The following is a 141,775-nucleotide window of genomic DNA, read 5'->3' as shown; positions in this document are numbered from 1 at the left end:
TGTGTAAGGTACCAGAAAACTGACCAGGTGGTGATAGGAGTCAGGACATCTGCACCACAACGAAAGGAAGGACCCTGAGTTTTCACTGCAGTTACCTACATGTTTGAGTCTGTCTTCTCCTTTTCCCAAGCTCACGTCAGCTTCCGCTCCCCTCGGCCGCTTCATTTAGCATCTAAACGGTATTTCTACAACGCTGCCAGAAGGCCATCCCACGTTACAGCCACCGTGTGCATCCATCACCCTCCATCCACCTCTCTACTGCCCTCCTCTCAGTTAAACGTAGCAGAGGTGTTTACACGTCCTTTCTGTGCGCGGCTGCTTTCGTCGTCCCTTCCTTCCACACCACCTGCACTTCCTTCTTTCAGTCTGGAGGCCAGAGGACCGCAGCAAGCACCGACCAACCAAGCCGCAGCCTGGCATCATCTCCTCATCCTCCAGCTCCCTCTCCCGTGCCTGGCTGTAGCTCTGCTCTTGGATCGAGAGCCTTTTCAATCTCAAACTGCAGTTTGCTCCCTCGAGTTTCAATGTTCTTATAATTCCAAAAGCATATTTCTCTCTGATGTATAAATCCTGCAAACCAGAGAGGAAGTCGTCGAAAGAAATACTGGAAAGTCCCTGAAAAATACTGTTAACGCTCTCTTAGAAGAACAGAGAATGTAAACACGGGTTCGCCGGGCTCCACTTCTCTGTCTGTGCCGAGTATGGACTAACACAAACATCCTGGTTCTGCATCAGGTGGCAGATGCATTATCCATGCTTTACTTGGTTTTGTTCAGGAATTGCTTCCCATTCAGGAAATGATTGCATTTCTTATGCTGTTATCACACAACACGGGAAAATCCCAGCAAAATTACACGTGGCACTGGCTTGATATTGCAGACTTGTTCCAAGCTCTGCATTTATTCTTGTTTATAACAGGATATTGTAAGCGACTCCACAGGGAATGGATCCTTTGGAAATTACACAGCCTGCGATGCAAAGTCTGGGTCAAACAGGCATTGTGTTTCTGCGTGCAAAGGCCAAACAACCATTTTGCCACCGATAAAAATAAGCCTGAGATCTCTGTCGTTGAAAACCATTGTGAAAATTTATTTTTAATATTACCTGCAGTTAATTTTTTTTAAATACTAACTATTAGTGCCATTCAGTGCACAGATGACTTCACAAGTTCCGTGGGTTTCTAGAGAGGAAGATGCTACGTGTGGTAGAATCTGGAAGGTAGGCTGAGAATCTAAGAGCAATTTGGAAATTACAAAAGGAATAAGCTGTTCTCCTTGAGTCAGATCCAAGCAAGGCTTCCAGTGCAAACTCTGTGCTACTACAGCTGCGTTCCCACAGGACTCACAATCCGTTTTCTTCAAACCCATCACACTTTTGGCCTGCCCAGCATCTCGTGACAATGACTTGTATCGTGTAATCACACGCTGCAGGAGTATACACACCTGGTTGCAGAAGCATACACACCTGGTTGCTTTCACCACGACACATCGAAAGCAATACTATTTTCTCGTATTTTCTCTTTTTTTCCCCTGTAATTCCTTTCTAAATGCTGCCTAAAACTCCAGACACCTTTTCGACTGCCGTTAAGACATGGTACCCGGTTCTACAAAGACACCAAACTGGTGACACCAGACCTGTTTCCCCAGGGGCAGTAGCTCTTTCACCATTCCTTCTGCACACATGCAGTTAGGTGACAGGTACAACTCGGCTCACTGATGAGAAGTTCCAACTGCCCTTTCACGGCACCGCTGTGACATCTTTCTGCAGGCAGATTGCAACACAGCTATGCTCAATAATTTTGCATCATCAAGAAATATTTATTTTAAACAATTACCAACCTCTGACAGGTGCAACTATCTGATTCCACGAAAGTTAAAATTCAAGAGGAACATGATGAAATTTTGGGGGGGAAAAGGCTGTACGAGGCTGACCAGATCTCACATGCCTGCATCTCCATGGACTCAGCCGATGACTGTGGTGGATAGGTGAAGGAAGACTTTTCCCTCCAAAGGGGCATTGGCAACTCCCAGACCAGTCTGTCAATTTCTGCTATTCCTTACTGCAAGGTAGGTAAACTGGGGAAAAGCTGATGTTTTTCCTTTCGCAGAGTACTCTTTTCATATAAAAACCTGTGGCATTAGAGAAGCAGCTCGTTTGGAGAGCAAACTGGGACCCAGTTACCACCTCACCTCCACATGAGCCTTCTGTAGGTGAGAAGACAGCAGAAAGAGGAGAGCTGAGCAGCTTTTCTGACTCAGCTAATACGAAATGCCAGAATGCCAAAACCAACTTCTAAGCACTGAAGCAACACTCACCCTGAGCTCCTGCGAGTAATGATCTGTAGCTTTTCCTTGCAACTATTTTCCAGAATGATGAAAGCTCCATAGCTCATAACAGGACCAAATGACTAAGTCCCCCCTCTCAGCCTGGCTTTTTTATTAAAGATATATATTACCTGCTTCCACAGAAAAAATGACACTTCAAAAATACTGACAATTCTTTTCCTCTTCTTTTTTTGAGGTCACTTTTTTCAAGATTGCAAGTAGACAAGAGAATCAGAATTTAACCGTCCATGCTAAACCCAAAATATCAATAAAACTTTAAAAGCTTGAAATACCACTTCTACTTACCTTCAAGTAGCTCCTCTGTAAACGCTTCTATTGCATTTGTTGACCTTTTATTACATACGGATATCAGGGAGAAGGGAACCCTTTCTCACATCCAAGGGCATGGATACACACTTCGTCCTTTTCTCTGCCACCAAGTCAGGGCAACGGGGGTATTTATGGCTCTTGGATTCATATCTGTTCTTTCTCGACAGTTTTGTTTTGCTATGAAAGCGGGATCAAGATACGAGTGTGAAAATGCTGAGAGGATGAAGAAAGAAAAACGCCAGGCCCCGGGGCTCCTTCTCACCCCTCTGAACACTCGGGGTCTGTGACAGCCTGTTCAGATGACCTTGATGGGACAAACAAGATTAGAAGGCTGTGTTGGCTCCACAGGGGATGCAAGTGGAGCATTTCAGGGGATTGACTTGAGGATGCTCCCTGCAATAGAGCTGAGGGGTTCAAGCTCAAGGCTCTGTCACCCAAGCCACTCTCTTACTTATTTTATCTGACTTCTACTGTCTGATTATCACAGGACTCTTGGCAAAGTAAATAAATCAGGCGGGGCCAAAGAGAATTTCCCTCCAGGAAATAACAAATGACTTAAGAGAAACTAAAACATAGGTAAATGACAGGAAGACAAACCTTAAATACGAGAAATTTAAACTTTTTTTTAACTAGGTGCAGGGCATTCTTTCCTTCTTCCCTGTTTCATGAGGTGCAGGACACGTACAAGGCAGATGCTTGCTTGTCCCCGAGACTACCATCTCTCTTGGAGTGCTGCTGGTCTATTCAAACCATGGCAATCTTCAGCAGTGGTTACTGCTAACTTTTGACAGCACTTTTACATCCCACTTTGTAGTGACTTTTGAAAATCCACATCAGAAGGAACACATATATCTTGGGAAAAGAAACTTTGTCCTCTTCTATTCACTTGAAGAAAGCTCTGTTGATGGCTATGAAGCATCAAGAACCCCAACACTAACAGAAGACATGCTTGCCCCACTGGCTAAATGCTAAAGCACTCAGTGGCAGATTTCATGAACCCCAAGACTGGAAACGCTCGGGAAAGCCTGGACCATGTGTGTTTCTTTCGACACGCTGCAGAACTTCTGGAAGGAATAAGACTGCAAGAGAAAGAGCCACTGCATGGGGCAAAGCACAAGCACTCAGAAAACAACTAACACCACTGTCAAAAGGAAAGAACTTCTAACTGGCACCCGGTACCTGTTTATCAGGGCTCAGTAAAGCACTGCCACCTGCTATAATGGGAGGCAATTAACGAGTATACAGACAACAGATGAGTGCCTTATATCCTCCCCTTGTTCAGCCTTTCACAGAATTAAAAGAGAAGCAACACATATCAAGGACCAAAGAGCAGAACTTGAAACATCACCTGCCACCACCCAATCCTGGACACGGGACAGAACTGTTGCAGTGCTCCTTCCCACACAGAGACATCAGGGCCAAATCCTCCTCAGTGCCTACACCACCTCAGACTTCAGCCTCCACTGATGTTCATCTTGGGTTTTTCCACTAACTGAAACTACACAAAGTTTATGTGAATTAAAACATAAAAAAAAACCCCAAAACTCATTGAGACGACGAGGTATTTAAATCCTTAGGCAGTTTTCAAAAGAACAGCCAAAATCCGTCTGCAAACAGAGACATCTGAGATACTTATCTTCATTCAAATCTCCTGGCTGACAAGCAATTACTCTTAATCAGGAAGGGCAAGCAATCAAATCAGAGAGAGGAGCCTTTGCTCAGTTTTTTTACGCAGGCCACTCTTCCCTTGCAAAGTGCTTGAAAAAAATGGGCCCACTGTACTTTTTTTTTTCTCATAGGTAGAAAGAAAAAGTAGAAATCAGCTTCACATACAAACTTAAAACACTGGGCTTGAGATAGAGTTCTGGCATTCCCACTAAAACTACGTGTTCCACAAAACATGTTAGCTGTTAACATGCTGAGAATACAAAATGGCAGCGAGGATATGGCAACGCAGCACCCAAGGAAATAAGCTACAGAAATCAGTAAGTGAAACTATACTGCTCAAATAACATACATGGATTTTTTCTATAAATTTCTGCCTATTTTATGTCTGGCTACATTTCTGTCCTTGCTAAGGTTTGTAGTGTGAACAGCAAGCTCCCTACAGCCCAGGGTGACAAGCCACTCACAGGAAAATCTTCTCTTTTGCAACATTTAGGCATTTTTTATGACATAACCAACCACTGAACATGAAACACAAATTCTGAGGCTGGGATATTTCAAGAGGATGAATTCCACTACCCAGATGTAGATGTTGGGCAGATTTAGATTAGATACAAGGAAGAAATTTTTCCCTCTGAGAGTGGTGAGGCACTGGCACAGGTCGCCCAGAGAAGCTGTGGCTGCCCCATCCCTGGCAGTGTTCAAGGCCAGGTTGGATGGGGCTTTGGGCAACCTGGTGTAGCGGAGGGTGTCCCTGCCCATGGCAGGCGGTTGGAACTGGATGATCTTTGAGGTCCTTTCCAACCCAAACAGTTCTATGTTTCTATTCTATGTCCGTAACGCTCTGCACCAAGCGACACCTGCATAAACTGAAATCTCTAATCAGGAAGAGCATTGCTGCAGCCCTGGCTCTTCCCGATACCAGGAGATGTCTGGAAGTGAGCAAACCTCCCTGGTCCTCATGACTGAAACCAGAGGAGCTTTCCAAAAACACCCAGTGACCTACCTGTTACAACCCCAAGGGTGTGTTTGTAGGCAGTGACAAAAAATCTTACATATTATTTCCAGTTTCAACAGCCTACCATTGAGAAAGCCACCCACCCTGCTCAGTGCTTATCTGAACTCCTGGCATATATTTAAAGAAAGAGTCCACTCATATTAGAAAATTATTTGTGCCCTATTTCCTACTTGTTTGACCTCATTCTGGCTCAGATCATGTTTTCCTTGATGCAGTGTTCATTTTTCGTAACTTTGTACGACAGAGACACAGAATTTGGTTTGTATTTCATTTTCCACCGTAACACTTATTCCATCTGAAAAAGGACTGTACAAATGAAGAAGCGTTTATATACATGCTTCAAAGCAGTAACAAATATTTGAAAAGGCATTAATGCATATTTAACATGATATAACTAATCATAAATTGTGGTTGTATCAGGTTCCGGGTGCTTGAAAACAAACCTTTAGGTTTTTTTTAATATTTATGCAGTTTAGAACAAGGATCAGAAGCAATCCATTAGTTAATACGAGAATATTCTTCTAAGATGAGAACCAGGGCTATCATGTAAAGCTAAAGGAAGCAAAGTTCAGACAAGCAATAAGAGATGCCCCTTCATGGAACAAATACTTGACCTGGAGAACTTCTCACCAAAGGATTTTGTGTATTTCAAAAGAGTACAGAGACTGAAGACAAGATTCAACAGGAACATAGAAGAAATCCACATGTAGTTGCACAGAAACATCATCCTGGTCGGGAAATCTCTGTTCTAAAATTCCCTAGAGTGTGAGAATATACTAGACAAGTAGCCCCAAATGCTTGTCTTCTTCTTTTCCTGTTTTCCAAAGCATCCTCAGCTCAGGAATAAAACAGCAACTTCGATGGACCTTTACTCTGATGGTCAATGGCCATTGCTACATTTTCTGGTGTACATTAGAATCCACTGTGACTTACAAAGGAAACCTAAAAGTCCTGTTGGAGCCTCAAGAACTACGTGACCTGCCTGAGTCAGACTTGTACAGGATTATTTTTAGTGCTAGTGTCTAGTAGTACCTGCTTAACGATGATTTCTCAGATAACAAAATGTTTAAAGCTTCAAACAGAACTATTATTAAGTGTCAAGAGATCAGACCAAGTACAACACGTGTAACAGCATTCGGTCAAAATTCCTGCAGACGCTCAAAAATGAGCAAAATTAATTTCTGTGATATTAAACCCCAAGCACTATGGGTGCGTCATAACAGCACCACTAACTCCAGCACCGACCTCAGCTCAGGCTTCTCCAGACCACCCCTTGATCTACCAGAACGCAACGACAACAACAAACCTCTCACACCAGTTCACGGGTCCTCCTGCTAGCAAATGGTTATTGCAGCTCTTAAGAGCTCTGAATTCTACCTGTTGCTGACAAACAACTGGTTCCATCTACAAAGAACTGCAAGAAGTCATTTCAGATCAACATTTCAGCCTGGCTGAGGGGAACCTGAGGCCCAGCAATGTTTTTCTGTGGAAACACAGGGATTGCTTTGAAGCACGTAGGCTTAGTCTCTAAAGCAACGTGACTCACTGACCCGATTTTCTTCCTTTTACCGGAGCAGCAGTCAGATGATACGCAGTGTACTTTGTGACCCTGCAATCACAAATTCCCTCTGAGCTGCAGCGTCGGAAATGGGGCGTTTTCTGCTTTTAAGAGAGGCTGTAAATTAAATGGCCACGTTCCGAATATTTCTGAATGCCAAGTGTTTGATCTGAGTGAGGAAACATGTTTGCCTACCTGAATTCTCTCCTGCTTTACGCTAATCTTCGGGGCCTCTGACAGCTTAAGACAACAGATGTTCTTCAGTTCAGTTAAGTCACCATGGATCAGACATTACCACAATGCCATCAAATTCCAACGCAGTTGCCTCCTGGCACTAAAGATGCAGATACATCTTTAGGTGAACTTTTTCCCAGGGCTTCAAGGGCAGCTGAACTTCATCAAGGCACATGCTTAATGCCAGCTGACTTCAACTGCTGCACTGTAGCAGCTTTCTGATTCCCACCCAACCCAGCCTGCAAACACCACCAGATCCACAAGACAGGCCACAAGATACAACGTTCCCCACTTTGTCCCTGCGACATTAGGAGCTCATTAACTTTTTCTTCACCACTCTCACATTTGCATTCGAGATCCTTCAGGCTTGTTTGGATAAGAATAGTGTCAGCAAACACACTAACCTGTTCTGATGCCCTGTGATGATCTGAACTGGTACCAGTTCAACTTGGCAAAGGTTTTACACAACCCTTCTACCTTTACATTTAGCTTTATTTTATGTTTACTCCTGATAGCTATGTATTAACAGATTGTAGACTCCTTACAAGGCATCCCGTACGTTTCTGTGAGACCAAAGACTTTCAACCCCGTAGCACCCTACAGTAACTGGCTTGGAAAGAAGCAGAAACAGAAATATAAATTGTACCACAGTGCACCTTTATTTCCTGTGGGACAGCAAATAAAAGGCTTAGAAAGAGCAAGTATTTGTACTCTATCCCCTTTCTGGAGAAACCATAGAAACTGAGCCACTTTCACTCAAGAAAACTGAGACATCATCCAGTAAACCGTAACGAGCAGAGCACATAGACTCAGTGCTGCCAACTGCACTGTTCCACTCAATTCCCATCTGTGCTACTGGGCATTTGGTGGATTGCACGTATGCCTATGGCTGATGTTTCAATGGTGAATGTTGCGGGTTTGGTTGTGAAAAGCACCCTCCCTTCCTCCCGCTCTGAATGCTAAAAGTACTCTGGAGACTGTGGAAGTCCTTCTCAAGAGATGTGCCACATGTCCTGCCCTTCACAGGTTCACAAAGCTGAAAATGAGCAAGCCCCTCATTAGCAGTTGGATTTTTCTTTCTTTTTTTGTCCCTCCTTTATACTCCAGCACTATTACTGTGTCTGGTATCTGGAAGAGCTTTTTCAAGCTTTTCTCTGAGTTCACAGGTCTTGTAAGCACAGAGTAACGAGCAGGTCCTAGGCGGTGATGAGATGCTGGTGCATCTGAGTCATTCTCTTATTCCCCCGGGGGCACTCTCCTTTCTCCAAGCAGCTACGTTATTGCAACGATTAAAAAAGACAAAGGGTGCTGCTGCCTCCCTCAGCACCATCGCTTCCTCGAGGTTCCTAATTTATACTCCCCATCGTCCTGCCACATTCACTGTGGAGAAGCTGTGCCAAGTACTACCCCAGTGCATCTACTCCATTACCTCTTGGCAGCACACGGACGAGAGCTTGTGTCCAAGGATACCTGGAGACGTTTGTGTGTTACGTGTGCTATAATTACTGATTTTTTGCTTTCCTGTTGTCTAGGCTAAGATGTGACTGAAAAAGTGAAAACCTGAGTTCTGCGTGTTCACCACTGACCCGTCCAGAAACCGCTGCACCCCAAAACACACTGAAAATGCCTTTCTCCAGGTATGTGCCTATCCCAGGGAGAGGCATTTCTGACTGACCAGCCTGATAACCAGCAGCTTGTTTACCAGGCAGCAATTTCCTTCTCATCTCTCTGGCTTCCCAGCCCAACACAGTAATTTGTTGAGGACAGGCATCAAGGGGCAGCTCTGCCTCTTCTGAGCTCTCTCGCATTGTGTCACACACTCCCACGGGAAACAGGGCAACTCTAGGCCCTTGTTGGGCAAAATGCCCACAATACACTAACCTGACAATAGCCATCCGCTGCTTTTCGTACAAGTGGGTATTTCTGCTGCTCTTGAGGCTCCTGCCATCTGCAGCCATCCACACAGCTACAGATGAGATGTTTGCCTTCTGCATGAGGAACCCCTGACAGCCCATCCTGTTACCATAAACCAGTATCTCATACTAACACGTCAGGCTGAAAACTGCACTGCCTCAGGAGCATCCTGATGAGCGGATCCAGTGTCTGCACTTCGAGGGTGGGATCCTTTTTCACAGTGCAAGGCTAGATTGCTGAACAGACCCAGCAGCTCAGTTTTCATTCACTGTCCAAAGTCTGTCAAGACACTTAGCCCCCTTATGTAGATAAGAAGCAGATACCTAAGTACCTTGGATGACCTGTATCTCTGGAATATTTATTTTCAAACAATGAAACTTGCTTTATGAGCAAGATTTGCTTGATTTAAATCCACAGACACGTCGCTTCCATGCAGAACTAGCCTACAAGTATGTACTTACATACCTGAAACAAGTGTCTTCTGGGATGTTTCCATTCTTAATTCCTGAGACCAGGACTGGATTCCTCTTCATTCCTGCTGCGTCAACGGCTCTTGTAACTGCTGTGCTTAGCCCTGCAAGTGCCACAAAAAACAACACATGAGAATTGACTCCTGAAAACGTAGGTAATCTGCAAAGAGCTCTAGGTAAGCATGAGGATTTCTTCATCACACGTGGCTTTAAATCACTGGTTGCCTCACGCTGCACAGGCTGGTGATATCAACATTAAAGCTGTTCTGAATAGAGAACGAAGGGGGATGCTTTGTCTGTTATAATAAATACATGGGGTTATGGGAAAAATGACTTAATTCCATCAACAAATCTTTTCTTCTGACTGAACAAGCCAGTTTTGATCAATCAGCAATAATGAGAAAGGGTGACACTGGGAGGAGTAGATGCAGTTTGCGAGGAAGCCACGCTGTCAGCTAGCATTCCTGGTGGAACAAGGTGAAGACAGTGAAGGAGCTGGGGGGAGTGGGTGGCTGTGGAGCAGGGCTGGAATAAAACAGGAGAAAGGAATTAGAATCAAAAAAAAGTGAGCCTATGATATCCAAGAGATGGAGAAGATTCAAAATAAGCTATGATGTTCTAAAACGGGCTGGAAGTCTTCCAAATAAAACTGCAAGATGTGTGTGGTTAGAGGTGAAAACATTTTTTGATTTTGGAACAGCAAACATTAAACTTCTACTGTGAGGGGAAGGCGAGCTACAGACCTGCCAGTACAGAATGGAGCAGGAACTGAGGAGGAGATGGGCGAATTGACCCTCCCCTCACAACTGTGGGGGACAGTAAATTTTCATTTAGTCTAGAAATCACCAGATCTAAATTGCTGGTCAGAGACAATACAATCCAAAACGAATGAAAAAAAGTAATTTGTCCCAGAAGAACAATCAGTGAGAAGGGGATTTCCACTACAAGAAGGAATTTGAAGCTATATAGGATTGGCCAAGTCTTCACAGAAGCCCAGAGGTGCAGTTTGATAGTTTTCTATCCTGTTACGCAAGACTTATTTTACAATGGCTTTTATTGCAAAACTATTAAAGCCTGACAAAGGCAAGTGGTCAACCGTACATTTACTCAGCAGTTTTACAGACAAAAGAGCTCCTCACTTGAATTGCTCCTTGTCCTGGTTTTAGCTGGGACCAGGATTAGCTCTTTTTTTCTAGCAGCTAGAAGAGCTCCGTGTTTTGGTTTTACTCAGAGACTCACTCTGAGAAGAACGCTGATAGTGCACTGATGTTTATAGATGGCACTGAGGTCTCAAGGACTTTTCAGTCTGCCGGGTTCTTGCCAGTGTGCAGGAGCACAACAGGATAAGGGGGAGCATAGCTGGGACAAGGGGTCCACGACTCTCCTTACGATTTGTACCTGAACTTAAGATTGAGGGCCAAACTGGCCAATTAGTATTCCATATCATGCAGCGTCATGCCCAGTATAAGAGTCAGGGTCAGCGGAAAGAAGGGCTTTTGCCCTTCCGGGACTCTCACTTTCGGGTGCTCAGAGTGTTTTCTCTCTCTCTCTCGCTCTCTGTCTCGGGGCCTCCCGTTCGTCCGGGATTGCGGTATCGAGTTCTATCTGTTTCGGGATTGCAGTTTCGGGACGAGGCGGGCCTCGGTCAAGGGGTGGTGAGCAATTACACCGTACATCACTCGTTTGCATATGTTTATCCTTGTACATATCTGTATATACATATATTGGTAGCGGTAGTAGTAAATTGTTCTTATCTCAACCCTCGGGTCTCTTTTCTTTTTCCTCTTTGATTCTCTCCCTCATCCCTGAGGTGTGGGAGGGTGAGAGGGGACTGTGTCGGGTATAGTTGCCGGAGCAGCCTAACCCACCACACTCCTGTTTCCAAATTTCTGTCACATCAGATGTAGATGCTAATGCCTGCAGTTAGGAATAGTATTGGTTGAACAACCAAGCTAAGTCTAAGGTTTAGCCCAAGTCTAAGGTTTCCTCCACAAAATAATTTCACCCAGCAGAAGCCTCTAGAAGTATTAACCTTTCTGTGACTTTTTGCATAGAAAAAAACCCAACCCTTTTGGTCAGGATAAATCATACCTCCTTGAATCAAAATCCTGGGACAACCTTCCAAAAAGTTACCAGCTGCAATGCTATGATCCCAGTGTTATTCACAAACCCAAGCACAATCACCATAGCCCCCGTACCGTGCCTAATGAGCACTGCTGTGCTAACTGCTTCACAAAACACTCTGGCACTGACCCTCCAAAAAGTTATGTTGCTGGGACAGCAGCAGATGGCTCTGGAAAGTAATTATTCACCAGACCTGGAGAGCTTGGTGGCTAAACAAGGGTCAGGAGTATTTCAGCAAGTTCATGGACTCCAGTTTCATAAAATACATCCCACATCTGCATGTCAACACTGTAAGTGGCTGCTGGAAAAGCTCAACAGATCCTGGGGAGGGTGAAGGACCTGCCTCTGCAGAATGCAGCAGAGGTGCAGGAACCAGCATGTGCCATCGCTCTTGAGAATTTACTGACCATCACTCAGCAAGGATGTAAACCATGCCTCGGGATGGCTTGTGTTTGGGCTTCACCCAGCACCATAACTTACCAATGCCAGCGTAAAATTGTTGCAAATAAAATCTGAATACACCCTACATACTTTTACTTCCTTCTTCCTGCCGAATCAGAACAAATGTTGGCTCTATTTGCGAGCAGAACACCAGAGCCAAAATTTAATTTGCACCTCACTGTGCCACGTGATACTGTAACTGGAAGCAGAAGGCCACGCTTAAAATCCAGCAGAGTCCACTACATGATCACATAGGCTCTATTCTCATCTAGTAGAAGGATCTGCACTATCACCTGTACTTCCCCCAGAACTTCTGGTCCATTAACCTACACAGTCTTTCTTCAAGTACTAGCTTGTATTGAACACAGCTCAGTTGCTCTTACTGGAAAAGTAAGAGTTGTTCTTGCAGGTGTCAGATCTTCGTGTGAAAGGCATGCACTCACCCAACACAAATAACGAAGAGCAAGTGACTTGTTCAGAAATCTGACCCTCTGGAAGCTTTATGTTTGAACTATCAGTAACCGATACGCAAACGCACAGCAACCCAGGCTGGTTCGTGGCTGACGAAGCCAGACACTGCCAGCAGCAGACCAGTAATCAAGCCAATAAAAACATGTTTGCTGACTCACTCAACTCCTGCTGTCAAAATTCTGTCAACTCCTCGCTTTCTGCTAATTCCTCTTCCAGAAAGTTAAGGCAGGTGGAGTCCCTGCGTGCTCAGGCTCCTATTGTGAGAGGGAGGGTGCGCAAGGCTGCACTAACTCCTGCTTCTCTCTCGCTCTCCTCTGGCCCTTCTCGGTTTGATACTTCACCTCCGGCAGCGAAGACCATCATGCTACAAAAGAGATGCAATTTACGTAAGCACTGCTCACCGTGAACACAAATTTCATAAAAAGAGAGCCAAAGAAAACAGGTATTGTCGTAGCGGGTTCCTATTGAATGCTGTAGCTTTGCTCACTGATAGCTAGGATTAATAAACACACCCCAAAAAAAGTGGTTTTTCACACCCAAATCTTGCACCGAACTCAGCAGGACACTGGATGGAGTAAGAAACATGGGAAGGAGTTGTTAATCCATCTGCACATCCTGACCTGTTAGCATGTCAAATGCTACAGCTTTTCCTAGTTGAAAAATTCTCCTACTACTATTCCTGCTTGGAGGAAAGGATGAAGGAGAGCATGCAGATGTCTTCTGATACTAAAATGACTCCAAAGAAAATGTACTGCTGGATCATCAAATTCTATGAGAGAGAGTTCCCAGTAAGAAGTACTGAGTACAGTGTGTTTCAAACGATGTGTACCATGGATACAAACCAGGGCCATCCAGATGGAAAGTGTGTGGATGGAACAGGGCTCCACTAGAACAGTGAGGATTCAGACAAACTGGACAACTGCACGAGAAAGCAAAGATTTTGTCAAACACAAGCATATATTCAAATGCTAAAGGCAAACTGTTTACCTAAACGAAACTACTCTGATCTCACAGCAAAACAGTATTTGGAGATAAGCAAAATGATTCTTTTCAGTCAGTGTCCTGACCGATTGAATTTTAGGGGAATTTTGACTATTTACAAGAAAACCAAAGGTAAAAATGCTGAATTTCAAGCAAATCAGTAGCCTATTTTCCAAAGAATCCCTCTTTGTACTCCTGACACCAGTACTCAGCGATTTCGAGAAAGAAAGAATGGTGTGTTCATGTTTGTCGGCGTAATTTTTAGCACGGTCTCCTTGCACACTCCTGCAAGCAATCTGAAGACTCAACAAAGAAGAAAAAAAAAAGACAAAGACAAGATAATGAGGAAGACAACCATCGACAGCAACCTCAGTGGTGACCACTTTTATCAAAAACGTTACTGATGCTTTTCCTCCAAACACCTCCTTGTCTATACACCTCCCTTGAGCACGCTGGGATGAACACTTGTCCATTTTGCTGGTCTGTATGCTCATTTGGATCATTCGTTGAGAATTAAGCAAACTTATCCACGTTATTTCTTCCTTCCTTTCAACTAAATGGCAGGCATTTTTTGGTGCCAGGAACAATGTAATCGATTTTCCTACAGAGCCCAAATATGCTGAAGAATGAACCTGCACGTAGCACTCGGTGCTTTAAGAACATATTCCCTGAGATGGCAACTTTATCATCTTCTGGGCCATGAAGTCAAGTATGACTTCTTCATTTTTCCCTCATTGCAACACAAGCAAGGAAAGTAACGCTGGAGATTAAAGTGTGGGTGCTGTAAGACAACACTTCAAAGATTTTGTGATGATTCCAGCAAGTGTTCCCATTTTCACATGGCCACTGGTCTCGTGTCACTGCTTTCTCAACAGATGTCATCACTGCAACCAAAAGACCACAACTATCCAAAGCACATCCTCAAAAATTACTCAGCTCCACTGAACCTGAAAGCTCAGCTGGATTGAAAATGGCTCTAACAGAGGTTTGGGGTTTTTTGTTGTTCCTTTGGGGTTTTGAGTTAGGGTTTTTTACTGGGTGAATAGTTCTTTTTTAAGAGACTCATATTTGCTTTACTTCTAACTATTTTCAGATGTAACACATTTTTATGTACTTATTTTGAAACGGCTCATTTCCCAATTGAGGGAGATCTTTGCTATCAGGCTTAAAGTGGAAGGATGGGAGGGCTTTGTTTTCACAGCTGCTTTGAGGAGTCCTCTTTCAGAAGCAAAAACTTCATCTTAATTAGCAATGCCCTGAAATGAAATACGCGTTTTACTGCTCACAAACTGCTCAGCTGGAACTCAAAATCCTGTTACGCATTTCTGAAGCTGTCAAAACCCCACTTCTTTTAATCCATCTTTTGATCATGCTCCCTGGGGACCCTCACATACTTCTGCCCACCACTGAAAAATATTATTTCCTAAGAAGTATCAGCACAACGGCAGCATATTGCTGGCTCTGCATCCCTTCTCCCGTGCTTAGATACCACCACTGGAACCACCGTCAGCTGTTCCAGGATGTGCTGTATCCCGCCTGTACGAGGCACTGGCAATGCCTGAGTCCTGCTGACAGGTGGTAGAGCCAGATACATGAGCGGCAGCAGCACGTGCAGCATGATTATACCTGAGCTAACGTGCAAACCATAGAACCAACATCTGCCCCAGTGAGCAGAAAACCAGCAGACAAACTGGACCTAACAGCCCACAGCAAGAGATGCACTCCACCTTCTGAGCAAAGAGCTGCTTCCGATGTTTTTACACATCCAAGGGCAAAAACCTGCAGGAAGTTCATAAGATGCAGAGCGTTTTCAGCTGCTGGTAAGGCCAAGGGGAGCTCTTTATGCCTTTCAGGAGATGTGATGGCCTCAAAGGGTATGTAGGGATGGAAGGAGTCACTTCCAGAATCACGCCTGCCACTGAAAAGCTGGGGGGTTCTTCCCCTCAGTGGGGATAAGAACAAATTGCTTGAACGATTTGCTCCCATCCTCAAAATGAAGCCCCTCTTGCCCTTATATGTTAGGTATAAAATACCAGAACCAGTCAGTCCACCACCAGCCAGTCAATTTATGTGCTTCTTGAAATTGCTTTATGTCCAGGAGTCACACAGAGGAAAGTGCCAGCGCGGCAGTAACTACCATCCCACCAGCTATCTCAGAAGAGGTAAGTTTTGCAAGTGAAAAACGGAGAAACGATTGCCAAACGATTGCCAAACGAACTGATGTCAAAGCCAACCCTTCATGTTTCTAAGGTAATGCCTGAGTAAAACACATTGCTTTGCAGCTATCAGCAGTTCATGCTCTTTTTGTCACCAACGAGCACAGCTAAAGGAGAACCTCTAACTCTGTTGGGGTGAAAAAGACAGACCTACGGACTCCAGAATGTTAAAACTAGGTGAAGATAGCAGACAGGTGAGAAAATACTGACCATCATTTGCTATAAACCATCATTTTAAGTGCAAATGGTAGCATCTCAAAAGATATTAAAGAAACAAGAACCTGTGCCAGGTGTGTAACTTGAAGGGTAACTTCTACACGGGAAATACTCACCCTTTGGTGAGTTCTGTTGTACCTACACCGACACCACCACTCAGGATACTAATTTAAACTTAACTCAAGTACATCTGTACCGTCTGCAGCCGATGCATGACAGACTTATCTATGAAAGAGACACGGCAGCAGGCGGGGAGGAACTCAGCTTTCTCAATTCCGGCTGATGTGATGCTATCTGTTCCCTTTCTGAGCCCTCCCACACTCACACGGAAGGTAGCTGGAGGCGATCTGGAAGTCTGCAGGTACAAAGCCTTGCTCAGGCAGAGGCTCTTGTCTTCTGAAATACTCCCAGAGACGCCCATTTCCCTTGTGCCAGGCCTGTTTGCGAGTCCTGACTCACAGGATGGAGCTCTGTAACACCCACAGCATCTCGGCACGTTCATGACCTCTCTGGCTACTGCCCATCTCAGCACATGCCTGTGCTGGAGAGCTGACTGCCGAGTTCCACACACCGCTGCTCCGTGTCCAACACAGACTCATGCTTCGGACCCCAGGAGACTTCTGCTGGAATTTCCTCACCAGTAACCACTGTGGAATGTGACAGTTCAGATACCGTGAACAGTCATCCAAGCATAAAACGGAGCACTGTCACGTAAACTGTCCTTACTCACGTGTGCTGTCCAAGAAAAACTCGTAATCTGACTGTGCGTGAGTGACAATTTCTTACTCAACAGACCTGCTCTCCACATTTATTCAGAGCTGGAGCTGCTTATGATAGGTAGTGTTTCGGTGATCTGCACTGGATGATCTGTGCATCATCCTAACTGTTGTTGCCTGAGTTTGCTACAGCTGGGTAAATCCGTCCTCCTGGTGACACAGCGGAAAGCCTCCGTTTTCCTGTTCGGCTTGTGAGGGCTGTGTTTAGGAGGAAACTAGTTATGGACAAACAGAGGTCTATGAGGGTGGAATACGGCACCTGATTCCCATGGATTCAGTTCACTCAAGCGCGTGTGTTCCTATCAACGTAGTAATGCACATATGCAAACAAAATTAGCGTTTGTTAGTATTGTCCTGCAAAGAACATGGCACTTCCTTGGGGCAGCCACACCAGGAACTCCGAGTGCGATGCTCCTGGTGCTATAGCCTGGAGGGAATGGTGGTTGCATCCCAAGGATCTCAAGGGATCTCAAGGGATCCCAGGGAAGAGTTCTAACTTTTGTGCTTAGTGGTTGCCCTCAAGCATCTGTGGGCAATTGGCTATTCTGAACAGCTGTGGTTCTCAGGGTTTTCTTAAGCAACCTCTAGTTTTCTGGGAAAGCATGCCCCTGCCTCTCCCTGGCTCAAGCCTCTTCAGTTGCCGCTCTACTGGCTTCAAAAAGACCATACAACACTACTTATGGGGGTCTACTCCTATTATTACTGCTTAGCAGGGTGAGTCAGGCTGCCAAACTAGAGCCAGGATACAAAGTTTTGCCTTGAAGACGGAAGCCCAAGTTACGTGATGCATCAGCTTTATGCATAATTTCATACACACATCAGTGGAGAATTCATTTTCACTAAAAATCATTTACTTGCTTTCAACAACAAAAACAGACAAGAGACAGTGGGCTGGCCAGCTGGCAAGGTGGAAATAGCTCATCTTATGCCGTAGATTTTCCCTCAACGGCTGTGCCGCTCGGTCACGCGCTCTCCCTCCATCCAACATTGACTCCCCGCACACTTGTACTAATTTGGTTGATGTTCCTTGATGGCCCTTTGACAGATCTTTCTGAAGCTGGCCAGATGACACAAACGTTACCGGAGGGGTGAAACTGGGGAGATGGGGGAGTGGCAGAGCAGGACGGAGAGATGTCTTGATCGTCTAATTTCCTTTTAAGCCTGAGCTAAAACCCAACAGCTTCCAAGGGTGCCACAATGAAACTGCAGTTGCAAAGGGGTGCAAATTGGTCATCAGATGTTTCCTGATCACATGGAGCAACTGCCATTTGCTTATGACATATAATCTTCCTGCCCGGCTGGTCTCCCGACAGACCAAACCAGGAGCCACATGAACTACCTGATCCGAAGAGGCCAAAGCTCAGGAATGAGAGTCTCCGTGTACCTCTCGGTCACCACCTAATTCAGCTCTCGCTAGGATTGATTCGTGTGCTGCCCCTTACCTGCTTGAGTCTGACTTGGTTTTGTTTTCAGGCAGTAAATCTTCTAACGGGATTACTGTACTGTGATCCTTGCCATTTCAAAAATCACCTTATTTCGCTTTCCAACGTGGCATCCCTGCCAGCATAGTGTTACCTTCAGTTAATTCCTGTTCTGCCCTGTTAATGTCATTCTATACAATGATTACTTGGCTTGTATCTCAAAAAAAAAGTAAATATAATCTACATACTTTGGTTGCAAGATGCTGCCTCTGTGCTGATAGTCTTCTTATAAGGAAACAATGTCAATTTTACCAGAAAATCAAGTCAAGCCAGTTCAAAACAGTCACTATAATATGCCTGATTTCAAGTCACTGTAATAATGATTCATGAGCGGAGCTCTTCTTCACAATCCAGGAATGTTTCACCGAAATCTGACTGGTTTTCTCTGATTTCGCATTAGTGCTTAAAGTTTCAGACGTGTATTCGACAGCAAAGAAATATTTCTTACGTAAATAAAGATGAGAAAGTTGCAGAGGGAGGGAGATCTAAGAACACACAATCTTAAAACTCCTGCACAGCCATAAACATGTTATAAATCAAAGCAACACAGGGCATGTGATACAAAAACATGACCTAGAAGCTTTTGGGATACACGTGGCATCGGAGATGTTGGGGCAAGACACAGCAGCCTGATCCAGGAACAATTTCCTTTGCTGAACTCCCCTCATGTTCCCAAACGCATGTGGAAGAGAGAAGAAGGATCAGCTGCAAAACCAGGATGTGCCAAACCATATTTCATACTGAAACTAATTACAAAATAAAGTGCTTTGACCACAATTGAACTAAGCCTATGTGTAAATAAAGCTCAGGAAAAAAAAAAAAAGCGTCTCATTTTCTTTAAAAGGTCCCAGAAAACTGCTTTTTTGCTGCTTTATAACACAAGTTAGCAAAACGCCTTGACAGTCACGCACCGAGACCCACGGAGAGCTGAGAACCGCCACCAAAGTGCCTCAGCTCCCTCCGGAGAAGGGGTGAGTCTCCTCGAGGTGCCACGCAGAACCGGAGCGATGCCGTGGCTGCGCAGAGCCACGCTTCCCCTCTGCCTTGGCTGAAAGAGCCGCTGTGCCGGGAACCCCTCGGGGCAGCCCCCTTCTCTCCCTGCCCCGCTATTCAGCACCCAACCCCGGTGGTGGGAAGGGGCCAACGGGGCTTCCAGTCCCACCCCACGTGCCCAAGGCAGAGGAGGTGGGGAGCCCAGCCAGATACACTTCCTCGGGGCCATTCCGTGCCCAGGAAATTCCCCAACAGCTCCCGGCAAGGGATAAAAGCACCAGCGGACAACAGGACCACACAGCTCCCACAGCACCTCCGAGCCAGCATCAGCCATGAGCCCACACCTCCGCCTCCTCCTCCTCCTCCTCCTCCTCCTGGCCGCTGCTCTCTCCCAGGGTAAGCGGCTGCGGACTGAGCAGGGGGCACCCAGCCATCTGCCAATGGGTCCTGGCTCAGATGCGTGGGGTGGGATGGGGTGGGGTGGGATGGGATGGGGTGGGATGGGATGGAATGGGGTGGGGTGGTCTGGGGTGGGATGGGATGGGATGAGATGGGATGGGATGGGATGGGATGGGATCGGATCGGATGGGGTGGGATGGGGTGGAATGGGATGGGATGGGGTGGGATGGGATGGGATGGGATGGGATAGGGTAGGATGGGATGGGGTGGGATGGGATGGGGTGGGGGCACCACGGGGCCCCGCAGCCGGGGCTCAGGTGGCGCCTCCCGCCGTACAGGTGCGCCGCTGGCCGGGGAGCTGCGCTGCCGCTGCGTGCGGAGCGTGGCCGAGGTGATCCCGCCGCGGCGCTTGGCCCGCGTCGAGTTCGTCGCCGAGGGGCCGCACTGCGCCGTGCCCGAGGTCATGTAAGTGCCCGGCCCCGCTCCGCACCCCAACCTCAGCCATGGGCTCACCCTGGCCCCATGCTCACCCCCCCTCGCCCCACAGAGCCACGACGAAGCAGGGACAGACGCTCTGCCTGAGCCCCTCCGTGCCCTGGGTGAAGCTCTTGGTCACCAGGATCCTCAAGAGGTACGTGCTGTTTTGGTTTCTAACAAGATGATGTTGGGGTTGGATGGGTGGGGCTTTTTTTGGTTTTAAATGAGTTTACATGTAATTATTTGGTATTTATACGCAAGAGGTAAAGGAACAGTAAATGTTCTGAAGAGGCTTAGATATTTTATGTCTACTCGTATGGCATACTGTCAATTCGTCTAGAATAAGAAATTTTCCTTGTTCTGCTTTGGAAAAATGTATTTATGTAAAAAGGTGGATTTCCCATGAAATGATAAGGTAACGAAAGATAATGTTTGGCTTTTTGCTTTCAGCTCAACACCGAAAAACTGACGGGAGAACGAAACTCACAGGAGGGGAGACCGAGGCTTTCTTCTCCTGAAACGCACCGCGTTGGCGCTCAGCCTAGTCACTGACGACTCTATTGAGTGTCACGACATGCGACGGTGTTTGTTGAAATATTCCAAGTACCATCTAAGGTGTAGCTTCTATTTGGACGCCGTCTGAAAAGCGCAGTTCTAAGTGCTGTACAGATTTACTGCCTTTAAAGCGTCGCTTTGGGGTGTTGTGCAGGAGAACAAATACAGGGAATATTCTGAAATCTTTCACAGGGAAAAAAAAATGCCTGGACTGCAGCATCAGCAAAGCACTGATGAGGCTTCAGCATCCGCAGGAAGTATATTCCCGTGCTCCACGCATGGACGAGTAAGGACTCGAGTAACTCGTACTGACATTCTGCACAGCAGCTGGGAGTAGAGAAGGGAAGTGCTGCCTCCCAAAACACGTCTTCGCTTCGTTTTGCACATCTTATAGCTGTATGCCTGGGAAAAACCACTCCCACCCACTTTGGGAAAGCTGTGCAGGCCAACTCCGCAGTGCAAGCTCACCAGCAACTCCCAGTTCCCTTCTCCTGCCGGAGTCCTGGGATACACAGCGCTGCTCGCCTCGTGTGTTTGCGTTTTGAGGGGGCTGGTGGGTTGTGCTCCTCGCAACCTTAGACATGCGGTGTCTTTTTTTGTATGGCATAATGTCATAATTTCTGTAAAGTTACACTTCAGTAATTCTAGTCCAGATTCCTTTTGGAATTGTGTACAGGCAGTTTCCTCTGCTTTCCGTATTTCTGTCCAGCAGAAAATGTATTAAAAGGAAGGGGGACCCAAACCATTTTTAAATACTAGTGTTTAAATGTCAATGTGGTGAGATCATATGATTTCTATTCATCTACTCATTTTCCAAAATGTTGAAACCCTCACAGTTATATAATTACTGCGTAGAGGTATCATCATATATCCAGCAGCACTGGAATAGCTTCCTGTAAATCAAATGGAAGATTTTTGGTAACGTTTTATGACTATATGCGATTCCTAATTAAAAAATTTTCCCTTGTTACTTGCCGAGCTTTGATTTTTGAGAAGTAAATATTAAGATACACTTGCCTGTGTCTGTTTCTGTGTGTAACATCTTACAGCATGACATCTTGTCAGTTTGGCTTATGGCTTGTGTAAGCTGTGTCCATCCATACACTTTCACCCTTCCAAAACTACAATCCTCAGCTTTCCTTTGCCTTAATGGGAGTTCTGGCCTGAGAGCAGTAGGACTGAGCCTCTTTTATTTGGTCCCATTTTCAGGGAAATTCAATTATTTGGGAAGCTGATGTGGAAAGTACCAAGGCTCTGTTTTCCTCCCTTCTGTTTCCCTGCAGCCACCAAGAAGTTGAAAGCTGTGCTAGAGACAATAGCATGTGGAGCAAAGAAACAACTTTCTCACACATCCCCCTAAATATTTGTGCCAGTTCCTGGTTCCTTTTGAAATGAGGAAAAGGACAGGTTTCCTATGGCCAAATGGCTTAGACCTTTTCTTAGCAAGGCTACAAAAAAACATTTTATCCTTCCATCCTCTTGCTGTCCTTGAAATGACAGTGCTGCCACTTGGAGAGGCCGAGAAGAAACCCCGGAGGCCGCGGGCAGGGAATGAGCTTGAGCTGGTTTGGGTGGGATGCAGGCAGCACACTGCGGTCGGGATGGCACGGAGGTCAGACCAGGTAACTTCATCACTGGTACCAGACTGGCGCCAGTTTAAATACGAAGCTGTGTGGTTGTCTCCCGTTTCTCAAGCCTAAGAGGCTGCTGTCTTCCACCTGCTGCAAAGGAGCAGCACCATTTTCATGATGTATTTTCCTAACACGTTCTCCATGAAAAGGCAGCAGGAGGTGGTCGGCTGTGGGTAAAGCAAGGGTGATACTTTTTCAGGCCTGAATAGCCTGCTGCTAATTTGTTCCTCAGACAAACTCTCCTAAGGAAACATGGGTCATGCTGACATTTGTGATGGCTTTGTAGAGTTAATTCCCAGCCTCTGTAAACAACATGATCAGGCTGGACGTTCTCCTGAAAAAAAAGGAAATTGTTGAGAACGTGGAATTTAACGCGTGTGCAGAACTTGCTTTGCAAATTCCCTAGCTGTTCCAGTAACAAATCCACCCTGCGGATGTGCAATCGGAGTTGTGCAGATGTACTACAGTATCTGTTGTTTGCAACACCTGTGGAAGCCTTTTTTGGGGAGGAACGAGCCCTTTGGTCCACGCTTGTCCAATGCCTCAGTCTGAGGCTCCTGTCCCTGGTTGGGACACGCACACACTGCCTTAACACAAATCTGGCTGCAAGGCCATTGCTCCAAGTAAATTCTGCTGCTGCAAGAGGGAAGGAAGGCACGCTCCTTCCTTCCTCCTACTTAAATTGGTCCAAAAAGGCTGGACATGGGAAAATTCACAACAGAGAAGCAAAGTGAGAAGATTTCCAAAGCTGTTTGGTGGAGAGAAGAGGAGACGTGGCTGCCCTCTGTGAACTTTGGAATCCTCTGGCTACTGGGGCACTTCCAGGTGGCCTAAAGAGACTGTGAAGGACAAACTGAGGGACAGAACAAGCTTGACAGCGATTCTCAACTCACTTTGAGAGTGGCAGCAGGATTTCAGCATTTGATCCTCATCTTAGTATCTTTCTTTCCACCTCCAGCTCGCTGTCTCCTCAGCAGACAAATATTTAGATAGGTCCAGAACGGCCGGATGTCCTTTCCACAGTGCCCCTGCTCCATGGCTGTAGCTGCCACAGAGAAAATGGAGATTTTCTGTCTGTACAGCTATTTTGCAAACATGATCACTTTATTTGGATGACCGCCTGGGAGTGGAACAGTACTGAACTCCAGTTCCACATCTGTTTTGCAGCATCTAGCCTGGTTTTCTTAGTAAACAATGAGGAAGCTGCCTTGATTGTTTTGTGTTCCTCTGTTCCACCAACAACTTTTGACTGTTGGCCACTTTCAAAGCGTTGAGATCAAAGCTACTCACTTTCTAGATGTTTTCTGAAGGTCTACACCTGTCTGTAGAAATTGCCATTGTGCTCATGCTGAGGGAAAGACCGCAGCGTAAGCACGTAACACCATTTCATAACACACTAGAGAACCTAATGCAGAGGGAGAAAGAGAAGCTACAAGCATCTTAACTGAGGGAAGTTCCTTCATTGGATTGTGTACCTAATTAGACATCAGAGAATCCAATCACAAAACTCAAGTTCATTGAAAACCAGTTTCATGGGTTTTGCTACTTGTTTGCTCGAAGCACTTTTTCATCCACTACAATAATCTTCATCTAATGGAAGCAAAGCTCAGGTCTACCATGTCAGGGTCAAGGAGAGGTTAATGTGACGGGGCCTTCCTCCCATTTCCTAAAAATACCGTCCGTGCAGAGCGGTGGGATGAGCTGTGCAGATTGCACATTTTCCTTACGTTATGACACGCATTCTTGTTCTCTCTGTGTCATCAGATAGACCTCTTGACACACTAACCTCATCACAGATAAATGCTTTTAAAGTTACTCCTTCTCCTTGGGCTTCCCTGAGTCATACTCACTGGCATAAGAAAATGACCTGATCTGTCTCCCTTTCTTATCCCTACTTCCAGGAGGCACCAGTGCAGGAGGAGAGCATACCCATGGCCTTTCATCATGCTAACTGGCAGTGCACCAGTCAGCCTCTCTTCTCTCTCACCAGTAACTAATGACCAAGCGTGACCAACCGGTTGTGTCAAGTAGAAAAGGGAGGGGAATGTCCCCACAGCTGGAAAAGTCTGGCCAGGAGGTTGGGCTGATCCATTTCCAAAATTCAGCTAACCCTTGAAAAAGTTCATTCCTTTGGGATGATCCTGAGTTATTTTCCTCTTGACTTTGTTGAGAGTCTATCTAAAAGTGATGGCGTGGATCACATATTCATAATTTCGGCTGGCTCCCAGTCACAGCCTCCATTAAAGCGTATTGCATTGGCTCCAATGCAAAGGAGAAGCTGCAGGATATTCCGAGTACCGGCACAACCAGTACAAGGTGTTCTTGTTTCACAGCGACAGAGCCAGATCCAACGATGCTCATCTGAATTTTATTCCCTTTTTTTTCTAAAACGTGGTCCCGATTATACTGCTTGATGCACACCCTGGCGGAGCCAGATGTCTAGGGCCAGCCCAGTAGAGCTTAAAGGGAAGCGACTGAGCAATGCTCCTGGGCACGTGAGACATTTCTTTGAGTCTTTGTACAATTCCAGTTTCCTCTTGCTTTGTTGAGACGGCGGATTTTTGCACAAAACTTTCCCAAAACTCCAGTCTAGGCTAAAGGTCAGGCCAGCTTTTGAGGAGTTTGCTATGTCAGAGAATGAAGACATTCTAGCCCATCTATCAACGTTCTCGTGAACGTCAAACAAAATGGTTAATTACATCACAGGAAAATGACTGAGCAAATAAGCGTCTTCATAAGCACTGCAGATGTTACACATTTGTCAACAAGCCACATTTGCTGATTGAAGAGTATTTCCTTTTTGGCATGGTGAAGCAACCGCAGAGCTTCTTCACCTCTTTCTGCAGCGAGTTTCTGCTTCCCGGCACATCGTTATTTCATGGTTATGAGCCACTCGATGCTCAGATCTCGCTTGCAAAGCAATAAACCTTAGCAGCTTATCTGCTGAATTAATGCTGAATCATGTCAGAATCCACAGCAAGACCAGGCAGTGGCAGATGAATGTACGGGGATGGATTTTTCCTACTCGAAGAATAATAAACCAGATTGCTCTGAAAAGGTCTGTGGGCACACGGAGGCGGTGCGAGGCCCGGGAGAACACGGGCACGTTGGCTTATTGATTTTATGAGCCCTGAATAGATTAATTCCCAAATCCCACAAACACCTGTCCTCCAGATTTTGAACATGACTGTTCTACTAAAAAGATGGAGAGTTTTCCCGTCCAGAAGAAGCATAGATTTACTTGAAGGTAGCTTGATTTTTTAAGGCCCTCTTGATTATTTGTTATGAAATCTCCCCCTGGAGACAAGGAAGAGTAGGAAGCGGCTTTCCAGATGTTTTAGAAACATGTTTGATGTAGGTTACATTCCTGTTGCTGGAGTTGACAGTTTGAAACCCATGGGACAGAAGGCTCATTGAGGAGTTTGTCACTGCACGGGGAGTTTGTCACTGCTGTTTCACCACTTGCATGTTTAACTGCCAAACTAACGTCATCATCGATATTGCTCTATATTTCATTCAGCTCAGCCTATTCCTGGACATAAATTCCTGCCGAGACATTTGGGTAAGCCTGAAATAGTTACTCCAATGAAATATGCTGGGTTAATGCAGATTTCTACGTGACATGAGGCAGAGACATCCTTTTCCTCCAGGAGATGGGCCCTTAACGTACCACCCGTAGCAATGTTCTAAGAGCTCAGACGCTGCTGCCCGGGATGAATTGCTAAAAAAAAAGGGGAAAACGCAGGTCGGCCCCAACTGCTCTCCTATACCTGGTCTACTTAAAGTGACAACTGACGTCAGTGATGAAAAGCCACTTCATCTAAGTTGCCACTGACGTCAGCGCGACGAGGACTTCATGCAGCGACGTCTTCGCCCTGAAATCCAAGATCAAGGCTGCTATCGCGCCGGCGCCTTCCCAAGCACAAAGCCTGTTTGCACAGAACACCGCCTCAGAAAGAAAAACAAACTGACAGCACAGGAGAGATTTTCCCAAATAAACAAAAGCCAGCACATAATGCCATGTCTTATAAACTGCCACAAGCCAGAAAATGTTAGTTCGTACAGGGGGCGGAGAGGTGGGGGGAACCTGAAATATGGGGAGAAAAAAGTCAGAAAACAGTTGACAGAGACTACATTCCTTACGTTTTAAAGCTAGTCCATGTCTTTACGATCCCTTTGCATCTGGCACACCTCGCATATCATAGAATCATAGAATCATAGAATCATGGAATGGTTTGGGATGGAAGGGACCTCAAAGATCATTTAGTTCCAACCCCCCTGCCATGGGCAGGGACACCCTCCACATATCACTGCAGGTTCTACTCTGAATATTTTTGCATCAGAGAAACGGGATTCTCAGCATGAAAATGTCATTTTTCTCTTGGCACCTTCTAAGGAAATTCCACAATAATGGGCAGAGCTGTAGCTGAGTTTTGGTATTGTGGAGCAAGGACGAGCATCCCAGCTCCCGCTGGATATTTGGTGCTTACCTATTGAGCTACAACCTGTAGTTCTTTCAGAAAACTCAGGAGCAAGGCAGGAGTAGTTACACACAGGTAGGAATCAGATGCGGGGTGGCAAAAGGGAGAAAGTGTCAAGTGCCCCGAGGCTTACAGATCTGCTGGACCTGGAGCCACAGGGGCTGCGTTGGCAATGCCCACATCCGTGAGGTCACAGCCAGCTCCAGGAGCAGAAAGGCCTTTCATGAACGGCAGGACAGCCAAGCCGGTCAGCATGCAGGGAAATACCTGACAGACTGTGAACAAAAAGTGATTTCTGTTCTCAGCTTCCCTCTTCCTGGGAATATTTTGCAATTAAGCAGAGAGCTGATTTACAGGCTTGCAGACACTGCACTAATAAATCAGGCTGTGTTGGCATCTCCCCCTGCCTGAGTTAAAAGAATTGAGGTGTCCATTGCCTAATGTCAAATCCGTTCTTTTGCTGCCCAGACCAAGGAAAAAAAAATTAACACAATCTCTTCACTGCCCCAGAAAGCACAACAGCAGCCCCAAGAAAAGCTGGAGGACTAAAATAAAGCCATGCATGATCTCCAAAGACTGGGAAGAAAGAGTGGGATGGCTGTGGCACCTCTGCACTGCACCTGCTGCTCAGAGGCATCCCTGGATCCTCTGGCAGATCTGAAGCCTTGCGATCTTTCCAGTGGGCTGGAGAGGGCCCCTGTCACCACTGCTTTCCGTAACATGCAGGGCTCTCTGCTTTTCAGCTAACAGCTACACCCACAACGTAATTCCTGCGTGCTTGGCAGAGAAACCCAGGTGCTAAATTAAAGGGGAACTTATCTCTAGACGCAGAAGACAAAGGAATTTATGGAATTTATGTTTCCACTGGTGTTTTAAGGCTCACAAACTCCAAGAAAACTTGGGCTGGGCTAAATTTAACCTCCAAATTCTAATGTCTAACTGACAGTGCGTTCCTGTATGCGTTCCCACCGCCGGCTCCCTGGCACTGCTGGGCTGCCCGGTTGGACTGGACCGAACAGACCCCTCCGGCCAGAAGCAGTGGGGCAGAGAGACTGGCAGGGCACAGAACCCGACCCCGCAGCCGTTCACACACCTTGCAGTGAACATGCCATGCCGTGCCGTGCCGTGCCAATCGGGCGGGTCACCGACAGGGAAGAGGGCGAGCAGCGGCCGCCCGAGGATGTGCAGGGAGGAGGGAAAGCTGCGTGACGGCGTGTGAATCACGTTTCGCCGGCCCAACAGCTCCCGGCGGGGGATAAAAGCACCGGCGGACAACGGGGCTGCACAGCTCCCGCAGCACCTCCAAGCCGGCACCAGCCATGAGCCCGCACCTCCGCCTCCTCCTCCTCTTCCTCCTCCTCCTGGCTGCCGCTCTCTGCCGGGGTAAGTAGCTGCGGGCTGAGTGGGGGGCACCCAGCCGGCCGCCAATGGGTCCTGGCAGGGATGCATGGGGTGGGATGGGATGGGATGGGATGGGATGGGATGGGATGGGATGGGATGGGATGGGATGGGATGGGGTGGGGTAGGATGGGATGGAATGGGGTGGGGTGGGGTGGGGTGGGATGGGATGGGATGGGATGGGATGGGGTGGGGGCACCACGGGGCCCCGCAGCCGGGGCTCAGGCAGCGCCTCCCACCATACAGGTGCACCACTGGCCGGGGAGCTGCGCTGCCGCTGCGTGCGGAGCGTGGCCGAGGTGATCCCGCCGCGGCGCTTGGCCCGCGTCGAGTTCGTCGCCGAGGGGCCGCACTGCGCCGTGCCCGAGGTCATGTAAGTGCCCGGCCCCGCTCCGCACCCTGACCCCAGCCACGGGCTCACTCCGGCCCCGCTCCACACCCTGGCCCCATGCTCACCCCCCCTCGCCCCGCAGAGCCACGACGAAGCAGGGACAGACGCTCTGCCTGAGCCCCTCCGCGCCCTGGGTGAAGCTCTTGGTCACCAGGATCCTCAAGAGGTACGTGCCGCGGGCCCGCAGAGGTGCTGCTTTCCATACAGGGATGGGCACGTGCTGACCTGAGCCCTTCGGGGGCCCACGCTCGACTTTGGGCTGGGTTTGGGACCAGCATGGGCATGGTGGGAGTAACAAGCCACCTTCTGCCGTTGAGTTCTATGGGGAAATCTGTTTAGTTAAGCCACAAATTTGTCCAAGAAGTGGCTTTCTTTGTTGGGAAGAGAAAACCCTGCGGGTCAGATAGAGCATCCGCAGCAGACGCCTGGTTAAATGCAAATCGAGCCGCAGTAGCGGGCCAGGGTGGAACACCATCACCATCAGGCATCTTTTCCAGAAGACACATCTCCGATGGGCCTTACTATCTGAGGCATGAGGAAAGGTTTCCTGACTGACTTGATAATTTGAATTCTGCCTCTTGCAGTTCACATAACCAGCTCTGAGGGGAGAACATCTCCAGGTGGAGCTCCCTCTGTGTGCCAGAAGACACTGGGAAATGGATGTGGAAGAAGATAACAGCCTGACTCTCCTCTCCCCTCGTATTTATTACTGCTTATTCCTACGTATGTATTTATTGACTGAGTTGAGGTGACAGAATCCGGCTGACGCGCCTCTCGGTGACCTTGCTGCAGTTCTCAAATCCGAGCAGCCCCACCTCCGTGCAAGCTCCGTCTCTCCAGATACCACCTGCCACCAAGTTCTCACGAGTAGCACTGATGCTCAATAAGATGAGCCCGCTGTGCAGAGCGCTGGGCCAACGTCTGCAGATAGTCTGATACTCGGAGGTTTGAACGGGTAGTGCTGCTGCTGACAGTGGGTAATCCGGTAATCCTTCCCTTGGAATAAACTAAGCCTGGTGCTGCCTGGCACTCTGAGTGCCCGTTCAGGATTACCTGGGAATAACGAGTGGTCAAAGCAAGCGCAGCTCTGTGCTGCCGTGCTCGATCTGCTGCCTCGGGTGCCTCAGTGAGCTCAGACCATTTTTCCAAATCTTTTTTTTTCCCGCTATAACTTACTAGAATTTACCGCAGAACGCCGCGGATCTTTTGGCACCAGGCACCGCACAACGAAATTACAGAGAGCTTGCTCCTGAAGTCCCTACTCAATACTTAGGACAGTTTAAGAATTTCAATGCGCGGTTTCAGGCCAAGGATGTTTTGGTTTCTAACAAGATGATGTTGGGGTTGGATGGGTGGGGTTTTTTTTGGTTTTAAATGAGTTTACATGTAATTATTTGGTATTTATACGCAAGAGGTAAAGGAACAGTAAACGTTCTGAAGAGGCTTAGATATTTTATGTCTACTCGTATGGCATACTGTCAATTCGTCTAGAATAAGAAATTTTCCTTGTTCTGCTTTAGAAAAAACATCTTTATGTAAAAGGTGGATTTATCAGGAAATGATAAGGTAATGAAATACAATGCAATAAAAATATTTTCTTGTTGAAAAAGACACTGGATTTTTCAGTCAGTTCCATGTTCTGATGGCCCTGGGTACCTGCGTGGGTTGGCCCAGCTCTCTCTGAAGTGTCGGGGACACTTTGCACTCAGCCAACGTGCGTTTGGATTCAGAGGTGTGACATTTACACCCAGAGCTGCCCATGGGAAGAGAAACTAACCCCAGGATGGATACACTGAATCCCAGTAAGCCCCTGCAGCCAGGAGGAACTGGTGTTCTGGTTTAACTTCCAGTGGGGCCGCGCTCCAAGGTAACAGGTTTTGCTGGGTAGGAAGGAGCAACAGTGACGGCTGCGGTAAGAAACCGTGACAGTTTACACGTGGAAACAGTAAACTGGTTTCCCGAAAAAGAAATCATTGGGGTCCTAGCTGTAGCAAGGAGCCCTGGCACCTTGTAAAGCAAAGAATCTCCATCTCTAGATTCTTTTTCTGGGCATGTTTCCAGTGCAAACAATGCCTTCAGTCACTGGGTGCAGAGTGCAGGTGCACTTCTATAGTGACAGAGAAGTCAATTGCTGTTTGCTCATCGAATTCGACGGAACCTTATCGGAGGGTATAAGCCTCTCCTGGCCTTGTTGGCACGACTGAGAGTCATACAGTGTTCTCCTGTGGCACCCGGAGAAAGCCGGCTCATCCTCACACCCCAGTCCAGCTTCTCTTGGAGAGAAATCACTGGAAAGCAAATTCACTCGAACGAGGATTGTCCTTGCTCCTTATTTCTTCCTCGATGCCAAGCAAGTAACTGGATGTTACGTTTTCGAGTTGTGGTCATAGAGAAAATTCTTAGTGAATTGTGAAAACTTCTTAATGTATGAAATAACTTTTCTCTCCAGGATCCTCAACAGGTACCTGCCGGGGGCAGCGCGCCGGGCGCTGCCGCAGGGACGTCCCTGGAAAGGAGCGGGGCAGCTGTGGCTGCAGCCCCTGGGTAAAGCAACCACACTTTTGGTGAAGAAATTTTTCCTAATACCCAATCTAAACCTCCCAAATGGATGCCTCTTTCCAAGACAGGACTACACAGTTCCCATTTCCAGTGGATCCTGTTATTACGCTGAAACCATCCACCCTCCTGACCGTCCCATTGATTCTGTTTGTCAATATATGCCCAGAGCCCAACCTCGTTGGTTTTGCAGGGGCTTTTCGTGTTCATTGAGGAATTCCACGGGATACTCCTCTGCTGGTTTCAGAGCACGAAGCCCTTGCTGGTCCCAGAATTTATGCATTGCCTTGCACCCTAGTTGTTTTCCTCTTAGGATAAGTTTGAGATGATTTCAGGTGGTGGTAACAAGCGCATTGGGGCTGAAGATACCCGACCAGGAGATGCAGGTTCCTGCACTGATTACAAAAGCACAAGCATTACAATGTCACAGAAGTGTTCAGACACAGCAGGGCAGCCCTGCGGTTGCTGCCTGCTGAGAATGCAAACACATGTGCCTCCACATAAAGGAATGAAGTCAAGCTCTGTGCAAATAAACACATGGACCAAAGCTGAAAGGCTATTTTGCAGGAAATGTTCGTAACTTTTAAGAAAAAAATAGTTACAGATATGCATAGATCTTTATCCCTGTTTTTGGATTAACCAAAGATACTTTTCTACTGTGAACCATTTGCTCCACAAAAACCCCTAAAGTTTTCCATCATTTTATGAAATAACCTCAGTCGTGAAAATAATCTTGATGTTGAAATCCTATGGGTTAGAAATTAACTCCACCAGACTTAGGTAAACTGTGGAATGAGGATCTTACAACGTGCCATTGTGTATATCTGTCTAAAGCAGTTGAAAGTGATGAATTACTAGTTTAATCAGCAACGCACAAAGAACAGCCTGAAACTGCCAAAAGAAGGCAGTGAGAAGGGGAAAGGTAATTCCAGCAGGGGGTGATCACTCATTCTTTCCTAGTATTTTACTGTTTTCTTGGAATTAAGAAGGAATCACAGCAAGCACAGTGGCTCCAACCTACTGCTCAGTTTCAGGTGTGTTAGCACAAGCTGCTTCCCCTCAGATTTTCCCACTGCTTGTTCTGGTTGTGGCAAAAGGCAGGAGTGAGAGTAATTCTATCTGTACGTACGTAAAGAAGTAAATCCTGGCGTGTACCAGTGTCAGACTGAAGACACGGAGGAGTTTGTTCTCCGTTCACCATAAGAAGGCACAGAGAACAGTCATGGATAGCAAGACTGTAACATCCCTCCTGATTCCGTCTTTTATGGGCAATTTTCCTGGCAAGAAAATTAAATTTATGTTCCTTTGTATTACAACTTTTCTGCAACATGGTTTAGCTAAACAGAACGTTTTCAAGGAATAGAGGATTTCCATACTGGCACTGTCTTGAGGCAGCAGGTCAAGAAAAATATATTCACGGACCATCAGAGTGGGCCTATTTCTTGTCTTCCATTATTGTTCTGCTAGAGGAGGTTCACCAATTTTGGTGAACTTGTCCCTTAAACATTCTGAGAAAAATGATATTACAACCAGGGCCTGAGTAGTGGTAGCCTGCAATAACTGTGTGGCATGTTGCATCACTATCACTTTTCAGACTGCTTTTATGATAACAGGCCCCAAGATGAAATCACGGAATATTCAGCTTAGTTTGAATCAATCTATTTCTAATCAACAGCCATCTGTTACAGCTATTTCCTGAGATGCGTGAGGGTAAAAAAGAAACCAAACTCTTCTGGGAAAGTCCAAAAAGTATTTTGTGGGCAGAAAGCATGCCAAGTTTAGGGGTCTGGAAGCAAGCCTCAGCACCATATGGATGCTTGCTCCTACTGCGCCCTGCTCCTATGACATAGGGATGACACACATCTGCAGTCTCTCCTGAGCCAGAACAGAGCTGGATGTGGCCAACCTCCAGGCTGGACAACTGGCTAACAGGACACTGGTATCATTACACACACCTGCAGTGAAGCCCTGGCACAGTCTTTGGGAATCTCCTTGTCTTCTCTTGAGCAGATGTGATGATGCTGCTCTGCTGTGATGCTCTGTGCTTCCCAGGGTCTGACTGCCAGGAGCATTTCTTTCTGCTTTCCATCAGCCAAACGGAGCACCGGCAGATTCAGCTGCGCAGAAGGTCAGTGAAGAAGGGAAACTGGGAGATCATCACATCAAGGTACAAGGACCAGCACAGGGTGAGGTGAACGGGTTTGCTGTTTGCTCTGAAGGGATGTCAAGACTATCCACAGTAAGGGAGGACTGACGAACTGACGGGGATTTGAGCTTCTGCAGCCCTGCTCATCCCAGTAAGACTGTGCTTCCTGAGGGTGTGGAATCTTCCCGCTCCTGTCTGCACTGGCCTGACTCATTACAGCATTAGTTTTAGCACTCGAAATTATTACCCATGTCATCATAGGTCAGAAGGAAATGTACCCTTCTGATGCCAGACGTAGGAAATTATGTGGGATATACTGATTCACTGCAAGGAAAATTGTATATTGATAAAAAGCCACCTGTGAGGCTTGTGGCACCCTCCTTTCAATAGTAAACCAAAACGGTGAACATGCATGTAATTCTTCAGTCATATGCAGAGTCAAAACCAGAAAAGAAATGTAAAGTTTTTTTAGTCATTTTGATATTTTGAATACCAGCACTTAGAGGTGGAAAAGCCACTTCTGTCCAGCGCTTCATTCCAAGCCACAAGGGAGCAAACATCCCTTGGGCGGCAAGACAAGATTTCTCGGTAATGACAATATCTTTGTTAGACCAACTACTTCATGAGGGAGAAATAAGTGTATAGAGCACAAATCCTTCATCGTGCCATTTTTATATGTCCTTATATAGTGACAATACCCAGGTTATTTAGCTGTCTGGCAGAGTTTTGTATTTTTTTGACAGAAAGCTCAGGACGCACTTCAAGAACAACAGTCTCAGATCACTGTGTACCGCAGGCCACGTTTCACTCTGTCACATTAGTACAACAATGAGTTCCACATGGATGGATGACAGCAAAAAAATACTTTTCTTAACTTTAGAGCCTTCTTCAGTGAGGAACGGAGTCTCCGCTCTAGAGGAGGTGATGAATTATTATCCCCCCCAGCTTAACGATGGGGAAACTGAAGTCATAAATACCCCAGAACTACGACCAAGGTCTCCTCCTACTGAAGGGTTGTCCTCCCAGCAAATTACCACATTCAGGAACCTTTCCTACCATCACGAAAATCTTCTCTTGCCAACAAAATAGAACATTGTGGTAATATGATTAGAAAATTTTCCAGGCAAACGTGCTCTTTGCCAATTCTTCAGCCTAAATGGAAGACAAATCCCTTCCATTGCACTTCTACATACTGTCCAGCATGGAGGAACGGTAAAACCAGTTCTTACTGAGAATTACAATAAAGCACAGGACAGGATGCACGTTTCTATCAAAGAGTTGTCACAGATTTTTATTCTTCCTCTCTTTGACACACAAGGTTTCCAGCAGAAGGATTGCTTTTGGGCTGCACTGTAGCAAAGTCTTGCCCTTTTTGTTTCGTGCAGAGCTGCAGCTTAGCACTTCAACAATCTTTTCTGTATTATCAGCCGTTTTTCCTGGGAAGGAAAGCTGGGTAGTTAAAGGGTGGGTGCCTGGTGCTAACGAGAAAGACTTCCCTAGAGCTCTTCCTCAGCAGGTGTGCTCTGGCAAAGACTGTAATTTCAGATTCCTTAAATCTCCTGGGAATTTTCCCATCATCTGAATTATTGGTCTACTTTACCAATGACCTTCTGTCCCACCTCAACCGATGTCACATATCTCTGTCACAAGGTGTGAAAAGCTACACCGACATCACTAGAAAATAGTCTCAAACTTCATATTTGTACTCAGTTCAACCTGGAAGTTGCTCTGCTGAAGTCAACAGAATCATACTACAGGTGACTGCAACCTGTGGATGCCTTTGCCTCATCACTGCAAATGTCCAAGTACTTGCCCCGTGGATGAACTCATTAGTTAATATTTACTACCAGTAGCTTACTGAACTATGGAAAATACCAGTTCTCTCTACTTCTGTGCAACAGCAATTTTTTCATTTCAGGGTTTTTCCAAAGGCACACCCTATTTACTAGTCATCATCTCTTAACTATTAGCAACATTTTCCTTCCGTGGCACATGAATAATAGTACATGCAATGGTAGGATGGCATTATGTACCTTTAAACTGACTACTGGGCAGGAACTGGGTAGCACATTATGATCAAGCTTGACTGTCATCTCTCCCTAAATTCTACTTTTCTGCAAGAATGCTATTAGACAAACTATTTTTGAGATTAAATCCTCCCCATGCTCATTCTGGAAGATTTTTATGTATGGAAAGCTTCAGTCACATCTTTTCAAAGACAGACGAGTTGTTTTAGCCAAAAGTACAAGTATCCTCCACACACATACCCTGCTGGTAATGATGTGGTTTGATGAAAAATGAGAATGATTGAAATGAACAATGTCAGAGCTGACACATCTTAAAAACCTATTTAGAAAAAAAAAACAGCCTAACAAGGAGATGGATCAGGGAATGAAGACGAAGGATAATTGTGATTTGAAACACACATTTCCTAGACTAAATGTTGTTTTCAGAAGTGATGTAAACATGTCAATGTCTAAGTCAGCCTTAAAGCCAGTAGTATCTATGTAAATGAGCTCATAGCTTATGAATTTAAGATATGAGTAGTATTTGGTAGTAAAACTTGCTGAGGGCACTTACTCTGAAATCCAAATGACTTTTCCCAGTTCATTCTTACCACTTTGCAAGTAAGAAAAGGCCAGTGTTCACACTTGTAGTAATACCAATGCAATTATTAATATTGGTTATACTATTCTAGTTTGGCTTCACAATTCCCTGTTGAGACAAGCAAAGTGTCACTTGCAAAAAGTAATATTTTACAGCGCTATTAGATGTGGACATTCAAGTTTAGCATTTTTTGGAACTTGCGGAGATTTACTAATCATTGTCAGGTTGCAGGCTGCCAGTGATAAGGAAATCATTATTTAAACTAAACCCATGACAGCACATATTCAGAACCACAGCTTTATTACCCTTTCTGCTCCTCCTGCACCTACAACACTGAGGTGAGGATGGAGGGACGATCCTAGAGGCCAAACCTGAGTCCTATGAATAACACCAATGTTTTCCAAAGGGCTCAGCACCTGCCAGTTCTTTCTGAAGTTGGAAGAAGGACGTGAGAGCTAATATTCAGGCATGTCACTTCAAATCTTGGCTGAATTCTAAGACTTAACAGGCCCTCTGCATTTTGAACCTACTTCAGAGATGAAAGCATATTAAGATTTGAGTATTATTGCATAGAAACATATCCAGAGGACTTTTTTACAAAGTTAACAGGGTCAGTTCCCTATTCTGCCCCATTTCTCTGCTACAAAGTGGATTAATCCGTGCACAGAACATTCAGTAGAGGTGGCTGTCATGCCAACCACACGCCCCCTACCTTCTGCAGACACAATAAACCAGAACAGGCCCCATTACTCTGCCTGATCAGTGCCAGCTGCATCGTTACAACATCCACCGAATCCTGATGTGTTCAGGTATGTGACATTGTTCTCTGATCGTGACAAATACAGCCATACAGAAACAATCACGACATAAAACATATGTCCTAGTCTTTGTGCATCCTGCCATTTACTTTTTGGTTTGCCCTTCAGTGGTTTGCTTGAAAGTATTGGGGGTGTAATACAGATCATTTTTTCCACATGAATTTACTGTGACAGGGGCATGCCAGAGGGACGAATGTCCTCTTGATTTATAGCAAGACGGGCAGATGCCCAAAATCTGGTATTTTAAGGTTAGAGTGACAAATAGGGCTCTCCTGGGAGCATATTGTTACACTCCCAAGAGCCTGGAGAAGGAAGTGCATCCTATTTAGAGCAGTGCTAGATGAAAATGTTTTTGCTGAAAAGCCACTAGACCAAATGACCCACATGAATCTTGTGTGTGTTAATGCCTCAGGATTGCACAGACACAGCTGCCTGGCTGCAGCCACCAGGCTGCAAGGAGAAGGAAGGTGGCTAAGCCCGTAACTTGTAGCCAAGTCATCGCAAAGGATGTTGGAAATGTCAGAAGCTTACGAGAGTCTCCTATGGATAACGGGCAGACATATGGAAAAAAATCCACGCTGTTCACTAGCTCAGGCAGTCCACGCAACACAAATCATTGGCAGTACAGGAGCAATTCTGGGAAACTACGGCCACACACCCAGTCTGTTCCTGTCTTCTTTCCTAGAACTAAGTTTTTGACTACTGTCCAGCACACGAAGCTGGGCTAGATGGATCTTCAGTCTCTTCCAGAGTTGCTGTCCTTATGAAAGTCACTTGTGTTTCACTCTGCAGACCACTGCTACTAGTTGAAGTTGGATTTATCCTTTATCCTCCTCATCTCTCTTGTGGAAAACTGGCACACGGATAGGTGGTCTCTGACTGCATCCCAGCAACAGAGCACTCTGCGTTTCGATGAACCGGGGCAGAGCAAGCTAAGGCATCTGAAAAACTTTCTTCTTCACCAGCACTAGAGAACTGCTGTAGGTAAGCAACGTCTGCCCCTGGCCTTGGCAGTGCCAGAACACACCCATGGATGGACAGCATGAAACATGTTCTTCCCTTTCCCCCACCATTCCCTTCCTTCCATTAACAGATGATGTGAAATTACCGCTCCCTCTGCACAACCTTGAGAAAGTCCTGCCTACACTGGCCACCACTCAACAGACTTGAAGGCATCTGCACGCATAATGGTTTTCCTCCAGAGGATGGTGTCCATCAGAAATCACTGTCAGCACACTGTCCTGTTGCAACATGTCCATCTCAGGAATAGTATGGATTCCAGAGAGCTACACCCAGCTTCACCTGACCAGAGCAGCAGATATTTGCAAAATCCCAAGTCTCCAGGGCAGAATTTTCACTTTCACTTCCTGGTGCACACCAAAGACTGGGTCTAAAACACTGACAACAACCAGTTTCCCTCAGGAGTCGAAAGACAACATACCTCCTGGAAAAGATGCCTATTTTACACGTTATTTTTGAAAACTGTGGATCAGTGAGGACTGCTACAATTCTCCCCTCCTACTCTATACCATATGTTTTTCTTTGGATGCAAGCTTATCTACTACAAAAGCAATGGAAATATCTTCTTGTGCAACTCTGGATTTTTGCCTCCCACCTAATTTTCAGGGTGGAAGAATATTGCCCAACAAGAAATGATAGTATAACAAGACACATAAAAAGCCTCAGCTTTTTTTTAAAGTCCTCATGGGACTTAGGACTTCTTGACATCAGTTCTCTGAAATTCTCAAAACACTAAGTGTGAGTAAAGTTAAGCTTGACAATATCCTAGGAGCTCCAGATAAATGCCTATATATAGTCAGATGCACACAGTCATAGCAGCCTCCTGTTGCAACTTAAAACTGGATGTAACCCTTGCAAGCGTTTTTCTTGGTGTAAAAAGCGGAATTGGAAAGAAGGTTTCCATGTAAAGTTCCAGCTGTTAGTGATTACCCTAATAGCCATTGTGCTTTATCGTAATAAACTTAAATGAACTGCAAACATTTGTAAGATATTTAGAGGTGGCTGGGAAATTGCTTTGCTCTCCATAGCTGCAGACTGTGGAAGCAGAATGCTTTCATGGAGATTTCTCCATGAAATTAGAAATCTCCAGAATTAGAAATCGCTTACTTTACAAGAGTACTCAAGGACAATGACCATTGCCATCTGAGGAACGTGTTGTGGTTTGCAGTGGCCTCTGTGGGTGGCCAGGACCATTTCTTGAGAAGTACACTCCACTTAGCACTAAAAATAGACAAACACCTACTCCAGCACAGACACGGCCAAGGATGTGAGTTCACTGTTCTCTTCCACACGGGAAGAGTGCACTCGGAAACTCACTCGCCAAGGTGGCAACAATTGTTACAGAGTTTGGGGTTTTTTTGTCAGTACTATTTGAATAAGGCAACAGAACACACCGTCAGAGCAGGCACTGCATCCCCAGGGGTTTACACAGTCAGGCTAAAAAAGCAGGGTCTGATGCCCTATGCAGAAATGGCTTTGCACAAAAAGCAATAGCATACAGGTTTTCTGTGTGAAACATCTGGTATCATAAATAAAGCTCACCTACTGACTTCAGAGATTTATCCTAAGCACAGAATCACAGAATGGTTTGGGTTGGAAGGGACCTCAAAGATCATCCAGTTCCAACCCCCCTGCCATGGGCAGGGAAACCCTCCACTACACCAGGTTGCCCAAAGCCCCATCCAACCTGGCCTTGAACACTTCCAGGGATGGGGCAGCCACAGCTTCTCTGGGCAACCTGTGCCAGTGCCTCACCACCCTCAGAGTGAAAAATTTCTTCCTTATATTCAATCTAAATCTCTCCTCTTTCAGTTTAAAGCCATTACCCCTTGTCCTGTCACTACACACCCTTGTAAAAAGTCCCTCTCCATCATAAATTTGTCCTTATCGTTCCTGGCCTGTGTGTCAGCATAAATGTGACTTTTCACCTCAGCCCAGAATCTCCTTTGTGCTCCCACCCGCCAGCAGCACACCTTCTGACACCCACGCTAAATGTGTCACCTCAGCTAAATGCTGTACTCAGTACCTACGTTTGATGCTTCCCTTCGATGGATCGTTGATATTTCCCACATCTATTTTTAGGATATCTTGCATAGACACTTCTATGACTTTTATTATATTAGAGACCCCACCTGGAATACTGCGTTCAGCTCTGGAGTCTCCAACATCAGAAGGACATGGAGCTGCTGGAGCGGGGCCAGAGGAGGGTCATGAAGATGATGTGAGGGCTGGAGCACCTCTGCTATGGAGACAGGCTGAGAGAGTTGGGGCTGTTCAGCCTGGAGAAGAGAAGGCTCCGGGGTGATCTTATAGCAGCCTTCCAGTACCTAAAGGGGGCCTACAGGAAAGCTGGAGTGGGGCTTTTTCCAAGGGTGTGTAGTGACAGCACAAGGGGCAATGGCTTTAAACTGAAAGAGGGCAGATTTAGATTGGATATAAGGAAGAAATTTTTCACTCAGAGGGTGGTGAGGCACTGGCACAGGTTGCCCAGAGAAATTGTACATGCCCCATCCCTGGGCAATAAGGAGATGTTGACATCCCTGACATCCCTGGTCAATAACATGTTCATTTCCTGTCTGTTTCCACAATAACAATGTTCCTGTAATATCCAGATAATAAATATAATACACCTCACAGCAATTATTTTTATTTCAACGAGCTTGCTAGTCCTCTCTTCCTCATTCAATATTACCTTTAAATTCCACCTACAATTAAATTCTAATTAAGATCTCAAAATGTCCAGTTTGCACCGCAAGGAAAACATAATTATGGTAACGGAGTTTTTAAAAACTACAGGGAAAGCAAACAAAGTCAGATCCAGAGAAATGCATGGAACACAGGTTTGCTTTTACAAGGCCTGTTTGTTCTTTGTCAAACAGTGTTTATGTAACTTACCAGATTTTTCTAACTGTCACTTGCACTTTCATTTTGATCAGTATCTTCTGCTTTCCAGGAGCATGCACTCCTCACCATAAGGGTATTAAACTAGATTTTAACTACTACACCATCATGCAAAATGGACCCTTTTTCTTTCTACACCAACTAGAACATATTGATACATTTCTTTGTGAGTTTTCTCCCGTGCCCTTCTCCCTAAGAGACAACACCCAAGATCAACTACATGTTTTCAGGGATTCATTGAAGTGTTTTTCTGTAACTCTCCTGCTGACCCTAGACAGCTGCCAGCACACAGGCTCTCCCACAGTGACAAATCCTTTAGACCCTGGATACCAATTTACCAACCCTCATAAGAACATGAAGTCCCTTCCAAAAAGAAGCGTGCTCAGAGCACCCCGCCGTAAATTTGCCTCTGTCTTTCCCCAAGACCAGCCCACCACGGTGTTTGTAGCTTGTCTCAGGTGGTTTTCAGTCCTTTACAGCCCTGCTCATGATGTTCAGTCCGCTGCTCACCTCAGCCATAAATGCCATCTGCTCAGAACGAAACACCTCTGCTGCCTCCAGAAGCAACGCTTGGGCTGGAACCACCTCTGCTTGCCTGAAAGGAAAAACACAGAACAAAAAGTCAGCCACGGAAAGGTGGAGAATTTCAACCCTCTGTCGGACACAAACTTTGTGCCATAAAAAATATGAAACCAGATATGAGGAGATGGGAATTTGGCACCAGTGGCACATGACTGGTGCCATGTCTCTAATTGCCCACAAAGAAGGATGGTGACAATGTGAAGATTTGTAAGGGAACAGCAACTGTAATACATCCATGACAGCTACTTTGGAGTCTATGTAATTTTTCAGGAATATTTGGGACAGTACACGTTTTCCACAAAGAAAACACCACAAGCTTAGAGAGTCTCTTAAAGACAACATGAGCAATGCAACATCTTTTCTGAATTCTTAACGTGAAAACCATATTGCAAATTGTGACCAGACTCTGCATCATTTCCAGGTGGTTTTAGTGTTTTAAACTCACAAAGTCATCATCTGCAAACCAAAGCAAAAGCAACACAGAATGCTGGTTTTATGTTTCGCTGAGGTATGTTATCAGAAAAATGATTTTCATTTGTGGTTTTCTATTTTTTAATAGAATAAGCTTTCACGTAATATCCACGGGAAGATCTTTTTATCAGCCATAATTTGTAATGCGTGGTTAAACTACATGTTAAAAGTCTTGGCAACGTTTATAATTCTTCATGATTCTTTCAGAATAACCTAAACGAGGACATAAATGCAATTAAGATAAGTCAATCAAGCTTCAGAGAAGCTTCCCACAGCTGAAAATCATCTTCCCTGCTGTTGCACCCACAGCCAAGAGCTCAAGCACGTTGCAATTCAAATAGGCTGCTTGGTTTGTTTGACTAATAACCGAAAACAATTAAAAAGTCAAAATATTGCACACTTGTGCAACTACAGTACAAAATTTGGAGCTCGAATAGCTGTTATTATTAATAATAGTAATAGTCATTACTGTCTACCAGTGATTTTGTGATAACAGAAAACATTGTTTCATTTAAAATGGAATAATTTCCTTGTTTCTCTATGAAAACATGCATTTAAAGAATGCAATAATATTTGTGAAAAGCATTATAAATGTTCATCGCTGTGGTTAATGATTCTTATTTAACTAATTTTTAAAAAAATACCAGAACCTTTGCTCCAAATTTGATCCCACACCAAATGCTAGAATTTTCCTTTTTCAGAGGAAAAAGTACTTTCTATTGTTTCCCCTGTAAGGCTCTTCAGAGTGCAATAGTAAGACACGGTGCAGAGAAAAGGGAAATCTTAATTTATTTTAATCGTGCTAGAGAAAGCCAAGAAAAAAACACATCCAATATTTAGGATCTCTTTAGAAATACAACACACTGTTCCTAAATGACATAATTTACCTAACTCACAACAGGGCTTGCAATGCTGTGCTCTCTTAAGGAGACGTTTCACAGTCAGATCATGCCAATAAATGCCAGTTATTGATCAAAAATGCATCTATCCATAAACTTTAGCACTCTGAGAGCATTCATTTACTGCCATCCGCAGAAAGGGATGCTAAAATAACTAAGATTAAAAACTCGCGTTCAAACAGACTTGGCTGGGAATTTATTCTTTTAGCTTGTGCCTTAAAACTGCATATTTGAGCCAAAATTTTTCTTAACATACAGTGCTGACTGGTAGACCGCGGACTCCTAATAGCTGCACAAAAAGCACAGGAAAACAGTTTTTCAAAGATTGCCTGTGCTTTGCTGTCTGTATTTCTCTTCAAGATCCTAAATATGAATTTCCAACTTGAATCCAGTCCTCTTCCATTTCCTACAGAACAATTTGTGTCTCCCATTTCAGCTGGCAGCTCCGATGACCAGAACTCGTGCTCCTGCTTGCTTCCCTGCCACCAGGAGCAGGTCCTGAGGGAAGATCAGACATGGAAACACGTGGAGTGACTGAGGGCTCCGATTTTACGTTTCCAAAAAATGACTACATAGCGATAGAGGCAGTTAAGGCCATCACTAACGACTGTCACGACATTCAAAGCGAGCTTTGGCTTCCCCAGGAGCGCATTTAGGAAGCCGGCAGCAGGAGGGCTCGGTGTCCTGGCGCTGGGTGCCTCCTGGTGGCCAGCTTCCCTACGGCAGCACAAGCCAGGGAAGGCCAGCGCTCGCCTTTGCGATGATGCTGGCAAAGTCACAGACTCTCTACAGCAACACAAGGTGGAGACACAGTCCGCGTTATTGATGCGCAAAGCCGTATCTGTTACAGAAATCGATAACACAGCTTCTTCCTTGAGCATCTTTTCCAGTTCCAGCAACAGCCATGGCTCTAACTTCTGCTCAGATCCAAAAAATTCCCAGTATTCTGTTGCCGGTGTCCAGGTTTTTCTGGTTGTTGCAGCAAAGTGCTGAAAGCACCAGATGATGGGATCTTGGGCAGAGTTTCTGAAAATACAGCAACACGTTCATCCCAAATACTGCCTTCATCCCGAATACTGGTGTCCTTCAAAAACAGAGGCTGCAGGTGGGGACAGAACTACCACAAAGTTAAAAAAGGCCAGCAATAAATTTTCTTAAAAGACAGAACTTCCCAAGGGTAACAAGTTTTTTTCTCAAACTAAATTTTTCTCAAACTGCTTTTTTTTTTTTAATAAAATTAATTTTTTCCTTAAAACAAGACCGTGAAACACAAGGTGATGCACCTCTCTTCCCAACCTCTTCACCTCGTGCAAACATACACCTTCCAGCAGCTGAGAGGCAAAACAGAGCAGAAAAAAGGGGAGCAGTGGACTGAAAGACATAATATTCCTATAGGATGTAAAAAGGAATTACTCCCAAGTTGTTTTGTAAAGCAGCATTTCCTGAGACAGGTTTTCCCAAGATGAGAGAATGGTTTTCACCAACCAACCACGTTTGTTTATGCTTTGAACCAATTTCATTAGTGCATTTTTGTCGATCACATGCATACTGTTCTTTATTATTGTATTATTAGTTGTATATTCTAAAATTTTATTTTCATAAGATTTTCTATGTAATATTTTCTATGTATGTAATATATAAAATTTCTATGTAATGTGTTCAACAGGTCTTGAGTAACTTGCTCACTTTTTGTGGGCTACACTCTGCAAACTGTCACTTATAAATATTGTTATTATAGTGGTGAGCTTCCATTTTTTTTTTTTTTCAGGAGTGATATGAAAAAGCAGTATGTTATTTTGGTGTGAATGACTGATATTGGCAGCATTTTTTACTATGTGCATTACTACATGTAGCTTCAAGGTGAAACCTGAGGTCGCCAGTGTGGTGCAATTCGATTGCTGTGAAAGTTAATTTAAAATGTTGTGGTGTTTTGATTTGTTTTTGAAGCTGTGATATTTAAGTTCCAAGCTCGAATGCAGTTAGGTCAAGAAAAAAGGTTTCATCCTCGTATTACAGAAATCTATTTTTATTTATCTGTAGGAGTCAGTCTGAATAGCAGGAATCCAGTTGGTTTGCATAAAAGGTAACAGGTAACTTTTTTTTCGTTGCTGTGTTCAGCATCACTGACTGTAAGAATATGCTCACCTACGTTTGCCAAACATTTTGTAACTCATGGACTTCTGAAGTAAAGCAATTCTTCAGTCAAAATTCGCATAGTAAAACTTTATCCAAAGCATTTATAACACAACAGCTTTTTTCTAGTGTAGCAATTTGGTAGAAAAATATGTGGTGGACATTCTGTTTGTGGAAAATTTTAACAACAGCAGTTCGAGGTTTTGTATTCAAGTATACCAAAATAAGTGTGCAAGCTTTTTCATCCCAGACAAAAGGAAACTTTTGACTGAATTCTCTTCTCTGTAAGACCAATTTTTATGATTACTGGTATCTTTTTCATTTCTCTATTGTGTTTTGTTATCCTTATCAGCTTTTCTTTCTTTTAATATCATGCCTACTCTTTGTGATATATATATACACACCTCCTTTGAGTAATCTAGTGCCTTTTTTGCAATTACTTCCAATTCCTTTTCTCATCACTATGTACATTGACAATCCATCTGTATTTGAACATCTCTGTTTTTATGGAACCATCGAGACGATAGTCCTAAAAACCCCAGCATTTCAAAAATGGCTAGATTTTATATTAATGGGCTTAAATTTACTATTTACATGAATAATAATCAGTTCTTTAGAAGCTGGATAGGAAAGATTAGCCTTTGAACATCTTTGTTCTATCTTAAAGATCTACGATTTCTTCAGGACCATAAATTTTCACAGGATTTCCTGCATCCTCGCATGTTCTTTTTTGTCCAAAGGGGATAACAACAAGAAATAATGATGGGAGTAAGGGACAGTGTACGTAACAGTGTCAAAGAATCTGGCACAAACGCCCTTTTTTAAAAAAGCTTTATAACTAATACAGTACAGACACGCTATACGGTGTGTGAAGTTTGGTGTCGCTGCCGTTTAAAGGATGGCAACCTCAAAGGGAAGATTTACAAAATATCTACAATACTGGAAGAGAATAAGAACCTGGGAGGACAAGTCATTAAAAACCAGTACACACGCTGTCTGTGGAAGCACCTGAGCCACGTTCCTTACACAGATCAAAAAATTTGCCAGTACCACAGCAGAAGCTGCAGCCTACTGGTGATCCGTTGTGTCTTTTCAAAGCTTCTGCCAGCTTCACGCAGGAAATGTGCCACCTGCCATGGGCTCAGTGTTGCAGGTGAGGTTGCCCTTGTCACTCTGGTGTGGTTTCTATATGCTCTTGCAGATCTGTTTGGGTTTTAATTCCCTTCTGTGCAGAGGAATTTTTCCGCGCTTCTTAGCGAAAAATCTGCCACAAAGATGACAGAAAGCGCTAACATGGGAGTTGCAGGAAAGTCCAGGAGACTTCCCCTCAGAAGACACCAGAGTGCTGCAGAGAATGGCGAAGGGCATCGGTGCTTCTCGGTGTAGCTTGGAGTTGGTGTCCGCTGTGCCCGTACCGCGCTTTGGCAAGAACGGCCGTTCAAACGGATGCGAACGACGGCACCTTTTGCACCGTCTTCTGCACAGGTTCCCACCACAGTGCCCCGCAGAGGTGGGCAGGGGCTGCACCGCTCGCCCTCTGGGCACACAAGCCTGCAGAGTTTGACAGCCCGGGGCCTGGTGTGCCAGCTCCTGGCCCAATGTGCTAGCCCCGGGCCCGGTGTGCCAGCCTCGGGCTCTGTGTGCCAGCTCCTGGCCCAATTTGCCAGCCCTGGGCACGATTTGCCAGCCCCGGGCCTGATGTGCTAGCCCTGGGCCCAGTGTGCCAGCTCCTGGCCAATTTGCCAGCCCTGGGCCTGGTTTGCCAGCCCTGGGCCTGATATGCCAGCCCCAGGCCCGATGTGCCAGCCCCAGTTTGCCAGCCCCAGGCCCAGTTTGTCAGCCCAGGCCCGATGTGCCAGCCCCGGTTTGCCAGCCCCAGGCCCAGTTTGTCAGCCCAGGCCCGATCTGCCAGCCCCGGGCACAATTTGCCAGCCCAGGGCCCGATATGCCAGCCCCAGTTTGCCAGCCCCAGGCCCAGTTTGCCAGCCCAGGCCCGATATGCCAGCCCCGGGCCCCGTTTGCCAGCCCTTGGCTCGATTTGCCAGCCCCGGTTTGTCAGCCCCAGGCCCAGTTTGTCAGCCCAGGCCCGATTTGCCAGCCCCGGGCCCGGTTTGCCAGCCCCTGCCTCGATTTGCCAGCCCTGGGCCCGCTTTGCCAGTCCAGGGCCCGACGTGCCAGCTCCTTGCCCGGTTTGCCAGCTCCAGTCCGATTTGCCAGCCCCGGGCCCGCTTTGCCAGCTCCTGGCCGGATATGCCAACCCTGCGCGCGGTGTGCCAGCCCCCTCACGGGGGTGACGGCCTGCCCACAGCCGTGCCCCCGCTGCCAGCGCCGCCCCCTCCGTTCCGCCGGGCGCCGTACCCGTGCCGCCCCTCCGCGCCCCGCCCCGCCGCGGCCCCCGGGCCCCGCTACTTGCCCGCGGCTCGTCCTCTCACCTCTCGGTCCGCCGGCGGCGACATGGCGGTGGCCGCCTTGTCCTCCTCTTCTTCCTCAGTGCTGCGCCCGGGCTTGGCGCCGCTCAGGAGATGGCGGACCTTCCCGCGCCCGGCGCCGCGCGCCTCCTGCAGCACCAGCAGCGACCCTCGCAGCGCCGCCAGGTACGCCCGGGGTGTGTGTGGCGGGGGGGCGACATCTTCCTCGCTCCCTCCTCCTCCTCGTCGGGCAGCCGCCGCGCGCGGCGCGGCCGTTTAACGATCGCGCTGGACGCCCGCGGCCGCGGGCGTCCAGCGCGACCGTTAAACGGCCGCGTCGCGCGCGGCGGTCGCCACAGTCCTGAGGGGAGGAAAGGGCAGCGCGGCCCGGCCAGCCTCGTCCGCCGCTCCGGGCTGGCCGCCCCGGCTGAGGTGCGGTTCTCCCCGGGGAGAAAGGGGCTCGGAAGGGCGGGAGGAGGGTGCTGGGCTTCCCGCCGCCGCCCCGAGGGCGATCGCGCTGTTTGCTGCCGGTAGTGAGCGTCTCGGTTGATTTACGCAGAATTAATATCTATATTTTGCCTTTTTTTTTTTAATTTTTATCTGTGGTTTTTCTCGGCGTCGGCGGGTGATTTGTTTGAAAATATTTGCAGGAGAATGTTGGTGTCTCGCTGTGCTCGGCGGGGCGGGGGCTGCGGTGCCCCTGTGTTCCTGAAAAAAAAAAAAAAAAAAAAAAAGGGGGGGGGCAAATTTTTAAATAAAAGTGATAGTAATTTAAATAAATCCGAGGGCTGGAGCACCTCTGCTATGGAGACAGGCTGGGAGAGCTGAGGCTGTTCAGCCTGGAGAAGAGAAGGCTCCGGGGGGACCTTCTAGCACCTTCCAGTGCCTAATGGGACTACTGGAAAGCTGGAGAGGGGCTTTTTCCAAGGACATGTAGTGACAGGACATGGGGAAATGGCTTTAAACTGGAAGAGGGGAGATTTAGATTGGATATAAGGAAGAAATTTTTCCCTCTGAGGGTGGTGAGGCACTGGCACAGGTTGCCCAGAGCAGTTGTGGCTGCCCCATCCCTGGAAGTGTTCAAGGCCAGGCTGGATGAGGCTTTGGGCAACCTGGTGTAGTGGAGGGTGTCCCTGCCCTTGGCAGGGGGGTTGGAACTGGATGATCTTTGAGGTCCCTTCCAACCCAGACCATTCCATGATTCTGATTCCAAATAAATAAACAAGCCCCGCACAGTCGTGCTGTGTCTCAGCTCAGCAGGTCACAAGTGCACGGAAAGCGTTGCCTTTGCTCTGCGTTCTCAGACATGCAAAGATGAGTGAGCTCTACTGCGACAGCTGAAATAAGCGTCCGATCTCCCAAATATTCTGTATATCCTGGACAAAAGAGGATTCGATTCCGCTGGCTTTGGCGCAAGTAGCTGTGTTTCTAGAACGGCACGTGCCGCCTTCTCTTCCTTGCTGCTCGTAACTGCGTTTTCCAGTTCTGCAAGAGGTAGAAGCTCCTGTAATACCGATTTTACAGAGATTTTCGTGTGGGGTGTGTGGGACTGAGAAAATCCTGTTGTGATTGTGAAAATCCTATTGTGCCCCATATGATTCTGGGCTTTTAGTGTATAAATTGATCTAAAATAGCCGCTGGCATCTTTATCTCTGTAATGCCCTGCAAGTCGCTGGATGCAGTGACAAGGAAGATTCTGTACGTGAATGGTTCTGCTGTAAACCCACACTGGGTTCGGAGCAAGAGCATCCCTGAGGGGGCAGGGTGATAGTGGGACGGGATGGCATAGCAGGTGTGTGTATGAAATATGTCATTACACCTAGTCAAGTTGTTCATGTGGATAAAATTTAAAATGATACTTCACTTGTTAATTTTGGTGTCTTGAGTGGTTCGATGCAGTGTAACCTTCCTGTGCAGCTGATGCTTTACTTTTTTTGTGTAGTTCTTGTGTAATACTTCCATCGAAGGACTTAAGCTATCTAGATGCTAAACCTAAGCAGCATCAACACATTATAATATTTGCTATTTTTGTATTTGACAGTGTGAATAATTTTCTTTACATGAGAAACTTTTTACACAGGCTTTTTAGCTAGTAAATAAAAGATTTTGAAGAGCATGACAGTGCAACTAAGGAAAATGGCAAGGTATTGGAAGTTTGTCCTTAGCTATGTATTTAAAGATTGGGCTTTTTTGTTGGTTGTTGTTTTTTTTTTCTCCTGTGAGAGTTAAGTTTATAACTGGATGGCTTCGCTGAGACAGAGTTCTGAAGGTCCAAATAACAAATGTGATAGTATTTACTGAGTTGTAGTATTCTTCTTAATATTTATTTAATGTATGAAAATGCTAGTCGATGCATAGAAGATAAATAACAGTCATATTTAGGAAGTCACAGTTGTTTCCAACGTGACCATTCTTTTACTTAAACTGGTTGCCCAAGAGGTTGGTAGAACTGGAAGGTGAGCTGAAGTGTATTTTGTGCAGCGGGTGTGTATGAGCATGCTGCTGCTTCATATTTACTTGGTGAATTCTCAGCACCTTATGTATCACATTTGGAGAAACATTCAGAGCTTTAATGGGTGTTGAGGAGGTTCAGAGACTCTAAAAATGTGGATGATGAATCGATGGTGACTATGTGGCAGACAGTGGGTTCCTGATGAAATATACTTCATAAAAATAAATCAGCTATGCTACATACACAGTGATGTTAGTGCAATGTTTTGTTACTTTTGAGAAGGTAATTGCTGGAGTCTTGAAGGACAGAGAATAATCTTGGAAGGAGGAGAACTAGAAACTTAGGCATTTGGGATGGTAAATGACAGTGTGTTGCCACCTCATTAGTTTCTTTTTTTTTAATATTTGCATCTAACCCCAGAAATGCTTTCTGCTCTTTAGCCCCTGGCATTTAAGCAAGTTTCTTTCAGAAGATAGCACCAAGAATGCTGTGGTGGTGGTTTAGGTGCAGTTAAAATGTGTAGACAGTTTGTTGTTTGTTTGGGTTTTGTTTCCCCCAGATGTGCTGGCAGCAGCTGTCTGTTTCCAGGTATGGTCTCATTTCAGCAAAGTGTTCTTTTCAAGAAATGGATCAGCTATGCTATGGGTGGGATAATGCTCCCGACAGTTTGTTCATGCTTCTAGGATTAGCTGGTTTGGGGTTTGTTTTTTTTTTCCCAGCTTAAAGACTAGCAGAGGAATTAAGTTGTTTCAGAAGTTACTGCTGTGCATTTCTCTCATGTGCTCTTAGGGTACTATTCTAAAATTCTGAATGTTCTACCATCCCTGTGTCTATAAAATCCAAACAAGTGTCTCCGAATAAAGATGGCATCTGCTGGCTTTTAGATATTTTCCCCATGTGTTGAAATGTTAAACGTTTCTCATGTTTGAATGTGCTGATAAACAGACAAATACGCATCTTATTAATATAAAAAACATTAATCGTGTTATTTTACTCTGGTTGTGTAGTTTCTTATAGTAGAGACAGAGAGCAAAACTGGGTTTAGACTGTCTGAGAAAGTGTGGTGGGTTGGTTTTTTTCCTGAACGTGTGGACTTGTTCCACAACCCGAACAGATCAGACTGGCAGCACTTTGAAAACCAGTCCAATTTTAGCATAAAACCAGAATGCTTTATTGTTTTTGCAAATGACTTCGAACTGCTTTCGTCATGGCAAACAAATTCAATGTATATTGACATCAATGTTCAGCGCATTTGTGTAGAGATATAGTTCTGGATGCTCGGGATAGTCAGGCAAAGAAAAAGATTACTGCTGAAGGATGTCAAGATTTCATTCTCTTAATACTGAATCAAACATTGTTTAATCTACTAAGGCTTCCCCCCACCCTCTTCCCTCGCTCTTCTCCCCAGAGAGATTTTTCTCTCTGCATGTAAAACCACACTTCTGTTGCCCACTAGTTAAAGCATGTTTCCATGATGTACTATATTTCTACTCTTATCTTAAAATTCTAGATGAAATTGTAAACCCACTAGACCTAGTAATAGTCAAGAGAAATAATAAATACTGGTTTCTTTCTACAAAATAGAGGTAAAATACCATCACATACTTGGGTTATTTTGTGTGTCAACCAAAGTTTGAGCAACAGAAGTTGAAGCAGCCAAGCACTAGTTGTAAGAATAAAGTAATTAAGGGGATTAAATTTAATCTATTGAAACCTTTTGTAGAAAGAACAGTATGCCGTCTTGCTGTAATGGTGACTGGTGAGACAAATCATCATGAAGACTGAAATAAGGCATTTTAGGACATTTCTAGACAGTCTTCATGCCTACCACCTGTTGAAGTTTGGAGGTTTCAGTTTGTGTAACTGACGTGTCTAAGGTTAAGTGTAAACACTAAGTACTCCTGTTAATTTCTTTTTTATTATTTAGTAAAGTAGACCAGCAGAATATCAAGGCATGAATAGATGCTAGTTGTGGAGTACCTAGCTATTTAAAAGAAGAGCATAATAATCTTTGTATTCTAAGTAATGTGGTGGTTGTTTTACCTTTGATTTTGGCCTTGGACATCTAAAAATTGGGGTGCTGACTGATTCAGAGCGAAACTATTTGCTGTATATGATGGTGACACACATTCTCAGATCTATTTGAACACTTCTACTAGGAAACATTCAAGAAACACTGACCGTTTCGACCAGAGCAGTGATTGTAGCAGTCGAGGTATTTACTGCGTGGTTACGGGGTGGCTTTTTCAATGGATTTCTGGGGAGCTTTTCGTAGGTTGGGACTCATGGCAGCTGGGACACTTCGTTTCTGAACCATTACCAAAATTGTTAGCTGTGTTCCGAAAAAGATTTGCTTTACTGACGTAGCGATATTGGTAAACGGGGGGTGGTTGAGCTTATGTGGCTCAGGATAGATGTAAGATCATCAGCTATGAGCAGGTGGTGGGGGAAGCTTTCTAGTCTTAAACAAATTGTAAAATGTAGAGGAAACATAAATCAGGGGAGTTGATGGTTTTGCCTTCCTTAAAACAGAGAACAGCGCATCTGTAACTTGACAGGCTTTTTGTGACTGTGTAGGATACGAAGCTGACCTTTCACACTTCATTTTCTGATTATTTGGTAATTTGAGTTCTCTGTGGTTCACGATCAGCCTCCAAACAAAAGACAGAGTTTTATTTAAAGATTTCTTTTCCCTTTGCTTTGTCTTCTTTGAGATTCTCCTTGAGACCTGGAGTCATTTTCATAAACATTTACCATACGTACTATTTGCCAGCTCCCTTCCCAGCACTTTCCTCCAAGTGGTGGGAGTGCCAGGAGAGGGTAGCTTTTCTAAAGTAGGGCCATCCCGTAACTTCTTGCTAAGGTGTAATCGTACTTGTTTCTTCTACATATGTGAACTAATCTGAAATCATTTTGATCTTCTATACCTGAGCTGGCTGCCCCAGAGTAGTAATTTTTAAGCGTAGTTTTAACTTGAAACATTTCTGTCTTCAGGCAGGTTTGTGTCTTTTATAGTTGGCTTCAGCTGAGACTGGTAGAACGTGCTGTTTAGTGTCTGCAGAAGGATCCAGGTGTTGAAGACCTTATTGCAGCACCTCCTGGCTGGGCTGTACTACGCGTGTTTTGTCCTAGCTAATAATGTGTGTGTGTGAGAGGGGGTTTTCTTCTGTATTTGTGTGTGCGTGTATGGTTTTGCGTTTTTAGCGCTGTGTTTCATAGAATCACAGAATCACAGAATGGTTTGGGTTGGAAGGGACCTCAAAGATCATCTAGTTCCAACCCCCCTGCCATGGGCAGGGACACCCTCCACTTCACCAGGTTGCCCAAAGCCCCATCCAACCTGGCCTTGAACACTTCCAGGGATGGGGCAGCCACAGCTTCTCTGGGCAACCTGTTCCAGTGCCTCGCCACCCTCAGAGTGAAAAATTTCTTTCTTATATCCAATCTAAATCTCCCCTCTTTCAATTTAAATCCATTTCCCCTTGTCCTGTCACTACACGTCCTTGGAAAAAGCCCCTCTCCAGTTTTCCTGTAGGCCCCTCTTTCTGTTTGTTTGCTTTGGTTTTGATCCTTGGATGTCTGAGGAGATTGAACGTTAGAGAGTTGACAATGGTCAAGCTTAAGCGAGGACAGATCTTGAAAACTTATTGAGTCTGTGGCTAGGATTTAAGGAAGAGACACGCACTCGAAGTTCTTTGCTTGAAGATTAGGGAAACCTGCCCTTTGGCTATGCATTTAGTGTGAGAGTAGCGTAGAAATGCGATACACGTTCATATGGACTGAAAATCTTTTTTGGCATCAAAATGTTGTCAAATCCTTGTATTCTTAAATGTATCTGGCATTGCTGCACAGGTGAGCATTCATGATTTATTTGGTGTAATAAGTCCATGGAAAGAAGTGTCTTGTGCCAAAGGCATGTGTAGCTAAAACGTAAATAATGACCATGAGAGAGAGACGTCTGTGAAAATGAATACAGGAAAAGAATAAAACCAATCTGCTGGCTTAATTATTTTTTTATATATATATTGAAGTTAGTACAGGAACTTGTGTTGGGAAGTAGCTAAGGCTGGTGTAAAGTTGAAGAAAGCAAGGTATTCGGGTTTTTTGTGTGCTAAGTATGTTTCTAATACTTTGCTTTCCTGACAAAGAGTCAGATACTCAGCAGAGTGTGTTTTTCTTTTTTTTTTAATACCAGGCACTGTGATTTTTTTTCTTCTTTATTTTAATTTTTTTAAGTTATAATGATACCAAGAAGGTGTCATGATTACTCATTTGGACTCCTTGCTAAACTCTGCCAGTTACAAACAGTAGTTGTGTTGAATTAATTTATTCAGTTCAAAGCAGAGGTTACAAGCTGTATGTGTGTATACAGCCGCACGGTCATTAGGAGAGGACTGAACTTGTCCACTAGTAACTTTAACTTTGGGTCTGTCTTGGTAGTTCTGCTTCTTGGGACTTGGTGTTATTTTACTGCATTTTTACACATAGAATGATATTTACTTTCTTGTTACAATGGCAGATGATCACGCCGAGAAACGCGGTTAACTCTGTGCATGTATCGTGTTAGGATTCTTGGAGTTTCTCGGAGAAGATGAGAGGTTCAAGTGTAGATAAAAGCTTGAACTGTGGTGGGATATGTCCCATGGACAGGTACAAGGTGAGGAGCTTACCTTATAGTGAGCAGGCAGGCGGGAAGATGGAGAAGGCTCCAGAGACCAGGAGAGCAACCAAGGTACGATAAAGCTGATGCTTGGAAGATGTGAATGAAATAGTAGTTAAGTCCTGCTGTTCAGTGGAGATGCACTCCATCTGTGAGCAGCTAGCTGGAGAGGTGAGCGTGGGAAACTGGTAAAAGACATAAAGAGCTTTGCCAAAGGGTAAGTCTTAATATTATTTTCACCAAAGTGTCGTTCGAGAGTGAGGATAGGGCTTGGAATTCGACCTCCGTTCCATTCTGCAGTGCCTCTGGATCGCTGTTAAGGTTTACCTTGCATGCCGTTTGAAAGAAACTTGATTTTTAAATCCATTTTGGGGGTCATCATGTTACTGCTTACAGTTTGTTCCTTGATTTGAAGAGGTCGAGCAGTAGTAGAAATTAGAGAGTTGGGTACTCTTATTTCCAAGGCAGAAAAACGCGGTTTCAGCTATCTTGCACTTTTGTATGTAGCAGAGCCCTCACAGAACCGTTCTTCAGTAACCTAAAATGTGGGCTGCATTTCTTCATTGACCAGTCAGATGTAGACGTTAAGTTATATAAGAACACAGATAGTCTGTAATTTTAGATGGTCTTATGATTGTCCTGTGCTGTGTGGTGTCATTGTCGCTGCTGCTGTTTCACCCCCCTACTTTTGTCCTCCCACACCCTGTGTGTTTAGCTTCTTCGGCCATGAATACTTAATAAGAATGGTTGAAACTGCACAAATTGCTGAAATAAGTAAAATGTAACTCACTCTTTTTGGCTCCTTAAACCTATGCTTTTGAATCTTGCAGAACACCACGTTATAAACCAGATCAGTGATGATGCTTTCTTGCTCTGTAGCTTTCTGTAGCTTTCTGTCTCTTCCTGCTTTCTCCCCTCTGAGCATCTCCACCACCAAGCAATAAAGTTACTAATTAAAGGCTGCATATCTAATTAGCATGTGAAAGTTATACATGGTGGTGGTCTCTTGTTTGTGTGTTGGTGGATTGTGTGAGGGGGTTCCAGGTCCTTGGCTGGGGAGATGATCTCAGCAATGATAGAGGGGAAAGAGAGGGGCTGAGGAGTTCTGGGACAAGTTCAAGGCACAAGACTCTCTTTTTTCTTATGCTTTTCTACATGGGTAGGGCAATGATTGTGGGCCCTCCACCCAAGAAGGATGTTTTTCTGCTGTAGTGATGGTTGAGGGGCAGAGTGAGGTTACTGGAAGAATAGGAAATTAAAAGGACAACAGAAAGAGGGCAGATTTAGATGAGATATAAGGAAGAAATTTTTCACTCTGAGGGTGGTGAGGCACTGGAGCCAGGCTGGATGAGGCTTTGGACAGCCTGATGTAGTAGAGGGTGTCCCTGGCCATGGCAGAGGGGTTGGAACTGGATGATCTTTGAGGTCCCTTCCAACCCAAACCATTATGTGATTCTGTGGTTCTATGACTTAAGTCCTAAGAAATCTGAGAAATAGTATCGTGTAGGATTGGACAAAAGAACAGTGTGAATAATCCCTTGTCAAATGGATTTTGGAAGGGTATTTGGGAAGGGAGGTGGATAAAAATTCCTTAAAACAGAAAAACTTAGGGGCATGAATGTTCCCAAATGCAGGAGGTCATAGACACGTTCAGCCTGGCCAGCTCTGTGTGTTGGGAGGGTGGGATGTGGCAGGGGAGCTCCTCTTTGGGATGCACTGATGGCACATTCCTGCCCTTCAAATCAGAGAGTGGGGAAACACTTACAGTGTTTTTGGAGGAACATTTGAAACACTGGCAAATTAACTAACCAAAGTGTTTGCAAGTATTAAACACGGTGGATCACGCACTTAAAAGTGTCTTGTTTATGAAATTTTAGACCTAAATGTTGTGTATTTTTTGTCTTTGTAGCGATGAAGCGACTGTTATCTCAGGGACAAAGCTTGCTGAACAAGTTTTGAAAGAAGTTCAGAGGGATGTAGACTCGTGGATATCCTTTGGAAACAAGAGACCTCATCTCACTGTTGTATTAGTGGGAGACAATCCAGCTAGTCATATCTATGTCAGAAACAAGATAAAAGCAGCTGCAGCTGTAGGTATGTGTTCTGTAACATAAATGATCCTTTGGTAAGCACAAGACACTGTCATTTAAAACTAAAAATTAAAAAAAACGTGGGGGAACCCCCTTTGTATGTTAAATTAATCTGCAGTGTTTTCTTCCTCGTCTTCTCTGATGAACCTGAAGAAAAGAAGTTGAACTGACATGTGAAGAAAGTAGTTTTAAGGGCACATGAATGGTAGTCGTCAAGTTCAGTTCCACATCTTAAGGTGTTGTTTGGAAACAGTTTGTACCCTTACCGTTAGAGACTGGAAACTGGAAGTTTTTTGACAGTTTAATATCTTAACTGGCTTTGAGAAGCTTGGTGAATAACGATAATAAGAGAGAAATTATGTCAGTTTTTAGTTGTTTCTGCAAGGCACTTGGATTATTTTTTAATACGAAGTGCTTGCTTAAGAGCTGGCCTCCTCAGTACCTGTTAGATTCCTTCTTTTATATGTGGATTTTCAGCCCACCTCCAACTGTGGTAGCAAACACTACTACCCCAGAATTGATGAGAACAGTGATTAAGTAACCAATTTCACAGGAAGATACTGAGAAGATCCTTTTTCTTCTTAGTATCAATAATTTCTTCATGATGTCAATCTTCATGTGCATCTGCTGTGTCTCCTGGAATATCCATCCTATCGCTTTAGGTCCGCAGTAGAGCCTGGCAAACCGATCCAAACCCAGGGCTTCGCAGCTCGGAATATGAAGGGCAAAATATAAAATCAAACAGTAAAGCAAAGTGACTGTTTACCCGGGGTAAAGCCCTGGCACTTCAACATCTGGTCTCCAAAGCAAAGAGTATTGTAGCCTAAACAGGGAACTTCAGTGTGTTGCTATCCCTGAAACTCCAATCTTGTGAAGTAACTCGAAAAGTTTTCTATTCTAATAAGTTTTGTCCCACAGAAGTAGAAAAGCTGTCACATAAAGTGCCAGTAATGCTCATTTAGCTTTATCTGCTCAGTTTTAGTTGTAATTCTCAAGGGCACGTTTGTAAAAAAGTTGCATGCTTTATTTTCCAGTTCTTTCTAAACTTTTGTTTAATTTTGGAGCTGCTGTGTCCAACTATAGATTTTAATTTTTTCCCCCATATGTTTGTCATAAGATTGTACTTGACATCTAGAAATACAGCCTTAAAGACAGTGAAAGCAGAATTTTTAGCAAGTCCTCCATAGTTATTTACAACATATTTTTAGACTGTCCGTAGATTAATTTCCTGATACTAATATATGTCTTCTGTTTTTGGTTTTTATCAGGCATTTCTAGTGAGATCATATTGAGGCCTAAAGACATTTCTCAGGAAGAGCTCTTAGATATGACGGTAAAACTCAACAAGGATTCAGCAGTTAGTGGTATATTAGTTCAGCTCCCTCTCCCAGGTAGGTGGCATCTTTTGTCCAGCTCCTTACATCCATACATCCAGTCAGCATCAGAGGAAAGAGTTTGGCAGTTTTGGATTGCAAGTGTATCTTGGTGACGTAAGAAGCTCTTGAAAGAGGACATGGGTAATGAGGGAACAGTCGAGATGTTAAACTTCTCCTTGCATGCTAGCCTGCCGTTCATTTTGAACAAAAAAATCAAATTAAATTGTGAGAATCATTTCATATTGTCAACCTTGCCTTTTTTAGAAGTTGTCAGAAAGCTTTTCTCAGAATTTCCCTACGCACACTAACTTTATCCAGTATTGTTGGTTTGGGTTTTTTATTTTTTGTTTTGTTTTTAACATGTTGCACTGTTTTGCCTGGACCTCCAAGACCTTTGTCATATTTTACTCCTCTGTATGATGCCAAGTTACGCTATCTAGCAGCTGGTGCTGCAGCATCCCTTACAGTGATTCCAGGTTTTGCCTTAAACATTTGTTCATGTTCTCTATGGTGTCCCTCATGTTCCAGGTGAGCTTTGGGCTAAAGTCCTAAAAGCCTTTATTATATTCTAGTTTTTTAATTCCCTTCTCCTAATTTATAATAAAATCTCTCTGAAATATCACTTGGCAGTAGTTGGCAAAATGATATTTTGGCAGTGCTAAAACTTGCAATTTTTATCTAAATCTACATAAGTCATCTTAGTTCAACCACTGTGCGCTTCTTAATGGAGAGGTGCCTTAATTACTAGAGTCATGATAACAAATCATAGAATCATAGAATGTTTTGAGTTGGACAGGACCTCAAAGATCATCCAGTTCCAACCCCCCTGCCATGGGCAGGGACACCCTCCACTACACCAGGTTGCCCAAAGCCTCATCCAACCTGGCCTTGAACATTTCCAGGGATGGGGCAGCCACAGCTCCTCTGGGCAACCTGTTCCAGTGCCTCACCACCCTCTGAGTGAAAAATTTCTTCCTTATATCTAATCTAAATCTCCCCTTTTTCAATTTAAAGCCATTTCCCCATGTCCTGTCACTACACGCCCTTGTAAAAAGTCCCTCTCCAGCTTTCCTGTAGGCCCCTTTAGGTACTGGAATGCTGCAATAAGATCAGCCCAGAGCCTTCTCTTCTCCAGGCTGAACAGCCCCAACTCTCTCAGCCTGTCTCCATAGCAGAGGTGCTCCAGGCCTCAGATCATCTTGGTGGCCCTCCTCTGGACCTGCTCCAGCAGCTTCATGTCCTTGTGTTGGGGACTCCAGAGCTGAACGCAGTATTCCAGGTGGGGTCTCACGAGAGCAGAGCAGAGGGGCAGAATCACCTCCCTCGACCTGCTGGCCACGCTACATTGGATATAAGGAAGAAATTCTTCACTCTGAGGGTGGTGAGGCACTGGAACAGGTTGCCCAGAGAAGCTGTGGCTGCCCCATCCCTGGCAGTGTTCAAGGCCAGGTTGGATGAGGCTTTGGGCAACCTGGTGTAGTGGAGGGTGTCCCTGCCCATGGCAGGGGGGTTGGAACTGGATGATCTTTGAGATCCCTTCCAACCCAAACCATTCTATGATTCTATGGTTGTATTGTTATATGAAAGAGGCAAAAAATAATCCTTCTGAGATGGAAGTAAAGCTGGAATTATAATCCTGGAAGCAGTTTTGGACGTTATTAAACAATGAGGCAGTAGACTAGAACGTTCCTGCTTATTGCAAGGGCAGTTGGACTAGATGAGTTTTAAAGGTCCCTTCTAACCCAAACTATTCTATGATTCTAAAATTGTGACTGAGGTACCAGTGGGTAACGACATTTATTAAACCCAGTTTGCTTCTGGGTCAGTATGGGGATGTTTTGCAGAGCTGTTCCCCTGCAGCGTCTGTACGTACACAAGCTTTGTACTTGGGTTTGTAACTGTGCAGAGGGAGGACTGGCTAACGCATAGATTTTCCATTTAGTTCCAGTGTTTATGCAGTGTAAGCTTCAAGCTGTTGCAGACCTGTCCCATATCAATAGTGCATAAGAAAAATGTGCATTAAGAAAAGAGATGAATGATAAATTACGTGCAGGTCTTGTCATTTAAACCATGCTTAGTTTTCTAGCTTATCAATATCGAACAATAGTGTGCGTCTCACAGTTTTCCAGTGAAGTAAGATATGTTTTGGTCCTACTGTTAGCAAATTACTAAAACCAGCTGTATTGTAAAATGGAAAACAAAAGCTAGGCCTGCAAAGTTATTTCACCTTACGTTTTCTGTACATGTGTTTAAAACTGAGCTCGTGTATCCTTGGTGATCATAGAAACAGGCAACATGCACAATAACTTTTTTTCTATGATTTTTTTTTTTGATATCTAACTCTTCCCGAATGCAGAGGTGACTCTGAAGTGTCTTGCTCAAACAGTTATTTTTGTAGTTACTAAGTCATCCTTCTTAGCTGACTATCAGCCTCTCACATTTTGACTGGATCTGTTGTATTAGCAGTGTCACAAACGGAAGGAATTTTCAGTAGAGGAGTTTAAAAAGTGAAGTTGTAACTGCTGCCTGGAGAGGGGGAGTGTAGCTTATTCATCACGAATAACAGTAATTACCCTGACTAGCCCAAACCTGCGTGATTCTCTGTAGTGATTCAGGCAGTATTGCTGAAGAACCGTAATGCCAAAGCCATGTGTTTTCCAGATCACATAGATGAACGAGCGGTTTGTAACGCTATCGCGCCTGAAAAGGATGTGGATGGATTCCATATCGTGAATATTGGACGTCTGTGTCTTGATCAGCCTTCCATAATTCCTGCCACTGCTGCTGCTGTGTGGGAAATCATAAAACGGACAGGTGAGAAACGGAACTGTGCTGAGACTCTTCTTCTCTTGGAAGATGAGTGAAGGATCATGTCAGGTGTGAGGTAGAAGGTGTAGCTTGTCTAAATGGGTCGGGCTGACTGAAGAACAAACATACAGGATTCATCTAAATAATATGGAGGTGCCAGGTAGATGAGGTCTTTGGCCAGCAGCAGACCTACTGAGTAAGTGTGGACAGTAGTCAGCGTAGAATACTTGTTGAAACATTTTGGTAACTTATTTTCTGCATTTTATAACGTTGCAGTGAACTTTCTATGATATTACTGACCTCCTGATTATTTTTCGAATAAAAGATTTGAATGCATAAATTCTCGTAGGGGCAGGGGAAGAAGGAAGAACAAAAAAGGGAACATTTATTTCCATAGTAGAAGGGGAAAAGAATGCATATGTATTCAGCAGATATCGTCAGTATAATACACGTGCTCTTATTGGTAGGTGTAAGAGCTTCCGTGTGCCTTTGTGGTCGGAGAAGAGAAATTAAGTCCCTCCAGAGGGTGCTTCAGATAACCTGAATGAGTTGCCACTTCTGTTTCTCTAAGGTGAAAGCTGAAAATTGTTTTGTGGATTCATCCCTCCTCAAGTTCAGCATCGTGGGTTTTCAAGTCACGGTGACATCAGCAGTCCACAGCAGCAAACAACTATGTCTTGGGGTCGAGAAGAAGGGTTTAGGTATATCAGTTTTTTCATAGTTTTTTTTTCTCTTTTTTTTTCCCTATAAGGAATACAAACATTTGGAAAAAATGTTGTTGTAGCTGGAAGATCTAAGCATGTTGGAATGCCTATTTCAATGCTTTTGCATACTGATGGAGAGCATGAAAGGCCTGGAGGTAAGTCCATGAATGTTGTTCTAATGTTTCCAATCGTAAAATGATTAAAATAAAACTGACCGAAGGATTCGGTTAAAAAGAGAAAGCTTTTGTCTCTTGTACAATATGAGCAACCAGAGCAAGGAAATAAATTTGGTCATGTATTTCCTGCTGTGTTCTCAGGAGAGCAGTTTCTGGACTTGACTTTTTCTGGCATAGTTTTGTCCTCAGGTTGAACAGCAAGTACGTAGACAAGGTTAGCACTGAACGTTGAGGACGATACCTGATGGCGTGGCCTTCAAGAGCTACAGAGGTTCACTTGATGTTGTCCAAAGTAATACAGCTGTGTGCCTTATCCTTGTGGTTATGGGATATTAATTTCCAGTTTTTCATGCACACGCATGCACACACATGTATATAACGTTCACACATGCACATACAGATATATAAATATATGGTATGATTCCTGTGGTGTGCTGTGTTAGTTAGGTGGTGATTATGAAAATGTCTAAATGACCAACAAAATAAATTTTCAGTGTAAGCTCTGTGGTGTTACACATTGGCCTGGGGGATTTTTCTGCAGTGCAGTTTATATCCACCTGCAAGTTGAGGGGAAATATTTTTAAAGTAATTTTAATTACAGAAGCATGCATGTGCTGCTATAATTGTGCTGTAGAAAGAAAAACAAATATAATTTAAATAGAATACTGTCCTTTTGCAACTTCATTTTGATGTTAGAAACTGCCAGGGTGGTGAGTGTGAATGAGGTAAGGATGAACGTTTAATCCCAGGCATATTTAATAGGAGTGGGGTGAAATCTGTTATTAATATAATAAAACACTAAAAGCTTCTCACTAATCACAGAGTTGATTTTTCCACTCAGCCTCTGTGGGAAAGTTGCTGTTTGAAACTTCTCTTAGTGTTTGAATTGTAATTACCATCCGTGCATAGTTCTGGTCACATCCCCATTCCTGTGAAAATTAGTGACCATTAGTGACCTGTGATGATTTCAGCAATCCGGTACCAAACCCATTAGTCGTTGCACGGATGTTTTTTAGCTGTAACTAAATACTGTCCTGTAGCTTTCAACTTCCCAGTTAGTTGGATCCGTGCCTCGGTTTTGTTCACTTGTGTCCTGAGTTCGTAGTTGTTACTTGAGTGTTACACAATGCTCTGCCTCCGTTCTCATTCCTGACAAACTGCACCTTGCTTCGCTGGCAGCCCTGTTTACTGGTGTTGTCACGGATGCTCTGGATGTCAAGCATTCTGTGTAGGAACGGAAAGGTGTTTGGATATTCCCTTCGCCGACTGTGACACTGGAATCTAGAGGTAGAAGGAGTAAAATCATTCCAGTTTTCTTCCTCATTCTGCATAAATGGTTTTCTTTTTAAAGTAGTTTTTGTTTTCCAACCTGCCAAGGGATAATGCACAGTATAAAGCAGCTGGCAACGAGAAAACAAAGGAACATTTGTGCTTCTTCCACGATAAATTAGCATTGAGTAGGCGTTTGTCATGTACTCGGTGATAAATGCTTTCGTAGTCGGGGTGGCCTAGTACAGTTTTCATTCCTGACTCACAGACCAGGCTGTCCTTGGAGATCTGGCTGGGTTCTGCAGTTGGCTTCGTGCTGTGACGGAGAAGGACCTGCAGGCAGTTGAGATAAAGCTGTAACCTGTTGATACAAATGAAGTGGAAGCTTTTTTTATTCTTCCTTTGTTTTTATTCAGGGGGGTTGAGATCAGGTCAGACCTACAGTTAAGTGCTGAAAAAAACTTTCTTGGGTTATCAGTCAGGATAGGGTTTTATCAGCAATTGGGCTGTTTTGATGAAATAATTTTTACAGAGAGGTGATGCAAAGGGTGTATGTGATACTACTTTTTTCTTTGTTTTTGTTGGAGGTTTTAGTTGGGTTTTTTTTATAGATTATGAACAGAAGTGGAAAGCTGGGGTTTGTCTTATGTGATGTTTTCTTGTAGAAACCGTCATGTCCTGCGGGTGGCAGTGTCTGATCGGATCAGCAAAGTCCGAGCCCGTACAAAACAAATCCAATCTTCCGTAGGCAGGTCGAGAGACTAGTGAGTTGTCTCGGCAGCATCGTGCGGAATCTTATTTGCTAAACATATTCCTCTTCTTTCAGCAGAAGTAGCTGTGTAAAAATAGTTGTTTGTTTTCTAGTTTGGCTTGATCCCAAATAAATGGAAAACCTACCCTCTCTGAGGTGTCTGTAAGCTTCTGGACTGCTATTCTGAAGGTAGGGGCTTTTTTTTATTTTTTTAATTCCTTTTCTTTTTGTTAGTAAGAGCAATTACTTCACTTCAGGAGCTGACTGCAGACACATTACTCATTCAAATCTTGATGGGAAAATAGCACTGATTTTATTTCTCAGGAGGTGTGAATAATAGTAACTTTGGATTTTATCCATTGGTTTTTCTCAGCCTCTCTGCTGAGTACAGGATAAGAGGTCAAACCAATCTCATTATGTATATATTTTTTAAAGTAATGGTTGTCATTTTGAGAAGGACATCCTCCTCCTTTAGCTTAAAAGAGTTATCAGAAGACTCCTCTATTTTGTTCAAACCCTTCGTTTCAGAATCCAGCGCTAAGCCTATTTGCCTTTCGTGTGTGAAGGATGGCCCTTCAGAGAATCCCAGAGCTTTAGCGTGGCTGATGGAGCGTTAGCCAAGCAAAGTGTGTCACATCAAAGAATAGGCATGGTTCTTCTGCAGGAGGCCGAGTGATTTGTGCTTGATGTGTTTGGAGAATGAGGCCTCTGAAGAAGGAAAACTCTGACCATTTATGCAGCCTGTACGCCGCTCAGTCAAAAGAGCATGAGCGTGGCCTACACACCAACGAACCAGCAGTTGGAGACATGCTGCTTTAGATTGGCAAAACGAGGAGTATTTGGGTCCTGTTCCAGCTGGTTTGTCTGTATGAGTTACAACTTCCTGATCTCGAGAGTATTCAAGGAAGAAAGCTGAAGGAATCTTGGCATGCAGGCTTCACGAACTGGCTGGGATATTGCTGTCACAAGAAGGGTTACTGCAGAGATGTTTTAAGACAATTAGTTGCCTAAACTCTCAATGCACTTAAATTCATGGGAAGTTATAGAAAGTTGGTGAGAGACTTCTAACTTCTGGCAATTACTCTTATTTCGTGGAATTGCTTGTGCTCATCTGAACTCCGTTCTCATTATCTGAAAATGTCTTGGTCTGCTTCTCTTTGAGGAGATGATATGCACTACAGAGGCTGAAGGAGAAGAGTGATCAAAGGTGAGGGGAAAGAGCTGAGAAGTCAGAGCTCAGACAGGTTGAAGATGAGATGGTTGAGGAAGAGAGTTAATGAGATGAGAGGCACAGATTAGATCAGTCAGACACATTCCAGAGGAAGCAGATGCGGTGGTAACGTCTGAGATGGCAAAAACTTTTAGTTTAATGGTTAATAACGTGGCTTAGGAGTCTGTGCTGAGTGGAAGGTGAAGATGGAGGGATGTAACACCTGGACACTGTGCAGTACAGATAGTTGACAGTCAGAGTGTTGGGAGGAATCTCCTTTGATAGCTATTATCTTTACGATTTTCTTGGGCAGTCCTTGAGGAATCACCACGCTTGCCATTGGATGCAGAATGAGATTTCAGTCTCTATCCCCATGACGTTATGTTTTTTGTGTAGTGGTCTCTCTTCGGGATCTCCATCAAACAGCACAAGGCTTTTCATGTCCTATTTGGAGGGTTTATTTGTAGCTTCTTGCCAAGAAGCGTGGATATATGCAGGAGCAGGACCCAAATCTTTGGAATTTGCCCAGAAGGATGTGTGCTTCTATTTGTGATAGCTTCACACACTTCCTACTCTGGTGTGAAATAAGGGTTCAGCTGTTTTTTTCTATCAGGAGATACAAGACATGGTAGGACACCTGCCAAAATTTGAGCACCTTTTTGTCCAGTCTTTTCCATTCCTGTTATTTTTCTTGAGCTACATAAAATGATGACTTGGAAAGCTTTAAGTGTGCAGAAAAATACATGCATTGGATATATTGAGTCCTTAAGTGGTTATAGTGATAAACCTTCTCAGATTGATCCAATTGGAATTTTTTAAATAGTGATGCTGCTGTTGATTGTGTTCTGCATGTATGTTCAAGAATGTTTCTCCCTGATGAAATCTGGTAGCGTTCCGGTCAAGAGAGGGATTTTGCTGTCTGACCCTTGCATGCGATTATCGGTCAGCAGGGTTTCTAAGCAAAGACACTTGGCCCAGGAGCGTCCTTGTTGTCACAGCTACTAGACTTATTCCCTGTGCAATTAGGCCCTACAAAGAGAAGAGCCTCCTTCTCATCTCCTGTTGTTGGCCAGATGATCAGCCGTGTTAAGAAATAGTGCCGCTTCACTGAACTTGAATTACCAATTATTCCTTGAGCACTCAAAATCTGCCAAAAACACAGGCCCAAGACTAAACTTGGACTGAAAGGAAAGGCTGTTATGAAGTTAGGTCGCAGGTACAGTGAAGACTGTCCGTACAACAGAATGCCAAGGTGAGTATCTGGGGAGCTTCAGGACAGATGAATGACAGAAGTGGGTGAGGACAGAGATCTGAGCATGGTGATCTCGTACTTGAAGCTGTAGTTTGTGACAAACGACGGGATCAGCGCAGTACACACGTTGTGCTTCACAAGGTAGACACTGCATTCCGTGCTGGGTTTGCTTTGTGTTGTTCCACTGCATGTAACGAAGCTGATGAAGGAGTAAGTTAGTCTGCAGTGTGTAAATTAATTCATCCTGTAGGAACTTTCAGGAACAAACGGTTTTCCATGTGTAAGCAGCAGGTATTTTAAGTGTTCTGCCTACACTGAAAAAAAGGATGCATCCCAAGACAAACGTAATGATCACCTGTACTGTTGTTAATGTACCCAGGTCAGTCATTTGCACCTAAAAATAAATGCTCTCTAGGTGTTTTGTGTGTGACGATTAATCGATAATCTCTTACCTTTCAGGTGATGCTACAGTGACCATTTCTCACAGATACACACCGAAAGAGCAGCTCAAGATCCACACGCAGCTTGCCGACATCGTAATAGTAGCTGCAGGTAATACTCGGTGTTGTTAATACTCCAGTCACAACGTTTAAAACGTAAAAAGTAGCCGTTGGTGGCCGTGGTGGTGGCACTACTCGCTGTTTCACGTCTCACCGAGCGATGGCTGCTCGTGCTCGCACTCAGGAGGATTTCTTGTAAGAAGGGCAGGTGATTTGGCTCTTTGTTCTTGCCCTTCACATTTGCAGACTCATAAACTCTTTCTCGTCACATGTGACACCTTTCCCTTAGGGAGACTTCAGAGTGAACTCCAGATTGGGAACCAGTCAGTGCATAGTTTATACAGGTATAATTATGTAAATTAAAACATTCTCTGCAGTGCAAAAATCATGAGTCATTTAAATTTTGACAGGAGGGTTTCTTTACATCAGCTGGAGGCTGCATTCATAAAACAATGGTATCATTCCCTTGCTGTTACGACAAAGGGCAACCTTGCCAAATTAACTGGTAGTTTTGGTAACGTACATTATTAATGGCTAAATTTTTACTTTATTTTTTTCTTTCACTCTTCTCATGTAAAGAGGAAGAGAAGGGTAATTGCCTAGAGAAAGGGGTCTGGCAGACCAGTGACTATGTTTGTAAAGCAACGCAGAGTGAAATCCTTGCGGTTTGACTACTCTAGAACAAAGAAACAAGCAGAGCTCTGCTTCAGAGCCACCTCTGGTTTTTGTTTACAGGTGTTACAAATAGAAGTATAAGTTAATTTAATAAAACAAACCCAACCATTCCAACTTATTAAATCTGGGTAAAATTCTGTGTCCCCTTGCAGCTCAGGAAATCCCCCTTCTCTCGTACCGTTTTGGAGGACTACAAGAGGATTGCGTCTTTCCTCTTTTCTCCTCCCTTCCTCCCTCTTCATCATCCTCAAGACCAAAGTCTTGCTTTCTTATTTTCTAGATGAAGACAGACAGATGCCTGTCTAAAGCTCATCCCTTCCTGTTGAAGGGAGCTGTCCTTTGCTTCAGGGCTTAACTGCACTCTCTCTTTCTTAAGCCAGGTCAGGAGCAAGAAGCATCCCAATTGTCCCACGTGCGATTGCTCAACTGTGGGCTTGACCAGAATTCACGCACTGTGGGTGAGAGATAACAACGTGTGCGCTAACTGGAAATAAACTGATAACTTCCCATCCAAATTCACTGCTTCCAGTTTAATCATCACTTCTGACTTTTATGCTGAACATAGTTTGTCATCGGTTACGCTTGTAGTTAGACGGCGCAGTAGCGATTCAGCTGTGTTTGTTATTCACATTATTTCCCTCGTGTCGTTTGTGACAGGAGTGTGATACGACACTTGTTACACAACGCGAGATACACTTGGAATGACGAAAAAACCCAGGGCTAGATTGTGCAAACAGTATGCAGCCCTGCCCCGGTGGATGCTCTGGGCAAGATTACAATTGATAAAGGTGGAATCCCTCCAAAGTTCCTCTTCTTACTTGAGAACAGTGCACGTTGTACCTTTGTGATCACGCGTTGCCCGGAAACGCGTGACCTGCTCAGTGAGCGTTGCAAAGAAGGTAACTTCTAGTCTGCCAGGTAGAAACAGCTGCTGTCATAGGCCACCGTGCGAGATGTGCAAATGAAAAACAGCTTTTTGTGTGTGTCTGCCTATAAGATGAAGATTCCTATTGTCATTCTTCCCTTCCCACATCACACTTTTAGGAGAGCCATCTGCATTCAGGCTCCCGGTTTGGTGGCTCGCTGCAGCGAGTCTGTTTGTTCTGATGTGGTACCCTATCTCTGAGGAGTTTTCTGTTCAATTGCACTCGTGGCTTTTTGAAATCAGGTGCTTCTGTTTCGACTATTGAGTTTCAGATTACCCATCTTCATATGTTCTCTCTCATTCTCCCCCAGCCTTGGGACCTCAGTTTCCCTGCTTACTTTGGTTGTAACTCTCCGTGCATTTTATCCCTTCCCTCTCGTTCCCTCCCAGCTCCTTGCATCATAAGCTCCAACAATAGTGTTCTTGTCCAGCCTACCCCTCCCTAAAATCTATGTCTCTGCTTCCAGGTGGAGCTTCCTAAACTCTTTCAGTACCGTGCAGCTCTTGCATTTCTAGCCAAAGCATAATGTTTCCTCCTAAGCACATCTGGCACTTTGCATCTCACTGTAGGCATTCCTTGTCTTTGCCCGCTCTCCCTGCTTCTGCAGACATCCCAAAGAGTCTGTTCTTTTGCTGTCGGCCAGAGCTGTAGTAGAAGAGTAGGTGCAGCTTTACCTGTGGTGCTCGTATGGCTGCCACAGTACATCCAGGGGGGTGATGGAGGCAGTAGGCACCTGCTGCTTCTCCTGTCTTGGCTTTCCACCCTGCCTTGAGAGTATGGAGAAGGGGTAGAGAGGAGAAGGAACAGAGGTGACAAACACCAGATAAAATTCTTCTGGGACTGCTTGTGCTGTCCCCTGGCACCTGATTTGTGGTTCTCTTGAGTAGGAATTGGTGATCTGTCAGACTCTTATTCAGGTAGTGGCTGGTTAGCTTTCTCAGGTGATCGCTGTTTTACAGTCCTCATACCTCAGCTGGTGTTAGGTAGGGCTTTGTTTCTCTCTTGCTGAAAATGTGATTCATCACTTCCTACAAAAATTACTGGAGAAAGCTTTTCCCACATTCTTCAGTCAGTGCATTTTAGGAATAGCTGCTCTAACGCTTATCTCTTCCTACTTGGTATGTAAAGTAGGCTTAGGTAAATAGATGTGCTCATTTGGTTTGGTTTAGTTTATTTGTTGCTATTAAGTATTTGGCCTGTTATCAAACCATTTTACAAAGGGTGTAACTGTGCAGCTTCCGTTAATATGCTTCCATCCCTATCGCACACGCATCACTTCCCCCCCCCAAGACTGAGGCATTATCCAATTACCAGCTGCCTTACGGTTGATTGCATCAGAGTGTGATGAAGTAGACGCAGCCAGATGTTATCAAATGGCACAGGAAAGAATTTGAGGTCTCGGCTTGCTCAACGTTAGAAGCAGAGTTTCAAGCTTGTGTCCTATGGGGGAGTGAGAAATGAAGAGCCAAGAAGGTTCTTGTATTGCCTGTATGTAAATGGCCAACTGGCTGTGGTCCAGCACTTTAAATGGAGCCAAAGCTCTTCTGTACCAGTAAAACTCCAGTCTTAGAATCATGGAATGGTTTGGGTTGAACAGGACCTCAAAGATCATCTCGTTCCAACTCCCCTGCCATAAGCAGGGACACCCTCCACTACACCAGGTTGCCCAAAGCCTCATCCAACCCGGCCTTGAACACTTCCAGAGATGGGGCAGCCACAGCTTCTCTGGGCAACCTGTGCCAGTGCCTCACCACCCTCTGAGTGAAAAATTTCTTCCTTAGATCTAATGTAAATCTGCCCTCTTTCAGTTTAAATCCATTGCCCCTTGTCCTATCACTACACACCCTTGTAAAACGTCCCTCTCCAGCTTTCCTGTAGGCCCCCTTTAGGTACTGGAAGGCTGCTATAAGATCAGCCCAGAGCCTTCTCTTCTCCAGGCTGAACAGCCCCAACTCTCTCAGTCTTAAACCACATGGATTTGCTTTCTTTTCTTTTTTCTCTTTCTCATCTCTCCACCTGAGAGGAAGCTGCTTTGGTGGGGAGGATGGGAGCTTAGACTCTCCCTTTGGATGTAGTCTCTTACTGGAATGAGCAGTCCTCAAAGAACTGATGAAATCATTCAAGAAGCAAGGGAAATTGTAGTTTCAAAGTTGGAATTTCCCGTAGGCAAGAAATGTACGAGGTCATTTAAAGGGAATGCAGAGAAAATATTGCCGCTCTTGCAGTTAAGGTCTGGTAGGCCAGTGCACGTGGTGTGTAAGGACTTGGTACTCTGGGCTCTTCGGTAGCACACAGTGACTTAGGTCTCAGACACTGCGTTACCTTAACAGTCCAGTGGACCCTTCGTTTGTCGTAACTGTCTGGGCATAAGCATTGAGATGCCTGGTCACACTCCATGGTGCTGTTTGGAACACAGTGCTAGTCCGTTTGTTCCAAGATAGACCCTCTCTCTGCAGAGAAGCGTCCTGCTGAGCTCCCGTTCTTGAAAGGGAGGTCTTCTGTGCATCAGGCGGAGCTGTGGCACGCCATAGAAGTGTTATCTCTAGCTTCAGCACATCAGGGGAGCGAGATGAGATTGATCTCCTCAAAGTCAACGTGTGGTGCTGCTTGCATTGAAATACCATGCAGCAGTGATGTTTACAAAGTGGAAGGCATTTACCGGCCAGGACTACTGCCTTAGAAAGTAGTGGTTTGCCACCCTCTTCAGCAGGACTCAGGTCAGCTTTTGTGTGTAATTCTGCAGTTGTTTCTGTGCTTAAGACGTTGCAAGACCTAAACTGTTTTGGTGTCTCTTGCTGTGTATCTGTATAGATAGCTGACCTGAGCTGTTGAGAAGCGTATAGCCATTGACTCGGGTCTTTATCTGAAACTTGAAGTGACCTTTTAGGTTTTCTGGGTCCTGACTGTTAAACATCTTCGTGATGAATACCAGGATGCTTTACCTTTAAACGTGCTGAAGAAACATGGTGCATATGAAAAAGCTGAGGTGGCTTGTTGCAGCAGTCTGTTTTAGCTGGAGTTTCCTCGTAGCAAAAAAATCGTACCCCGGGGCACCACACAGATGTAGCCTACTGAGAGGTGATGAAGGGGTGCAGTGCTGAGGCCAGACCCTCTTTGGTCAAGGTGTGAAGGTCTCCCAATTTGCTATAAAGAGCAGGACATGGTGTTTTGTAGAAGCTCCCCTGTGAGAGGTCAGTGTCACACACTGGTGTTACTGGTAACATGGTTAAAACTGCTTGTTAGTCAAGTGTGTTTCTTGAACCTAAACCGATCCCAAACCCATTGCACAGCTTTTGATTTGAGTGGTTTTTTTTTTTTCTTTTTTCTCTGCGCTAGTAGTAGGAAGTAACATAGAAAAGCCTCAGCTGTCCCAGATCCAGTGTCAGGCTGGCATCCATGAACAAATTCTGGTAAATGTGTTTGATAAGTGTCAATGGCTTCATTATCTAAGGAGTACAAGAGACACGGCGGTGTCTTCTGTGCATCAGTAACGTTTGTATGTAGGAGGTCTTTCTGGTTGCTCTTTACTATGTCTGTGTGAAATGGTAGAAAAGCAGAGTGAGAATGATCTTCTGAAAGCCCATCCAGTCCATACTAGTGCATCAAAAATGATAATTTGTATGTACTAGTTCAGTCGTTTTTTTCGCATTTCCAATGGGAGAGACTTGTGTTCTCTCCTCAGACTGCTTACTTCAGTATTCCTCTGTTCTTGTGATGAAAAAGTTCTGGACACTGCAGCGAGGGAAACAAAACTTTAGTTTGTTATTCTGTGTCACATTGACCATGGTCATGGGAAAAAAGGCATCGTTCCTCTTCTTCTGTCAAGAGTTTTTCATATCCTTGAAGGCTTTCAGGAGATGTAAACGGTTAATTCTTTGCAAAGTTTCCTCATAATCCTCACGGTTCTTGGTTTTTTTAGAGATGTGAACAGACAGATTAGAGAAGTCTAATACCCACAGCAAGAATATCCCAGCTGATGTCGTACGTTGAAGAGATGAGGGCTTCTGTGTGTGTCTGAGAGTCGCATGATTGGGTCCGTGTTCAGTTTGGGACCTAATCCCAAATTCCTTTCCTGAATATTACTGTCGAACCAGTTGTTTGCTGTCTGACGTTTGTGAGGGGTCATTATTTGTGTGTAAACGTGGTGTCTTTCCTTCCTCCTGGTTGCATGTCAAATGACTTTTGATGCTCTACTCCTTTTTTCCAGTGGCTCTGGAAATCTAAGCTTATCGGTTTGAAGTTGTCTCCAGCTTTGAGTCATCTGCACCTTGTGCCACTACTAAATAATAAATGTTCTCTACCATCGCCCCAGTGATGTTGTAGACCAACACCTGGCTCTCCCAGTGCTCCCTCTGCACGCGCTTTTGTTTTGAGAGACTACCATGGAAGCCTCTTGCCTGGGTACAGTTACCCAACGGGTTTTCTACCAACTACGTTTTTCTTGCTCACTTAGGAGAAGATCACGTGGAGAAAGTTTTACTTGCAAGGCAGTTGCTTCTCTCCTACAGGTTGAGCTGATGCTGTTAATCTGAGCTGGCCATTATATTTTTTTCTTGTCTTTCTCTTGCTTATAAATGGCAGGAATCGAAAAATAAGATGGCAGGATAGATCAGTCTCTCTCACCATGCCAGTTTGTGGGTTTTTCTGTAGCAGTGGTATTTAGTGTACTTCATGTTCATTATTCAAGTACCTGCTCGAAATGTCACGCAGCTAACGAGTAAAGTGTACGAGAAATCAGAGAAGTCAAGAGGAACACAAATCCAGTACAGGTATGAAAAAAGCAAAGGCTGAAGAAAACGCTGCAGTGGTAACGTACACGGCTTGCTCCAGCAGTCGACAGCACTTCTGGATGAGCCCACCTCTGACATTACTAACGGTTTCTCGTGGCTCGCTGAGCATCGTTATTGCCCCGCTTTTCTTTGGAAACGCCACAAAAGGGACTCGTTGCCACAAACCAGCGAGTTCTTCCTTCATCGAGGTCACGTTGGCTGTGTTTGTGACTGCAGGCTTAGCTGGAAATATTTAGTGAAAATTAACAAATATCACTTTTTCTTCTTTTGCTTCACGCATGTAATAATTGCCAAGTGTGTGAAACTGAGGAATAATTGTTTTCTGTGTGTGGTGTATCAAGAGAAATTCAAGTGAAATAATTATCTTCTTTTTTTGTGCGTACATACACGTGCATACACACTCCTTGATACAATTTGATGACTTAAGACTGCCTGGCCATGCTAATCAAATATGTCTTGATGATTCCAGGTATCCCAAAGTTGATTACGACTGATATGGTCAAAGAAGGTGCAGCTGTGATTGACGTAGGCATCAACCATGTCCGTGATCCTCTTACAGGGAAGACCAAATTAGTTGGGGACGTGGACTTCGAAGGTCAGTGAAACACTGTTTACACGACCCTGTTGGATGAATGTATTGAAGTGTGTGGAATTCATTCCTGAGAAATACTCGGAATAGCCAGTGTCCCAAATGAGACAACTCTTGCAGGAACTTTCTCCAATGTGCTTGCTTGAATTAAAACAGGCTGTATGTTCCTGTATCTGCTCTTCGGAAATAGTGTGTTACTTAAGAGAGGAAGTGTTACTTTAAATTACACATACCAGCAATCTTTAAGAGATGCAGACCAGATGTTGCGGCAGTGTGGTGGCAGAAGATGCTGGTCTCCAGGTTTCTTTACTCCTTTGTGAGTCTGAAGTATTTCAAGAGCAAGCAATAAAAACAGTTTCTGCTCTTTCACAAGAATAGAGTCTCCCACTATTCATAGTGCACCACAGCTTCTTTTACGCTCTCACTCTAAACTCATGCGTGAAAATGTTAACTTCTGCTTTGGAAGTAGCCTTTATGCAAAGGGTTAATGTGGATTCATCCTAAGCTGTTGAAAATCTTGATCCAGGGAAGCCTAACAGATAAAAATTGGTGTTACATATTGATCTTTTTATGTTTAATGTGTTGCAGAGCAAGTTTACGATATAACTTGATTAAATATCTCTGCTCCGGAGGAGCTCTGGACTGGAATAGCAGGATTGTTGCAGCTGAAAATTAAAGCTTCTTGGCAGAGTTGAGTGTGGGAAGCTTAGACAGCATTTACCCGCATTATTAATGGTTCTCAACAGTTCCTTATTTTGATAAGTATGAAAATCACCCACAAGGGTTTTTTTTTCACGGTTATTAACATCTTGGCTGGCATAATGTCTCAAAGCTTAATTATATTCAGAATGTTTCTAGCCAGCTGTATTTGTAATTACATCACTCCCCTAGTTCCTGCTTCTAGTACCTGTCTGTTACAGGCAGTGGAATTACTCCCATTTGGAAACGTGTAACTGGAAGTGTGCAGTAGAGCTCCAGCAGAAAATTCCTTCTGGAGTTTTGGTTTGGTTTGGTTTCGTTTGGTTTCTTCCTTGTGCTGTCAGAAGTAAGAGGTTGTATTTTCTCTTTTCAGAACTGAACTGAAGTTCAGTGGATTTTCAGAATTTTTTGTTTGCTTTAGCAGGTACGGGAGGAAAAAAGCTGTAACTTTTTGAAACATGGAATTGTATCCTTTTTGTTTGTTTTCCTTCAAATGCGACACTTGCCGAACGCAATAGATTGAAGGGCAATGCCATGATTCAGAGTTTCAGCAATGCTCTCTATCTGTCTCGTCATGTCTGCTGTGGGTTGTTCTCAGGATTTCACCTGGGGGGAGGGAAGATCCAAAAAAGAGGGAGGAACTTCAACTTGGATTATGCCACTACAGCTGCAGGGAGCATTTCACTGTGCATTGCCAAAGGAAAATTTTTGTTGGTTCGTTGGTATCGGTGAAAGTTTCACCAAGAGTCTAACAACAGAAGGAGACGTCCTGGTGTACACAGTGCTAAATAGTCAGCAGTCAGTCACCCTGCCAGGCGTTTGATTTAGCAGTTATGAACTGGAAGAAGCCAGTGTGTTCATGTAGCAAATCACTTTGTCCTTTTCCTCTCTTTGAGCACTTGGCTGGCTTTATATTTAAGCCTAAGAAAAAATGATTTTTGTGGGTTAAGGCTGGGTACATAAATGACTGGCATGACATACAGCACCTGCTTACCCACCGATATCTATCGTTTCATCATTCTCTGCTGTGAGTAGAAAAATGTGGGTGTGGGGAGAGCAGAGGTTTAACTGGGCAATCAGAGGTTAAATTTGATTTATAAGAATAGCTGGAAATGGCTTACTTGACGAGGTCATCTGATTGGAAGTCTCCCATAGTGGAAATTAAGTTTATTAGATGGGTGGAAACGGTTTTGATTCAGTTGTCATATCCTAGCAATGCTTAGATGCCATCGTCTGATCTCTAGGGGGTAGGTTAGACACTAAAGTGCATTTTTATCTCTTTAACAACAAAAGTGTGCCACTTCCGTTGTTGCCATGTTGTTCATGATTAAATTAAGAAGTGCCTGCAGGGAAAAATTCCTGCCACAGGCCAAGAGAATTGGATAGCTGCTCAAAAAATAGGTTTTCACGTTTTGGAATCTGTTCTAAAATCTACATTTGAGTCACGTCTGCCTCTGCTCTAGGCAACAGGGTTGCGTGGAGTCACCCGCAGCCAAAGACCTTGCCCTCCCTCGACAGTGCTTCCCACGGAGGGCTGAGGACTGACCGCTGGCATATGTACGTGGGTACACGCTCTCAAGGCAAGGAACACGCTTTGGCTGTCCTTTGAATTCTGGTAGATGCGGAGGAGCAAGGAGATTGTTCAGTTCACGTACAAAAATGCAGCGGTATCAGACTTGGTGTGTGTCAGTGGTACAGCTGCTGTAATCGTTGGCTTGGTAGTGGTGGCATCGGGGTGCCTCTGTGCTTGGCATGCTCAACCGACAAGTTATTTGAGCCAGAAATTCCAGGCTGTGTTATGGAATGTCTTTAAACAATACTTGTGATTTCCACCATCCCCGCATGTCCTCTTCAGTTTGACACTCCAGACTGCGCCCGCATCAAAAAAAGGGACTTTGTTGTGGGTTTTTTGTCCGGAATAGTTTCCTGTGCAGTTCCAAGGTATCTGAAAGAACAAGACAGGGAAACACTGCGCGTGTGGAGGTCTCCTGCGAAGCGCTGTGATACCTAGCCTGGTAGTGCTGGGATAGCTTGAACTGGATGTGTCTCTCCGTATGTAACCAGCACAGTGCATTCAGTTTGCTCCTAGTCATGTTAAGAATTTGCCAAAATATACGGTCCATGGAGGGGACGTTCTGTAGCTTCTGGGAGCCACGAAAGAGAGGGTGAAGTACAGGGAGGAGGAGAAGCGGTGGCATCCTTAGGTCATTGCTAGCACCGTTTTAGATACTTTTGGGCAGACAGTTTCAGTCACAGAAAGGGAGACGTGTTTCTGTGAACAAAGTAATGCACGTGTGGGTGGACTTGGCGTGTTTTATAGGGCCTTCGTTGCCACAGCAATAGTGCTAAGAGGGGAGGAGGGCTGCGAGGACCAGGAACATGAAATACAGCAACCACTTACACAGAGCGTTTAACTGGAACAGCTTTTTTTGGGTGGAGCACCGTTTCCAGGAGTGACTGGTAGAGCAGGGTAGTAACACACCAATGTAGTAGCTACCAGAAGCTGCCACCAGGAGCAGAGAGGGGTTCCTGGTACTGAATAGTAGAAAAGAGAACCTTAACAAATGATGGATATGGTGAAGGGTGGTGGGCATATATTACGAATTTCCTTCGAATGAGGGACAACTGTAGATAGTGGATGTAGGGAAACCAGCGAAATAGTATGCTGGATACCACTAAATGATGGGCTGCATCAAAAGAAGCGTGGCCAGCAGGTCGAGGGAGGAGATTATACCCCTCTGCTCTGCTCTCCTGAGACCCTCTCTGCAGTGCTGCGTTCAGCTCTGGAGTCCCCAACATCAGAAGGACATGGAGCTGCTGGAGCGGGTCCAGAGGAGGCCACGAAGATGATCCGAGGGCTGGAGCACCTCTGCTATGGAGACAGGCTGAGAGAGTTGGGGCTGTTCAGCCTGGAGAAGAGAAGGCTCCGGGGTGATCTTATTGCAGCCTTCCAGTACCTAAAGGGGCCTACAGGAAAGCTGGAGAGGGACTTTGTACAAGGGCATGTAGTGATAGGACACAGGGCAGGTACCCCATCCAGGTCCTCCTCTGCAGAAGAGTGTGTCGTGCAGGGGCCTAAGTAAGGAACCTTTGATATCTTGCATTTCTGCTGCCACTGCTTATTATCCCAAGGCTACAGCGATATCCTGTCCACCTGTCTGTGCTAATTAGCTGAATGCAAAGAAGCTGTTGTGCATCATTTCATGCTGCATTTTTCTGCCCAAGATGCCTTTGTTGCTTGGCTTAGAGGTGCTACTGGAGGAGAAATGTATGTGCTGTCATCCTCTGCTATGGAGACAGGCTGAGAGAGTTGGGGCTGTTCAGCCTGGAGAAGAGAAGGCTCCGGGCTGATCTTATTGCAGCCTTCCAGTACTTAAAGGGGGCCACAGGAAAGCTGGAGAGGGACTTTGGACAAGGGCGTGTAGTGACAGGACAAGGGGCAATGGATTTACACTGAAAGAGGGCAGATTTAGATTGAATATAAGGAAGAAATTTTTCCCTCTGAGGGTGGTGAGGCACTGGCACAGGTTTCCCAGAGAAGTTGTGGCTGCCCCATCCCTGGAAATGTTCCAGGCCAGGCTGGATGAGGCTTTGGGCAACCTGGTGTAGTGGAGGGTGTCCCTGCCTGTGGCAGGGGAGTTGGAACGAGATGATCTTTGAGGTCCCTTCCAACCCAAACCATTCCATGATTCTATGAATCTATGATTCTATTAGAATTACAGCACTGGTTGCATACTGGGCCATAATTCCCTGATTTGCCTTTATATGGCTGTTAAACCAGCTGCAGTAAGAGAAACAGGGATAATACCAAAAAGAAGGAACTATGAGAAATGAGGCAGGTGTTTGCTGGTTGGTATCCCACGGGGCGTAGTGAGAAGAATCCCAGAATGAGTAGGGCAGAGCAGGGGATATCTCCGGTGATTGCTGAGCACGTGATTGGCACCGAGGCACTGCTGCAGGGATGCAGTGATCCGGAGTCGCTTTACAGGGCCTAGTAAAGCTGTGTGGAAACAGTGCTTGGGCAGGAATTGCTCCGCATCACGCAGTGCAGATGCACAAGACCCAGAACTGCCGTCAGGTTGAGACTTGCCCTCGGTTTGTGTGATTAACCCTGTTGGTGTCTGATGTCCTTAGCTTTAAAGGAACCCAGGAATGAAGGGCTGTTTCCAAAGCAGTGGATCCTGTTTTTCAAGGAAACAATCTACATTTCATTTCTTCTGAAGAATCAAAGCTTAAGATTTTAAGGTTCTACAGAAGCTGCAGAATAGCAGCTCCTCCTCCATAGGCATCTAATTTGCATACCAGCGTTTTCCAGATTGGCAGAGAAATGCCTGGGAGAACCGCATGCATCTCGAGAAAGTAGAGTTGAAGCTAGGGACAAAGTTATCCTATGGCTGAGCAGCAGGAACAAGACCTTGCGAAGGAACCGACGGTGCGGCACCTTGCTTGCTGACACGAGATCAGTCACACTGAAGTGCTGTCCTGGCACTGTGCTTCGACCTACTGCACTTGACATGGAAAACAAAATCTCTTTATGTTTTTGAGGGCCAAGTTCTTTTTCCCCCTTGATTGCTTGCGTTTGTCTTGGAAAATTGCGCTCACCATATCTGTATTTAGTCTTACAGGTGGAAATCTTATCGCAGCCTTCCAGAACTTAAAGGGGGCCTACAGGAAAGCTGGAGAGGGACATTTTACAAGGATGTGTAGTGACAGCACAAAGGGCAATGGATTTAAACCGAAAGAGGGGAGATTTCAATGAGATATAAGGAAGAAATTTTTCCCTCTGAGGGTGGTGAGGCACTGGAGCAGGTTGCCCAGAGAAGCTGTGGCTGCCCCATCCCTGGCAGTGTTCCAGGCCAGGTTGGATGAGGCTTTGGGCAACCTGGTGCAGTGGAGGGTGTCCCTGCCCATGGCAGGGGAGTTGGAACTAGATGATCTTTGAGGTCCCTTCCCACCCAAACCATTCCATGATTCTATGATTCTATGAAATTTTTCAGATGGTAGTTTCACCGATGTGGACGCCTGTTGTACGTTTAAGAAACTGCATCTGCTGTTGTGAATAAGCTGTCTGGGTGGCTTTATGCTAACTGACACAAAATACATCTTCTGCCCCGCTGACCTGCAGGGATTTCCATAATGATGGAGTATGGGCAGAGAAATTCCCCAAATTGTGAAAACAGTGTAGTGCGTGTTTGCTGCTGGGTACGGCTGCTGGCACTGGAGGCGATGAATGTTGTACATGATATTCATTAGAAGGCTTTTTTTGGGTAAGGCATGGTCTGGTTGTGGATTGCATCTCTTTGTAAGTAAGATAGGAGTAGTTTGAATAATACCACAAAAACAGGCATGTAACATCACCATGGGAACAACCTTGTTTCAATTTAAAATACCTAAAATACTTTCTGTGTTAACTACTGCGTTGACTTCAGATGTGGGCACATTTCAATAATTACAATGTGAATCTGGGAATTCATAGTGACTGTATTAACTGTAAACACCAGTCTCAAGTGGGAGGGGCTTCAAAATAGCATAACTATAAGAAAAATTATTTGTGTTTGAGAGTATTAAGAATAACTGTGATGTGAGGTCTTAATTCAGTTGTTACAATTTACATGTAGAAAGGACCACATTACAATTTATTTATCTTTCCAAATATTTTCACAGTGTATCTGGTTATACCGGTCAAAGGAGCAATTAAAAACCCTCCCAGTTGTTATTACCATCTGTCCAGTGAGGCTTAATCTTCTCTTCTTCAGCGCAGTGAGATATCGGCCACCAACTTCTACGAATGCTCTTGTTAGGTCCCTGCCTTGGGCAGTTCAGACAGTGGGTTTTTTTAAATCATTTAACCCCCCTGCTTGAAATACAATGAATATTCTGTCCCAAAGAAACCAATATCCATCTCTTAAAATCCCCTTGTAGTATGTTTTTGTTGCTCTCAGCGGTGAAGCACCACATACCTTCAAGATGAATACACTTAAAGCAGAAGGAAGTTATCTTGTTTGTTCCAAAACCAAGGTGCCTAGTTTTCCATCCCTTGATCTCTTCTCATAGCCAGGTATAGATTTTGTTCTCTAGTGACTTTAGTGGAAATGGATGTGCTTGTGTCAGAGTTACGCTTGCTCAGTTTTCTGTGTATATCTGTGTGCTTTTTTAAAAATAATGCTTTCAGAAGTGGAGTGTGAGTTTCCAAGAATTTTTTTCCAAACAAGCAAAAAAAAACCCAAACTAACAAACCAAAACCTCTCACGGTGGCACTTGAGTAATCAGGTTAGTAATATGCCGTTTGGACTAACCATTATTAGCAAATAACTGCTCATTACAGTTTGTCATGCGATGAATTCCCAGCCAGTTGCAGATAATTCCTTTGCTAGTAACCTGCAATTCCAGTTGATTGCATTTTGCACAGTAGATAAGCATATCGAGTTAGGATTAATTGCTACGTTATACTAATTCCTTACACAGAGGTTGACTTGACAGGTGTTAAGTTAAATGCTTAAAAATAAAATAATCTTTACGTATTTACCTCTTCACACAAGCTTTAAGCTGTGTGTTGACTGTGGATGGTCTGACGTGGTTCGTGGCTGCAGCTAACTCAGCTGTCAGAGCCTGCTTTCTGTTCGGTACTTCAGCAAGATCTGCACCTTCAGATCTTAGTCCAGTACAGGCATGCCAGTAGCACTGGTTTAAAATGAAACACAAAAAAAACCCACACAAAACACCCGCCACACCAAAAAACAACTTTTTCTGGAGGAGCTGAGTGTTTATGGCTGAAGTTGCAATGGGAATTTTGCCACTGGAATCTATTTTTCCTTGAAGACAACTTTAGTTTTTGTTTTTGTCCGTGTTGTGAAGCAGCAAAACAAATCAACCAGGGAGCTGTATTTTCTCTTTTTCGGATTCAAGTTCCCTTTGGAGATGGTAGAGTGCCTTTGTTAGAAGGTGCAAGCCAGAGCCAGGACAAGAGGCTGACCAGGTGACTCAGCTGCTGCTGGGCTCTGCTGTCGATTTTGGTGGTTAGAGCAGACTCCTGCGGCTCCTCAGGAGCACACACGGTTTGGGGGCTCATCTCGCAGCCTACGGAGCGAGCTCCGCAGCTGCCAGCGCTCTCCTGGGTATGGAAGCTGCGGGATCACAGTTGGCAGATCACATCCGTGCTGCCCTCCTGGGATCGTCCTGCCCTCGTCTCGCTTGAACATTCCTGGGCCGGCCGGTCAGCCAGGTCAAACAGTCCAAAACTGCCCCTGGCTGACAAAATTTGGCAGGATTAAGTTACCATCTGTCCAGCCACAGACTCTGTGTTTTGCTCCCATGAGGAAAGGGCAGCCTGCTGCAGGTAGATCAGCTCGAACAGGTTGTGAAACTATGCCCCAGAGCTGTGCCCGAGCTGATAATAATATTCAGATGAAGAAAACTACCTTGCAGCCCCAGTCCTGACTGTGGTCTGTCACTGCCATGGCTGGAATAAGACTTCTGCCCTACCTTTTCCCATATTCTCCAGTACTTGCCAAGTCGCAGTCCTTTATGCTCGTTACCAGTTAGGCGCATGTGGGCAAATGGGGGGGAAAAAAATGGTTTTGGAAACATTCTTAGCAATACCTTTTTCTCTTTTCTCTTAGAAGTGAAGAAGAAGGCTGGCTTTATCACTCCAGTGCCAGGAGGGGTGGGACCTATGACTGTTGCAATGCTTCTGAAGAACACGCTCATAGTTGCTAAAAAGCTCATTTACTAGAGCAAGCGGGCTACCTTGGAAGAAGAATCGAAGTTGTTCTATTTATTGATACACAAAACATTTATTTTTTACTACAAAGATATTTATTTCTACATTGCATTTATTTATTTCATGTGGAGTACACTGAACCCGATGGTTTACAAAATGTTAAAACACTTTGCGTTACCTCCTACTGACTTACTGTGAGCAAAAACGAATCGGAAGATGCAGCCTGTGCAGATACCTTGGTGGTGGTCAATGATGTGTGTCAACGTGAAGAACGAAGCGTGAAATTATGAATTTACTGTGTGTCTGGGGATGGGGTGCAATCACTGAAATGTTTTAAGCGCTTGAGATCCTCAGTTTTGATCAGACAGTATAACGATTAGGTTTCAACATGCCAGATAACTTCTAAAAATATGATTGGGGTTCTGAGGTCACGAAGCTCTCTGGATGTAGTTTGAAGTCTTGAAAAATACTTTTTTTTAAACACGTAGAGATTGCAGCAGGAATCTTGAATATGAAAAGAGTACAAGACGGAAATTTTTTGTTGCAGCTGCCAGGGAGTAATGCTGACATGAATGCAGATGTTCAGTACCTGTTTTAAAATAGTCAAGTAAACTTGAATGCTGGTGAGATTCTGACCTTAAATGCATGCATGAGGTGTGAATGAAAACGTAGCTGGAATTGAGGCCAGAAGTATTTTTTTTTTCCATGTCTGGATTTGTTTGACAAAATGTTTTGGTGCATAATACCCTCATCCCACAAAACCTCTGAATAGATGACTTGGCTAGATCAGGCTTGAACTAGGTAGAATGTAGTTAAAACTATACGTATGTACATTATGTGTAAGGGAGGGGGAGAAGAGGAAGAGAAAAGCAGAAGTTCATTCCTGGTTAAATCTTTGTGTTAGAATTTTAAGCCATTTAATTACTCTTTTTTTTTTTCTGAAACTGCCCAAAAGGTGTTTTTTTCAGTCCATGATGTCAGGCGCAGCCCCGTGAATCCTTGGCTGCAATGTTTTGTTGCTTAGAGAGGGCTATATGGGATAAGAAGATCTGTATGTTTCTGTTCCCAACAATTTTAGTTCCAAGATAGGTCTAGAATAGTCTGGTGCGATGTAGTAGTTGGAGCAGAGTTTCTGCTGAGATGCCAGTTGAACTGTTGACGTGAAGAGCCAACCCCAGTTCCCACTGAAGGCAGTGGGAGCCAGTCTGGACTTTCTCTTCGTGTTTTTATCTCAATTGGGATAACTTTGATTTTTTTTTTCATCAAGAGCCTTAGGTGTTTGCCAGTAGACTATAAACAACTCGAAAAGCGAAGAAGAAAAAACAACGTGGCCAAAGAGTACTGCCGTTAAACAAAAAAATGCGCTTGCTGTAATAAAAAAACCAAGATGGATCATCACTCCTGTGCCAGTTGTTCTTACGGTCGACTTTGAGAGTTGTGTTTAATGCAGTGTTGACAAAAGAGGTGGAGAGAATTATTACTAAATATATAGTACCAAGCTGTAGCATAAATGTTAGGAGAATCAGGGAGATAATACGTAGACTGATCAACCCATCATCGGCTAAGATGGAATAAAACTCCTTCAGTTCTGTTAGTCTTGATGAAAGATTTTAATAGGGTTTTGGAGCTGGCTGTGTTGGATTTTTAATCAATGTGTTAAAAGTGGAGGCAATTGAGGTCTTCTGCATGTAGTCATTACTTTTGTCCGTCTGTTGACATTGCTGTTTTAGTATGTTTGTTTTCTTCGGCTCAACTATAATCATCTCTGCGTTTTTTTGCAGAATAGTAATTTATGGCGGTTTACTTATGTCACTTGAGTGAGTCTGCCCCTTCCAAGTCCTGCAAACAGTTTATTGTGCATCTTAAGCTTTTTCTCTTCTCACCCACCACATGGTGGATGGGTCAGCGTTACACAAAAGCCGGTGAGACTGAGGTTTCACTCAACGACGTGCTATTTTCAGAGCTGCCAGGTGTATCTGTGCGAGTATTCTTCGCTGGGAGAACATCCAGAAGGAGCGTCCGGAGGGAAGGGCCTACTAACCAACCCAAAAAGCATGCTTGTGTGCCAGACCTGGTCAAGTCCGGGCCAAGCACGAACGCCCTGTGGCAGACAGAGGCACGGCCTGATCCACGAAAGCCTTCTCCCAGGCCTACCGCACCCAGCTCTGTTGCCTAATGACAAAGTCACCTCTGGGATTCAAGCCGGATTAAGCTCCCATTGTGTAGACGTGTTGAAAGCAAGGCTCATGAGACTCAGCCCTGCTCAGGACTGATAGCAGAGGTTATCCGGGTAGCCATAAACACTCCTTTTGGTCTGCGGAGTGCGTAAGCCGCACTCGATCAGTGTGCAGGCATGCAGCAATTCAGGATGGCAAAGGAAAGGAAAAGCCTGGAATGCGGTCCGTGAGCAGGAGAAGGCATAATTAAAATGTGCATAACGAGCTTGTGTTTTTCCCTGAACATGTGAAGTGGTTAGATTTGATCCTACAGATGACTGAGGAGAGCGCAGTGTAGAGGGAGAACTTGAGCTGACCAGTTATTGGAGCATTTATCAGCAGATTTTTGGTTTTAAAACATAAAACTTGTGCAATGTCTTTGTTGTTTGGAGCTCACAGTTGAGAAAGAGGAAGTTGTTGCTGAGGTGAAGTGTGCAGCTCTCCTTTGATGAGAGCCGGGTTGTTGATGTGTACATCCATGATTGAACTGGGCCTTTCTGGTGATCTGCCCCAGTGCGTTTGGCTACGTACGTACCCTCCAGAGAGACGGGTCCTACTGGTTCCGAGCGGCCTGCGACCAGGGAAGTTGGACAGCGTTTGAGGCTGTGGAGAGTGGTTTAGTGTAAGAAATGTGCATGACAGGTACGTCTTAGAGACCTACGAATGCTGTCTGTAAAAAGTAGGATTGTTCTTACTATGCCTACTCGCATCCTTGGAAAGGTAGAGCTGGGCTTTCGTGGCAGTGCCGTGGCAGGAGTAAGGAAGGGATCACCTAAAATAGGAGGCAGCGGCTTGCACGCCTTTTTGCTCCGTGTTTTCTAGGCACCAGTACTTTGCCAGCTTTTGTCTTCGGCCCCGCACGACCGCGTGTAGCTCCAGCCAGTCATCCCAACCCTGCACTGTGCTGGGGGCCTGCCTTGCTCCCCAGTGGGGTGCGCGCGGAAAGGCTGGAGAAAAAGTGATTAGCATGCCCCTCGGGCTCGGCAGAGCTCACGATCAAAGGCCTCTTGCTGGCAATCACTGATGGAGAACTTCACCCGTTATCTTTGTGTCTGATCGCTTCCCAGTCTTGGCACCGGCTGTTCTCGCAGTTCCTCTTCTGCGTGGCAGGGAAGCGAGGTGGAGGGAGGGCAGAGGAAGGAACAGCAGCGAAGCAGGGGCTGGTCCCTGGACCCTGAACTCCACAGTGGCACCCTGGATGCTGAAAGTCCTCCTGGAAGTCCCACCAGACCTACGTTGCTAAGGGAAGGAAAGATCACGTTTTTCACAACACGTCATTTTTCATGTTGCTCGCCTCTGCTCTGCTGCATTTCGTCGATCTGCTCTGGCAGATACCGGGTCTCTCCTCAAAACTGTATCTTTGCATGCACGATTATGCCCACAGGTAATAGGAAACCCAAGTTTCAAAAGAAAACCTGATCCCATTGCTAGATAATAGTAGTTTCCTAAATAAATGTGCGGTTGCCCCGGGGGCTGAGGTTGTTGCCAGATGCACCTTTTTTTGATTGGCGAGAACAGCGGATGACGCTCCGTGGCGTATAAGTGCGAGAGAAAACACGGGAGGACAGATAAGCAGAGCGAGCCAGCCGGGAAGAAGAGCAGAGAAGGTGTTAAAGCAGCTGCTTGCCATGGCATTTGGAATGCTAATCTATATTTTGCTGAAAGGTAGGTTTGGAGGAGGCTCTCGGTGGCCTAAGATCCACGGCTTTGTTGGACAACAGTCGGTTCCTTCGGAAATAAGCGGTAGGGGTGGGATGCACGCAGAGATGCTGCGGAGCAGAGTTACTTTAGTGATTTTAAACCTGGATGAGATTTTAATGGGTAGACTAGAATTAAGTCTCTTTGAAAAGAAGCCTCTTAGACTGGTAAATAGGGGTGACATTGTAGTGTTACAGGGATCTGTGTTGTAAATTATGTAAGATAATAGAATGGAGAAGAGAATGGATGTTTATTTTGGAAATTTGCAAACAATAGTTTGTTTCACCGCCATCACAATTGTGCTGTGGCAAAAGGAAGTTTGAGGCAAGAATGTTTTAAATTAGCTGCATCCTATCAGAATTGTGTAAAGTGAGTACTTGTTTTCTGGGTGAAATGAACCTTGAATGGGTATTCTGAGTTTTTCTGTTACAGTAAGCATCTATTTGCATTACACAGCAATGGGGGCACTGAGCGAAGAATCAGCCGTTACTGTTTCATCCCTCAGCACAGACTTATGGAATAATTGGACAAAAAACAACGCTGAAGGTACCTTTTTTTCTGTTTGTCTCTGTTATTCTGTCACTTAAAAAAAAAAAAAACCACAACAAACAAACACAACACAACAAAATGACCCCAAAACAAACTAACCCCACAAAATCTATGATGATGATAGGTGCTCTAACGCCCCTGTCATTTGGGCACTGTGGGATTTTGCGTGCCTTTTACTTGTGAGATGAGCTGCTTTCTTCCTGGAGCCTTCAAAACCTCCCTGAAGTGATAGCTGCCACGAGGCTGGGCTCAGGGCTGAGCAGCTAAAGGATCGTCTGTCCAAAGGCAGTTAGAATTTGAAGGAGATGTTTTGAGGCTCGTGGGGATAGATGGTCCATGTTTCTGATGGCTGTTTCTGTGACTTTGAACTAGCACTCGGTTTCCAGCTGTCCTCGGTGTGCACACAAGTGAGAAAGCAGCAAGGCTATTACTGTTGCTCAGGAGGTTCTTTCTTTGTTGCAGCTTTGCTTTGGGCTCTCGCAGCTTCCACAGCCCTGTGCAGCGCGCTGGCTCTCTCTTCTCCTGCTTTTTCTTGTCTGCCTGACATGTGAACTCGAGCTCTTTGCCTGCCAGCATCTGAGAGCGGAGCGCTGTGTTTATCCTGCCAGCTGCGTTCTCGGTGTTCCTTCGGGTGCTAGTGATGTCATTGCGTTGGGAGAGCTGTGCGATCTGCAGCTGAGGTTTTGGCAGGTCAGTAAAGGAGAAAAGGGTTTGAACTGTGATACTTAGTAATGTCTTTGTACTTGAAAAAGAGCATAAACATGCACACAAATGCTCTTTGTTCATTGTAAGTCATCGCAAGATGCCTTACAAGCTTTTTTTTAGTAAATCCAGAAGCTCTCTGTTTTTCTCCTAACAAGTCAAACTGTTTTGATTTTTTTATGTCTGATTTGTCATAGTGGTACAGTGTTATATATACCATCATCTGTACATATATCTTATGTACATATATCATTCGTGGCTTTCATATATATGTATATAAAATATGTAATTTATATATATATGTTTCTCCACACAAGCATATATATATATATACAGACACACGTATGTATGTGAATTCAAGATGATTTTTGACTGCAGTAGTTTGATTTATCAGCCCAGCACTGTGGTCTGGTTTAGTGGATTTGTCTGTGACAATTCTTCCAGAGCCACAGACAGCAAACAGGAGTATAATGAAGTAGAAATATGTTATGACTCGTTAAGTACCCTGTTGGAATCATTTCTAGAAAGCAGGAGTTACGGATCATGTTTTAACAACTAAGAGGTGTATTTACATGGACACAGCCATGTCTGTAGTTGTCCCATGTACCTTTGTGCTAACTGACCAGCGCTTTTGGTTGAGAGTGTGTTCCCTTCAAAGGCAGAAGCAGATTCACAAACATACAAGGACACGTTTACGTGGGTGGTTAAGAGTATATTTTGGTGGACTTTTACGAAGCCACTGGTAAGAAAGAAAACAGCATTTCCAGAAAGCAAATTGGAAAGGAATGCCTAAAGAGTCACCAAAGCAAGTGGCTGTAGCTCTCTGAGGTTTTCTTGTAGCTCCTGTTCTTGGGCAAGTTAAGTTTGTAGTGAAGTTGATAACTAAGGTTCAGTAATACTGGATCCTAAGAAAATGAATTCCTGGTTAAGTATCACTGGAGGAACTGGGTTTTTCTTATGGGATTGCACGTCCTCTGGGGACTGAGGTGCAGTTTGTGGAAAACTATTAATTTCTGCTCAGTCCCTTTGCCTCCCAATTACAAGAGCAAGTTGTATTTCCTTAGTTTACGTTACATAGGCCTTACTTGTCACAAGTTCTGGGGCTAGGAAACAGGCTCGGTGATCCACCGTGGGGGAAGAAGGTGACGGAGAGGATGCCGGGCTGGGAGCTGGCGCAGCAGGGGTAAAGAACTTCTGGCGCCATTGGGGCTGAAGAGAAGCCTTCATTGCAAAATAGACAGCTGGGAGTAGATGAGGGCTTGGGTTTACTGGGCGAGAAATGAGATCCCTTCATTGCCACCAGCTGCTGCTTCCATGCAGCTGGGAAGGGAGGCCCTGAACCTGGGGCTGACCCTTCCCTCCCTCCCCGTTCCGACTCTCCCGTTCCTCCCCGGCGCACCAGGCTGAGCTGTCGTGGGCTCAGTGGCTGACTCGCTGTTGCCGGTCTGTCCGTTTTGGCATGCCCAGGCTTCCAAGTACCTGCAGTTCTGATTTCGTGTCAGATCTTGCCAAGTGTAGCTGTTCGAGTGACTCAGTTGCAGGCAACTGTCAGGTGCTTACGCAGCATGCTTGTCTTTGCTCACGTGACATGAAAGGGCACATGGATGTGTTTATTCAACAGCTTATGTAGTATCCAGGTGGATAATACGATATGAATTAGCATAACGCTCTGGGATGGGTAGGAAAATCGTTCTTTTTGTTTTCCAGGCTCATCGTTCTTTCAGAGGTAATTTGTACTTTTGCAATGCTCAAATAATCAGAGTTTTTGTGTGCGTGTTTAAGATCTGATCTTGCAGCCCACAACGGACAAAGCCCTTGCTCCTGACAACAAGGGAGGAACGCGTTGTTGGTTGCCTGCGCAGCACGATGTTTGTCTCAAACGCTTTCCAGGCAGGCTTCTGCTCTCGGCTGACCTTTCTTTCTAATGACAGTACTAATTTTCACAGCACTCAGGGGAAAAGCTTTCTCCTACCTGCACCAAGCGAGGTTTCGTCCACGTGTTGGTGGGTGGAAGGCTGCTGCCTCTCAGCAACGGTGACGTGAACGAGGAGGGATGTTCTGGCTGCGTGGATCCATCTGCTGGAAGTCGGAGTAGAGGTGGCTGGGGAGCTCGTGCCTCTGGCTTGTAAATCTCTCCCTTCCTCACTCATTTTTTTCCCCTTGTATGGCAGAGATATAAGTGAAATATTAAACCTGCCCAGTAGCCATCGCCTCGGGGCCCAGTAGAAGAGTAGTTCTTTGGGCAGCAGGAAACATGAGGTGAAGGGTCCTGTTGAGTGGTTACGTTTAGTTTTGTGGTTCAGCTGAAATGATGGTTCTAACCAGTTGGTGCCAAAGAGTTTGAGAAGAGGCACGGAGGAAGCGTGAACGTGTCGTCACCTATTTTCTGACTCTTCCCTGCGGAGCTTCAGTAGCTGGTCCGCGGGTACGTTAGGCCGAAGTAGAAATGGGCTTTTGCAGGTCTGCTTCATCCTGGGTCTCCTTGGCATGCTGAGCCCTGCAGCTGTGTACCACGTGCTTTGTTTTCCCTTGTGCTTTCCCTGACAGCCTTGTACAGGCCTCCTGAACAGAAAACAGTATCATCCCTCTCTTGTCATAAAATCTGTCTTTTCTTCCTGAAATCTGTCCTTTTTAAGTTCTTCTTTTCTTCCTTTGAGGAAGTTCTTCTTTTCTTCTTTTCTCCCTTTAGGGACCCTGACAGTGCAGGGTGAATGGTTGGACTCGATGATCTTGAAGGTCTCTTCCAACCAGACGATTCTGTGATTCCTTAAATGTGTCCCTCCGAGGCCTGGTCCTGTGCTGACTGTGCTCTCAGCCAACGAGCCCGTCCCCAGAGCTCACCAGCAGCGCTCCTGGAGCCAGCCCGAAAAAAGCCAGAGCTTGGTACTCGAGCCCACGGGCCACCAGCGCCAGCTCGCTCCCTCGCAGAGTGTTTGGTCCAGGCTGGACAGGGCCTTCTACAGCAGAGATACCCTTCTGGTCTCGGTGCGTGAGGACAGCCTGGCCGTGGTGGCGTGGAGCTCACTGCCCGGTGATGCCACGCACAGATCCGCTCCGGGAGCAGCTGCCAGCGCTCCCCTGCTGCATCGTAGTGCCCGACGGAGATGGAGCCTCGGGCTCAGCACATCCTTCGCTCTGTGTGTGTTGTCCCTTCATTGCTAGGCCAAAACTGCAGATTTGGTTTGTAGTTTCTAGTGTTGCGTTTCTAGCTTTAGGTCTGCTGTCTCTACAGCTTGAAGAAAAACTTGTCGTTTTTCCGAACAAGAAGAGAAAAGATGCCCTTTTCTCAGCCCAGAGGAGTTCATTCTAAAGCAAGACATGTTTTTTCCACCTTTGTGGATTTTCCTGAGAAAATGTAGTAAAGCAACGTGTACTTTTTCAAGCAGACTTGAATTATTAGTTGTTCTCTTTAGGTCTCTTGATAAACTGGAAGCCTGATTACTCTCTCAGGTTTTAGAGGGCACTGTTTTCAAAGTAGGGTTGTTTGATCTGTGTAACGCTGCTGGCATTGTGCCTCGTAGGTGTCTGTACCACGTGATTCACAACTCAAGTGGTGAATTGCTCTAACGTGCAGGTGTAGAGTAGAGCAGTTGTTTAGTCACTCTGAGCAGACCTTGTCACCTTCCTGCGGGATGTCATTTTTCTTGTGGTCGTAGCTGAAAGGTGGTGTTGACATACACTCAGGTAGGAAATCACCTTCACCCATCACTCACACAGTCCCCTGAAATAGTAAGACATTGCTTGGACACCCCACCAGTGATTCCTGTAAGTGAGTAGAGAGTCCAGTTCAAACAGATACTTGCTTTGGTGGTGAAGCTTTTGAGCTTTCTCTTCACTTGGCAGTCTTGGGTGATTACAAGCATAGTTGAACACTCTTCTAGCTTTAGACCATGGAGAATGGCTGGAGGGAGCAGTCCCACCAGTCATCCCTCACTCGGAGCTGCAGAGCTGGCAGGTGGGAGTGTTAGGAAGGCAGTGGTTTGTCTTGTGATGGAGAAAAGGAAAAAGGAATTAACTAATAGTTTGAATTCAGAGTGGTAAGCATTCTGAGAATAATTCAGTGCTCTTTTTGTGTCCCAAACCTCTGATAATCCTGGGCTGGTTTTTCTGATTGGATCGCAGGTTGGATAGTGCTGATGTTACCCTGGATGAATCTCCCATAATCATTTTTATCCATGCTTCTCGAGAGCAATTAATTTATTTACAGGGTTTTTTTTTCTGTTAAACTATGCTGGAATGCATTAGAAGCTTCTTCTGCTTCGCAGTGTTTGAATCTGCTCATGAAACATATCACCATAAATCTAAGTACTGCCTTCTGCAGGCAATGTCTGTTCAACTTGAGGTGTGAGAATCCATTCAAATGTGGTTTTTTTTCCTAAATATAACGAGACATTTTCCCCTTTTACAGTAGACTACACAGAGAAGCCAAAACTCTTGAAGCTTATGCAGACCTGTCTTGAAGAGCACCACAGTTACTGTATCAACGGGCTCTGTGCTTTCCACAGCGAACTGAGGAAACCCATATGCAAGTAAAAAATTCTGCTTATAAGTCTCCTTCTTAGAAAATAACAACAGTAGCATTGTTTGTCAGCTAAATGTTAACTAACGTCATTTGACTCGTTTTCAGCAGAGTACAGCTCTGAAGTGCCAGTCAGGTATTTGCAGGCTTGAAGTTTGGCACAGGCTGGAGAGCTGTGGTGGCTCAGGACGGTTACTGAGGCAGTAGTGCTGTGCTAGTGTACTGCTAAAGAAGGGAGAGGGAGGGTTCACAGCTTTGTAGGCCACTGCCGTGATGGCGTCTCGCATCACAACTGGTGCTAGAGTGAGTGGCAGAGAAATAAGTGCTTTTTCATAATGGGCACAATGAAGGGGGCAGGATCATCCAACATGTCAGCTGCCATTCCCTTACTCCACAGCTGCTTACACACCGATCAGGACTGTGGTGTCCTTAACATTTTCTGGGTCTGTGCTGGACAGCTTTGTCCTTTGGAGATGTTATAGCAGCAGAGCAGCACACAGTCCACACCCTCTGTGATGAGGATATGTTTAGACTGCGTTTGCTACTACAACTGCAGTGCTTGAGTTAGCTTTAAACTAGATAGACTGGGGCAACTGGTAGTCTTGATGGAGTGAAGAGGTTCTGACTGAGCACCAGGTTCGGCCCATCCTCGTTTAGACTTGTTCTAAATTGTTTCAAACTGATGAAAACTAACATGTGTCTCTGAAATAAAAAGCATTACGAGCTCGGAATAATTTTTGCATGGTGTATGTTTTGTAGGTGCCTCGCAGGTTATAATGGAGAGAGGTGTGAACATTTAACACTGAACTCGTATGCACATAACTCTTACGAACGCTACATTGCGGTGGGAATCGGTGTAGGAATACTGACCAGCGGGATACTTGCCATCATCTACTGCTACGTAAGAAAGAGGTACGGGCAATATGTGACCTTCTGATTACACACATCTGAATTAAAGTGGGCAGGAAGAAACAGTGTGCAGAGTTTCGAGGGCACTGGGAGTGTGTCCTTGCCTGGTACTGCTGTGCAGTGTGATCTTAAAGGAGCTGACACTCTGTACTTGTGCTTCGCCATCTGCCAGTGGGGTCAAATGCTGCCATGGTCTGAATCGTGGGTTTCATCGGGGCTGCCTGAACAAGTTAGGCCGTGAGGTTCACCTTCTGGGCTGCTGTGGTTTGAGATTTTTCTAATTAACATCACGTGATGTTGTCCATTTTAGATGCAGGAAGTTGAAATCACCCTACAAAGTCTGCATGGGCGAGACGGCGTTGTGAAGACGTGGCGTTGGGACACTTACCAATGTGCCTGTGAACGGGAGGAAGTTGTGCTGGGAAGGCCACCCCGTGCCATTTGGCAGGTACCCCAGCCTGGCTGATGAGACGAAATAAAGGGAACGACCGAGCGAGAGCATAAAAGGAACTCCTGCACAACTGACGGGCTCCGCTCACTTTGGAAGAAAGACTCCCTCCTTTCAGGAAAGGTTGCTGGATGAGCAGGTCCGAACAGCTAAGGACACTTGCAGCCCTCTCAGCGCTCTCCTGTGGTTGGTACTTGCTGAGGGGAGGACTGGTCAGTTTTAGCTGTTCTCAGTCATTTCAAGCCCTAGTACAGTGTTCTACTCTGGTCTTTTCTGTCTGTTGCGGTTCTCTTTTTTCCTTCTTTTGTTTTCTCCGGAGGAAAAGCGCAACCGGTCTCACCGTGGAGTTGTACTCGGAGCATCATGTGCTGACAAGAAACCCATTGGGTTCTGATTTCAGCGTCTGCTGCCTATGTGTGTGGATAAACAGCCCTCTTCCAGCACAGCAGTTATCTTCAGCGCGCCAAGCAAAGTGTAGGCTTCTGTTGCCATAAAGGACAAAATCATAAAATGCTTTGGACTGAGGAAAAAGGATGGTTCCTGCTGAAACTTAGGAATAGAGAGTAAGCAATTCCTGGGAAACTAGATCATGACATCTCTGGGCATGGCAAGTTTTTACTATTTTCGTAAGCAAAGGAATCAAGTATCTTTCTCAAAATGGATTATTGAATGTGCTCATGACCGAGAACTCTGCTCTTCCCTGACATCATACAGCAGCTCATCAGACTCACGGAACTTCAGGCAGAACATGGCCTTGCTGCACCGTGCTTTCAGCACAAGACTTTGGTTGCTAGAGAAGCTGAAATCTTATTGTGAAACTGAAGTGTGTCTTTGCCCAGGAAACAGACTCTTTATTCCCTTTTCACGTGACGTGCGCAATGTGACCGCTCAAATAAGAAAGAAATGACCCTAGGGGTTTTGTTCCACCCTGACCAAACAGATTACATGTCGGATGCTTGTTTTTCTTCGTCTTGTCTACCAAAAAATCACAAGGGTAATAAGATTTTGTTCAAGGAAAAGAGAAGAAAGTCGGTTCTGAAGACGTGGCACTAACTGTGACTTCTCAGTGACAGTCGGAGTGTTTGCTAGCGCTGGTGGGACTGGAGATGGCTCTCCGAGATGTTCATTTCAGCTGTTGCACGTTGTAGATGCATCCGCTGTGCTTAGTCATCTACGAGAAAAAGGCAGTGAGGTACTTTGTGATTTTATGAGATGATATAGGTGCCTACATTTAGGTGTCCTGCTGGAAAGCTCCATTTCTTTGTTTTGTGAGGCAATTTTCACCACAGGATGCGTGTCATTTGTTGAAAAAACCCCAAACAAACCCCTGTGTATGTATGAGACTACAATGATAATGCTGAAATGTGTATGGACGACTGGGTTTTGAGAGGATAAATGTACATTTAGCACTTGAGTGGTCTGAAGTTCAGTGAGCTTCTCGCACGGGGGGATCCTGGTCAGTAGCTGAGTCACCTGGCTCTCCATTTGATACTAATAAATAAAACAACACATCACACACTGTTTGCTTGGAGTCCCCGTGCAACAGGCTGGAGCAAGTGCCACGTGCATGCACAGAAAGGGTTCTTGGTGAGGAGCTGGGTGGAGACAGACCCCAGTCCTTTCCTCTGCCTATTGACACGAGTGTTTTGTAAGAGGCACCGAGCTGATTTTCTGACTCAGCCTTTTTACTTCCTTCATCTCAAGTCAAATCTTCGGATCTCTGTATTGTTTGCTGCTTTCCATTCTTCCTCCCTTTTCTTAGTATCCACTGAGAGGCAACTTCTGCTCTTCATGATTTTCGAGTCAACTTTTAGTAGCTGACCTAACGTTTTCTGCCTCGCATTTATGTAGTGAGAGTGCAATTAGATGTGAATACAATCTGTGCGTCCGCACATAGACACAAAAAAACCACCCTTCAGTCCTCTCACTCACCGGACAGACTGATAGAAACATAGATGTCATCAGGCAAACGCAGCTGGAGATCTTTCTTCCTGATCTTGGAGAAAATTTTAGGTCTTGGTAGGCCAAAGGATGAAAAGCTTCAAAGCTTTCATCCCACGAGTGAGTCTCCTTCTCCGCAGTGAGTTGTTTCTTCCTGCACGAGTGTTGCAGCCTCTTCTAGAGGACCTGCCTTGGAGCAGGCGCGCGCAGTAACACGGCTTGCTCACAGTGTGCGTGTGCTTTTAAAGGAGATCTAAGGGCAGGAGTTGGAACAACCGGGCTATCTCTTGACCAAAGAAAGCTGTTGGGGAGGGATGGATTTTGTTTGGTTTTAACCATTTGCATGTCCTCTTAGTGATTTTTTTGAGACCCTTGAAGCGCCAGTGGCCAAGCAAGGTAGGCAAGGGCTTTTTCACAAGTATTTACTCCTTGCAGTGAGATGTTCTGTACCTGTAGAAACACACAGTTGCTTCCTTCTTTTTAACATTTGGTTAAACATAATTGTAAAGGGAGGTTTATTTCAAGGCCACAATTTAGCAGGAGACTAAATAGTGAAATATTTTTTCTAGTTTGCTTTCTGCTCCAAGGCAGCTTTAGAAAGGCTGCCAGTGAAAGTTTGCTGAGATTTTTCTGCTAGTGGAAGAAAAGGTCCAAAGTGAAGCAGCGGATGAGTCTGCGCCGTCAGGTGTGAGGGCAGGATGCGAATGAAATGGAAAGACAAAAGATGGGAAGAAGGAAGGAAAGGAGGTCTTTGATTTATTTTAGTTGTCTTTTTCCAAGCGGTACCGAGGCTTCCAGAAGTGGGTTTCTCACCTCCCGGGTGCCGTACGCCCTTTGTGCTGATGCACAACCTCAGAGCAGGCTACCAGCTGCTTAGGCATCCAGGGCTGATGGCACAAACACAGATGACAGCTTTCTCCATCCATCTGCAGTGTTTACAGGCTGTAGCCCGTGTGGGAGAAGAGTGTTGTCTTTGCAGTTTTAAGGGATTTCATCAGGCCCAAGCTGTGTTTGAGGCATCGCGGCGTGAATGAATCACTCTGCTGTTTGGTGCAGTGACCCGACCGAGGAAGCCTGCCTTGCCTCAGATTGCTTCGTGGAGTCAGCCGTGCTGAGCCCTGCCTTGATAAGTGACAGATGCTACCGGGCTAGCACGGTGTGTTGCTGCTTACAGTGTTGAATTTCCTGCAGAACTGGCCTGGCAGAGCATCAGGATCATCTTTCCTGGCTCATTTATCAGGCTCAGACTCCTTCTGTAATGGCATAATTAACAGTCGTAAGCTTCTGCTTCCTATTCGCTGCACGTGCCAAAAACTGCCAAGAGGAGACCCTGTGTCTGCACGGCTTTTCGGCAGTCCTGCATCAGCTGCTGTGTGGCACCAGCTCAGCAAGGCCAAGAAGGAGAAGTTAAAGACTCGGAGCTGCCTTTCTGAAGGACAGAGCACTTGCCCTCTGTCTGATCCTGGTTGTGGAACCACACTGGCTTTTCCTGCCGTGCATCTCTCCAGCCTAGTTGCCCTTAAGCCACCCAGCCCTCACATGCTTCGCTGGCATCTGCAGTCACCGTGCAGGTGTATGTTGTTGCTGATGCTTGGCTGGGACTTGAATACCTCCCCTGAATCCGACACCCATTTTCTGTCGAAGCGTGTGGGTGGCCTGCAGTTGATCTGATCCCAGCAAGGTCTATTTAAAATGGCGAGATGCAAACCTATGGAAAAGATGGCTGTCCTTTCAAAATACTGCATTTAGTCTTGGAAGGAAGTGTAAGGAGGTATATCGATGGCGAACGTTGGCAGTACGTGGTGCTCCTCTCTGCCTGCCTGACAGGGTGCACTGCTGAGGAACAGGGACGCAGCTGATCCGGCCATCCAGGCTGGAAGGGCACAGGAGCATCCCGGCCACCGGCCCATCTAGTCTCATAGCCAGCCAGCGACCGCAGCCAGTGCCAGAGGCTCCTGAAAAAGATCTTGGAGACCTGGTGGCAGGCAGGTAGGTAGGACAGATTTCCCTCAGAGAGTATGTTTTTCGTGATACCCCAGCAGGGTTTCGGGTCCTTCCCACTGACTATGGCAACCCGGCTTCTTCTAGTGCACATTGGAAGTAAAGAAGTGATTTGTGCTTGTGTTGTTACGATGTGCACATAGTCTGAGTCTAAGTACTGGGTTGTCTCCCAAGAACTAGCTGTGAAACTGGTTACTTGACAGTGACTCTAGACTTTATGCAAAAGAAATGCAGAAAACCAAACCAAACAACAACAAAAACAAACAGAAAAAATAATATAGTGCTCAGCAAAATTTTATAGCTTTGTCATTCTTGACACCCATTACATGTTTTAGTAAATTTGTGGTCCATGAAGTACACTGTAGTTGGAAAAGTATCCCACAAAGAGAGGGCTAACTTGGCAAAATAACTGATAGAATAATAAAGTTCAGAAAAGCTCCCAGGAACCCTGAAGCTTGCAGTCCTCCATGGGTTTGTCTTTAGAGCATCTCTCTGAAGCAAGGCCGTGCTTTGGGGAGGATGTCCTGTGGAGAACTAAGGCAGGGAGGGATTAAAGTCGCGTGAAGGAGAGGAATCAGACTTTCCAAACGTGCTTGTAGTGCTGTAGCTGGTAGATCTTTCTGCTTCTTTGGATTCTTTTAGGCAGTGGTTCTCTAGTAGATCGATAGCAGTACTGAGAGAGGGGAAAGAGGGGTCAGTCTTGGCAAAACAAAAAGTGTGGTGGCAAACAGCAAGAGCTTCTTTTTGAATATTCAACTCTGTATCTTGTGTCACATCATTGCAATTTTTTTGTTTGTCTTTTAACTTTTGGAGCTATTCAGAAAACTGTCAAGACAAAATGTGTTTGAAATGAGACAATTTGCATGCTGCAGATAAATAATCTGAAGGCTGTATTCAGTCAACCCCAGCCCATTTAGGTAGAGTCTTCCATAGCCCTGCGCCTTTCAGTGGCTCCTGGCGTGGAACATACCAGCTTCGTGGCAGTGGAGTAGCTGGATCCAGTCGCTAGAAAACGAGCAGTGGGGAAGAATGTACTGGCCAGTGCTTGCATTTCACAGTGTCACTTGGGTGGCCCAAAGGCACCAGCGAGCAACTGCCCTTGCCAGCTGAGACTGGAAGTGCTGGCTGCACGGCTCGGCGCTCCGCAGCACTCTGATGACATCTGCTGCTCCGTGTCGTATCGTTGGCCTTGCTCTGGAAAGGGAAACGCCAGCAGAGGTCTCTGGTGTACCATAAATCCAGGGAATCCTTTGGGACTCCTTTAGGACCCAGTTAACAAACAGAAGTGCAGGTACTCATTAAAAGCTCAGTGTAAGTAGTCATTAATTATCACGGCAGCAATAAAATCTTGTGCTGTGACTAGACTCCGGGCTGCTCCGACTCTCGCTGAGCGGCAGCCAGAGCAGGCTCTGTGGGAAGCGGCCCTTGGCAAGCCGAAGGAGGTGTCACGGCGCAGCCAGCGCCGCCGATTTGTGCGGGAGAGGAAAAGGTTTGGTGGGCTGTGGCTGGGAGCTGTTCCTCCAGGCCCTTTGCGCTAGTCGCCGCGCGGGTGGGAAGAGCACGCTCCCACGTGGGTGCTGGGGTTAGCAGCGGGATCGAGTTGAGAGCAGAGTTTGGCTTGGTGTGTGGGCCCATCAGAGGTTAGATAACTGCAGGGAGAGGAGGTGAGTGCCCCTTTTCCACGAGGAAATAGAGGCACAGCAAAGGGCAAATTGCTTTCTCCAAATTGCGTGAAGCCAGACATGGGCATAGTCCCAGGATCCAGGTGACCACGTTCCTCCGGTTTGCAGACCCACCTTCTACCTTCATATTTAAGGGAAGCAGCCTGAGGCCTGGAAAGAGAGCCAAGTTGCCGCTTGCTGGATTTGGTGGACATCTTGTTAGAGGAAGGATAGAAATTGGTAGCACCAAAGTCTGAATCTTTTTGTCTGTCTTGCTGGGGCTTCAAATTGATACGTGTTCACCTAGAAAAGGAAGTCAAAATGTAAGCACTAAGCGACACACAAAACCAGCTATAATGCTGAGAAGAATTCTGTCATGGAGTTTTTCACAAAGCTGATCTCCAAAGATCAGGTACAGTCCACGTCCTGCTGTTAAGTCCACACAGAAGCTGCAGTTCACATCACAATATAGAGATTGTTGCGTGGCTGGTCCAATACAATTGTTAGGATGTTCGAGTCAAATTAAAATTCTGATTTTATTTTTCAAAAATATAAATGTAAACAGTCTGAGAGACAAAATTTCCCGGACAAATGAGGGTAAAAAATGTTTTGAACGCTCGTAGTCTGCAGCAGCTCAAGATGAGCTGAACTTGGGAGTCGAGGCATGTCTTGCATAGCTGTTTTGGGGGAGTTTTCCTTCTGATGGTTTGGGGTTTTTTATTCCCTATTGTGGAAATAAGGCCACCTGTGAAAGAGAGCTGTAGCTCTAGGTTCAGATTCCCAACTCATCCAAAGGTCAGAGATATCCAAATGCGAGAGTTTGACTCCTGAGTCACTTAAACACTAATTTTTGATGGAAATGTCATGTTGAATTCATCTGATGAATGTTGTTAAAGAAATTTCCTTTAAAAGATTCCCTAGTAACGTTATTTTTGAACAGTTTTTTGTCCTTTAATAAGCCAAAAAATATAGTTCACTGTAGTTTGAATGCCTGGTATTCACACACCAAGCCGTGATTCCCGGTCATGACTGGCCGAAATGCAGCACGGTGGCATTGCCGTGGGCTGGTTAGAGGCAGGCTGATGGGAGCAGCCTGAGGTGGGCACCGTGGGAAAGCTGTGAGCCCAGGGCTGAGTGCCCGTACCTGCTGCCTCAGACCTGGGTTGCTCCTGGAAGCCCAACCTTTGGAGTAGCCGTTGCTGTTTGCACATTGATCTGCCATCACCTTCAGCTTCCCAAGGCGAGGAGCCACGTTACGATCCAGGGACGGGAGCGTTGGAGCTTTGTCACTGTCGCTCCATGAAATACCTTGTGCTCTTTGCCTTTGTTGGTTTGTTGTTTGGGTTTTTTTGTTTGGGGGTGAGGCAGGAGGCCAGGGAATGCAAGAACCTTTTCTGTCTTGTGTCTTCCAGACCGGTGTGCAGAGATGCCTTTCCATAGCTCCGTCTGACAGAGAGCACAGTCGGGGCTGAAACACGAGAGGACAGGGCCGTGCTTTGCATGAGCATCTGACTAACTCGGGCAACGCTAATTTGTTTGACATCATTTCTAGACGTCAGGCTCAGTCTGTTTGTGTCCCATTGTTATGGCCAACCCCATGATGAGCTGCATTTTATTGACATCTGCCTGCCATTGGACAGAGCCCGGCAGCGGATTTGAATGTGAGCGCTCTTCCAGGAAGCTGGCTTCATAGATACTGATTCGGAATTTCGAGGTTGCGGGGCAACAGATGAGCCTCGCAGCCAGCTGTGCCAGCTTTACGTAACAGGGAGTACCCGGGCACGGTGGTGCATCCCTGCTGTGCCAGCCAGGCAGCTCAGCAGCCACCCTTTGGGTGGGTGAAGCAGGTTGAGGTGAGGCAGTGGCAGGCAGGGACACAAGGGGGGACCCGGAGTTACGTGTTTGGCTCATAGTTTTGTGCTTTTTCCCCTCTTTTCAAGGCTGCAGCATGACGTGCTTGTGTGTGTTTATTGGAGGTACGTTGTTCAGGAAGAGGAGTGCCAGGAGAGGCCCCCCAAGTGGCCTCATCCCTGTTTGGGGTTTTTGGAAGCTGTCAGCATCTGAAGCGTTGGTTTGTTGGGTCCGAGTCTGCGTGGCTCTGGCACAACGCGTGGTGGACTTCGGCAGCTGGATCTGCCTTCTGTCTCTAGCGGTGCAGGCAGTGAAGCTCGGCAAACTGGGATTTGGCATCGTTGCAGGCGTGGGCAGGGGAGGGAAAGGAGCTGCTGGCAAGGGTGGGAAGGCAGATGGTGCAGCTGGACTTCTGAACAGGACATTGGGTCTGCCTTGTCCAGGTGCACAGGACTTGGGTACGTGTTGGTCTCAGTCTTGGCTGTTTCCATGAGTGCGGCCTTGCTGGCGTTAGCAGTGCCGGTGTTGTTCTGTGAGTGCCGAGGATTTCCCTTGCAATGGGTAGTGCAGGTCTAGAAGAACAGCCAGCCTGTCTTCATACTATTGTTTTTCTTACCCAGCTTTCTCATTTTCCAGCTAGAAGGAGTTTTTTAGCTCTAGCTGCCCATGGATAATTGTCGTGGTGTCTGCTGCCACTCTGAGCAGTGCCTTTCCAGGCTGTCCCAGTTCACCGGAGCGAACCGGCATACTGAAACGCAGGCAGGACTCCCGAGGAGCTGAAAGACAGGAAAGTCTCTTGCCCTTTCCCCTTGCCTTGTTAATACTTCTCTTGACATTTTTGGTGGCACGTTCACGACTTCTCATGTGCAAATACATTTGAACGTTCTCCTCCCTCGGGCACTTCTCAGCCATCTCCTGAATTCCTTCCTCCATCACTAACTTTTTTCCATCAAGATTACAGCAGCAAAAAAATGTTCTCTATGGGCTAGGTGCTCCCCTATGCATGAAAAATGAGTGCAGGTGCCAAGAAGCACCAAGAGTTTCTTCCTGATTGTTCCCAAGAAGAATGGGGAGTGACGCAGGCAGAGGCCACGACCTTACATCGACACGCACGCGCTCCGAGGCCGGCACAGAAACGGCCGTGACCTTGGCGGAACAGTAAGGAGTTTGGGAGCCGTCGGACCGAGTTGTGAGGCCCCTCTCGTTGCTCCCTGGCCCTTTCCTTCTGGTCCAGCACAGTTCCTTTCAGGTTCGTCCTTCCTGGCCTACTCAAAGCAGGTGTCCCCTCTTGCCACCGAGAGCAAGTGCATGGGTGCAGAAGGAAAAAGTCCAGGTTTACTCTGCGTGGAGAGCTTTTTAACTCCTGTTCTGAGCTGTGCCAAGGGCTGAGCTGCACCTCACTGAGAGTAAACTGTGAGAGGTCTCAAGGGGTTGGGAGGAAAGATGGAACCTGCTCTCCTTGGTTTCTGCTCCTGTTACTCAGGGCATGGGTGCACTGGTTTGACCTCCTCAGTTCGTTCAGGCAGAGGGAAGACACTGCTGTAAACTTGTCCGGTGCCCTCTTGTAATTCTGGTGCCACATTCATACTGCAGCCTGGGAGGTCTCTGAAGGGATGTTTAAGATGATCCCAAGTAGGATTAGTTTGATTGCTTTTTAAACCATTGAGTGTTTGTGAAATGTAGTGGTGAAATGCCTCAACAGAAGGCCTTTCAAGAGAATTAACCATCAAGTAGGGATCTGTGATTTTCCCAGTAAGCTCTGGCCCAGCTCCCGGCTCTGCTGCAGGCTGTAGTAAAGTGTCTGTTGACTTCAGTGGCTGCAGACTCGGGCTACTTGCACCGTCTGAGTCCTTGGGTATTTAGGTGTTTGTCCTTTGAGTGCCATGGGATCCCTAAAAGTTCCCGTTTGTTTGTTCTGTTTTCTTTAGTAGGAAGGACCATGATGTATGAGACGAAGGTAGAAGATAAAAACCAACGTGCTGTTCAGCTACAGCAGCTTAGAAATGTAAGTGTGCTTCGAATGTTACTCTGAGGTTAAAAAACCCTGGGTGGAAGAGAAAACTCAGGGGCACTTGACTATATATAAGCACAGTTTGGGAAGAGCCTGTTGAAATCCTGGGCGGTTTTCCGTCAGCTTCATGAGGCTTCGGAGCAGACCACAAGTGGTTCCAGTGACACAGGAGAGTCTGTCACGTTGAGGCCCTTGTCCTGTTCACGCAGATGGAGTTGTAGCAGAGTCAACATTGTTGATTTTGAGCAGTGGCTTGCGAAGTACCATCTGACAGCGGTGGGAATTAGACTCCGTGTGTTTTCATGGGATTTTTTTGATCAGCCCTGCATCGGTTCTTTGGGCGTGCCACAGGGCTTCTGGAGGCTGCGTGCATTATCCATAATTTGAGTTGAAGTGAGAGTGCTTCTCTCCTTCAGTACAAATAGTTGTATCCATTTGTCCTGACGGAAAACATGACACGGGCATGAGCCAAATGGCCTTTGTCTTCAAAACATTTGAGTACATTTGTTTAATTGTGTGAATTGCTTTATTAGCTCGTTCTTCCGTCAGCACTGCAGCTGTGTGCTGCCACACACGGGGTTTCTGTTACACCAAACGACACTTCATGTGCTCCGTGTCTAGTTGACATGTCTAGATATTTAGGTGCCCCGTGTGCATGGTAGAAAATCTGTGGTTTGAACGTGTACCACACCTTGTGCTGATGCAGAGCTGAGGCTCTGACTTAGATTTCAGGTGTTTTGGTAACGTCAAACAGCAAGTTTGTCTTTGATTTCTCATAAAAATAATCTTTGTTAACCCACAACTCAGGTTGGTCAGATCAGTACCTGTGCAGAAAGCCCTGCAGAAAACATCCTGTTATTCTTGAAATAACTCAGTTAGGGAGAAATAAAAAAAAAAATTAAAAGAAAAAGCAAACCCAGACCCCAGAAAACGTGGGGGAGAATTGGATCCCATGTGCCCACTGCCGTGTCCGTCCCGAGCCCCGTGTGAGTGTTCCGAGGGGGGACTCTCCTGTGGCGTATCTGTACGCGAAACGATGCTGATCAGAGCCTGCACAATCTTCATATTCTGCACAAAGTCCTCAATCTAGTCCTTCCCACACGTTAAATTCCCCCAAAGTTTATGGTCCTGTGCAAATGCAAAAGTGATCATTAATAGGAATAATATGAAATTGCAATTTCATATAGTTTAACGCAAGTCACTGCCAAAGAAATCCAAGGAAACATTTCCACATATCACGAGGAATTAGACGGTAGAAAAGAAGCCTTCATCTGCTTCAGGAGGCCTGTTATTTCACAAGGTCGAGCTCAAACATGGGCCCATCTCAAGCTGTAGGCCTTCTAAATCTCCTGTCTTCTGTAAAGCAACAAACTCCGTGGGTGCAAGACAGGAACTAAAGGTTTGTTTGGCCTGTGCGAAGGGTGAGGAAGCAGTGGAAGGAAGAAAAGGTTGGTTGGCTGAGACCACCGTGCACAGGGTCTGACGTGCCCCGGCTTGCAGAGTAAAGTGGCCCAGAGGACAAGGTGGTTGCCACATTTGATTATCATGACCTGACAGTTTTGTTGCTCCTAAATCTCTCTCCTTGGTCAGCTTTAAACTTTCATTTCCTGCAGCATGAAGCATCAGGACCAGGAGTCTGGGAGGCAGCCAGCGCTACTCCAGCTCACCGTCCGCGGAGGAGGCCGTCCATGAGAACAGCGGGACTCTGGATCGCAGGACACGCAGGTACACGTCTGTCTCCACACGTGCTTTCGGTTAAGTCGCTGATGCTGTGTGTGCCTCGGTGCTCCTGTCGGAGAGCTACTGCCGTGGCTACAGGGATGCTATGGGGTGAATGTGTTGCAGACTGTGAAGGTAGTTCCTAGGTGCTGGGGGATGGTAAACCTGCATGTCCAACACAAGTAGGACATGGAGCTGCTGGAGCAGGTCCAGAGGAGGCCACGAGGATGATCTGAGGGCTGGAGCACCTCTGCTATGGAGACAGGCTGAGAGAGTTGGGGCTGTTCAGCCTGGAGAAGAGAAGGCTCCGGGGAGATCTTATTGCAGCATTCCAGTACCTAAAGGGGGCCTACAGGAAAGCTGGAGAGGGACTTTTTCCAAGGGTGTGTAGTGATAGGAGAAGGGGCAATGGATTTAAACTGAAAGAGGGCAGATTTAGATGAGATATAAGGAAGAAATTTTTCACTCAGAGGGTGGTGAGGCACTGGCACAGGTTGCCCACAGAAGCTGTGGCTGCCCCATTGCTGGAAGTGTTCAAGGCCAGGTTGGATGAGGCTTTGGGCAACCTGGTGTAGTGGAGGGTGTCCCTGCCCTTGGCAGGGGGGTTGGAACTGGATGATCTCTGAGGTCCCTTCCAAACCATTCTGTGGTTCTATGATTCTATGATTCTGTGACTACATCTGTAGATCAAACACCAGTCTGGCCCTCAGCGCACCGTGCCGGGAGCAGGCAACTTTTCCGCAGCCAGCGGAGATGATACAGAGGCTCCCCTGGCCCACAGGCTGCAGGGAAGCTGAAGGCTTCTCTGTCTCTTCTCGTGCTTTTGCTGCTCGCCTCCTTCAGCCCTGCTGTCCATAAACAACTGGGGGGAGTTTCGAGTGTTGCTAATTTTAATAAAGTGGTTTTAGGAATGCTTTGCCTCTCTGGAGCTTTCATAACATGTACTATTAGAGGCTTTTGGCAAGAGCTGTAAAGCAAATTGCTCCCACCCTCTCTAGCACGCGGTGAGCAGTGTCTGTCCCAGCAGCCACGTGACTGGGAGGCTGAACGCGGCGCAGCGCCCGGTGAGCTGGGAATGGCCTTGTGAAACACCCGGGCCTCCGTGTCCGGCACAGAAGCGCCAGCCTCTGCCCTCCCACTCTCGCTTCGCCCGTCAGCTCTGCCAGCTCGTGCAGTTTTCCGGAGCTGCTGATTTTTGAGCTGCTGGGGAGTGTTGTGCCGTCGGGGTTGCACACCCTTGCACCACGGTCGCCTCTAAGCCTGTATTTCCTTTGCTTTTGAGGGCTTGCATCAGACTTGCAGGCACTCCTGAGCAGAGACATTTGTGTTTATCTGTGTACCTGGTAAGGGAAAGGTAAGCAATTTTTATGCTTTAAATGCCTCTCGTATCTCCCCAAGGGCATCTAGTGATCACATTCCTTAGCTGTAGATACACCTGTAGTGGGTGTAAGTTACAGTTTCCTCCTGCTTTATCTGCAAAGCAATCTGAAGCCCAGCCGAGTTCATAGTGCAATACACCTTAGAGCAAGTGGCGTCAGGACTTCGCTCCGCTGCCTTTTCCTCCTTGTTTTAAGCTAAGGAAAAAGCTGATGATCACCTCTCTTACAGCCAACACCTTTTTCAGATGCGGTTGTCCGTGCTCAGGTGGTGCTACTGATGGGTCAGAGGTGTGGAACACAGGCCTAACGTTTCCCACTTGTGGTGGCAGCAGGAATGACAGCAGAGCATTCCGTGCCCACTCGTGGGTATGGCCAAGACAGCTCGTAGAGCCAGAGCACAGGCCTCTCTCAGGGGGTCTCTCCTGCCCTCCTGTTCCTTTCACCCAAGTGACTCGCATAGGAGGAGAGGAGAAGAGCACGGTGACACCGGCCCTGCTGAGGTTTTTCTAGGAATCAGACTAAAATGAGACATGCCATGGTTTTTTCTTTCTTGTGACACAGCAGATGACTCATGTCCTTTTTACCGAAGTCTGGAGGAAGTGTGCGTGCAAGGGGAAGGAGCTGCAGAACGGGAAGGTCGTGAAACGTAGGGAAGTTTATCTCCTTCTCCTTGGACTTTTGTGCAGGGTGAACAAGGCTTGCAAGTCCTTTGCCTTTTTCTGATAGATGCTAAGGGCTGTTGGGAAGAAAAGTCATTGCCGGACCGCCAGGTGCCGGTGTGTATTTTGTGCTCGGCAATCTCGGCTTCGTGGGCTGCCGTTCGGCCGGGTCGCCGGTCAGGATCGTGATCAGATAAAGCAGCAAAGGAGGGTGATGGCTGCAGGGCATTGGAGCCAGGAGATGGGAGAGGATGGAGGCGTGCTGGTGACAGAGCAGCTCTGGCTGCGAGACGCGCTAAGCGGCATCCAGCTGGAAGCAAGGGGAAGAGAAAGGCTGGGGTTTAGAGTGGGCCCAGCTAGTAGCCAACGAGGATTGTTACATGCCACTGGAGGAACGGGACTGCTTCACGGAAGAAGAGCCTGCAAGGCTGGGGAATGCACCACAGTCACCGTTCTGGGACGGAGACGTAGCTGAGGGGCTGTCATGGCCCTTCTGAAGAGGCCAGGGTGGTAAGCCGTGCACTCTTTGCTTTCAGAGCTGTCTTCAGAGAGGGTGGTGAGCTGGACTGGCTTGGACAGACAGCTTTTACTGCAGTGCACAGCTTGACTGGGTATCTCCGTGTGGGAGATGGCATCTTGGATGAGAGGCTGTATATATATTCTGGTCAAGGGTACGACAGAGAGGGAGACATGGGAGCTGAGGGAAACCAGCTTGACTTGGAGAAGCGTAACGGTCCATGGGGACAGTGTTAGGACCTGTGCAATTTGCAGACCCCAGGGGGTTGGTAAGAAGTAGCTCTGAACTTCAAAGGACACCAGGTAGCTGCGACAAGATCTCTTTTAGATGCAACATGTCTGGAAACAATATGTTTTCTCAGGAGGACTCTCATCTGCCCAAACAGTATTGAAGATTGGGTCAACTATTATTTCTTGAATGCTTTACTGGCCTCTGACCTTACGCTAGCACAGTTGTAGCCTGGAGTTACAGTTGTTTAAGGCACTTCTTTTCAAGCTGAGGCTGTAGTGTCAGACTGGTTGGCACCAGTGCGCTCCCAGTAGTGAGTTTCTCACACGTGGATTAGGAGTGGCACAACTCAGTGCTTCTAGTTCTCCTACACCAAGGGTTCTTACTCTTGCTGTTTTGTTAGCTTCCAAGCTGGAGCTTCCCTCTGCGTGAAGGTAGCTCCTCCATCCCCCAGAGCTGGCTACCTAGTCAGTTAGATATGTGCCAACTGGAGTAGCTGTGCATTGGTTTTAATACAGTATTTAGTTTAGAAGGAACTTTCGGCCTCTCTCTAACTCCGCTGAGAGGGCATTTCCCAAGGTGGACTGCTAAAACATGAGCAATTAGTGTTAGGGCTTCTTTTTGAAAGGTGTTTTGAGATTTACTGCAGGAAATTTGCAGGATTATCAACAAGTGTTTAATTATTGACCATCGAAACACCCTGTTTTGCAGCACCACAGGAATTGCCAAGAAGATTTTAGGTTTTTCTGCGCGCATGTGTCTGTGTGTACACGTGTGTGTCACCGTCTTTATTCAGCTGGAGCGGAAGTTAATATGAAGGAGGAAAAAAAAAAACCTGCCTCTGTGTAAAATGTAGCAACAAAAATTCAGAGCACTACAGGTTGCCCAGAGAAGTTGTGGCTGCCCCATCCCTGGAAGTGTTCAAGGCCAGGTTGGATGAGGCTTGGAGCAACCTGGTGTAGTGGAGGGTGTCCCTGCCCATGGCAGGGGGGTTGGAACTGGATGATCTTTGAGGTCCCTTCCAACCCAAACCATTCCATGATTCTATGATTCTATAATTCCCGTGCTTTCTCTACCTAAATGAGAACTACACCGCATAAGCCCATGGAAAATGCTGACAGCAATAATTTGTCATTGCTTTGATTTATAGTTCCCCAGCAAATGTTCTAAAGAGGTACCAACTCCACAAACAACTTGTAGAAGCCATGAAGTAGAAGCCTTGGTACGTACAATTAGAGGCAATTGTTGTGGTCAGTAACAGTTGCGCAACGTTACCAGTGAAGTTTTGGTGCGGAGAGGCTTACTGGAGATGGTTTTATGTATCAAACTGGTCGTCTGTGAGCTTGCAAGTACAGCTGAGGGATTTCCAGCAGGATATTTACAAGTTGTTAATATCCTGTTTACAAAAACCATGTAAACAACCCAAGGTCGTTGCCCAAAGTCTCTGGTGTTATTTAGACCCACGTAAGACAATTCCAACATTTGCAATGCCGTTGGCAACCCTGGTGATATGTGACATGGGAATCGGAGTCGCCCCGGTGTAATCCAACGCGCGCAGCGGCGCGTTGCGTAAGAATGCTCCAGGAACGAGGGGAAGGAGACTTGCATGGAGACCTCTGTTTGAGTTTAGTTAACCCGTGCACCCTTTCAAGTGCTTGATTTGGAAAGATGGGTAATTAGCTTTGCGTACAGCAGCCCTTCCTGGAAATCTTTCTCCTGGTTCACAAAGGGGAATGTTACGAGAGCAGGACGGGGGGAAGGGCTGAGAAGCCAGGATGGAGACAAAAGAGCGAGGCCCTGTTCTGCACTGGCTCTCCGGTGTGGCGTGTTTCACCCACGATGGGTCATCTCTGCTAGCTTCGTGCTCTTTGTTTTGGTTGGTGTCAGGCTGCTTGTGTGCTCGGTTTGGGCAGGGTGGATTAATCTGGGTGTGGAGCTGGAACGTGAGGGTGTTATGTATGAAGGGGTGACCTCTGCTGTAGGCACGCTGCAAGTCAGAGGCCAGAAGTGTCTCACTCTGAGCATCTGATGTGCAGCTTCGGTTCGGACTCTCAAAAAAAGTCTGTTCTCTTACAGAGTCCCGTAGAGGAACTGTTGCTGTGGAGGAGTTTAACTGGATTCAAAGACCTGACTTGCGTTTGGCAGTGTTGGCCAATTGACTCATATCCATAGCCCTTTTTTTCCATGCGTGGAGGACAGAGGCCCCGGCTGCAGGAGCTTTGGATTCAGGACTGCCAGCCTGAGCTTAGTGCTGTTCTTGATTTAATAACTGACACCAGTCTGATGAGAGCCAGCCCCGGCCTTTGTCCTGTCCCACTTGATTTACACGGATGCGCTCCGAGTGTCGTAAAGGAAATCTCCTGCCTCTCTTAAATAACATCAAGCTGCAGGAACGAGGACGAGGGGGTGGATGCATAGATACCGTGGAGAGGTGTTATCCGTGGAAGTGTCACAGTCAGGCGACTGGCTGCTGGCACCTCTCCCCCAGGACATCCAGTTGCAGATGACTCTCCTCATCCCATCTCCTGTTCCCGCAGCAGGTGACCAGCACCCTCCCTCCCCATGGGTGGAGAGGTAGGGACGAGTTCCCAGGGGGTGGGCCAAGGCCTTTGCTTCTGTTTGGTCCTTGGGGAAACCCACAACTCCTTGCTGAGAGAGCAGAGAAACATGCAAGATCTGAACACGTTTTCTTTTGCTTTTCAGTCAGGGAGGAATCTAGGCAGCTCCCCTGAGACGGGCTGGGGAACAAGCACCTCTCACCAGAAAACTGGGCTCTGTCTCCTTTCCCAGTGGCTGATAGCAGCCAGACCTGCATGTGTGGGAGGAAAAACGGATGTTGCAGGCAGATGATTTCCACCTGTGCTAGGGCTGTCTCTGCCCTTCTGAGTCCCACGGAGGCCTGCAGGAGCCTGGGGCTCCCTGTTGGCATCCAGTCCGTGCCTAAGCTGGCTAATCCATTTCTGAAGTCTGCGACCTAGGAACAGTGTCTAGAGAAGCTTGGGTACCTGAGGTGATGTTTGGACCTCGGATGGGAGGAGAAGGTGACTAGAAGATGATTTCACATCGCCTTGGTCATTCCCAAACCAAACCCCAGAGTTTTCCACATACCATGTGACTCACGGTTGGCTCTCAGGAGTTGGTGGTAGTAAATTCACTGGAGATCAGAGAATATGGAATTTTGTAGCAGGTTGGGCCCAGAAGAACACAGAATGAGATCATCTCGTTCAGTGTTGCAACCCCAAAGTAAACCTGATCAGGTTCTTTGCCTTCTCGCTGCATCTCAGCAGACACGGAGCGTGTGAGCTCCAAGGTGACGCCAGCTGGAGAGAGCGCCGTGGCTTCTTTTTGCCCGAGTTGTAGGGGAGCTTTGTTGGGGACCACGGTGCCCTAGTTTGAAACATGACTGTGGTGCTGAATTGGGCCCCTGTGTTTATGGGTTCCCTGGGGCAGGTTGTCTCATCACCTCGGCGTGACAACAGCCAGCACGATAAAGGCCTGATCCTGACAGCCTTTTTTTTGGTCACTTCAGTAATAGTAATGATTAACAGCAATTATCAGAACAGTAATGGGAGTGTCCCATAATGCTAGTGGATGGGGGAATTCCACTAAGCGCATCTGCTTCCATGCCTAGCGCTGGTTACCAGGCCAAACAAATACACCGCGGACCCGTGCCTCTTTCCTAGATTTGGTTTCTGGAACATGTGCTGGCTAAGCTGGTTTCAGGTGAATTGCTGTTTACTCCATCATCCCTAATGACACATTCCTCGTGTCGAGAGTGCCCCAGCTCCCCGTGCGCATGGCTGGCGTGCAGGTGACAGTCACTCTGCAGGTGACAGTCACCACGGAGTCTGCGGATGGCTGAAGTCCTGGTGGCAGGCCTGGAGCACTCCTCCAGTGCGTGATCACTACCACCCAGGCTGCCTCCAATCTTGACATCACCTATTGGCTCGCTTGTGTTGGTGAACATCAGGTCCAGTATCGCATCCCCTCTGGTAGGGCTGTCTATTGCCGAGCTTAAGAACTTATCCTCCTGCACTCCTGGAGTCTCCTGGATTGCCTACCACTCATGGTGCCACTTTTCCAGCGGATATTAGGGTGATCCAAGTTCTGCAACGGAACGAGAGCCTGCAAGCATGGTGCCTCCTGTAGCTAGATTAAGAAGACTTTGCTAGAAGGCTCCCCTTGACCAGGCAGCCTGCAGTAGACACCAACCACAAGGTTCCCTTTGTTGCCTCAATCTCCAGTTGCTACCCGTAAGCTTTCAACCTGCTCGTGGCTGTTCTTCAGAGACAGCTCTTCCCACTCTATCCTTTTCTTGATGTAGAGGTCAATGCCCCCACCGCTCCTTTCTCACCAGTCCCCTCTGAACAGCCTGTAGCCATCGATAGCCGCACTCCAGACATGGGATTTGCCCCCCCCAGTTTCAGTAATGGCAACTAGGTCGTAGCTTTCCAGCAGCACGGTGGCTTCCAGCTCCTCCTGTTTGTTGCCCAGGCTGCGTGCATTGGTGCAGAGGCACTTCAGCTGGGCTGTCGGCCGTGTCACCTCCTTAGAGGAATATCCCTGAATTCCTTCGTGGTGTTTCACTGGTGCGTACCTGTTGACTCCTATTAGCCCAGGAGCCCCTGGCTTATCTCCGGCAGACTTCAGCCGTGCTCCAGTGTAGCCAGCACCTCTCAGAGCAACAGGCTGAGGGCCCTTGCTAGCACCCTGTCCCTGTAACCATGGCGTGTCATCCCACAGCTTGTCACAGGCAAGTCCGAGACTGTTCCTCTCTCCATTCAAGTCTAGTTGAGAGCTCTGTCAATGAGCTCCACTAGCTGGTGAGCAAAGACCCTCTTCCTACTTGAGGATTCACCTTTCTCAAAGGAAGAAGAGGATCTTTGCTCATGAGCTAGAGGGACTTCCTGCCGCAGCTTTAAACAAGATCCAAATCACCTGAAACGAGGAGAAATAGTTTCTAGATATACGGGCAGCGATACGGGAGGGTCTTGGTTTGATAAGGACACAAATAGAATGCTCGCCTGGGTTTGTTCAGCAGCAAGTAGAGACAGCAGCAGTGAAAACATCAGTAACTGAAAAAGCTACAAACCCCTCGGATGGTAAGAATTCACTTGGCACGGAGCACTGAGCTGTAATTAGGAAAGGGAAAACACCAGCTGAGCGTTACGAAGCTCTTCCTGCCAGTGAGTTGTGTTGAGCCATTCAGGAGTTGCCCAGGAGAGAGTATGGAAGTGTCGTACAAGGCAGAAGAATGAAGCTTGAAGAACTGCCCTGTAGGGAGCAATCCAGCACGAACTGGCAGATCTGCCCAGCTTTTCATCTCTTTCTCCTGAGACATGTCGAGGTGGATGGGAATTAGCTGGTTGGGGTTTTTTTTCTTTCTTAAATTGTGATTTAATGCTGACCCAAGAAGTTGGCTAAGAAATCAGTGAGTTAGGGGGGATTGTTGTTGTGGGTGTTTTTTTTTAAAACAATAAAACATCTGTGTTGGCCAGTAGCTTTGACCTCACTCTGCATTTACAGGAAGAGGCATCATCCTCTGTCAGCCTTGGGGGCAGAGTTTTGAGCTCATAGTTTATAGGAAAGCCTGGTTGTTTAAGAACATTTAACCTAATTCGTCCTTCATGTACATGGGAGATTCAAAACTGACCTTTATGTGGAGTAAGTTTGGCTCGAGGAGTTTCCTCCAGACTGTCTCAAGGTTTTTCCTTACTCTGTCTCCTCCAGACTCTCTCATCTATGTATCCCAGTTAAATATATTCCCTTTGGAAGGCCTTTTTTGCTTGTGTGTGAGCCCCGTGCTTTTTAACACTGAAGATTTTCGTATTTATTATTAATCTCCCGTAGTTCAAATGAAAATGCTGTGAAGTGAGCTGTGCTTCACTTAGCCGTCTGATCTTTTGAGGGTCTTTCTTGAGGATCTCTCATGCTGCGCAAGGAAAACTTGCTGTATTTAGAAATTTGTCTTGTACTCCTACTGACGTGTGCAGTCATGCTGTTTTCAAAAATGCTGACTCATTTTCCCAAGAATTTATGGAAATGCTGCTTTTTGTTACTTTGTGTGTGTGTGTGTGTCACAGTGCCAAGTGCTTCAGTGCAAGACGAGGAATGATTTTCTTCCCCTTCCAAAAATGCTTTCTAACAAGATGATGTTGATTTTGCAAACAGGTCTTATTCTCCAGAGACAAAGCCAACACAGATCCATCCACACAAGGGCAGTGCATCAAACTGGACGTGAGTCCTACTGAGAGCAGCTAAAGTAAGTAGTAGAGTCACTTGTCATGCGTGGGTTTAGTTACATAAAAACACACACATAAAGTGGCAGTTCGTTGCCAGGAACACACGTGTGTTCTTCCACAGCGAATGGCCATGAGGAAAAGTATTTCAAGCACAGAAAAATGTGTATTTAACTTGTATTTTTTTCCTCTCTAAATCGAAAAGGGTTTGTTGTGCATAGAAAATCCTCTGTGTCTTCAGTGATAGATTAATAGACAATGGTCGATCCGTATCCCTGAAATAATCCCTGCTATGAATCTGCTGCTCTGTCCCAAAAACCAAAATGAATACTTGTGACGTTTAAAGAGTGTTGAGCACAACAAGGACGTGAGCTGAGCCTATGTGCTTAGTGTGTGGAGGTGTCCAGGCACCGGTAACGCTGACACAATTGGAGCAATTCGTTGGAATTTGAATACCTGTGACGTAAGATGAATACTTGGGACGTTTCAAGAGTGTTGAGCACCACATGGGCTTGAGCTGAGCCTATGTGCTTAGTGTGTGGAGGTTTTCCTGAAAGATGGTTGTTAAGCCATGGTGAGGTAATAGAAGCGAGCGAGTCTTCTGCAGAAGTCCTTGAGGTGTTTCCTCGCATACTTGTTGCACTTCGCAAAGAAGAAAATCCTGAAATGTCAAGGCATTCTGGGGCTCCTCGCTGGTCTGAGGCCAAGTGGCATAAATCTGTCATCGACTCGGGCGTGCCAGTGCACCCCAGCCCAAATCGAGGCCACCGGCTGAAACGCACCCGTGATGCTCCGTTGCCCAATCCGCGCTACGTCTCCGCGTCATACAGACATGCCACTCCGTACTGGGATCTGCCTGGCGGTGAACCTGTCGGTGCAGGAAGGCACCGCTCAGTGCGAACAGCCTCTCGGGAAATTGGCTCTCAAGGTGTGTGTCTGCCTGGTCCAAAGAGGCAGCCTCCACGTGGAGAGGGTGAGGAAAGCCGCAAGCGGAGATGCCAGTGCGGAGTCGCATTCCATGAGACAAAGAGCGTTACGGAAAGGTGAAGCAAAGCTGCGTGTGTGATCCTTGTTTTCCATATATTCAAATCTGAAAGAGGAAATTCCAATGAATTGCTCCAATTGTGTCAGCGTTACTTGGTATCTGGATACCGGTACAAGACTATAATTAAATGCTCTCTTTCAGAGGATAAATCACGCAGGAATTTAAGGGTGAAATTAATTATAAAGTGGAAGTTCTGCAGTGATGCTGCTTTTTCAGGCAGCTGTATGCCCACACACAGAAATGCTTTACTAATCGTTGCAATTCCTTCCTTTACTCATTATGATCCCTGAAAGAGCAGACAATAAAATCCTTAATAAGGGGGGTCAGCCCAAATTAAAGCAGCAATGAAAACAGTCATGTGGCATCAGAAAAAGCTGCCGTCTGCCGATGGTGAAGTGATGTACCCATCAGATAGGGGCTAGCGGTGACCCTAATGCTTGGGGGGGCACAGGGAAGGGGACTTGGAAAAACATTCCCACTATATCATCCCCCACTTACTTCTGAACAGTGAACTTCTGAACGTGACTTTCACACTGATCTTTATTACATTTCTCTTGACAACTCTCATACCATTCGGGTAATTAATAAGTGGTGCTGGCACACAATTCTCTAGTGACACATTGCCTTTTTTCATTTCAGCATCTCCTCGCTTCCGTACACCTAAGGAAATGCTCCCAAAATACAGAGGAGTGCGATTTGTAAGTACGAGATATATTGCAGCTCCCTGAATTAACGTGTTTATTACTTACAATTGCAGTCTGAACACGGAGATATAACATATCGTGTTCTGCAGTATCTTCTGCAAGTGACTCTCCTGTATCAATAACTGCTTATAAAATGGAGAAACTATGGACACTTGAGTCATCAGCTATTAAATTGCCCTTCACTATCAATACTTAACTTCCTTACACTGAGATAGGCTTATCAGTTCTGCCATAAATGGGGTATCACCTTGCCTTTTTTGACGAGGGAAAGAGGTAAGGCAGAGGAAGAAGTTCTTTGCTTTAAAAGGAAAAGAAATAACCACCATTGCTGAGCAGCTTGCTGAGATAAAACACACTTTCCATGCGTACAGGAGAGATTTGGGGGTGAGGTATCCCTCAGCTATCTGATGATGGGATGTAGGCGCCGAACGAGGCCTGGCCTAACGTGGCAACAGAGAGCGTGGGCTTCAGCAAGATGCTGGCAAGGAATTTTACAAAAAAGTAGCCATAACTAGTCATCTGCTGTCTAAGTAACTGAAAGATCTGTTGCTACCGAGAACTGCCGGTGCTGCTGGGCTGTGACGAGGCCGAGGGCTGGAGGGGCAATGCTGCGTGAGTACCCACTGACCTTGAGACTGTGGTGGCCGGTCCCGGTGCTGGCAGAGGTGCTGGCACTCCTGCAGCCTGTGCTGTGACTTAATAGACCATTTCTGCCCCTGGCGCCGAGGCTCCCTGCCAGCAGCACGTGTGCGCCAGGGGTCACCGCAGAAATGCCAGGAGATGGAGACGAGGGCAGGCAGCGAGTTTCTGGCTGCCCACCTGGAGGTGTTTTCCAAACCTTGTTTTATGGGCAGGCAGCGTTGGTGGCAGCGTGGTCCTTTGTGTGTGGGCAGAGCCCACCCGCCACAGCGGTTGCCTCCAGGTCGGTGCTGCACCGGCACAGCCTCACGCCGTGGCACGGGTGAGCAGAGGGCAAGCAGAAGGCAGTGGTGCCGCGGCTGTGCCATGAGCCACGGGCATCCAAGGCACCGGCAAGTCCTGGGCATTGGTGCATTGGCCAGATGGCTCAGAGGGGACAGGTGATTTCACCACCCCACCTACTATTTGTAGCAGCACTTGATAAAATAAAGAAAATCAAATGTGCCCAGACAGCAGCCGACGCTAAAGTAAGGAAAATGAAGTGTGCCCAGACAGCAGCCAATGGCCATGGGGGTTGGACACGAGTGTGTCCAACCGCGCCTGCTCTCCCCTCCCACCGAAGCGCTGGGGCAACCGGGCCGGGGTGCACCCTCCTGCCTGCCATCGGGGCATCGCCCCCGGGCACCAGCCCCTGCCCCTGCCCGCCGGGGGCGGCGGGGCAGGAAGCCAGGAGGCCAGGGCCGGGCACCTGCCCCGAGCCCTGCCGGGGTTTCATCACCGGCGAGCGGGCCCCGCCTCTCCCGGCAGCCCATAAAGGTGCGGGGCGGCGCGGCCGGCACCCACACCGCTCCCGCAGCGCCGCCGCTCCGCCGCCTGCCGCTTCCGTACATTCTTCTTTCTCCTCTCCCCGGGACGCGAGGGCGATGGACGCCGGCTGCCTGTGGTTCCGCAGCGCGCTGCTCTTCCTCGGTGAGTGCCGCCGCCGGGCTCTGCGGAAGCCGCTCGCCTCGCTCCGACGGGCGGGCAGCTCCTCTGGCCCCGGGCAGCGGCCGGTGGGGCCAGGAGGGCATCAGGCACCGAGTCGTAGGGCTGGGGCGTTCTCCAGCTGCCGAGGAAAGCTCGGCACAGCGTAAAGCTCAGCTCACCGTCGGGTGAGTCCGGCGTGGTTTATCTCAGAGGTGCAGTCCTGGGCAGGGATGGGTGTACCTGGGTGGCGGCGAGTTGGGCAGGGAGCACACGGGTCCTCCTCTGTGGTGTGCTCCAAGGGGACATTTTGTTGGTGGTGTGGTGCCCAGATGTGCCCTGTGGCTGAGTGAAGGTGGGTGTTCGTTGCCCTTCTCCCCAGCTGTGTTCGCGGTGCTGTCTGCTCAAGGCAATGCCATCTGCTCTCCCTTCCCGCGCCCTGTCCTGTTTGTAGTCTGGTCCCACTGCGGTCACCCAGGCCGTGCTGTGGGTGAGCTCAGCAGGTGAATCCCCACGGCAGCAGAGACTTCCTTGTGGTAACAAAACAGGTTATGGCCTTCCTCTGCTTGACACTTCTCCACCTCCTCACCGGGAGCGTGTTACCCTACTGCATGACATAAGCTACCTGAAAGTCCAAAGTGGACACGTGTGTCTGTAGAGCCTTGAGAGCCCTGGAGCCTGGGTGTGCTGTGAAGCAACAATTCATCCTTGCCACACACCTCTGCTGGGTGCTGGCAGTGCCAGGCAGTGACTGCTGGGAGCTGACCACGTGGGCCGACTCCGACTATGTGGGCAGCAAAGGTTCGAGGTAGGAGCGAGCCCTGGCACACTTGAATGACAGAGCATGTTCTCACGCTCATGCCGTTGGGCTCAGAGTCACGGTGGATGGGGAGGCTCAGCTCCCCAGGCTTCTCTTCTGGGGCACATCTTCCCTCATCCGTTGGGCCCACTGCAGTGGGAGTTCCTGTCCTTCATCTTGACGAGGTGTTTCCATAACAGTGTATGCATCAGGTGCTGCACAGCGTTTACTTGCCAGGACAGCGGGCTAAACATCTTGTAGTCGGTGACTCAGCTGTACTTTGCACAAAACTGGCACTGGAAGGAACTGGTGTGTCTTAATGGATTTATATACGGATTTATTTATTTCCGGGGCAGGCACAAAATTTAATAGTAAGGGGTAGATTAGTCATAGCTAGATAGCATCATAACGAGTGGTACGAGCACTTTACTGCCCTTCCCTCCCAGGCCAGTAGTGTAAGCAGAACTGGGAAGACTGTCTGCAGCTGACGTTATGCCAGGCTTTAGGAGGTTCCCTGCAGAACGCCTGAAGCCTCAGTGAAGTGACAGTCGTTGTCAGCTTCATATCCTGACTACCGTGGGCTTGGCGACTGCGCAGCAGAAAGGCAGTGGTGGGAGAGGGCCATCGCTCACCCCTGAGGAGCCACAGCGCTGTGCCAACCACGCGGTGATGTGGCAGTGATGGGGCCAAGCTCAGGCCCTGCCTTTTCTGTGAGTTACTGCGGGAACCTTGGCACTGCTTTCCTTTCGGTCACTGTAATGCCCACTCAGGGAGGAAGACAAGCCTGGCATCTCCAGGCTCACTAGATGGTTTCACGAGCTGCTGACTTTATCTTTTCCTGCGTCACGTTTGTCTGGCCGTCGGCAACTGGGCTGAGCATAAAGGTTGCTGAGTGTGGAGATGCGGAAAACGTCAGTGGCTGATGTGTCTGGCTGGAAGCAGTAATGGATTTCTGCTTCTTCTGCCCTACACGTGTGGTGGAAAGCAGAGCAGCCCAGGCACAGGGTTGGCGTGTGAATAAGATCTCTGGTGTGTAGGTCTCCACAGGGGTGGAAGCAGTGCCGAGGTGACTGGGTGCACAGAATACGTAATTATCTGTATTATCTCTGCTTAAGGGTAAGTCCTGGCACAGTGCTGAAGATGATCATGCAGGCCTGGAGCAGTTTGGAGCAATAGTCTTCCTGTACAGGCTGTTTCCAGGGCTGCTTTAGGCCCTGGCTGTTCTTGACTTTGAGTCGGCAGTACTGAAGTCACGGATAAAAAACGTGAGATTGGGAAACCTGGACGCTAATTCCCAGAAACATGTATAGACACTTCTGGCCAGTTGCCTTCAGGGTAATTGTTTGAATCTATCTCTTTCAGTACCATCTCATCTGGTGCCTCCATTCAGACAATAAGCCAAATACACTTAGAACGTAGGGGGATGAGGGGTGGAGAGGGCTGATGGCATCTCCTTTCACATCGCTGAGGAGAGCAACCTGTGCGTCTTGTGTGTCTCATCTCAGGAAGAGGAGTATTGGGCACCTGCCTCGATGGGCTCGGTAAGGGAACTAGGCACCAGGTACACCCTCCCCAAAACATCAAGAAGCAGCCAGATGATGTATCCTGAGTGCAAGGATGGGGAGGTGCGCTCTGTCTGAGGTGGTTAAAATGATTTTGGGTGACCGCTTCCCCTTTCCCAGGCAAAAATGCTCAGCCCACACGGACAACCTGAACTCCAGAGATGCTGCAGTTGGTGTGAGCAAGGGGTATCGGTTGCACAGCCAAGTCTTGAATAGGAGTAGGCTGTTTGCAAGGCTTTCCTGGCTAACTCTGCATTTTTGTGGTCTCCACCTAAAACACAGCCACCCACCTAGCCTGTATTGCCCGAGGTACTTGCTTTGTCCGAGATGGCCTGCAAACTTCTGTAGGCAGCTAGGGAGGTTAGCAGCAGAGAGATACAGAAGGTGATGCACGGGAGTTAAACCACGGTAGTAGTGATGCTCACAAAGCCGACAGGACAGATTGGCTGACTTCCATGTTTCCTGTTCAGTCTACACAAAGAAGGCCTTAGACAGTTCAGACATGCTCTGGGTGCCCAAAATCAGGTGATGGGGATCCACCTTGATCTGTCTCTAGACTTAAAATGGGCTGAGATCCTCCAGACGCGTGTCACCTGGACACCTCTGTGCTTGGCATTGCTTAGGAAGTGCACCCCACACGTGAAAAGAGTAAGCACTGTCTCTGTGGCAGAGATGCCACAGAGATGCCAAACGTGAAGTAGCATCGTGGCGTCTTCTTCAGATGAACTCATAGAAGACTAGTGACAGGCAAAGCCAACTCAAGTGTTGATCGACCTGTCAGAAACCTGACAGTTCTCCTTTGAAATGGGTGCAAGTCTTGCAAAGAGACTAGTTGTCAGTTACGTGTATCCTGTATGTGCATCCTCCATCCGTAGCAGTCATCCTGTAACTGGAAACTCTAGCTGGCTTTCAGTGGATGAACTGGTAATTAGCCCTTCCATGGCATCTCTGATGAAGGCTGCAGGAAGCGAAGGCAGCCAGTCTTTGTCCCTCATTTTCCTTCCATCTTTCCTTGAAGGTTGAGTAAAGAGCAGCACTGTTGCTGTTCCAGCAGAAATGCCGTCAGGGTTCGCCTTTCGGGAATGCCGCGGTGCCAGGCGGTACGGTGTGTGCATGCCAGTGGCGCAGCGGTAAGCGTAGCGCTCGCCGTCCCGCGCGGCACACGTCAACGTCCACCACCTCGTTACTGTTATCTTGTACCCTGTAGTATTTGCTTAGTGAACAGCGAAGGAGTAAAAATACAACTACCTCTCCTAGGTCCTGTGTTTGGTATACATCATCTGATGATTATTCTGGGAAAGGCTCTCCTATGCCACTGCGGTGTGTGGATCCCTTATCCTCTCACGGGATCCCCCTCCCACTGATGTCAGAGGAAAAATATGTGCATGGGGAAAAGGGCAAAATGCAACATTCCAGGGAAGGAAGAACTTTGCCCCAATGCAGAAAATACTGCTGCGTGTCAGCAAATACCCACACCTGCACTCCGGCCTTTCCAACCTCGGTGCCTGCACGCAGGTGGAGGAGGCTGTCGGTTGTTGCACGTGGCTGGAATGGGGCAAGCCTTCGTTCCGTCTTGGAGGAGGAAATTTGTCCCTCACAGGTGTCTGAGTTTTGGCTTTTCCTCTAACTGAAAAGCAGTACCTTCTTCTGGAGCCAAGAGAAGAGCTGACCTGTCTCGTGCATGTTGCTAGGTTTGAATTTCTCAAATGCAAAAGACGGGTCTCAAGCCAGGAACTTGAGATGAAAAAGCGGCTGCTGAGGTGATGCTCAGATCAAGGATGTACTCAAGCTGAAACAGAAGTCTGTAGGCTGAAAGAGGTGGATTAAGCGGCCTTAATCCATCTACTTCACCGAGTACAGTAGAAGTGGATGTCTGGGGTGGCTGTAGTACCTTGGTTTGTGTTCGTTACGGCCACGTGGCCCCCACAGCACATCACACAGAGGGTCCAGCAGTGGTACGGGGGGAGCAGGAGGGAGCCTGAGGGCACTAACTCTTGCTGCTCTCAGGATTTAGGCATCCTCTCTTGCAGTGACATGGTGTACGCTTAGTGGGACAGAGCTCTCCCATGCTAGGGCTGCTCCCTGCTGAGGGTACAGCTTGGTCCACAGAGCACTCCTGAAATGTCCCTTTAGTTCCTGGGAAGAAGGACTGGCTTGGTAAATCCTCTTTTCCCAGCACTGTTTGGGACAGCAGGTCCAAAGCCTGCTGTTCTAGCAGTAACTGAACTGCCACTGCCTGTCCACTGATGACCTCACCCTTCACACACTTTAAATTTTGTCGTAGTGACTTAAATTGGCCTTGCAGAAGTGTCAAACTGCTTCTCCTGACGAAATCTGTAGTGAGCACCATGCTGTTTAAAAAAAAAAAAAATCCCACCCTGAAAGTAAACTTACTGGTCCTGCCCCATCGGAGTGAAAGGCAGGTCCTGTTGAGTCACGCTAGCAGGCACAGGTGTCTCCAGCTTAGTCTCCTGTAAAAGTGGGGATGCTGACATCACTGGTCTGTTCCCACGGCTCTCGCTTCGGTGCCTCTAGTCTTTGACTTGTCTTCTAAAGCTTGGGGAAACTTGGCTCCTTAGCTTCCCAAGGCATGCAGTGGAGAGAGAGGTAGGGAGAAGGAACGGTGTTTTTAAAGAAACGCAAACGCGCCAAAAACCCCTGTCCCTCCAAGATCAAAATTCCTGCTGGTCTTGTGTTTAGCTGGTATAAAGCTCCAAGGAAGCCTGCTAGTCACCCACAAGTAGCTGAGCTGCAGGAAATGCATAAATCACTACTAGACGTAACGCTGAGGTGTAATGAAACTTTCTAATAACCAGAGTGATCAAGAAGTGATGAAGGCACACTCCCTCCATTAGGCATGCGTGACCCGACAAGCTAGTAGAGACAAACAGCCCAAAGACACAAGTTACAGGCTTCTGTGGAACAGAGCTGATGACTAAGTGGTTCATGAGCAGGTTAGTTTGTGACCACAGCAGGAGGGTTAGCCAAGTGGATTTCAGGGCCAGCTGGGGCAAACAGGGCCTGTTCCTCATGGGCTAGCCATGAAGCTACCAGCACTTGTGTTGGCCTTCAAATCCTGTTTGGAAATGTTCATCTGATTAGTAGAATACCTAAAAGCTGTAGCTGTGCCACCCAAAAAATGCCAAAATGCTTTGTAAGCTTTCTAAGCTGAATGTCCGAGAGAAGAGAAGGAGCTGGCTTCCCAAGGAAGTGCAGCCACTCTGGTGGCCAAAATCCTCAGCCTTCATGGTGCAGTCTCCCCTCACACCTGGTACGCACATCAAACCTGCTGAGATGCAGTTTTCTGTAGGGTGGATGGTGAAGGAAGGGCAGAAACGTACCTGTTTTCCTCTGGGGTTCTGCTGAGATGAGTGACACTGGCCCAGAATCCGTGAGCGGTCAGTAACCTCTCCAGCCCAGTGGCTGGATGAAGAGGGTTTGGTATCTCGTGTTAGCTGTCGCAGCAAGCGGGCTCGTAACTGCCAAACGCCAGCAGCAGAGTGGGTGTGAGCATGAACCGTCCAGCCTTTTGGGCTGTTTGCAGCAGGGCTGAGGAGGTTCCTTGCTGCTCCAAGGAAGCTGTTGTGTTAAGCCAACCTTGAGCACCATGTGGTCCCTGGAGCCAGTGGTGGGGTGCTGAGCCCCTGGTGTACTGAGTCACCAGCCGCACTGCCTCGCCGAGTCCTAGGCAAGAGGTCCCTGTGGACTCTTGTTTTTCAAGGACATCTTGATTTCGATCTGCAGAAGAACTCCTGTGGTGAGTGCTGGGTCGTCCCACCTCAGTGTGGAACCCTGGCCGTGTCCTTTGCACAGGTGCCGTGCCAGACTAGTCAGAAACCTGACATAATCGAGTTGGACTGATTTCTGCCTCTCCTGCCTCATCCTTCCGAGCCTGTCCCTGCCCCGCTTCACTCAGAGCGTGGGTGAGAGGTGGTCACAGACCCCCAGTGTCTGTTTGATCTCTGTTCTACAAGTTTGTGTTTCGGAGATGTTTCTTTGGGCTGCCTTACGTGATGTAGGCAGCAGACCTTACAGCACTAGGTTTTTCCTACTAAGGTAAAAAGCTTCTGTTCTTCTTGCATTGAGTTAATGAGTACACCAGCTGAAATCATTAACTGTGCGGGAAAAGCATCTAGTTTTGACTCTTCTTTTTATTCTCTTGTAGGTTACCTCTTGCAAGAGGTCCTGGGCACGACAGTGATCCCGTTATGTGGGCCCGGTGAAATGGAGAACTGCACAACGGCGCTGAGTAAGTGCACTTGTTGAACAAGAACCATTTTTTAGCTTGCATTTCCTTTAATGCTGCTGCTTCAGCTAGGTGAGGACTCTGCTGTGAAAGCGGAAATAGCTTATGCAGAACTCCTGATGGAAAAGCCAGTGTAACATTGGCCTGGGAAAACCCTCTGGGAAGCAGGCTCTCCTGCTTCAGTGCCCACTGCATTGAAGATCTTTTGGTAGCGAGACCGTTAGTCGTACTTGTAAAGCTGTGTGTTGTTTGGGAAATACAGAGGGAAAACAAGGCTGATGAGATGCTAACAAAATCTCCTTACAGTCCAGACAGAGAACAGTCCACGTGTGGCTCAAGTTGGAATAACTAGATGTAAGCCTGAAATGAAGGACTACTGCTTCCATGGACAGTGCGTGTACATCGTGGACTTGGATGAGCACTATTGCAGGTAGGAAGAGGGCGCAAGGCCACCTGCAGCCCTCCGTGAGGTGGGCTTTGAGATAAACCCTTCGTGGCCTTTGATCTCACCCCCCTTGACGCTCAGTTGGAACACGAATCCAGCAAAGCGTTTACGAGCTCGCACGACTTGAAGAAGAGCAGTATTTCTGTAACACGCCTCAGCGACTTTAAGCAAGTGTTCGGCATGTGTGCTGGCTCCAGGGAAACCTGGGTGAGAGTCTGAGACACCTGAAATTAGTCCCCAACCCTACTTAAACTTGGGACGCTCGTTCTGATGTGCTTCTCTGTTCATCTGTGTACTAGTGTGAGATCCAGACCTCAGGCAAGGCAGCAAGGTCTCTCCTTTGGTTTAGCCTACAAATTAAAGACCCTCTACGCCTTTTTAAGGGTATTCCTCATTTACCTGAAGAATTTGCAGCCGTTTCTAGGACAACACAGGCTTGAGTTACACCAGTTCCCTTTGCCTGTCCCTGAGGAAACAGCAGGCCAGCAGTATAGCATGCTTTGGAATCATAGAATCATAGAATGGTTTGAGTTGGAAGGGACCTCAAAGATCATCCAGTTCCAACCCCCTGCCATGGGCAGGGACACCCTCCACTACACCAGGTTGCCTCATCCAACCTGGCCTTGAAGACTTCCAGGGATGGGGCATCCACAACTTCTCTGGGCAACCTGTTCCAGTGCCTCACCACCCTCAGAGGGAAAAATTTCTTCCTTATATCCAATCTACATCTCCCCTCTTTCAGTTTAAAGGCACTGCCTTGTGGAATGCTGAAGTGTAACCTCGCGGCGATGTCTCTAATTCCATGTCTCTTATCCTCAGGTGTGACGTAGGCTTCTCTGGTGTCCGGTGTGTGCATTCAGAACTTGTCAGACAACCCCTCAGCAAGGAGTATGTGGCACTGACGGTTATCGTAGTCCTGCTGTTCCTCATTGCCATCTCCATTGCCAGCTACTACATCTGCAGAAGGTAAGAAGGATTTTCTTCGTGGCTCAGGAAGGCTGGTCAGCTGTATGTGTAGTGTGATGTCTGCTGAGTACCTCCAGATTGACTGGGATGCCTACGCCCACTTGGTCGTACGGAGATAGTTTGGCACACAGACCTGCCAGCCTGCATTTGTTGGAGTGTTCCCAGAAGGAAGGATGCTGACTACACAGCATGCCCCAAATGGCAGGCTAGGCACCGGTACCCTCAGTCGCCTTTTGACCCCGACAGAGGACTGTATAGGTTAGTTCACATCTGTCTTAGAGGATGTGTTGAGGTCAAGAAGACAGCAGGCAGGGAACAGGAAAGTTCTAGTTCCTTTCCTTGGTAGTGCCGTTCCCCAGTCATCAGGAACTGGAGAGCGACTGGATTAATACAAGCTCCTTTGTTTATCTGCCGTGTGACTGTGGTGGCTGTGGTATCACGAGCATTGCCGTATCGGCTTTACCGGGGAGGACAGTAGTCTTCTCCATTAACAGACCCACAAGCAGCAGGAATCATTCTCCAGGCTCATAACTAATGGTAAGCAGCTGTCGGAGAGCAGAGGAGGTGGAACAGCCCCCAGAGGGAGAGCTCCACTTCCCAGATCCGATAGCTAGACGGTAACCACGGCAGTTCCTCTTGCCCACCTGAAGACTGGATGGTGTGTCAGCTCAAGCAGCAGATGGCCTAGTTGGTTAGGACACTCGGCCCTGTGGCAGGGAAGGATCCAGCAGGATTTCTCAAAGACAAACCTAATACCAGGAGTGAGACTTAAATGCTGCTGTGAAATCTTCCGTGGCGAGCTGAGGAAGGAGACTCCGCATGCAAGTTATGTCAGACCTGGAAAGGAGCACAGACAGAGCCTAGCTGCTAGAGCTTTAAAACGAACGTGAGGAGGTCATGCAGCATTATTTTTCTTCCTTCCTTCACCCCCCACCCTTCATTCCTCAAAAAGCCAGTTGGAACAACTGGCTTTCCAGAACTCAAACCTCTCTTCTTTACTTCCAGGTACCGAAACAAGAAGAGACAAACGAATGCCGGCGAATACAAAGAAGTTGGTGCTCTGTAGAAGGAGCGGTGGCTTCCTGCAGTGTTCTGTTCATCTGGATGGACTCAGTGGCTTCCCATTTATTTAAATGTTATTTTTATTAACGATATTTACAATATTTATATCCTTTTAAAAATTTCAATTGTTTGGTGATCCAATCAGTATAGGTCAAGCATTTTATTGTCAGTGTTTTATTTTTTTATTAAATATTTCCTAATGAGAAACCTACCTAAGTCGTTCTGTGGTACAGAGATATATTTTTATAAAAGCTCGGCTTCTTACTCTGAAGAGTAATTTTATATTTATTCTTGTGAATACGCTCAGAACAATTCTACTCCTTGAAATAAAAGTTCTCGACAAAGTCAACATGTCTGTGTGGTTTGATTGAAGTGGAACCTGACGTGGCTTGGCTGAGCAGCATGTCCGAAGCGCCGAGAAGTTATTTTTGGAGAGAGAAACCGTAGTATGGCAAATAATATGTCTTATTCCACCTTAGTTCCAGTGAACACAGCTATTAGCTGGCACGATCGGAGGAAGAATTAAAGGAAGAAAGAGCACAGGTCCTGGCGCAGCCCCTTCAACACGTACTGCGTGACGTGCTGCTCCTGGTTCTGAAGTTTTCTTCCCATAGCACTCGGGTCCTGCTGTAGCGTTTCTGCCACTGTGTCTGTGGTACAACTGGGAGCGGGGAAAGGGCAGGGTTTGGGTTTGGCCTCACGTAGACATCTCACTGGCCTAAAATAATGATAGAACAGCCCGCTGGGTCTGGCTGCATGCTGAGCGGGGCTCTCCATGAGCAGGAGTGATTCTTGCAGCATCTGAATCATCCCTGTTAATCGCTTCTCTTCTCACTCTCTCAGAAGGTGTGAGCAAAAGCACAACCTTTACATCATTCCCAGTCTTTGCCAGAGGTCCATGCGAGCTGCGTCGGCCTGTGTTGCTTGGTGTTTATGGTTGTGATACCTGTGCAACAGGACCTTTGTCAGGAAGAGTGGTGGGACCTGAGACATCACAAAGTGAGAGCGCTGTTTCACAAGCTCTCAGGCAGCCAGAGCAGGAATAAACTGGCTCTTTCCCTCTCTCCTTAAACTTCCCTCCTGTCTTAGATGCTCTTGAGATCAAGCAAATGAAGGGGGGGATCTTAATCTCAGAGCTGACTTCACTTGCTTTTCCGTTGGGTATTGTCCAGTAACAATTTTCAGCTGAGCTTGGAGGTAACGGGCTTACATCTGCGTTGCATCACCCCTTAGAGTAAAGCCCGTCTGACCCGCCACTAAAGGGAGCCCGTGGGCTCGCCCACCCGTGCACACCAGTCTGGTGGCAGGAGACTGGTTGTGACAAGTCGTTCAGCCAGAAGCAATCTTTGGGAACGGAGCTGTCGGTCTCCTGTCCGGAGAACAGGGTGGCTGTGAATGGGAATGAGGAGCTAGGCTGGGAGGCAATGGGAGAAGGGCTTTGCTGAGCGCTCTGCCCTGGCTGGGGAAAAGATGAGTCATGGGCAATGACAGCTCGGCTTCTTTCCCAGCTTGATACTCACTTCCTGGCTTGGACTTACTTTCCCTGCTATCTTTCCTCTGACAAGCACCAACCACAGCAAAGGTGTGGGCAGGCAGACCTGGGCTGTGAGCAAACAGCCCTGGCCAGAATCTCCCAGTTTTCATTGCACTTTTCTCCCCAGTGGGGAGTGCATGAGGAGGAGGGATGTCTGCTTAGCAAAACGAAGGTGTGATGTGAGCAGACAGACTTTACACGTGATGGATCGCTCCAGCAGCACACAGCAGGAGTGTGCTCCAGATGCTCCAGGCTGGAGTATGTGAGTTGTGGTTGCAAGGCTACAGCCTGGGATTGAGCTGCTTTCTGTGCTGCTCACTCTGCTGCGTTCGCTACAGACCTTCTGGCACGCACTGCTCTCGTGGTCTTCCTCTGGCAGATAAACCAGCAGCTTCTAAATGTCATTTCTGCCTGCTGCAGGCCTGCAGGTAAACGAAGTGCAGTCAAGACCCGGGGCTGCTTGGCCAAAGTAAGCGATGCTTTCTGCTTCTCAGGACAAAAAGCTTCACCGAGTGACAGTGAACAAAGACAAGAAAATCTTCCAGATGAAGCTTGGCGATGTAGGGGTAGGAGGGACCCCCTTCGCATGTCCTGATGGCTGCAGGCAAGCTGGCTGTCGCTGTTTGCCTCCAGGTCTATCAGAGAACAGCGTGGATCTGGCTGTGGGATCCCTTGCCCATCTTTTCCAAACACCGGGTTATGCTGTAGGGTTACGCTCGACCTGCTGGGTCTGTGCAGGTAGCCTTTTGCCATCTTCTGAGATAGCTTACGTGCTCCTTTTTGTCAGGGCTACAGCCCAGTCCTTATGCAGCCCTCAGTGCGGGTCAGTCAATGTTTAAGATGGGTCTGGACGATACAAATCTTTCCCTGTGCTGCCTGGTCCTTAGTGTCTCCGTTCAGCATCGAGTTACAAGGGGATCGTTGGTCATTCCCAGTTAACTGGGTTAACTCTGAGTCACAGGGCCCTTCTTAGCTGCTCTTTAGCTTTTCACTTCCTCTCTCCTCCTGTAATCCAGTTGTCACACAGGAACCTGTTCTGCCAGGTAACTGGTGACAGCTAATGGCAACCCCAGGCACAGCCTCGGCGTTAGCGCAGCCTTTCCGGTGGGAAGATGGGGCAAAAATCGATTCTTGGAGCCTCCTTCCGTTCTTGCTGTGACCCAGATAGGATACGTGGTGACACGTCTTTGTTTCACCCTCAGGCTTCCCTCCCCGTCCGTGAACTGCTCTGGCTGGTCCCTGTTCATTCTCCAGAAGCTTTTCCTGGACTCCCCGGAGAGGCTCAGCCCTGAAGCACGTGCAGCACGGCCACGTTTTTGCTCCGACTCCCGCACGCTGCCCTTTCCGCTCCATTGCCCTGCTTGGCAGGAGCATCACTAAAGGAGACTCCATCCTCTCACCCCACCTTTTCCAAATGATGGCCCCAAGTGTCTGAGGCCAGAAGGATTCAAACCCTCGCCCTGCCCTGCCCGCTGGCAGCCCCTCTGCGCCGGAGCAGCCGCAGCAGCTCAGGATGCACTGGTGCCCACGTGCCAGTGCTGCACTTGGAGAAGTTTTATGTTTCAGTAGCAGCAACAGCCTGCTATTTGGGTCAGGCAAATCCAAGAGGAATAGTCCACTTTCAGACCTGAGCAGGATTTCTTTGGGTTTTTTTCTGTCTGTCTTAACTTTTAGCTGACTGTCTTGATTTGGCTCGGGCTTTCTCCACCTATCCTGTTGCTCATCTTGCTCCCAGCCCATAACAGCCCTTCCAGACCCGGTGTTTTTCTCACTCCTGCTCACGATTGAGCAACTGAAAAGCTTGGGGCCACATACCAGCCTGCCACCTCAACGGCTTCTGCCAGCTGGATGTCGATTGCCGGTCCGGCAACCACGCTGCCGGGTCCTGATGACACACCCCAAATAATTTGTCTCAGAGAGTGAACCTCCCTCATTCTTTCCATGGTTTCTGCTGGCACCACCTCCATCCCTCTGATGCAGCTCTACCTCACCCGCACCACCCGCCGTCAGAGTCACCTTTGGCTGCAACTCTCTTTGTGCTGGTGAGAGCACCTGTGGTGTGCCTCCGAGGTTGCCCTGCCTGAGCCTTCCGTACCCAACACTTTCGCCTCCTGCACAAGTGTTAGAGGCTCCCATCAGGGAACTTCTCCCATGCCCATGTCAAACTGCATCACGGCAGGGAAGGTGCCTGAAACAGGTGGGGACAGGGACTACAGACTGGTATTGGAGACACCCAGCTGGTACCGCAGCCATCTCCATGTCCTCAGGGCCACCAATGTATCACTGTGCAGTTTTCCGGCCTGGGACACCTTTGCTGGTGGCTCCCTGGAGGACTGAGCAACCACAGCTCCTCTCAGCTGCAGTGGTGCTCCGTTGGACATCTCCCTGTCATTTGAAAAACCTGCCCCATCCCAGGCCTGCCCTGTCAGTAGCCCTGCTGTGGGGCGCTTGCCCACACGCCTGCATGGTTTACCAAAATCCCATTCTAGTCTCTTTGGGATTCAGGCAAAGGACAACTGACGCTTGCTTTCAAGCCTGGGGCTGTCTGACCTAGAAAGCAGTGGCAACAACTCCTCCCGTGGCGCTCTGTGGAGGGACCGGGCCTTTGGGAAGTAAGGCAGCTTACTGTAAGCTCTCTGAAATGCTGTGCTTTTGTGCAGCTGTTACTGGTGTTAATATTTCCCCTGGTCATGACATATTCGAACATCTTTAAGAAGGCATCAGAAAAATCTCCCCAGAAGCAGCAGCCAGCCACAACACTGCAAACAGATGAGAACAGGAGTGGTGACGGTTCTTAAGCCATCCATCACCTTATCACTTCTTGAGAGAGAAACGTTTTCAGCGTCCATCGTGTGCCCACTGTTACCAAACCTGGAGTGACCATTACCACAATGTCCGTGGTTACCACAGGGGTTAAAACCCTTTGGTAGACCCTTCATCCCTGGCCCACACAACAGATGGCACAGCAACGCGTTTAACTTGGGAGAGTGACCTTTGTCTCTCCCGATGCCCGTCTTGCCTGTTGGGTGCTTCGCGGTCGTGTCGCTAGAGGTGCTTTGGCAACCTCAAGCCTCTGTGAGTCATGCGTCCTCCTCGGCGGGTTCCCTTGGAGTGTCAGCTGGGCATGTCACAAGTTTGCCGAGAGCTGGAGGAAGCCTCCGTGCCGGTCCTGGGTTACATCACAGAGGCGGAGGACGTTTGGACAACTGGTCCTAGTCCGCGCTGAGGCAAGCCTCGGATTGCACAGAGCATCTGGCACCTCCTTTCGGGGCTGCTCGTGAGAAGGGCAGGTGTGGAGCACAGGGAGGAGAGAGAGGAGGTTACATGGGCCGGAAAGACTTTCAGGTCACGCACTCGTTGCAAATCTGGGCTGTGTCAGTAGCGGTCATCCTTTGTGTTTATGTCAAAGAAAGGATGGTTGGAGGGATGAAGAGATGGAAGGAGGGAAGAAAGGATGGGTGGAAGGACAGACGGATAGAAGCTGTTCCATCAGTAAATGTAGAAGTTTGGTCTTGCACAAATAGTTATCACTATTTTAATAAAGCCAGGGCCAAACCTAAATCACCTCAACACTCCAGTTACTTAATTCCATCCTGTGTGATTAAAAGCTTTCCCAGCAAACTGAGAGATCAAAGCAACTGATCAAAAAATGCTGAGAAATCTCTCTGCCCTACGCTGGTGGATGCCAAGTGGGATCCTTCTGACATAGTCACCAGAGGGCATCAGCCCCTTGATAGGAAAACCCAGTAGGAATTTAGGGAGATGAGATGCAATAGTGAAGAGGCACCAGCCCCAACTGGGAACCACCGTTTGTCCATGGACGTTTGTCAGTGATCCTCAGTGGTCCTGTGATGGTGGCTGTTTCGGTTCCGGTTTGTCGGGCTCGTTGTTGATGACCATCGTTATAACGGGAAGCCCGGGCAGCCGTACAAGCCACGCGAACGAGGAAGAGAAGCCAGTTCAGCTGCCTCTCCCAGAACTGCTGCCACTTAGGTGACAAAGGTGGAGAAATAGGGGTTAATTTCAGGAGAGAAGACGAGCCGATGGGAGGAGGATATCCATCCGGATGCACACAACACCAGAGGAATAAGCTTTTGGCTCACTGCGGAGACAGAGGTGGTGGCAACCGGACTGAAGAGTCGAGATAAGGGGACGGAAATCAGGGAAGAATAGGGTTTAGATGAGGGCGAGAAAAGACGGTGAGATTTTTGATTGTGAAAAGGACACAGTGTTGAAGTCAGGAGGAGACAGGAGAGCTCCGTACCTCGCAAAATCCGTGCCCCTGTGGCCTCCCAGACATCCGGAGCTCATTCAGGAGGTCGACCTGCTCGGCCCACCCATGCCGAGAACAAGCATCGTGGAGACAGCAGAGCAAGGCACAGCAAGCTTCAGCTCCTGCAGAAAGCTCCCCAGGAGAAGAGGGGCACTGAGAGGAGGAAGGTCCAAGAGCAGAAATCCGACTGGATTTACCACGGCTGGAAAAGCCAGGCAGGGTGAGTCCGAGCTGTCGTTTTCAGGCAGCCTCCCTTCTAAAGCGCTCTGAGAGCCACAGCTCCTCTCCTTCTCGCTAGCAACATGTTTGTCTTTGGAGCTGGGAAGAGGATACCCCAGGAAAGGGTATTCCCAACCCCACCCTCAGCAGCCACAAAGGCTCAGCCAGGGAAGGGTTGCTGTCAGGGCTGCCGGTGCCCGGTCACCGCTGTGCCAGCCGCCCGCCGCTCGGAGCAGTGCCCCTTCCCAGGCCGTGCTGCGCGTACCGCTCCGTTGTCCCGGCTCACGTAATTCCTCCTCCGCCGTCGCCTCTGCGACGACATCCCCGTGCAGATACCTGACACGGGAGAGCTCGCGGCGATGCAGGGTTCTCCTTCTGCAGCCAAGTTTTGCTGGGAATTTTTCCACCCGAAGGATTTTTCTGGTGGAAAACACAGGTTTTGAAACAGGCAAGCAATCTGACTTGGGATTGTTTCTTGTCCCGGTATATTCACCTATTTATTTAGTTTTCTTTTCTGCTGGGGTAACTGGACTGGGATATTTCATTTCAGCTGGTTCATCACTAGTCAAAACTGGTTTTTTTTTTTTCAACTCACCAAAGTTGTTGTTTTTCTGATGCGCTCAAATCAAGCAGAGGGGAAAAAAAAATTCCGTTCATCAGCCAGTATTCCTGAAGGGTTCAGTGCCCCGTGGCATTCCTAGCACCGTTTCCTTCCCACTTAGCCTCAGATACCACATCCCCTGCTGCCACATCTCCGGGTCTTTGCCTGGGGCACCACGAGCATCGTCCCGCTCTGCTGTGCCTGGGGCTCAGATACGGCACTCGGCGCAGGAGGGACGGCGGATGGGAGCACAGCCTCCCTGCTGCATCCCAGAGTGGTTAATCATTATCCTGATATTTACCAGCAAAGTCTTCCCTTCTTTCCCAACCCAAGGCCAGCATCAGCGGCTGAAGAGCGACGCAGCCACTGAGGGTATTTTGTCAGCCTCGTCCCTCGCAGCCGCGGGTACCCTGAACCTCGACCTGCCTTCGGCGGAGGCTGGAAGCGACGCCAGGTGATATGATGGACTTTATTCACCCCGCAGACGCCCTTCCTGCAGATTCATCAACTTCAAAACGAGCTGCTCAAGCTCATGGTCTGAGAATGCAAGAGTCACCGTGTCCTGCCAGGGATTTGGCAATGACCTCAGCCCTGACGCATCGAGCCCACCGACGGACACCCAGGGTGGCGAGATTTCTGGTTGCCGTGGCGGTGGTTTGGCAGTCGTTAGCGGCCAGGAAGTGGCACCCGTGCAGTTTGTGGCTGTCCTGGTGTGGGGTGCACAGCTGTGTCAGGGCAAGCGTCCCCTCGGACTCGCCCCTCTCTTTACTGATGAAGTGATGCCCTACCTGTCTGTCTCCCTTGCAGATTTTTGCCTGCGGCACAGCAGAGTCACCGTTTCCAGCTCCAGAGCTCAGGGGTGGTGGAAACGCTGCCTTTCCATCCCACTCGCTGCATCGAAAGTCTGGCATCTGGGATCGCTGGGTGAGGGACAGCGGGTTTACAACACCACGGAGCACAGGGACGGCAAGATGGGTACGTGGCACTTGGCAGCTGCAGGCAGCAGACTGAGAGGCACAGCCCCATCAGTCTGAAAAACCTCGCGGAGACCCGGGTCCGGAATCTGGGGAAGGGCTGTGGGGATGAGAGCAACCACCCCGGCAGGGCTGAGGGCACGGGCACGCCAGCTCTGCCTCTGCGGGCACAAGCCGGGAAAATGTCCACTGTGCTTGGCAGTGGGGGTGGGCCAGAGCCTGTGTGAAAATCACTTTTGCAGAGGCATTTCTAGAACTGAGTGCGAGGCCACTTGTTGTTGTAGGTCAGTCGGGCCCCCAGCAGCCTCGGCTCTCGTCCCTTCCTTTTCTTCCAGAACATTTAGTGTGTTTACTTACGGTGTCACTTCATGTGTTACACCTGCGAAATGCAGAATTTGGCATTCACAGGGGTCAGGATACTGGAAATGTGACTCTTGAATTGGCACTCTGTGGCTGTTTCTGAGTTTCCTACAGTCTTGTGCATTTTTTTCAGCTCATTTCATTCTTTGAAATGTTTTTTATTTTATTTGACATCACTCTGCTAATATGGGGGGAAAATGGCTTTCTGGCTGCAATGCTTAGTGACCTGTTTGGGGCATGTTAAGACACCACATCTTTAAATCCTAAAGTGATACTGGTGTAGTCAAACGCCATTGAATTTTCTCTTTCTTTGTACATAGAAACACGTTAGTTCCAGGAAACTTGAGCGAGCTTGGGAATAACTTTCCGGAGTTAAGAATGAATGAGATGGTTCATTATCAGTGAAGCAGGTAAATCTTGAACAAAGATTTCAGCAGACACTGGGGGGGGGTTGGAGGGGCACAAATCCTGTTACCAAAAGCTTGTACATTAAAGGGGTCCCTGGGGCAGATAAATCCATCCTGCCCTTCTGTAACTCAGAACAGCATCACCCAGGTGAGGGGGAACAGAGACAACCATCTCTTTCCTTGCCAGGCAGCTGATTTTGATCCAAATCCCTGTCTCCACCAGGATCTCCTCTCAGCATCTGCTCTCTGGCACTAGCTCCTGCACCGGCCTGACACCAGTTTACTTCACTTGCTGTAGCTGAGTTACCTGTCACCGTGGCAAGGGAACAGAGCTGAGCTCTGCGCTTTGAGGAAAGCCTGAAGTGGTGGAGACCAAAGTGCTCAGCCCTGCGTTTGCCCCCTCCGGGTGCCTTTCTCCCTGTTGGAAGCGGACCTCTGCTCCAGCTGAAACCTCTTGGGTGATGCCCCCGGCAGAGGAGGAGCCGTGCAGACGCCGGTGACATTCAAAAGCCTTTTGGGAGTGGAATGAGACCTCTCACCAGCAAAGGACATCCCATGCAAGAGGAACACCTCAATCCACCTCAAAGCAGAGACTCGGTTTTGCTTCAGAGGGACAGAGGGTGCCTCCATGCAGTCAGATTTGGGCAGACCCAAACATGCCATGAGGACAGAGCTGTGACGTGCCAATGTCAACTGGTTTCTATCCAAGAACTTCAAGAACAGGGTTTTTCCTACATGAAGGCCAACCTCCCTTCAGAAGGAAATGAGACCGTGCCTGGGGAACCTCCTTCACAGCGTGAGTGTGCAATCTTTATGCAAATGAGACCTTACTCATACATGCAGTGTGTCTCAGCAGTCCTCTCCTGGGAAAGCGCTGGCCCCACGCTCCAGCCTGCCGGGGACGTGCGCAGCGCGCCGGGAAGAGGGGACACGAGGCGCAGTGCCGGCGCGGGTTTTGCTGACGGATGCACGTGTGTGAGTGGGAAGCACTCGCTCACCCATCCCGCGTCAGCGCGTCGAAATGAGCACCGAAACTGCCAGGACTGACTTATTCCAGTGGCACCTTTTTCACTTTGCCAAATTTCATGCTTATTTGCTAGCGGCCTGGCACAAGGAAAGGCAGCCGATGTCAGGAGGGCACAGTACTCGTAGCCAAAAGCTGGCACTTCCAGCAAACAATGGGATTTCCAAGGAAGCGTAACAAACATGCCCGTGAAATAGAGTGTTCTCCTGAGCTTCGTTGCTTGCTCATGGCCTGTGAAAAAAACAAAATCCAGAGTGATCTACGTAATCATTGTTGTGCGTAGGAAGGCTTGCCTGGGCTTTGTTCTAGGGAAAAAATCTGGCTTTGGCAAAGGTGAGAGGAAAGGAGTTTCTAATTGCTGTAGGCTTCTCTTTGTGATTCATTGTTTCTTCACATACGAAGTGACTTCAAGTAGGTAAAGAACATTCACCTCCCGATGCACCGATGCACCGGTGGGAAGGCGCTGGGTGAAAACTCAGCCGTGGTGAGGCGGTACCAGGTGCCCTCCCCTTCCTGATGGTGGGGTGAATCAGAAGGAAAACCGTTGGCATCAGGGAGAAGACTTGAGTCTCCCTTATGCCAAGCCCCTTTGCTGTGCTCCACTGCAAGGAGCTGGGCAACACGCACCTTGGACTCATCCCGCTTCTGTTAATGTAAGATCAGAGAGAGTTGGGGGCTCTGGGTCCGCTCTTTGTCAGGCAGGAGAAGGACAGGGGGTGTCACCTTCCCCCAGAGCACGGTGGATACGAGAGCTGGGGCGTGTGTTTGCGTCTCACGTCAGAGGATGGACTTGGGCACCAACAAACACAGTGGAGAGGAGAAACGGGCACGCGGTGACGGAAGAGCAGCCCCTCTGTCATGCTGGGGGCTGTACGTGTCTTTGTAAAGATGCCAGGACAAAAAGGGTTCAGTTTGGATGGGAGAGGACCCTTCCTGGCCGAGGGGATTTCCCTGGGTTCCTGCAGGAGATGGATCCAGGCAGCTCAAAGCATTTTCCTGCTGAGATGAAATCCTTTCACACCGAAGGACATCCGTGCCCTGTTCATCTGTGTGTGTGTATCAGCCTCACCAACAGTTTCACTGGAGAGCCAGGTTGAAAAAAACATTGTACAAGGCAGCTTGTAAAGAAAAAAGCTAAGAATTTAGCTGCACTTACAGGAGAAGATTCCCAAACAATCCTCACATGTCCTTTATTTCTCTATTACTCTGGACACTGTGGGAAATAACACGCGACACAGAAGAGAAACATCACGCTCTTCTGTCCCGTGTTCCCGGTCCTCGTGTGAGGCCGCAGTCCCTCAAAATGTGCAGCACTGTGTAACTTACCTGCTGGGTGCTTTCAGATGAGTTGTGATACGCGTCTCCGAGGTGACTTCATACCCAAGCCACTGAGGGAAGGAAAGGGAGATGTTATTCACTGCACTTAACAAAATCTCAGTTAGTCATTCTACCCACTGCAGCTTTCATTGGTGCCAACGCGCTTTAGAATCATAGAATCACAGAATCATGGAATGGTTTGGGTTGGAAGAGACCTCAGAGATCATCCAGTTCCAACCCCCCTGCCATGGGCAGGGACACCCTCCGCTACACCAGGTTGCCCAAAGCCTCATCCAACCTGGCCTTGAACACTTCCAGGGATGGGGCAGCCACAGCTTCTCTGGGCAACCTGTGCCAGTGCCTCACCACCCTCAGAGGGAAAAATGTCTTCCTTATATCCCATCTAAATCTCCCCTCTTTCAGTTTAAAGCCATTGCCCCGTGTCCTGTCACTACACACCCTTGTAAAAAGTCCCTCTCCAGCTTTCCTGTAGGCCCCTTTAGGTACTGGAAGGCTGCCTTAAGATCACCCCGGAGCCTTCTCTTCTCCAGGCTGAACAGCCCCAACTCTCTCAGCCTGTCTCCATAGCAGAGGTGCTCCAGCCCTCAGATCATCTTCATGGCCTCCTCTGGACCCGCTCCAGCAGCTCCATGTCCTTCCTGTGCTGGGGACCCCTGAGCTGAACACAGTATTCCAGGTGGGGTCTCACGAGAGCAGAGCAGAGGGGCAGAATCCCCTCCCTCGACCTGCTGGCCACGCTGCTTTGGATGCAGCCCAGGACACGGTTGGCTTTCTGGGCTGCCAGCACACGGTGCCGGCTCATGTTGAGCTTCTCATCCACCAGCACTGCCAAGTTCTTTTCCTCAGGGCTGCTCTCAATCCATTCTCCATTCTTTAGGTCAGCTGAACTTTCATGGCCAAGACCCTCTTAGGGCAGCCTTAGAGGTAACCCCGAATTCTTGCCACTCCATCTGTACGAGACCATCTCAAGGAGGTTTCCCTTGCCTTGTGACTACAAAAGATTGTTCCTCTGCTGTTAAAACCAGCTGTTTCATTGTCCCTGGTTGTGGTGCGCTGTGCTCCTTAAGCAGCAGGCTGCAGTCGGCATGTGATAACTGAAAACCAGCTGTGCCAACAGAAAGTCGCTTTCTGACAGTAAGCAAAAAAGTGGTTGTTCAGAAGTTGCATGAAATGAAGAAAACAGATTTATGGCTGGAGGTAACCATGTTTTAGCTTTTAAAGCAACCGTGTAGTGGCATTTTGTTTTGAGGGGGCTTTTTTTACTATGAAGATGTCTGCTCTGGCTCTTTTTCAGCGCTAAGGCACTAGAGGGAAAAAAAGCCTGTATTTTCCCCAGTGTAGAGATGATTTTTCCAACAGCCACACTGCGCACACAATTACACACGTCCTCCAAGGGGAGTCGTTCTGCGATTGAGCTGGGAGACCTCCGAAATGAAGTGAGCCGCAGCCGTGCAGCTTTTGCTACCTTTAGCACAGCCCCAACATTTAAACACTTTTTTTCTCTTCTTTTTAGAATGAGTGCTTTTGGAGCGCTTGCAGAATGATCCGGTCCTCGCATCCACCTCTGGGAAGCCATGAGCTGGGTGTTCTCTGCAGGGACCGAGCTGGCTTGCAATCCTGGGAGCGTTACGGAGGAGAGAGATGACCTGGTTTTGCACATCTAACAACGACGAGGTACTCAGAATGTGCAAAATAATGTGCAGTGCAGGGGAAACGCTTTCATATCGAAGGTGAAGGGCCACAGTAACTTTGCTGGGGTAAATCAGTGTCATGGCACTGACTGCAGCTGTGCTCCGGCCTCGGTTTCTCTAGGGATTCCCATTTAGAGCCCCTGCCCCTTTCTGTCCCGCGGGGCCAGGCACGCAGCGTCAGGAGGGTGGGTTTGCAGTGGGGTACCGTGGGCAGCCTGCCCTGGGGGGAGGGCCACGAGCCGCCCCTCACTGGGAAGCACTGGGGGAAATTTCTGCAAATTGCCCAAGGAAACAGAAGAAAGGGCAGCAGTTTCCCGTGCTGTCCAACACGGCAGGACGCGGTATTAGAGCAGGAGACGGTTAGCTGAGGGACAGCTCCCTGCTCCAGTGTACATCCAGTATTGCTTCACCCAGCTTGCGGCTTCGGGCCCTTACAATTACTGCTGGGGTCAGGATCTGCCCCTGAGCATTTGCAAATTGAGCCGTTGCACAAAAATGAGTGGGTGAGTGCTGGAGGATGTGTTTGGTCAAACGAGAGCTACTTGGTGCATGTCGTGTGGAAAATAGAGCAGTCGAAGCCCGGGGCAGCGTGCTAACAGCAGGCAGCTTCCCAAAAAACCTCCTAGCACGTGGCACGACTGCTGTCCTGGAAAGGCTTGCAACATGTGCCCCACCACCAATGCAAAACAGAGCCCAGCCTGTCCTGCTCAGCTCTACCTGGGACCTACAGGAAAGCTGGAGAGGGGCTTTTTACAAGGGTGTGTAGTGACAGGACAAGGGGCAATGGATTTAAACTGAAAGAGGAGAGATTTAGATTGGATATTAGGAAGAAATTCTTCCCTCTGACAGTGGTAAGGCACTGGCACAGGTCGCCCAGAGAAGCTGTGGCTGCCCCATCCCTGGCAGTGTTCAAGGCCAGGTTGGATGGGGCTTTGGGCAACCTGGTGTAGTGGAAGGTGTCCCTGCCCATGGCAGGGGGATTGGAACTGGGTGATCTTTGAGGTCCCTTCCAACCCAAACCATTCTGTGACTCTCTGATTTTATGATCTAGTGCCAGTGAGCAGGCAGCACCAGGAGCCACCGCACGGCCCGAGGTATTCTGCAAATTACCCGGCCTTGTTCCCTGTTGCCTGCCATTTGTGGAAGCTTCTGGAAAGAGAGTGTAAAATCCCACTGCTGCGATTTGGTCGTGTTAAACTCCTTAGCACCATTGCATGTTTCATCAGATTAAACAGCGATGCTCGGGGTTGCTGGAGTTTCTGTTGGCTGGCAAGGTACCCCTTAGAATTTTGGGGGGGACTGTTTTTCATTTGTATTGTTATAACTGAGAGAAAAATCCAGATCTTGTCGTCGTGGGGGCCAGCAGATTCTGTCCTTTTTGTTTTCTCTTTGGACATGCTCGGATAGATTTTGCAGTCAAATGTGGAGTGACTGAAAACAAAACAGATGCCACTGGGCAGACTTCCCTGGGGTGAAGAGCTGATGCAGCACAAGTGCATAAATTATTCCCTTTCTGGACAGGTTTCGCTCGTGCGATCCCTGCTTCAGCCTCAGTCTCAGAAAGGAATGGAGCACAGGGAGAAATTCACCGTCTGAGACCAAACTATCTGCTGAAGGCTTTCACAGCAGGGGTGCACGGTCCTCTGAACCCCGCGTATCTCAAAGGCTAGCAAAATCTGTACCCATTTCCAGAAAGGCAGTATCCAGGCCTTTCCCCTTCTCCCTGCTCGCCAACGCCCCGGCCATGCATCTACATCCTCTTTATTACAGCAATCTGGATTTACATCAGCAGGAACTGGAGTCACACATGCCTCCCTTCAGACCTCCCTCCCTGCCTACGAGGGCGCTGCTGATAGCAGAAGGTGCCGGCGTCTGCAGATCACAAAGTGAAGTGAAAGTCTGGTGAGCTGCCCAGACAGACACCGCTCCGGTTTGAGTCATTACCCTTTTCCCCCTGTTCTCAAGTGGATGGATGAGAAAGGATAACTCCCATTCAAACACCCGGGTCAGCTGTGCCCGCCCTTGCAAAACAAACGTTTGATGTCAGTGAAGAAAATTAATGGGCAGGTGTTACAGGTACTTCCTTTCCCTTCACGCATTTCTCGCGGGTTTTATCAAAAGTAAAGAGAGTGAATAACAAGATTCCAGTTGGCACCAGGACTCTTCTGGAAGACACGATGCCCAGGCGTGCTCTGCCAAGGCTGGGCAGCTGCCAGCATCAATGTCCCTTGGCCTCCACGAGTTCCTGCCCACCCTGGCAGCCACGGCACGGCTCGGGAAGGGACGGGCTGCATGCCGGCCACCCCAGCTGGGGTGAGGGAACGGTCACTTTTCACCCTGGGGTCGGAGCAGAAGGAAATAGAACTCCAATACTCTGCCAATCCAGGGGCTCCCAGCACAAACCAGAGGTGACAACGTGCAACTTCACGTCCTGGGCACGTCATTCCTTTTCTCAAGGTGACATGCCGTGGTCAGCGAGGAGGACAGCAGGTCCCAGGAGCTGCCAAGCGGCAGGAGAGAGCGCATTGATGTCAAGTCAGCAAGATTTGCTGACCCATGGAGTGGGAGATGTGGAACTGCTGCCTCGGGACATCACATCCTTGCCAGGGTGGCCTGTGGCCCTCGGGCTGCAGGTAGCCAGATGTTGTGCTTCCTCCACAGTAGGAAACAGCCGCAGTCTTCATCCCCGGGAGGTTTTCTGGAGATGAGCCTTGGAAAACAGAGGCAGACTGATGGAGAGGAACCTCCCCTCCAACATGGCCGTGGTGCCATAGTCCACAGACACGGCTGGAGACTGGAGGGGAAAAAAAGTTGGCACCAATGCCACCTGTGCCAGGGGCTGTCAGGTGAACTCTGAGGTTGGGCTGTGCCGAAGGTTTTCAGGGCTAGCAAAGAGACAGTCGAAGCACGGGAAGGACCAGCCCGGCTCCGGAAGCGTTCATTTCCACCAGCAAGAACGGGGCAGCGTACCACCGGCCCATCTCCTCCCCCTGTGCCACCAGCCTGTGGAAAACAAGGTCTGGCTCAGGGCAAACGCCAAGGAAAGACTCTGGCTATGCCCATGCATGCAGCTCCCTGCTAATCTCCAAGGTGTGCCCTCCTGGGCTCGCCAGCCTCGGGCGAAGCTCCCTGTCCTCCAGGACTGACACGATGGACCCGGCAGCGCAGGCACGGGTGCTTTGAGCAGCAGCCCTGCCGAAAAACCGCGGGTGCTGCCGGGAGTGGTGGCTCAGTAGGTGGCACTCTGCACCCACGGGGAACCAGCACCTTCCCAAGCGTGAGCCCTGCCCTTGCCGGCCCAGCAACCTGCCCCACCGGCCCAGCCGCAGCAAGGCAGCCCGCGGGGATGAGCCTTCCAACCCCCTCAAGGCTTTTCCTCCTTCCACTGCTCCTGGGGACGTTCTCCGGGAGCTCAGCCTGGGGGCAGAGTCCGAGTGTCCTTCCAGCCCTGGCCAAGCTTAGTGCCTCCTCCCCGACAGCATGCAGGAGAGCTGGCGCTTGCAGTGGGATCCAATCCTGAATGTCCCGAGACACGTGGCATCTGGAGGGTGTCCTCTCCGAGCAGCAGACAAGCAGGATGGGAAGAGCTTCCTTGATGTCCCACCTGAACCTCTCCGTGCCCAACCGGTGGCCGTCACCCCCTTGCCGTGTTTTGTGCGTGCGGAGGAGTGGTGCGGGTTCCTGCCAGGCTGCCCCTTCTTCTTCAAGGAAGCAGGAGCATCAGGAGGCAGACAGCGAAACGCCTGGCAAATTCAAAGCGTGCCAAGCCAAATTCCTCCCTGCCAGCCAGCGAGGCAGAGCCATCAGCTGGAGAGCAGAGGAGAGGGAAGGTAATGCATCAGGCGCTGGATGTGCCGTGTTTGGTCTGCAAGCAGCGCGGGTAACACGGGCGATCGCGCTCGTGGCATCCCTTGCTCAGCTTCTCCTTTCGGTTCCCGAGCCAT

General features: G+C 47.3%; 3 protein-coding genes across 5 annotated transcripts; all 3 read left to right on the top strand.

Annotated features, from left to right (window-relative positions):
• The first annotated feature begins 19,544 nt into the window (after positions 1 to 19,544).
• On the top strand, positions 19,545 to 20,557 carry LOC147528661 (alveolar macrophage chemotactic factor-like). The gene is made up of 4 exons (XM_086611961.1): positions 19,545 to 19,608; positions 19,950 to 20,076; positions 20,159 to 20,242; positions 20,539 to 20,557. The coding sequence occupies exons 1-4, from the start codon at positions 19,545 to 19,547 to the stop codon at positions 20,555 to 20,557; spliced, it is 294 nt and encodes a 97-aa protein (XP_086468087.1).
• Positions 20,558 to 28,074: 7,517 nt separating this feature from the next.
• LOC147528660 (interleukin-8-like) lies at positions 28,075 to 29,147 on the top strand. The gene is made up of 4 exons (XM_086611957.1): positions 28,075 to 28,138; positions 28,400 to 28,526; positions 28,627 to 28,710; positions 29,129 to 29,147. Exons 1-4 carry the CDS (start codon positions 28,075 to 28,077, stop codon positions 29,145 to 29,147), a joined length of 294 nt encoding a protein of 97 aa, XP_086468083.1.
• A 17,984-nt stretch (positions 29,148 to 47,131) lies between these two features.
• Positions 47,132 to 125,414, top strand: LOC104374706 (bifunctional methylenetetrahydrofolate dehydrogenase/cyclohydrolase 2, mitochondrial). Of its 3 annotated transcripts, none has more exons than XM_086611842.1 (11): positions 47,132 to 47,271; positions 56,107 to 56,291; positions 57,556 to 57,678; positions 60,325 to 60,477; positions 61,223 to 61,330; positions 66,293 to 66,385; positions 73,194 to 73,319; positions 122,857 to 122,940; positions 123,244 to 123,367; positions 124,202 to 124,348; positions 125,354 to 125,414. In XM_086611842.1, the coding sequence occupies exons 1-11, from the start codon at positions 47,132 to 47,134 to the stop codon at positions 125,412 to 125,414; spliced, it is 1,344 nt and encodes a 447-aa protein (XP_086467968.1). The 3 variants fall into 3 exon arrangements, with proteins under 3 accessions (XP_086467968.1, XP_086467969.1, XP_086467970.1); XM_086611843.1 differs by lacking the exons at positions 122,857 to 122,940; positions 123,244 to 123,367; positions 124,202 to 124,348; positions 125,354 to 125,414 and adding exons at positions 86,079 to 86,192; positions 91,306 to 91,426; positions 92,176 to 92,328; positions 92,636 to 92,690; XM_086611844.1 differs by lacking the exons at positions 47,132 to 47,271; positions 56,107 to 56,291; positions 57,556 to 57,678; ... (2 more) ...; positions 66,293 to 66,385; positions 73,194 to 73,319 and adding an exon at positions 116,291 to 116,336.
• The last annotated feature ends 16,361 nt before the right edge of the window (positions 125,415 to 141,775 follow it).

This window comes from Tauraco erythrolophus, chromosome 5 (assembly GCF_009769465.1).
Source record: "Tauraco erythrolophus isolate bTauEry1 chromosome 5, bTauEry1.pri, whole genome shotgun sequence".
NCBI classification, from domain to species: Eukaryota; Metazoa; Chordata; class Aves; order Musophagiformes; family Musophagidae; genus Tauraco; species Tauraco erythrolophus.
The sequence above is the reverse complement of the archived record's forward strand: the minus strand, read 5'-3'. Positions and strand labels throughout refer to the sequence as shown.

What these genes read in the sequence shown, in the direction of transcription:
- LOC147528660 (XM_086611957.1), top strand. Translation starts at nt 28,075, where the DNA reads ATGAGCCCGCACCTCCGCCTCCTCCTCCTCTTCCTCCTCCTCCTGGCT. An exon ending in GGCTGCCGCTCTCTGCCGGG is followed by an intron (nt 28,139 to 28,399) that starts GTAAGTAGCTGC and finishes CCCACCATACAG; the next exon opens with GTGCACCACTGGCCGGGGAG. An exon ending in TGCGCCGTGCCCGAGGTCAT is followed by an intron (nt 28,527 to 28,626) that starts GTAAGTGCCCGG and finishes CTCGCCCCGCAG; the next exon opens with AGCCACGACGAAGCAGGGAC.
- LOC147528661 (XM_086611961.1), top strand. Translation starts at nt 19,545, where the DNA reads ATGAGCCCACACCTCCGCCTCCTCCTCCTCCTCCTCCTCCTCCTGGCC. An exon ending in GGCCGCTGCTCTCTCCCAGG is followed by an intron (nt 19,609 to 19,949) that starts GTAAGCGGCTGC and finishes CCCGCCGTACAG; the next exon opens with GTGCGCCGCTGGCCGGGGAG. An exon ending in TGCGCCGTGCCCGAGGTCAT is followed by an intron (nt 20,077 to 20,158) that starts GTAAGTGCCCGG and finishes CTCGCCCCACAG; the next exon opens with AGCCACGACGAAGCAGGGAC.
- LOC104374706 (XM_086611843.1), top strand. Translation starts at nt 47,132, where the DNA reads ATGGCGGTGGCCGCCTTGTCCTCCTCTTCTTCCTCAGTGCTGCGCCCG. An exon ending in AGAGCATGAAAGGCCTGGAG is followed by an intron (nt 61,331 to 66,292) that starts GTAAGTCCATGA and finishes CTTACCTTTCAG; the next exon opens with GTGATGCTACAGTGACCATT. An exon ending in GACAAAAAACAACGCTGAAG is followed by an intron (nt 86,193 to 91,305) that starts GTACCTTTTTTT and finishes CCCCTTTTACAG; the next exon opens with TAGACTACACAGAGAAGCCA.